Source organism: Anopheles ziemanni, chromosome 3, assembly GCF_943734765.1.
Source record: "Anopheles ziemanni chromosome 3, idAnoZiCoDA_A2_x.2, whole genome shotgun sequence".
NCBI lineage: Eukaryota > Metazoa > Arthropoda > Insecta > Diptera > Culicidae > Anopheles > Anopheles ziemanni.
In genome coordinates, this window is record NC_080706.1 from 27,630,610 (window position 1) to 27,769,109 (window position 138,500).

The window sequence follows — 138,500 nt, forward strand, 5'->3', positions numbered from 1 at the left end:
TTTCAAGGTGATTTAAAAACTCCCGGCTTCCGGTGAGTCATGCCGATTGAAAAACCATTATTCACCGTACTTGTCCCCGGCATCGACTGACCTTTTCGGGGACACAATGAAGCAAAGTAGAAATCCTTGGACGGAAAGAAAATGGAACCGATCAATAGGGCTTTCAAATGCACAGCAACAACAACAACAATAGTCTACTGCTCGTCAATTATCGTGCCGATATTATTACATCAATTTTCGTTTAAAAGCATTAAATTGATCCATACTGTCACCGGTAGACGTTGGCCGGAACTGGGCGGAGGAACAATACCTAATGGTAATACAGCAATCTTCCCGATAGCTCATTACGTTCCACTGTTCTGCATTTATTCTTACAAGCATATCGGGCACCGGAAAGCGTACGATCCTTGGTAACACTGTTTTCATGATGAAAAGCAATAAAAATCTGGAACGAGCGCAGGTTTACCTTTAAAAAAACTTTGATGGTACCTGCTGCAATCGATTGTACTGCGTCGTATGACTTTCATACGCCGTTATTCACTCGTGTTTGTGTCGGTTTAGCCCACCTTAAAAACATTTAATTGCACCTCCGCTAGTCGTCGAAGAGGGAACGGCAAACTTTATCGTACCAATCGTACCACACCGAGACCATCGGTGCTGGTGGAGGTGCTAACGAATTGGGCAAACAAAAATCCGTAAAAAAGCGACATGTTTGTACGAATCGAGTCGTGCTAGGTAAATTTGGCGCTGTTCAACGTCTCTATCGCAAGCGTAAACAGTATATTGTCATTGGCCGGAAGACTTGTCCGATTAGGAAGATTCCAAAACACCACCAGTTCCAAGGTTGCTGTTATTTTTTCCTGAACGAAGATTAACACGTCATTCGGGTAAAGAAATGTCGTTCGTAGAGTTTGAATAAATTCTTCCATTAATGAACATCGGGATATCGAAAAAGCTACTTCGATACTACGGGTATTATAGTCAAGCTTAATGCTACAACCTTGCACGCACCCGTGCGCCCATAAGCATCGATTCAAAACCGTGCGCTCCAATGTCCTTCGAAGCAGACGACACGACACCGAAACCCGAAAACGGGTCTTTCGAGCACGTTTCCCGGTAGGACAAATATTTCACCTCATGACCATCCGTTTCCTTCCGTTGTACCTTTGTTTTCCATAATCTACCACCCTCTTCTAAAAAGCACCCATTCCACAACGAACCATACCGTTGTGCCTTTGCGTGGGATCCGAAGGGGTTTACGTTACCGTTTTTTTGTTTTATGTTTATTCGCACCCTCCCAGCAACCCCGTCGGTACACCTTGCCTTGGAACGACGTCTTTCCGGCCGTAAGGACTAACACCAAGCACGCGGAGAGAGGTGATGATCGGGGTGTGCAAAACCAGAGCAGCGGCAGGCGAAAAGCTTTCGGATGTTGCGAAGATGGTTCATAAAAAACGGTTATCCTTTAATATTGCCGTATTCCACGATTTCGGTTGACGTATATCTGTCCCGAAACCGTTTCCTCTTCGTACACCTTCGGGGTTTCGCTCTCCGGTTTTCCGTTTGTCACATCGCGTAAACCGAGCGATGGCCCGCTCCGGTTCTTACGCCCCAGCGATAAGGCATCCCTCATCCAAGCCTGCGAGGTGGTTTTATGGGTTTGGCTGTGTGTTTTACGTTAGTTTTTTTTTTATATTTGCGGAATTTAAAATCCCTAAAGGTCAGCAGTAGAAGCCGCATGGCACCAACGTGCGGACCCCCGGCCACGGTAAAAACTCATTTAAATTTGATGAAAATCGCCCACCAAAGATAGCACCGTACTTTGGACCGTAGCGTCTTTTTTGCCATGGCCTTGAGAATATATCCGCACAGGCCAAGTTATGTTGGTTTAACGTGTCATTCCCTTTACATTCTTTACTGTATTGTCTTTTTCCACCGCGACTCGAATATAGTCACACACACACACATGTAGAGAAATATATTTCCGGGCAGTAAAACGCTCTCGCTTTGTTGCGCCACGCCATCGTTGAACCGTAATTAAAAATGCTTCCCCAATGGAGGCGCCTGGTGGCTTGTTCGAGCAAGGATTCTCAAGGATGCAGCACGAACCCAACCGTGGCCAGCTGACGAGTGTACACAGGGCCGTCGATGAGCTTTCGATTAACTTGCTGTTGGAATCGAAACCGTTCGGTCATCGAACTTGCGGAAGGAATTCGTTCACGTTCGAATTCACGAAAGGAACGACACCAAGAGAATTTTCCACCAGCATCTCCGAAACCACCAAAACGTTCTTGCAACCCACGGGAAGGAAAGTGTAATGCAAAAGTAATAAATATTCATTTGCCATCGAAGCGAAGCCATCGTTCGGTACTTAAAACGTAATCGAATTAATAAAACCTTCGAAAGCCAACCGCCGAAAGACTGCGGAAACCGAGGAAAGAATACGAAACGGTCCGACGAATCCCTCGTGCCATCATTAGCATGAGGAAATCGGTGAATCGGTGTCCAGTAAAACAAGTTTGCCGGAAAAAAGGGATTTCTGAAAACCGGACTTTCGGCAGCCGCGGGAAAATCGGTACGGAAAGAAGTAACAGGCCAAGGCGTTTTGTTGTTTTCTTTTTTTTTGCGAAACTTGGCACTTTTTCAGGCGGGCTCTCCGGGCTATGAGAAGAGCTTGTTGCTTCACTGATTTTCTATTGATTGTCGGATCGACTATATGCGAAGAGTGGGGTTGTTTTTTTGCGCGTGCCATTTTCCTAGGCCAAAACCCGTCGTTCTCGGTGACCCGTGGCGGGTAAAATTCACTTCCGCAACGCAAAAGGTGACTCCCTACGCAGCAGCAGCAGCAAGGGTATGTTACGTAACTCTCCGGGAAGCACTACGAAGGACATTAGCACGCAGGCAAAGAAATGGTGGGGAGGACGGCGGCTGGGAGCGGTAGGTAGCAACACGAATCGAATGTATCCTTTCCGGCATGTGCAGGACACGTCAGGCACACGTCAAATCTATCGAACAGCCTTCACATACACACACACAAAACGTCCAAACAAACACATTGACTCGTGCACGCAGGAAAACGCGACGATACAAACAAACATTCAAATATCATTTGTACGAGTGTATGTGTCTGTTTGTGTGTGTGTGCAGTGATGGTGTTGTTTATATTTCAACGAGTTTTGCCTTCCCTTTTTACGTCGCCGCCGTTCGGGTTGGTCGAGCTCGAGCTCTTCCGTTCGCATCTGTTTCGTAACAGATAAGCTACAGCGTCGGTTACAGAGCAATGTTACGAAAGAAAATTCGGGAGAGAAAACTGCCCCCGAGGGAGCGAGAGCGAACGGCGTACGAAAAGCTTACGACATGAAACATGGAACACCATTTCCACGACCACAAGACACACCGATGGGAGAACAGCAGTAGAGCATACTCTTACGACTAGTAAACAAGGGGAGGATAGCAGCATGGGAAAATCTATTGTTGCTACCGAAGGATGTTTGTCGATCGATTGCACCCTCGTATGCTCTTATCGGTGTCCTTGGAAATTGGTTGGTGAGCGTGACAGCAGATGCCGGGGGGGCTGCCGGACGAACTTGGGAGTTTCGTTCAAGAGAAAGAGAGCGCCACCCAAGATGATAGGAAAAGCACGGGAGAGTAGCGGGTACGGCGTGGAAAACGAATCCCACCGAACGAGGAAAGATACAAAAGCGTCCAGAAGAGCAGGCGGAGAAAGCTCTCCGAAAAAAGCCCCTTGACGACTTGGAGTATCGCAGTATGCGTAGCAGCTTCTTGCATGTTGCTGGTGGCTTTATCTAATGTTTTACCCTTCAACAAGAGGTTATGCTAAGCACTCGGGTTGCCCCCGTGCTGCGCCTTCCACAGTGGCACTCTGGTGTGTTTACACACGATGGTAAAACGCACCGCACACACCGAGCTAGATCTTCCTGGCCGTTTGGTTGTTCTTCCGAAAGGGTGGACCCCGCTTACATCCGATGACGGCAATAATGAGGGAAGAACAGTCCCATTTGCTGTCAGCTGTCAACATTCCCAGCGAATGGTACAAAACGTTTGGGCAGCTAGACGAGTTGAATGTCTAATGAGAGAAACATTGATAAGGCTACCGGGCAACACCATACAGAAACAAAGAAGGACCACAAAAGGAACTGTGTCGTGGATAATAAAGCTTTGTAAATAAATTGTGTATTGAACAGATTTTAATTCTGACCAATACATTAGAAAACCTTGCATGTTGACCAGAACGTTATTGACGTTTATCAACCATGTGATAACATGAAATTTAATTAAGCTTTTTTTTCAATTTTATTTCATTTTGTCCTAATTTTTTATTGGGACGGACCGATTTCCATGGAGAGATGCTAATTTTCACACTTTTTTTCTGTTGTTTGAATTGATGACCAAAACCACTAAACCGATTAGTTAAAAAAAAACTGGACGCCAAATATAAGTATATGCGTTGATTCCTGCACATGTTATAGATAAGTTTTACCACCACAACCGTTTGCTAATTAAATTTGCAATTCAGGATTTCGCAAAAAAAGCTACGGCATAACAAAAAATAAACATCTCTGTTGCGTTGTATTGTAACAGATATCTTCATATTGTTTGATATAACTTTAAAAACATAACTTTCACAAACATCAATAAATGTTTGGAAGTAATCATTATTGATAACAGGCCACTTTCGTCCAATGATTAATCCGGATCGACGACAATTCCGAAGGACGAGGATTCCGAATGTACAGGAATATTAATATTTGTAAAGAAATTATTATAGAAAGCCTTAAAATTCTTAAAGAATTCGTCTTGTCCGTCGTAATATGGAAGAGAAACTTTCGAGTCATTCTAATCTAGAAACAGGTCTTATCCATTTAAAATGCCTAGAAATGCAATTCACTACGCATTTCAAACAATTAAGAAATTTTCCAATCAAATTTTCCATACGGTGTACATATAAAGAATCTCTTCATAAATAATCAACAAAACAATTTAGGTAAGGCATGCTAATAATTGACAAACTTTCGAATAAACACCTTGTGGAACTTGTTTTTATCCGAGCTCGTTCTCTCGCTCTCTCAAAAAGAGAAGGTACATCTCTTCGATCTTTCTTATTCACTCCGGCCACTGGCTGCCGGCGTCGACTTCCCGTTGGAGAAAGCGAGACCCGGACAACCGGATAGTCAGGCGCACAGCAGCGACCCTTGAGAGGCGGGTCCCTCCGCACATTCCATTACCATTTGTGGGTTAGTTAGGTTAGCGAAAGAAATTGTTCAACGAGCTGCTTACCAACAAACTTGACTTACATTTTTGCTTCGGTGCAATATCCGTCGATACCTGAGTTGAGAAAGGAACTACCGGACCCCTTGCAAAACGCGCAGAAATATCTTTGTTTTTGTTTGTTTAGTTGGTGAGGCCTTCCTTTCCTCCTGCTACCAGCGCACTTTCCCCCACACTCACTCACAACATCCAGCAATGCAAGCCAGCAACCAGCTGGGCCACGATGACGACGAAGGTTGCTGTTCGAATGTGGCACTTTTTGACACGCGAAGAGCTTTTCCAACCGTGTCAGCAGTAATTGAACACCCCAAAACTGAATTAAAATAACGAGTAGGCTTGGACAACCACTAGATGAACGATTAACGCGAAGGGCACAGAACCGTAAGTGTTCGTTCGCGCACTAGAACAATAAAATTGTATGTTTGTCGATTGGATGCCCGATTTTCATGACCACCGATTCGTTGGTCAGCTGTTTTCATCCGTGACCGCGGTAAAGTAAGCTCATTCGAATTCGCAAGGAACACTACTCGACACGGTAAGGGAATTCTTCACTTTTCCGGACGCAGCGATCGGGAAAAATCGATACAGTCCCGCTGTCACAAACTCACACCCTACGAACGCACAACCACAGCGACCAAAGCTCGCTCTCACACGTACAGAAACGGGCACACAAACACACCGGACACAACTACACCAACGAAGCGCCGAAAACAATCGAACAGATGCCAAAGAAAACTCCTCGCACGCCGTTTTGTGGGAATCGCTGACAGGGGAAATTGTTTTACTTCTTGAAACCGGGAAAATGGATCAACGGACCATGGAACGACGAGATGCTGAAGGCGCTTGCCTCCGCTTGTTTTAATGGTTTTAATTCGCAGCCCTACGAAATACGAGCTGGTCTGCTTCCGTGAGCACACTACACGCACAAAACAGCAAGCTGCTGTTCTTTCTTACCGGGAGGGGAACGCCAGGGAATGTATCCGTTCTTCTGCACAACCCAGTTGCCCGAAGGGACGTGGCACGGTGGGACCAGTTTGCCAGCACAAGACTAAACCTTCCGTATGACTTCTTTGATTGATTTCAAGCGCAGGTTAACTAGATTTGCTCTTATTGTTTCTTTCAGTGCGTTCACTAAGTGGCTCGGCACGAACACTTGCTTCTGATATCGTGTCCACAATACAACTGCTGACATCCCGTTTAGGATAGCCAGTTCTTCTGATATCGACTGCTTCTTCTTCTTTTTCTTCTTCTTCTTGTTCTGAACCGAATCTCTCACGCTCTCACACTGCACGATGGGATAGGAGGCAGCCATTTAGGAAAAACTCAAAATTGTTGTACAGAAATGAATTGACAACTTAGAAAAAGTCTTAATATTAACCCAAAACATTTCTCAATGTTCTGGCTGTCCTTTGTAAAAGCTTTATAAGGAATCTAATGTTTTATACATTTAGCGCAAATTTGAAGCAAATGTTCCTTGGTCAATTCAAAACGAATTAATTTTTTAAAACTTTCTCTTTTTAAAACTTCCTTAAAAGACATTTTAAAAACAGTTTTTTCATTTGAACAGGTACAACCATTAAAATAAATTTGTTTTATTCGAACATTGAGAAAACGTAAGGGATTCAATTGCATTGAATTGTTGCATGAGTATATACATTACCAATCTTATTTTATAATACAGTGGTGCCAGTTGGATTTCCAATATAAAGTTAGATTTTTTCCATGTTTTAGAATCAAGTTTGGTTAAAAATAAAAACCGTCTTGAAATTTATCAACAATGTGTATGTCCGCTTGGTGGTTCTCCCTTATCCCACTGTGCACTGCTTCGATTTCTCTTTCTCACTTCAGAATCTTGCTCTCAAACTCTCTCGACTCTTCGGAGAGTTTGAATAATCGAACATTTCTGTGTTCTTTTTTAATGTTTATATTTTCCCTTTAGTTTCCCCAATTCAAAAGTAGTGTATATTATGAATCATATTGAAACAACGTATATTAATGATAAGATGTAAAAAATAGACTCAACCATTACGTGTTCCGATTACTTCTTTTTAAGATCGTTTATTTTGCACATTGTTCTTAATAGAAACTATACAATCGTCCAGCACAGCAACGGGTGTGCTTGGCTGCAATTTTCCGCAGAAAAGAAGCTAATAAAATTGAGCTGTTTCGGATTTGATCTTCTTTTGCGCTATAAATAATAGTAGTGTCGGTGCAATATGCACGTTTCAGCTCACAGCTCCGTATGGATCCGCGCACCACTATCCTTCTCAGTCGGGTGAATGAAGAGACCTTCGGCAGCGACCCATTCCGTGCCGGAGTACGGATTTGGAAGTCCGATAACCTCCATCTGTCCGTTGATAGGCCGTCCGAAGGTTCGTCCAGACACGCCGAGATACATATCGGTGTCAATGTGCTGCAATCGCACCGGATTGGATCGCTGCCAGCTATCGCCCGAGCAAACCACCAACCAGTGGTCACCGGAGTCACCTTCGCCTGAAATTTTGGAGTCGATTATTGTCACTCAACTAGATGTTGCCGGGGTTCAAGCGTTACCTTGATCGTTTCCGTAAGCTGAAATCTCCTGATTTCCGGACAGGGGGCTTTGGAAATGATGCGAATGGAGGTTCTTGTTGGTGGCCAAATGGTGCAGGCGAATCGTGTCACCACACTTTACGGGTTCCCTATTCGACGAGTAAAGGATTAGTCATTAGGATTCCATTCGGTATGCCAGACACGATCATGCCTACCCTCGCTCGCAAGTTTTACCAGTAGCAGCCTTCACTGCCCAGTGACTGTTCACATCCTCCTGCAGCTCAGTCGCGGTTACCGATTGCTGCCCAGAACCTGTACCATATTTTACGTCATGGGAATGTAATCTCACTTTGTAGTCCACGTTTTGAAGCTTAAGCACCGTTCCGCATGTTACAAATCGGTTATTTCGGGCAGCTAAAAAAGTCAAAATCAGAAGATTTTCCATTAGTTGCCTCGTTCTAATCACAATGTAATCACTGACGTGGTCTTAGAATAAGGCTGACGCCGGCAAACAAACGCCACGGAACAACGTTCTTTCTATTGCTAAGTATGAATTAAAACATACCTTCTAAAATATCACTGATACAAACCAAACTAATAGCGAGGACTAGAAAGGAAGTTATGCTACTGTAGATAGTCATTTTTACGACAATTCGAGAGCAAACAGTACCACCATCCAAAACTGGGAGGAATCTAAAAGAGACTGCAATTGCTGACAGCACAATATTTGTGTCGATCCATTTGACAGCTTTGACAGCACGTCCGAGCCAAGGCACTTACATCCCAGCTGAACAACGTAGTGCATGCACCTTGGTAAGAACTTTGTTTCGAATTGACGGGTACACATCGATTTGCTTAGAAAAATAAACTTAATAGCTTGTGCTTAGTGTGTATGAATAAAGGGTGTCAAAAATATTTAAATATGAATTGCATAGTGAATAATAAATGATGAAAATGACTTTTTGAATAAAAACAAGTCGAAGCGTGGTCGAAAATTCTAGTATCAATTCAAGTTTTTCATTTCTCATATTGTCAGGCATTCGTAGTTAAGAAGTAAAGAGCCGCGATAATGTAGTGTATAATATTACGCAATTACGAAGTATGTTGCTCAAACATTGTACAAATGATTGTAAATGTTTCATATACACCACATTACTGAATGCTATCTCAATTTCCGACAAACTATGGGATAAATATACGATCGGATGGAATAAGATTAAATTGCACAATAAACAATTGGTCTTGATTTTGTTATATGTGTGCTGATTTTTTTCTATCCATTCCCAATTTCATCTTTGTCAGATTAGATCAAATATTTGGGAAAAAAAACAATTAAGCTCTAATCTGACTGATGGCTGTTCGTACATATTGTTTGTATAATAGTTAAATCAAATTTTATGTTGATAACACATGACTCACCAGAAGCTGCAGAATACGTAAGAAATAGTTTCCGATCGAATCACATCCTACTAAAAGTGTCCTTCGGGTTTTAGATTGACTACTCACATAATTACTCATATTTGTGTGAGTTCCGTCTTCCAAAATCGCCCATCAACAGCTGATAAGTCACGGAAACGCAGCGCCGCATCATCATCACCACCACTGAAGGATGCACTCGCGTGGTTGCATCGACGAAGAAATGTGAATCACACTGTCCAAAAGGCGAAGAGCCAAAGTATTTACCGACTGCAGTACACCACATACAAGCATACGGTTTACTGAAAGATGCAATGCATGACGGCTCTTAAGCAGCGATCACCATCACATCCGCGATCGCAGCCATCGCGATCGCCTCTGCATGCGTTTCGTTCCTTGCATCACATGCGCTCGCTTCTCGACGGTCTGCATTTGGGGCCGATCGCCGCGGGTTTCTCGATGGTTTCAGTCTTCAGACGTATGCGAGCGCACACACACAAACGTATTACGCGGGCACTACGCGAACCAGTTCGCCCCAAGACAACGAACCCAAGACCCAACGTCTTGCAACGTTTCACAGGTACGCCCGACGGGGAGAGATTTCAACGATCAGTCTCCAACGAACCCTGGTCGCATGCTGTCGCGCGCTCTTGGCGGTGGCTCCCTGAGGTTCAAATTAAAAAAAACGAAACGAAACGGATCGTTTCTTGTGCGCGAACCCGGTGGAACAGTTCTGCCTGGAGTGGTGGTGGTACGCAGCGTGTGAGTGCATTTTCTCTGGCCCCATTTTTCCATCCCTCCAAGTTTCCCAGCCACACGATCGTTGCAAGAACACACAGACTCTTTATCACTTTCCATCTCAAGACCTCCCGACGTCGTGGTGGTGCATCGCGCGCATCGAAATGGAAAAATAAACTCGTTGTGTGGAAATCGAAAACGGGGCTGCGCGAAGTGAATGTGACGCCGCGGTGTTTAGGTGCGCTTGGTGGGTGGTTTTCAACCACCTGGTGATGCGAAGAAGCGATCGAGGGACGGTCTCGAAACTTGCGATTCCTGTCCATCCAGTTCGGTACCGCCACCGCTGGCGCAGCTGCTGCTGGCTCGAAATGTCAAAACCTTCACCTTTTCGGCGCTGAACGGATCACACACGGATCCTCACTGGTTATGGTGGGGGGGGAGTTGAGGTGGATCTTGCTTTCAAAGCAAATGGATTACGACGATTCCGACAGTGGCGGCTAAACTTTGTGTCTTTTGCCGCGGGGTCCGCAGCACAGCGTGACCGTAATGAAGTGCAAGTGCGTGCAAACAAATGCGACATAAATGTGCAGAAATACGCTGAAGGCTAAAGGCTGAACCTTCCATTCACTGTACGGGAGGACACGTTGTACCAACGATTTTGGTAAATGTGAAGAATTCCAGCATGAACGAAAATCAATCACGTAAAGCGAAGCCTTCGATGGCAATGATATTGCCTAGTAAAGTTGTGGAGAAAATTTTGGAATGCGATCGCGGGACGGTGAAAGTGCTGTGGAGATCGGGTGTTGTGTAAGCAATGATTTGTGGGAAAGAAAAGAGTCGTGAAAGCCAGCAGACTATGTGAGATCAGATGACAAGTTTGGCGAGGTGTTGAGTGAGATGCGAAACGAAATACCTAAGCGTATGCGTGGAGAATTTCATATGATTTCATTACCACGAAAAAATCCGTTATTGGTGTTTCTGGATTTTTTTTAAATTTTCTCAAAATCTGTGCGAATTTAATTTTAAAACTCCACTAAAAAGACAGTTTTCGCGAATGGACTAATCTTTCCCAAGAGTGTGTGGACACTATCTTCTGGTTCTTCTAGCTGGCCAGTTGACAAGCACCTTGTCGAGGTCCGGTGTATGCGTTCGCTTGTGTCTTCAAACATTAGTCATTCCAATCCGGTCACCTCAAGTGGGACAAAGTTTGAGGCACGATTAATGCTCGCCAGACCTGCGCCAAAGAACCACAGCAAGCACACTCAATGTGTTGGTGTGGGTGTACTGGTAAGGATGTGTGTGGCATTACAATAAACGTTTTTTTGTGTGCTTCTTGTAAAGCTACCAACTGCCACCACCAACACACGTCGGTATGCCACCGTAGGATTTTTTACTCCATCGATTTTCGACGGCAAAACAGCTTCAGTGAGTGTGTCACTGTTGGCACGTCTTGGGAGACCCTTTGAGAAGATACCCAGGGGTGGTGTGGGCGGTAGGGCGACCAAGGGGCGAAGGTCTGTGAAGGTAACAACATCGGGAGCAGCATAACACCGCCATGCCGAAGCCGTTGGTAGTAGTTCGATCGAACCGCGAACAAGATGCAGTGCATTTTCGACCTCTTGTTTCAACTTCGTCGATGGAGAGGGGAATCGATTTACGATCGAACGAAAACAAAGAAGGAAATTATCTAAACTCTTATTTTTAGCTTTTAAAACTGTCTCTGACGATAGCGAAACATTTTGTTGACGCTCTAAAGGGCGTAATCAGGAATGAATTTAAAACTATCTCTGAATGATCTTGTTTGATCCTCAGGCACAAAAGGACAAAGAGACTTACATGCAGATAACTTAAAATTACAAAATACCATTGGATCCTCGATCACGTGAAATATTCGAAACATTTTTCCGTTTATTTCGATACCTTTTTTTTAACAACCGTTTAATCATCCCGGGTGAAAGGTAGTGCGTCTACCGATCGTTGCCGACGTCGCGGTCCGTCGTTCGAGCGGTGGTCCATGTTGCGTAAGATAACGGGTGAGCTAAGCGAGAGAGAAGGAGCGAGAAGGAAACAAACAACCTTTCCAGCAGCTGGCCTGCCTGTGTGGCATTGTGTTTTGGATATCGACGGCAGCATAGAAACGCGAAAAAGGGCAGCCTCAAAGCATAGGTTCACGGCGGTGGAGCGTTCCTTTCGACTGGAAGCGGTTTAAGGTGAGTGCTGGATATGTCCTACAATTTGAATGATTAATCTTTTGAAGCCTCTAAGACTAAGTAATGTTTGAAACTTTTTTTTCTGTCTACCATCGTGCCTTACAGCAAGGTATTACACACATTACTTAACAGTGGAATTACTTAACGGACGGTTCCAATATTTGGTTCGCAAATATTTATCAAACAGAATGATATCATGAATGTCATTTTCATCAGCGCGCTGCCATAAGTTCGGCATAATAATTCCGATTTAAAACTAAGCAAAGGCACATCCCAAAGATTTAAATTCGCGTTTGCTTTTCTTTCGCTCTACGATGCGTGAAATATTTCGCAAACGAAAACAAATATGCAACAGCAGCACCAAACTGTGTTAATAATCAAACACCATCGTACGCCTGCAGATCAGTACCGGGCTCGCTAGACTCGGCCTAATGTTTGTTTGTTTTCAGTTTTACCGATTATTTCGTAACCCTTACGCGAGCACACCGCGAGCGACTTATGATCGATGTATACTTGCCCTCTCGGTTGCATCATATGCCGCTTTTCTACCGCCCAGAAAGGGCAGAACATTCAAACACACTGCAAGCACCAGTTAAGGATTTGATTTGCGTACCGTTCCTAATCCAATTTCATTCCATTATCACCGACAGGGTCAGCTTGCCCAACATGTGGGTTACATGCGGGCGCCATTTTTTCTTTGAGTTTTCGCTTCCGATTTTCACGCCACTCCGTCCGCGCGTCAAAACAAAACCGCATTGTCTCTCGTCTGTTGAGCCCGGCTTTGTTGGGCAAGATGGTACCACCCCCGCCCATCGAAACGGATGTGGATTTTTCCGGTGGAAATTCTTAATCGGCCCGTTCCGTTTTCTACCGACCGCGTGGCGCAAGAGTAAACCGTGTTGCTGGTGTTGAGCCGTTTTCACAACCGCCAACCATTTGGCGCTGGAAGTCAGCTAATTACACCCGGCCCAGCTAAGCTTGGAAAATGGGCCCCATATGAGGTAGACACGTGCATGCTTTGGCGAAGCTGCAGTTCGTGCGGTCGTTGAAATTTGGTTGTCCCGCTTCGAAGTTGTTTGCTTCGCTACACATTTTCACAACAAACAAAAAAATGGAGCAAATATCACGCCCGCGAGGAAAACTGCACGCCCACGTATGGACGGTCTTTGTTGTTGCATGTCTTGCGCCAATCAAGAACACGATCAACCTCAACGCGCGATTTGCTTTGTCCGCGCTCTGCTTGCTCCGGTTGAGGCGTAAGTGGCTCGGTTTTATTGTTTTTTTTTTTTGCAAAAAATAAGAAAACAACAACTTCACCCACTCCACTAGGGTGTCGTGGGCATGTGTGTGTGTGGTGGAAAGGGTAAAGCTCACCGCGGTAGTGGCCGTTCTGCTGCGAGCTGCTGCCGATCGGTCGGTGGAGCCCTTAAGCATGCCACACTTGGGGCAGCCTTCGAAATTCGACACGTTAGGGTGGAGCTTCGGGGTGGGTTTGACTGGCAAAGCTTCAGGGGGTTTTATTTTCCGCCCTCCGTCCTGCGCTTCTGTGTCGTGCGTTTCGTGCCATTAGCCGTTTGATGTTTTTATTTCACTGCGTTTCGGTGGGTCGTGCTGGGCGCCCAGTTGTTGTGCGAGCGAGCCAATGGTTCTGTCTGGTTTACTTTATTTTAACTTTTTGCATGCATCCAGACAGCCCCTTGGTAATGGCCAGTGGTTGGTTGGGTTTTGCGCACACCGTTGGGGGGAAAACCACAGCGGTGAAGTGGTGATCGTTTGAGCTTAAGAATTTTATGTACTTGATGACCTTCTTTCACGCCATCGCACACCCAGGGTGCGCTGGTGTGGCAGGGCCCAGGCAAAAGGGATTACAATCGACGATTACGATCGGTCGGTCGGTTGGCATTAACGATTTTTTTTATATCGAGCCAACAAGGCGGGTCAAGCAGAGTTAACTTTTTTTTTTTTATGACAAACCTACTCACAAGCTGACTGGCGATTAGTGGTTTCAGTTGAATAAAGAAGGCCACTTGTGGTAGCTTATGATGGCAATAATATACCCATAAAACGACACGTTACTAGCTTGTTTATTAGATTTTGGTACATCGGTATGTGCAGTTTCTCATTCCTATGTTTTCTTAACCAAACAAACGTTGGTCGTTGAAAATCTCCAAACGCATCGAACGAAAACACCTTCAGCTTAAAGCACTATCGAAAATATACGACGCATTAATTAAGTATTCAATAATGATTGGAAATCAAACGAACCTGATTTGCAAATGCATGAGTGCTCATCAGACCACTACAAGTAGTGATTAACAGTATGCAAATACAATACATAATTTCAAACAAAGAAAACTGCAATGCACTAATTACAAAACAAAAGTAACCATCAATGCTGTGGCATTGCACTTTAAACCTTGGCTGGTACTGCTTTCATTTATATGCATGCACATAGGAAAAGTAAACTCCACGTCCATGCAAACTTGAGGTTGGAAAAAAGGCGCATCAAATTATCTCGCTGTAAAAGCTGCGAAATGGCTTTCTTCTCACCTCGCCGCAGACAATCTAATTGCTATAAATATTGGCCCCGCTCGAGCCCGTCTAATGCGTTGTGCAATGCGTTGTTCATCGAGCAGGCGCCAACGAATCGGGGTGGAAAATGGGCGGCCCCAAAGCCGTTTCGGGGGCGTATGGAAAGTGAAAATTGTACCCCCATCTAACGAGCATCAGCAGCCGATGATGGGGGGAGGAAAGAACTCAAAATTTGCATTTGCCCCCCAAACGAAGCACTTTCTTCGCACCGGCGCTGAAGGTTGCCAGCGAATTTCCTCCGGCCTGGCCGCAGCCAATGAACTCGGGTTGAAGAGGAAAGTGTTAAGTGGTTCCAAATTGCCTACCCTAAAATTATGTTATTTCATCCCATCATAAAGATGGGGAAAGGGTGTTGGGATGATTCCGTAAAAGCCTTTTGGCAATACGTTTCGCTTTTTTCTTTAAGGGCAATGGCGAAATGTGTTCAAAAATCGAACCACTGGGTCAGCATACGGTACACTACCGGTCGCCAAGATTTCGGAATATGAAAGCAAAGTTTCAGGCACAAAAAAATCGAACGAATCTCCACCTGCCGTGCTTCCTGTGAAAATGTGGCGGAAACGAATGAAAACAAAAACCGGCTCCAAAGCAAAACCCGTGTCTGGCGAATCTTATGTTTGTGGGAAAGAGAACGAAAGAAAACTTTTTCTCCAAACCATACTTTGAGAGAGTTTTTCGGCCGTATGGGCATTTGACGGGGCCCGACGAGATCCCGATCTTCGTTCCGCAGTGGAGATTTGAAAAGTGAAAATCACTTCGTACCCGGCAGGGATGCGAATGGGGAAGGAACGTCGACGGCAACGAAACAGCAGACAACGCGAGAAGCCAACAAAATGATGCGCCAGATCGTCGACCCACCGAAGAAACAAAAAAAAATGATCGTCTCGGCAACAGAAAGTGAAACCACGGGGTGAAATGTTAGATAAAGACCCTGTCTCATGAAAACGCAACGACAACATCGTTGAAGGGAACATAAAATACGAATTGTTTTCTAAATTATATTTTAGCGAAGCAACTTTGAGGTATCAAATGAGACATGAACAGGATTCAAGCTGCGTAAACAACGGTGAATTCCAGGAAAAAAGGATTACGTCTATTGAAATCGTCAAGCTGCTATCAACAAGGTCAACGCTTTACACTAGGTCACACACGCCTTTGGAGTGTGTCCCCAGTGGGAAAATAACCCTACATACATCTCCGTCACAATATCTTCTTTATGTGTAGAATGGAAACAAAAGTTCTGAAACCGATAACCGACTGAAAATATATCAATAGAATACATTCACTGGCGGTTTTGTACCGGCAACCCGTCTGGCTTAAAATATTCGCATGATGGATCAATCGATCAGTCGATCCATGCATGCACATGGAATAGGTAATATTTTCTTTTCGTTGTCCAAAGTTTTGAGTGCAAACCCGATCTTCAGTTAACACGTGTACAAGTTTAACTAGTTGAACGTTAGTGAAGCTTGTAAGCTATAGAAGCTTGGTATATTCCTGCTTTGTATCCACTTGGTGAGTTTTCAAAATGTATCTCTCTTAAATTTTTCCACATGAGTTCCATGTGCGAGAATTGGTGGAATAAAAACAATAAAAAAATATGTTTCAGTGTAGGTAACTGTAGTCAGAAGAAATTAGGAACACACCACATACCACTTTAAGTATCGATCGTACGAACAGTATTCCTTTATTGAAAAAGTAATACTACTACTTTAAAGAGGACAACAAAGAGCGCACACCTCAGTGGACCAGTTTTCCAGCCACAAAAGCGCGTTGTAAAACAAACGTCTCCATAAACGGTGCATTGATCAGTGGTTCGTTTTCTCCTCCCTCCTTTCTCCGCAAAGGGTCGTACATGTTGCATTGGCACTCGAAACGAGAAAACAATAAACCTTGATTCCCGGTTATGATTCCGGTTAAAGTGAAACGTGAAGCAAAAATAAAAACCATCTCGTCCCGCGCTCAGCATAATGGTATGGAGGTGGAGCGCCGTGCCAGGCACTTTCACACCGCTTTCCCTTCGTGCGGGCGAGTGGAAAACGGCGGTACCGGGTTGGAAAATGTGCGATGGTAGTCCTGCAATTACTATCGGTTAGAAATAACAATACGCGATAATTAGTGGGGACGGTTGGCCGTGTGCTCACTAAAGTGCGCTCCCTATTCGGCCATCGTTTTTCCACGCACTTTTATGCGAAGCATCCCACTGGGGGAAATTATAAATCCATCTGCAGACGATGCCACCGACTTGCTAGTTGCTAGTGCTGAACTATTGAAGAATAATTGGTATAACACATCGAATCTCAATAGTCGAAGATACATAATCTTTATGTAGCTGCCATTCTAGGAGATAGAATGAACGGAGATAGAAAAACGTATGCAAAAAAGGTTTACCACCGAGTTGGTCACCGTAGCTCGTTATACAAATCCGCAACATTCTTTGCAGATCATTCCTTTGGTTTGATTTTCTTTTCGTTCCGTGTGACCAAAGGAGAAGATGCAAAAAATTAAACCCTCCCCTACATGGCACAACGTAGGAAAATATTCAAATTCCCAAACCTCCAGCACCCATTTTGACAGTCCATTTCTAGCGGCGTTTCACAAAGGTTCACACATTTGTCTCGATGGCGAACAAAAAAAAAACGGTAGCAAAGCAGAAAAGCCCTGGAGCGGGCTTCACACGCGTGATATAATTTGTGTTGCATGTAACTATGCTGTTGGGGGAATACTAGCACCGAAAACATTATGCTCTTGTTGGAACCTGTTGCCTTCTGCATGCTGACGGTGATAAATTAGATGTAATTAGATGCAAGTAACATCATAATAGTCGTACACAATCCATCTTTTTTTTTTGTGCACCAGTGCTGGCAGCTACATAATGAACACTACGAAAGACAAAGGTCAAACTGAGCCATTAGATAAGAGTGAGAATTTAAGCTGGATTCAAAAAACAAGAAGATGCCTTAGTCAATTGAATTTGATCTTTTTAAGCCGGAAAAGATATAAAATGAATGATCAAAAACATCCTCAACGCAAGGACAAGCGACACGAGAGCTAGAATGAATAAGTTATTTAGCTCAAGCCTTATCGAAACAGCAATCTGTGCGAGGGCACTTTAAAAGCCACCGTGGATTGAGGACTAAATTAAAAGATACTGAAATCTAGGTTGCGGTGAATCAACCAACACCACCTTCGAATGGTTCAACTAGCTCCAAGCTTAACACCCATTGACCTCTCACACACCGTCTTAGCTGGACACGGCTTGAGCTAATTCTTCGATCTTGCCCGATCCGAGCCACCACTTCGCCGGCCTTCACGCTGAAGTGTACGGTGTGTGTACCGAAGACATGCATGCGCTTTTTGGCATGTAGCCTCGCCCAAAACTCAGCTGCACGGAACACCCCCCGTCGCCGCGAGGGGTGATTCGAGTATCGAGTCGAAAAAAAAGCTGTAATCCAATGGAGGATTTCTATATCCATGGACAAAATATAAAAAGCCAACCAGATTCGGTTCTCTACGTGTCGAACACCAAGCGGTTTCGGTGGCATTATTCGACGAGTACCATTCGTACGTGCTGGAGCCCTGAAATACTTGCGAGAGTTTTTTTTGGTTTTTGGCTTGCAAAAAAAAAAAGTTGGAGATCGTCGAGCTACATGAAAGCGCGAAAGTAAGGCGGGTGGCACAGAAGAAAACAATCAGAAAAACGAATACCCGCGCAAACCGTTGCGCAATGGGTCGTGGTCAAAACTCGAAAGTAAAAACTACCCGAACAGCATTAAATCGCAGCCGCGTACACTCCGGCCATTAAATGGCCTCTGGTGGAAAAGAAAACTGACAACGAACGACGAAAAAACCGTATTCCGTACTGACAACTCATTGCTCGGGGGGATGCTGAAAATGTGTTCAATCTTCCAACGCCACGCAGTTTGGCGTTGTTTTCGCGTGTCATTTGCGTGTGCCACCGATGTGTTTTTGGTGGGATGTGTGTTTTCTATCTCTCTCTCTCCCTTTTCATTATCGCCAAATGTTGATGGAAGCAGAGCAGAACACACGCTACCGAACCGCTAATGACCGTAACAGCGATGTCTTTTGGGGTGTCTTTGACAATGGGCTCGACCTTGCACGGTGGCCAAATGGTTGTAGGCTAATAATGGTGGGTGTAGGGTTAAATATTATTCAAATCGGTGGCACACTTTAATTAGAAATCATACACACACACACACACACACTAATGGCCATACAGTGCGCTGGAAGGATTTTAATGGAATGAGAAAAGCGGACGGGTGAGAACGAAGGAAATGAAATGTGAAAAATTAATCAACTGAAACAGATGCAAGGCACTTACAACGTTTTCTAGCAAAGCCTTGTATTAATATAGCGAATATGTTTTCATCAAATACATCAGCCAGTGTTTGTCTCGGTTCCATGAAAAATAATAAATTTAAATAGTTTTTTATTGTAATACCTTTCATACGTAACACACAAGCTATTGGACCAGTCTTTTTGACTGATCCTGCACCGTCGATCCTAATTATCCAAGACGGTGTTTGTTTTCCACCTCATCTTCTTCAATGAGAAATGATTCAATTGTCAATTCATGAGTTCTGACATTAAATTCAGATATGATCAGATTCACAACATTAAAAACAACAGTAATTTTGACTTGTTGCGGTAGAGAGAGTTAATTCTAGAGATAAGAACAAATTCACAAGCTTTTTGCAGTTCTTCACATCAAAATATGCATACTGATCAAACCAAATAAATTTAAAACTAATCTTAAAGTACACTGCATCATTATAAGACTCTATGAAACATTGGAACACTAGTCAACCATGGCTTTCGTTTTAACTGCCTGGTAAATTGATAGGAAAACTCCTAAGGAAGGAAACCCATCGCTAACTGCCATTTCCATCGTAATGCAGTGCATTTTAAGATGCCCCAATTGGAAACGCATGCCACAAACCGGTAAAAGGTGAGCTCAAACGGGCGCACATGAAACGAATCGGGCACCTTCTGCGAAGTAATGATGCCCAATGGTGGCGAAGTGAAACTGTTCCTCAGCATCGAATCGGCGCTATAAATAGGAGTGAATTATGAGCAGACTTTCCGTTGCTCAATGATCGCCATGAAAATGAGGAAAACGGAAACTGCAAGGCTGCACCTGACTGGATACCTGAAACTCCAAACATGCGCAAATACGTTTGCGGCGCAGAAAGGTAGCAAACTTTCTCCGCAACATTGCTTCCATCGGTTGCTGCCGGGAGTTTGCTGGTTGGTTCAGTTTTATGTGTTTGTTTACTTGATCTTTTCCAGATGCCGATAATGATAATTTTTTGTGTTTTGGTTTTACTTCTTAATGCCGCTTTTGCTTCCCGATCATACTTTCGTTTTCTTCAAACCCGTTTGCCGTTGATGTTATGTTTACCCGAATTCAGGAAATCAATGCCTTGCAATGTCTCCAACAGACGCACGCACACACGCACAACCGCAACAAAGTGAAGGTGAAATCTTGAGATACGGCCATTACGAAATCCGATCAAATCCTGCGCCTCTACAAGGTTGTCGCCACGATATGTGAGGCGGATGGAGCTGACGGTCGGCTTTACGACCACTGCGGCATCTGCCGCCGTTTGAAGTTTGGCCTTTGCATGGCGGGATGGGAAACAGGTTCGGATTGGCGACAACCGCGACTCGGTGTGGCCCTGAAAACTACCCATCCACCGCACCAGTGTATGGGAGGCGATCGTGATAATCAGCACGTCTTGAATGCCGCTTCGTGTTTTGAAGCCGGCTGGAGGAGCGAAACTCTTAAATAATGGAAAGATTTTGACGATACTGAAATGGCAAGTGGTCAATTCTTGACTAACCGGAGGGCGTCTAATGGGTGGCGAATCTTTCGAATGAATCACATTGGGCCCTCGCATGGCAGCTGATGCGGATCATTAGTGACTTAGGCGCGCGAATTCCCGCTTGCGCTCTTAACGATCTTGCACGTCAATGAGATGAGAGCGAAAGACGCATAAATAGTTACAAACACTTTGCAAATGCCGTTATGGACATCCTTGACCCACCCGGACGGTAGGATCCGGCTTCCCCAAGCTTCTAACCGGCAGAATATCCGTGTTGCGGTGGTGTAATGTTACCGTAACACAATGTAACGTACTGTCACTTCTAACGGTACCATCGCGCACGGAACCGAGGGGCTCGCGAACAATGCGCTGCATCATCATTACAATTCACACTCCACACGACGTCGTCGGACGTCTTGCGTGTCGTACGGTAGCTGTTACATTGGCCCCCGCTAGGTCGATGAGATGGCGATGATGGAATATTGGCGGAACTCATTAGGAAATCTAGGCAGAACCGCCTGTACGATGATCATTACCCAGCGCCCTTTCTAATCATGTTACGTTTCTTGGATGACGTAGTTTGGTCCTTGGATGCCGTGGAAAATGAGTGTAGGTATGTAAAGATCTACAAAATTAATCAACATCAACATCAGAGAAACTAAAACTGATGTTGTAAAAAGACATTGGCTTATGAAAACTGTAAATCAATTTAAACATTTAGCCTTGATGGACAATGTAATACTTGCTAGCGCTTGAACCACAAGTTCGCTGGTTGGTATATTTGATTTTGTTTCTAATTCTTTCCTACTAACAGTTTTTTTAAATCAACAAAATTTTGTGCTTTCATATTATTGTCAAACATATAAAATTAATAACTATTTATTTTACGGTAAAATTAATAATCAATCGATCAGAAAACAAATTAAAAATTATTGTAACTTTCACTTCTCGGGATCGATAAGGCTTATCATGCTTTCAACAATACAGTAAAATTTATTGCCTAAACTTTAAACAAAGTGACCCGTTTTGATATTACAAAACCATTCATTCAAGAAATATTTTTATATAAAATAATTCAATCGTGCTTTGCCATAAACGAAGTAACGAAATATGTATTTCGACCGGAGAACAAATGGAAAAAAATAATCAATAAATAAACCAGCATGTCCAAGTTCTTTAGCGGGCGCTTTGCAAGTCCAATTTCCTGTGGGCGTTTTGCCATACCCGAACGCGAAAACTACTTTCGAAATACTTAGTCCTGAGCCGAATAAGAGCAGCCAGCAATTGGTAACAACGGGCCACCCCACCCGACATCCAGAAGCGTACAGCTGCGCAGCCCAGTTCTCCGTTTGCCGCTCGAGTACAAGAAAATATCGTAGATCAACATCCATTCCCCGAGCGTCCCCCCTTCGAGCGGTTTCGCCTCGGTTGCGCCAACTCAGAGCCCCCCAGAGTGTCGCTCGTTGTGCTTCGAAAGAAAGAAAAAGTTGTTTCCTTTATCTCGCCTCCGCGGACAAGCTGGCCGGCCGTCCCAGCGGAGTGTCCGTGCTGGGCTAGAAAAACTGGTTTGACCACTGGCAAAGTAGAGTGTGAGGAAATCGATCCAGCGTACACACGCCCGCTTCTTTCTCTCCGTGGCCTGCGCAGTCGTGGGCTCGAACCACCACGAACACGATTTTCCCTGTCAGCTACTACCAATACTGACGTATCGCTGATTTGCTACATTTTAAAATGTTAAAAGTGTCTCACACCATATGAAACGAAGAATATTAAATTAGATAAATTATTGAGCATGTCAAACGACCCTCGGGAGTCCTTGTTAATATCTGTTAAGTTCAGCTTCCTGTTCTATCTAAGAGTTTTGAAAGGTTACCCCTATTCCTTGAAAACATCTTCTGAAGAGTCTTGAACAGAAGAATCACATTGGATGACTAGTGCACAAAATAACACACATGACGACCCTACTGACCTATCCTCTTCCGACAAACAAAAAGTTCTCCACGGTCACAAGTAGCCACGTATCGCTGACGATCGAAATCAACAACTGTTGCCCTCCCCCAAAAGGGTTGCCGGTCAAATACTTGAGAATAATAAAAGCTCCTCGTCGGTGAAATCATCACGAAATCATGCTCATTATGTGCGAGTTGCGGTACACCGGCACGGTACATCTGTGATTCCCACCATCAAAGTGCACTCCCGACCCAAAAGGTCTGCTCTTGGGGGAACGACTATAAAGACACTAGGCCACCGGGTGTGGGGAAAAGCTCATGCACATCATCAGCTACCGTACAGCATGACTGTTTCCCAGGGTGTAATAAAGATCGTTTGATGTCTATCCCTGACGCCCGCAATGGTCGCCCGAAAACCGAAGGTTACATGCCCTACCGGAGGCACAATTTCGTATGCAAGCGGAGTGTAGGTTTCTGTTTAGAATTCTCGGGCAGAGCATATCACCCGGTGTCGGCAGAGGTCGGCGCAGCAAAGCTGCTGACATTTTGATCGAGTCCTCGCGTCCATCGTCGACACCTTTGATGGTGCTTTGAATACGATTACGATGATTTAATGACGTCGTTCTGATGCCGTTTATTCATCCTCCGTATTTGTGCCATTCAGGACCACGAATAGTCTTGAACTTTAAATCGTGCCCGTTTGATGCATCTGCTAGTTTACAGAGAGTGTGATATGTGAGCCGGACCGTGTTACAATTTTCGCCTGAACGCACCTGACCAGATCGGTGGGCGCTTTGGGCTAAACAAAGAAACCAGTTCCCGCACGTTCAGGTCCACGGGGCATCGTAAAGTTCTTCGGTGAAAATCACCACCACCACCACCACCACCGATGCAATGCTATTGACACCCGGGTGCAGCAGAAGTTGCGAACCATCTCTGCCCTGCGAGTTCACACAACATAGCCCCGACGTACACGAACCGTGTGCAGAACTGCAGCAAAAACGGACAAGGTCGTCTGCGGCTGTTGGTCTTCTGCGGCTTATTTATGGCGTCCCCAGCAGACCGTAACCGCGTATGCCATGCGATCCTCGGGCAGCGAACCAATGGAAAGGGAAAAGGGAGAGGCTTTCGTGGCATCCGAGATTTCCGAGAGACACGCAGCTTTTTACGAACGAGCTTCCCAAGCGACCGAGATGAGGTTAAGGTTGTGATTAATGGCCAACCATTTTTGCATTCCTGGATCACCTGTAAAGATAGTGTACGCTGTAGATGTATTCTAGGTATCTGCTTCCATGTAGTCACACCACGTAGGTTGTTCATCTCAAAGGTGTAGGCTTTGAGGGGCGTAACTGATAGGATTCAAAAAGGGCCCACAAAAGAGACTCTCCTCCACCGTACTTTAATCCAAATCATCGGCTTACTTTAATAACAGTCCGTATCACGGCTATAACCAAGAGAAGTGGAGCCCGTAGCAATATGAAAAGTACCTCCCCACTGCTACAATTTTTCCATATTGGTTGTCGCAAGAACTTCCTCAACCTTAGACTTCCGCCTTAGCCCCGACCACTGGAGTCACATTCCACTTCTGACATGCTGGCCATTTAGTTCGAGCTGCTAAAGCAGCATTCCATCAACCCGTGCGCAAGCCTAGCCGTACACACAATGCAGATTTTAAACTGAGTACTAAACGAAATCGAAAGTCACCATCAATCGCGTGCGAGACCGAGTCTCGAGCTCGGTCCGGTTCTGAGAGCTGAGGCGGGCAAAGGGGATGGAGAGGAACGGGCGTGCTAGGGGTGGCTAACCGGAGGGGTTGCACACCGGCAACGTGGCACCGCCATTTTAATTGGCCCAACCCGGAGTTTCATATTGATCCATGACAGCATGACGACAGAATCTGGGTTGGATGTAACGTGAGCGACAGAGAGCGACTAAAAGAGGAGTTGCTAAAAAGAGAGCACAGAACGTTGAAGGAAGGTAAGAAGTGATAAAAAAAGACTGCACAAAAAAAAATATCCACTGCCAACTAAATTATATCGCACCCGTTCTCTTTGCCGCCTCCGACGGAAACCCCCGAAGCAGAAGTAAAAAGCCGATCAACTTCGATCACACCCTACTTGAGAATTATAGTTTTTTGCTCCCTCGCTGAAACGAATCGCAATGTACCTTCGCTTTTGTACCCGTTCCACGATCGAGGGCGCAAAAGTCGCGAGATACTTGGGGTCCACCACAAGGAAACTCCACCTAGTCCTTGCAAGAAACTAGACAGTCGGACTCGGACACTCCGGTTTGTCGCTTTGGTTTGCTCGACTATGTTCGCGATTTATGTACCCGGCACCGTCAGGAGATCAGCGATAAGCGACTTTACCTCCACTAGGACTAACCGAGTTGGCGTTGTTGCTGCCGTATCGATCGGCTGACTAATGGCCATTCGGACCGCAAGCGACACCCTTCGGGGTGGGGATAGGAAAAATAAAACCATCGCATCGAAATAAAACAACAACGAACTCAAATCGTTTCGCCCTTGCAGCATCGCTTTAGGACAGTTCCATGGCACGGTACGGGTTGGTAAGGCGTAGCCGCAACGACCACTATGCACCTATCACCTTTGCGCAGGGTTGGGTACGCATACGGTCGTTCCATGTGAAGGTCAGTGCGGTGAGTTTACTGACATTTAACTGGAGTGCACGGACGAAGGCAAAAAGAACTGGAAAGATACTGCAAATGTGCCGACTGAGGAAACAGCAACCGGGAAGAGACTTCAACCGTGCCGCAAGCAACGAACCCTCGCGCCAGGAGGATGTGTTAAATGCCAGCCGGGATTCTTCCTCCTGGGAGGACCACGGTTGGGCCCGTCGATTGGCTTTTCCGGCCATTCACATTTTGTAGCACACAATTGCCACCCCGCCATCGGGCCCGCGAAAGGAGGAAGCGGGCGGTAACCCTAGGGCCGTTCTCGTTGAACCGGTTCTCTGGTCAGAGAACGAAATAAATCAAACCGAAGGCGTGGGGGGAAGTTTGGTGACCTGTACTCATAATGGTTCGTTCTGCAACAATCTAAAACGATTGCTTGAATAAATCATCGACGAATGAACCTTCTTGCGCAGAATCTTTAAATGAAAATCTTTCAGTTGGTTGCTGAACGAAGATCGTGGTTCTCAAAATCATAAACTTGTACAACATTTGACGAAACACAGGACTGAATAATATATTTATTGCTGCTTTCTCTTCGGGTTCTTCATTCTACCCAGCAGAACGCCACACCTACGCCACAAATCTCTTAACCACTCCTCCCATCAATCATGTTTCCATATTCGCGCCATATTACCCGACATAACTGTTTCTGGCACCCACCGGACTTTGACGCACTTTGCCAAACTCCCTTGCAACAACAAATTGGGTCCGCCAGCCTTCGAGCAGTTCGTCGTGGCCATTGTCGCGACCCAATATCGTTCACCAAAAAGGTTCAAGTTCAGGCCAACGCAAAGAACCCCCAACTGGTGCAGCTGACCATTCTCACCGCAAAGGACGGGTGTGCGTAATTGGACGTCGCTTTTCCGACCGAAATCGGAAGTAGGAAGTTGGCAAAGTTCCGGGCCATTGTGCTAAAATGGTTCCCGGTTGTGGTTGGTGCGGGGGAAAATATGAAACAATTCCTATGACGGGAAAAAAACCAGAAAAAAAGATGAGCCATTAATTCAACCTCCTACAAATGACAATGGACCGGTCGAAAGAGCAACGAACGGTCCGGTACCACTGGCCAACGACGGTATTGCCGGATCAATGAGGCGAGCTTAGAAAGGAAGTAAGGGTTTAACCGGTGCGTACCGCCGCAACAGTTTGCAGCTCGTTAGGTCTGTGGCCATTGCGTGGGATTTTGGTTGAAGATAAATCGAATTCATCTGGCTAATGCTGGAGGTGTCTTTGGCGGATTATGACGTTGGTCGCTGAGTCATACCGACGCTATGATGCCCTATGAAACAAGAAGGTAATCCTTAAAGATTAAAGTTGCACCCTGATTAAGCGGAAATTCCGTTGAGAGATGGTAGTAGGGACTTTTTTATCCACTTCTTAAGCGATACATGACCTTACATGGATATCTGGCAAAATAAAAGGTCCAAAGTGATTCAACCAACACTCGACATTCCATCGACTTCACCGTTACTGGCACGATGAAATCAACACTTCAGTTTCTTCGTAGCTTCGTTTTTAATGCAATCATGTTATTCTTTTTCGGAAACATGGCAAACACTGTTGCTGTTTTTTTTTTTTCTTCAAATCATTCGTCTTGCCACCAACAAATCGCCAAAAGGTGTGGCAAACGAGGCGCTGCTAGATGCGATTCGGGTGTGTACAATCTAAACCTGGTCCATTTTTGTGTATATTATTTTTACGACCTCCATTAGCTGGCAGATTTTAATCTCGACTGCGCCGTAGTCGGTTTATTCGCGCAATGATATTTTGAAAGTCAACGTGGATCAAACAGAGTAACATTACATCTGGTCAGCATACTGGCTTAGAACTCGGGAGACTATAATGATGGCTTGAACCGCAAACCTTTCCGAAAGGCAAAAAAACACCGTCGTTCTTTTTTATTTTCGTCACAAAAAACAAGATCAACCGGTTAGAGGTATGTTTGTCTGCAGGAAGTGGTGGAACCCTACGCTTCGGCTGTGAAAACCCTCGCACCCCCCGTCCCCAGCCAGGTGATACATATGATAAAGTGTATTATTAACGTGACGCTTAGACCCACCGTAACCTTGACGGGCCCGTAAGGGAAACCTGTATCCCGCCCAAAAAGCCCGACGCCCGTCTCAAATATCACCGTTTTCTTCTTTCTTACAGTCCTTTTCGCCAGTCCTAAGCCACGTTCGATCGTGGTGTGGGATTCTCAAATGTCACTAGTCTGACCACTTCTCATGAAGAAGTTAGATGAAGATTTTGTGTCTCTCCCTCGTTAACATTTTTTTTTCAGCTGAATGAGCTGAACTTTTGCGAAACAAAAACATCACCGAACAGCATCGGATAGTAAAATCGCCGACCTGCCTTTACTAACCTTTTTCCTTCTCAATCTTCTTGTTCCTTTACAGAGGCTTAAGCCGAGAAGATGTCTGCTATCAGACATCGACCTCTGGCAAATGGCCCCAACGAGAGCGACGACAACTTTTCCGATGACGAGAGCACACCGCTGACGCACGACATCTATGGAGGAAGGTAAGTCGATTGGAAAGTAAAAGTGCAGCAAATGTTGTATAAAATCGTTCATTCTGTTCTAAACAAAATTTTGAATGATTCATTCCCAACAATACAATGAAGAGCGGGTTCAATCGGAGCACAATTGAAGCTAGCGAGTCACGGTTCCGTAATTCACAACCCTCTCCAAGACGTGTCCATTGCAATAAAAGCCAGCATAATAAGACATTTTAGAAAGAAGGGTTTCTCGCTTATCCCACTGTTGAAGTCTTTTGATACCAACGCATCGCTCGCTTCTACGTGGTGGCGCAAAAAGAGAACGTTGCAATGGAAGTGAAAAATAAAACATAGTTCGTTAGGGTAATGGCGTTGCGTGCCAGCTTTCTCCTCCTTTCGAGAGACACTAAGTGTGCAGCCCTTTGCCACCGCCATCTCCGCCGCCTCCGCCTCCGTTCCGTTCCTCGCCTGCCGAAGAAAGACTCCGATAGCCACGGAATTTGCCAGCCGCCATGAACCATGAATAATGAATTCGACCTTGTTTGTTTGATTGTTGCTTTTGTTTTTCTTCGATAACTTCACCACCGCGGATTCGATGTCGCCCGGGGGTTGCCTGGTGCGCCTTTAATGTATGCGTGATGCCCACTTAGCATAAGTGACCACCGAACCGGGTGGTGTGGGGGTGATCAGTGTGGTTTATTCGGTGGAAAGAAGGCTTATAAGAAAGAAAAACGTCTCACAAAACTGCCAGAAATGCATGGCAATTTTTAAAGTGTGTCACAACCCGGATCTTTAGCACTTTCCCAAGCATGTGGCACGAACCTAGAACAGCAAGATTCGATAACGAACGATCGGTTAAATTAGCATCCAATCGCAAGAAAAACAACCAACAATCAGCGTTCTCCGTGGCAGAACCTTGGCTAGCGTGTTGAGGAAGTTTTATCTTTTTATCAAACAACAACCCTGTGAAGATGCAGTACAATCATATCGGTTGCTTTAAATTACCGCAATCTGCATTGTGTGCCTTTGTCTGAGGCGGTCTCTTCCAAACAGTTTTGGTTGTTTTGGTAAGCAAAAACTACAAACTTTGGCTCAAGAACTCAATCCAGCCACCGGATCGATATCTAGGTGGCTTTGAACATCAACAATTATGCAGCTGATGGAATGCATCACCCCACGCCGTACTCCGCCGCACCACCGCATCACCTGCGTCATCATCATCAGCATCATCATTGGCCCCAGACGTCATTCTTCGGTGCGAGAGTTGCAGCTCGGGTCGAAACATGCTGAATTGTGTCTGAGGAAAGATCTGCCGAGCCGTAGGGACGCCACCGCTGCCACTGCAACATTATGCAACAACGTGCGATTGCTCCGAGAAGTGTTACACCACTTGAGAGTCGCCACCATCACTAGCACAGCGCGGCTCACAGCCGTATCGTTGGGCCTCCAAAAAGGGTGCAGGGGTGGAGGGGGGAGGACGCGGCCAAAAACAATATTACACTAGCACCAGTGTGTGCCGAGCATGGACGTGGATCAGATGATGCTCCATCTTCTTGGTGGGGCACAAATGTTCGGACACACACACCAACCAACCGTGCCAGTGTCGTCGTCGTCGTCGGTATGTTTTGCACAGCTCAACCACCGCCTCACGAAACTCACGGTCGCACGAGTCGTCTTTACCGAACAAAAAGCACCACAATCAAATCTGTGACGAAGGGAATGGCATTTGGTTGGCACATTTTTTCTTCCTCGGAAGCTGCTAGCGTAAAGTGATCTTATTTGCTGGTGTGTGTGTTTAGCATAAACGGTTGTAAACAAATTGTTCAACTTTACTACAGCCAGGGAGTTTGGCCGTTAGCTTGCCAACATAATTGTCGTTCGTCTGGGAACGGCGGTGGCCAGCATGCATGAGACATGCTTTTTTTTACCTATATTTACCTATTTTTACCTCTATCATAAACATCGTTAGAAATAAGAGTAGTTATTCAAAAAATAATTTTTGTTTTTCTGGTATTTTGTAAAGCCGAAACACCACCGAATGAAATGATTTCTTCATTGGATAAACAACACCGAAATTGGTTTTTCGGAAAATTGCGCCAAGCTTTTTTGCGTCCACTAGGTATGACTCTTTCATCAACGAGGAAAGGTTCAACGGTGTTACCGAAATCTGCACCACAAAATATCTGATGCTGTACGTAATTCAATCAATCCAACAATTTTCACACTCCAGTGAGGTGTTCACGCGGCGTAAAATCCGATCAAGGCACACACATTTCCCTTCACCTCATTCCGTTCCACCAGAACTGAATCGCCTTTGGGGCCGGTAAGGGTTTCCATCCACAAACTATTTCGCTAACTTCCCTGAACTTCCCTGGCAAAAATATTGGCCAGCGGAAACGTCTCGGCGGATCACTTTCACTAGCATAACGAACACTCGCGCATTGCTGCAAATGCATCGAATTTGCGTTACGTTAGTTCGTCCGGCGCAGCAGGGCCTTTACATTTGTCTGGGCAACTGTTACACGTTACGAAATTAATCGAAAATCTAAACCACCCGCTTCATTCGATCGCTCCTGTAACGTCGATTTTTCCGCACCCTAACTTAATTGACACGAGCAAAGTGGGCTCCATTCAATTTGGTTCGGTTGAGATGCATTTTGGCGCAACAGCAAGTGATTCGAGGAAAACACCCCCACTGCTTTGGGGGTTGATCAATGGAACCTTTTTATTAGCCACCTGCAAAGCGAAGGTTTTCCTACCTTCCTTGGATACGTTTTTCGAAAGGTTTTGAAAGAATGCAATAAAAATAATTTAGCTACCCAAACGATCGTTGGCTTAGCGTTTGGGAAGGTGGTAATAAAATATTCGAATGTGTCCGGTTCGTCACCGGCGTGGAACCGACCGGTGGAAAATGCGGCACCTACGCAATATGCATTTCGTTCGGTTCATAAATTTTCCCTCACCACCTGCCCCTTAACATTCCCAACGAGGATATGTGTAGAACTGCCGTGGTCCGTCACTTCCGTCGAGGCTTGATTTTTGCTCCTTCGAAACGAAAAATTACTAAGATCGCTAGAAATCCATCCTCCCCAGCTTCGGAACACGGTGTTGCGTGAGCCGGGAAAGCATGGAATGCCGATGGCTTCCACCAGGCAGATCCGCCCAATTGGCGGAGAAATCGCCCAGACAGCACTTCGGCCCTGGAGTGAGCGACCGAAACCGTATGCGCTGGCAACGCGGTGGGTTGGTGATTGCTGGCATGATTCCCCGGAACATGATCCCTCCGCAGATTGGCGTGCGTGCGTGCCATGCACGAGTGCATGTCTGTATGTTTGGAGGATGTTTTGTTGTTGTATCGTTTTTTTTTGTTCCACCCCTTCTATTCCGATGGTCCATCTTAAACGAGGCGCCGTCAATCAGCATGGTTTCCATCGGACGTCGTCATAACCGCGGTTCCACCTGGCCACTCTCACTGTCGACGCACGTGTTGGGAAGGAAAGCCCCAAACGAGGTGGAGCAGTGAGAGGACCCGCCGTAGTAGCTGGTGTTTTTTTCTATTTCGATTTTATTTTTCTAACTTTGTAGTGTTTTGTTGCGTTTACCTATTGGTTGTTCTTTTTTTATTTTCCTCCGTCGGCTCAGTTTTGGTCACTCAACGAAACGGTGGTCCGGCCGATCGATCGAGACGGTTTGGGTGGTGGCGTGCTTGACCAATCAGCACCCCAGTGCCAAACGGGGAAGAGCGGAGAAAAAAGTTAAATAAAAACGGACCGCGCAAACTGAACGCGATCGAACGAAAGACGCGCTCAGTCCGGCTCATCCACTGGCATCGGAAGCACCCAAGGTGCCCTTCGGTCCGCGAATTCGATTGTCCGAGTTATTTTCGGTGGTAGTTTAGTGTTTGCCAACACCCGAAAGTAACGTACATGTGAATGGAAGAGCCTTTTGCATCCACTTTAAGGATCGTTTAGTGAAAATTTAAAAAAAAACTGTTGGGGTGTTCTTCCTAGCGTTGAGTTGAGAAATCAAGAAATATCCCTTATCCAGAAAAGAGTAAAAGGAATTGATAGTATAAAGGCATAGGCAAAGCAAGTAAAGTGAAGTGAAACACGTTTCCGCATGGCATCCTCGCAAACGTAGAAACGACCCGCGCCAGGATGTACCGAAAAGTGAGCAATGCGGCTACAACAGGCACTGCAGCCACCCCCAAGAACAACGGGTCGGCCATGCACGGTGTCGCCCTGCCCGGAGTGCCGAAGCCACCAGTCCCTCAACGGAACGGTGGCGAGGCGAACAACTACATCAGCTACCAGAGCCATCACTACTGTCGCGTTGCAAACGACGACGACGAGGAGGAGTATCTTATGTACGCACGGTGAACATGTTCTTTAGGTCCTTCGGATTATTTAGCTTAAAATTTCCAGACGTTCAGTGTTGTGCCGTATCGTCGCTTGGGTTGTGTTTTCTCTAAACAGTACAATGTACAACTAGACGGTACATTTCGTGCGCAACTTTCACTCCTTTTCACACCCGTAGCTGCCGTGAAACCGTGTCCGCCAGGCGCAACCATTGTGCTTATGCGTAACGTTGTAAATGAAAGTGATTTACAGTATCATGCGCACGCGTGCGTGGTGATGGACAGGTCACCTCTTGGAGCGTGCAAGTTGTAGTGGATAAAAACAACAATGTTAGGCCAAAACGTCAATCAACTCTGATAGGCGCCTTGCAAAATGGTTGTGCGTTTGGAATGATACTTCCAGATGTTGTCATGTTATCTCTTAAGCCCCTACGGGAGAAGAAACTTTAAACTTTTCTTTACAAAACAAAAAGATTCTGTCTCCGCAAGCTTCAATTTGATGGTCCACTTCTTCAAACGTCGAGAAATGCGGAAGTATCAATGGTACACCTCACTTAGAACTCTTGTGCCTTGGTGCGTGGAGCCTAAAACGAATTGTAACCGCAAAAACAAACATTTGTCTTCCGCGCCGAAACGACCTCCACCACTTGGAACACGATCTGCCGCCCGCTCGAAGCTCGCAGGAAACGATCCGTAACGTCTGTGGTCGTCGGGGTGTCGGAATTACACGAAACAATCGCTAAAACGAAACAAATAAACACGTAGTCGGTAGTCGTTCACAAGTTCGTTTGTTTGTCACTAATCTCACTCACCCTTGCAGTCAGCGCACCGTGCAGGAGACGAAAGGATGGGACGTCTTCCGGGATCCACCAATCAAGGAGGATACGGGCTCGATGGCCGACCAGGCCTGCCTCGATCTGACGATCAAGATCCTGAAGATCTTCGCCTACCTTATCACGTTCGTGATCGTGCTGGTGGGCGGCGTGGTGGCGAAGGGATGCGTACTGTTCATGTCGTCGCAGTTGCGGCGCGACCGGAAGATCACCTACTGCAACCGGGACTTGGCGCGCGATAAGTCGTTCGTGGTCTCGCTGCCCGAGGAGGAGCGGATAGCGTGGATGTGGGCGCTGATGATCGCGTTCGCCGTGCCCGAGATCGGCACGTTCATCCGGTCGACGCGTATCTGCTTCTTCAAGTCGATGAAGAAACCGCTCAAGTCGCACTTTCTGCTCGTCTTCCTGATGGAGTCGTTCCACACCATTGGGCTGGTGCTGCTGTTCTTCGTCGTGCTGCCGGAGGTGGACTCGGTGAAGGGAGCCATGTTGACGAACTGCTTGTGTGTTATACCAGGTATGTACCAGAGCCAGGCTTTTCACACAGGGAAACAAAACCAAAGTTAACGAATGCCTTCTCATCGACAGGTATGTTGGGATTATTCTCCCGCACCAACAAGGAAGGCCAGCGGGCGGTCAAATCGATCGTAGACCTCGCTGCCATTGCCGCGCAAATCACCGGCTTTGTCGTGTGGCCACTGCTGGAAAACCGTCCCGTCCTCTGGTTGATCCCCGTGTCGGCCCTGCTGACGTCGTGCGGCTGGTGGGAAAACTATGTGTCCCCGCAGAGTCCGTTCTCGTTCGTTCGCTCGCTCGGCCGCGTCAAGGAGGATCTCAAGCAGACGCGCTACTTCACCTACATGTTCCTGTCCGTGTGGAAGATCCTTCTGCTGTTCTGCTTTGTGCTGGGAATCCTCTTCGTTCGAGGGGATGAGGTGGCTAACCTATTCTCCCTCTTCGGTGCCGGGTACGGACCGCACAAGATCGTCGTGGAGGAGGTTGCCCTTCCGTTCAGTTCGGCCCTGCCCGATCTGGTAGAGGCTGCCCAGGCCGTGGACACGGTTGACATCGACGCGGCATACAGCACGGTCACGTACGTGCTCATCATTCAGATATTGGCCGCTTACTTGTGCTACATTTTCGGCAAGTTCGCCTGTAAGATTCTGATCCAAGGCTTCAGCTACGCGTTCCCCGTGAATCTGACCGTTCCGGTCGCCATTTCCCTACTGATCGCCGCGTGCGGTATCCGCAACGATGATCCGTGCTTCTTCCACGGCTCCATCCCGGCCTATCTGTTCTTCGAGAGCCCGCCAGTGTTCCGGCTGAGCGATTTCGCGTCACGCCAGATGGCCTGGGCCTGGCTGCTGTGGCTGCTGTCGCAGACCTGGATAACGCTGCACATCTGGACACCCAAGTGCGAACGTCTGGCCAACACGGAGAAGCTGTTCGTGACGCCGATGTACAGCGCGCTGCTGATCGATCAATCCATGGCGATGAACCGCCGAAGGGACGATCAGGCCGATGTGAAGACGGAAGATTTGGCCGAAATCGAGAAGGAGAAGGGTGACGAGTACTACGAGACCATTTCGGTGCATACGGACGGTTCGGCGCTGCCCCGGCCGAGCGTAAAGTCGTCGGACCATATCACTCGCATCTACGCCTGCGCCACCCTCTGGCACGAAACGAAAGAGGAGATGATGGTGTTCCTGAAGTCTATCATGCGCATGGACGAGGACCAGTGCGCCCGACGTGTGGCCCAGAAGTATCTACGCATCGTTGATCCGGACTACTACGAGTTTGAAAGTACGTCCACCGAGCACGATCCTTGTGCACCGACAGGTTCCCTTATTCACGTTTCGTTTGTTTTCCAGCTCACATCTTCTTCGATGACGCGTTCGAAATATCCGACCACAGCGACGACGACATTCAGTGCAACCGGTTCGTGAAGATCCTGATCGACACCATCGATGAGGCCGCCTCGGAGGTGCACCAGACGAACATTCGTCTGCGCCCGCCGAAGAAGTACCCAACGCCGTACGGTGGACGCTTGGTGTGGACACTGCCCGGCAAAACGAAGATGATCGCACATCTGAAGGACAAGGATCGCATCCGGCACCGTAAGCGGTGGTCACAGGTGATGTACATGTACTATCTGCTCGGACACCGGCTGATGGAGCTACCGATTTCCGTCGACCGGAAGGAGGTGATGGCGGAGAATACCTACCTGCTGACGCTGGACGGCGATATCGACTTCAATCCGAGCGCGGTCACGCTGCTGGTCGATCTGATGAAGAAGAACAAGAACTTGGGCGCGGCTTGCGGTCGCATTCATCCGATCGGGTCCGGACCGATGGTGTGGTACCAGAAGTTCGAGTACGCTATCGGCCATTGGTTGCAGAAGGCGACGGAACATATGATCGGTTGTGTACTTTGTAGCCCTGGTTGCTTCTCGCTGTTCAGAGGTAAGTCAGGACGAGTGTAAAACCCCTTAGAGTCCCTTGCTCACTGTTGTTGGCATCACCCTCTCATTACAGGAAAAGGTTTGATGGATGATAATGTAATGCGTAAGTACACGACACGATCGGATGAGGCTCGGCACTACGTGCAGTACGATCAGGGAGAGGATCGTTGGCTGTGTACGCTGCTGCTCCAGCGTGGCTACCGTGTCGAGTACTCGGCTGCCTCGGACGCCTACACCCACTGCCCGGAGGGTTTCAACGAGTTCTACAACCAACGTCGTCGCTGGGTACCGTCCACCATCGCCAACATCATGGACCTGCTGATGGACTACAAGCGCACGATCAAGATCAACGACAACATCTCGCTGCTGTACATCTTCTACCAGATGATGTTGATGGGCGGTACCATCCTCGGTCCGGGCACGATTTTCCTCATGTTGGTGGGTGCGTTCGTGGCCGCCTTCAAGATCGACAACTGGACCTCGTTCTACTACAACATCATCCCGATCCTCCTCTTCATGCTGGTGTGTTTCACGTGCAAGTCGAACATTCAGCTGCTGGTAGCACAGATACTATCCACCGTGTACGCACTGATCATGATGGCGGTAATCGTCGGTACGGCGCTGCAGCTCGGCGAGGACGGCATCGGTTCACCGTCGGCCATCTTCCTGATAGCGATGACAAGTTCATTCTTCATAGCAGCCTGCCTACATCCGCAAGAGTTTTGGTGTATCGCCTCCGGTATCATCTATCTGCTCTCGATTCCGTCCATGTACCTCCTTCTCATCCTGTACTCGATCATCAACCTTAACGTCGTCTCCTGGGGTACGCGCGAAGTCGTCGCCAAGAAGACGAAGAAAGAGCTCGAGCAGGAGAAAAAGGATGCGGAGGAGGCCGCCAAACGGGTGAAGCAAAAGTCACTGCTCGGCTTCCTCCAGGGTAACGTCGGCAACGGTTCGGACGAGGAGGGTTCGATCGACATCTCGATCGCGGGTCTGTTCCGCTGTCTGCTCTGCACGCACGGCAAGACGACGGACGAAAAGGCACAGCTGATCCACATCGCCGACGCACTGGATGCGATCACGAAGAAGATCGAAAACCTGGAGAAGCACATCGACCCGCACGGTCATCACACGCGCAAGCGGACCGCTTCGGCCGGCTCGAAGGACCACCATCTCGGTTCGGTGGCGGAGGACACGGAGGACGACGACGAGGATGAGGAATCGGAGACCTCTACGCTGCAGCGGGACGAGCGCGACTTCCTGACCAACCCGTACTGGATAGAGGATCCGGATCTGAAGAAGGGCGAGGTGGACTTTATCTCCAGCACCGAGATTCAGTTCTGGAAGGACCTGATCGATCAGTACCTTTACCCGATCGATCAGAACAAGGAAGAGCAGGTTTGTGGGCCGAAATGGGGTTGGAGATGCAATTCGAAGTGATCGCGCATTTTCCGAGCGACAGGTTGTGACTCTTTTTCGTTCTTTCTCCTCCCCCAGGCACGTATTGCGCACGATCTCAAGGAGTTGCGCGACTCCGCCGTGTTTGGTTTCATCATGATCAATGCACTGTTCGTGCTGATCGTCTTCTTGCTACAGCTCAACAAGGATAACATCCACGTCAAGTGGCCGTTGGGTGTTAAAACTAACATAACCTATGATGAAGCCACGCAAGAGGTAAACGCCTGGAGGCACCGGCGCAAGTTTTCGCTCATAGCGGGCGGAGTTCGGCTCGGGAAGAATCCGTTCCCGGTTGTCGCCCCCTCTCCTCCCCCGCTATGGCAACGCCGGATGCCTCCATTCGGGACATGAGTATTAATTTTCAGTTTTGTTTTTTTCGTTTTTCTTTCTTTTCTTCTTTTACTTTTTGGCATCTATGCAATCTCCTGATTTGTTTGATCTTCGGACTGTGCGTATGGATAATCAAATCGAATTTAAACAAACAACTCGTTTAAAAAACCCTTCGACACCTACCAACACCTACCTCGAAATTCTGCCACCAAACCAATATTTTTGGCCGACCGAAACCGAACGTTATGCTACGTGAACCACAACCTTCCTTTCTACGCCACCCATCACATTAAAAAACGTATCCTCCTCCACTGTATATTCCGCACCGGAAAACAACAACCAAAAACAACCTTCGAAATTCTTCGATCACACTACCTCGGCGAACACGCACGCCCCCAACAAACACACCACCCACATCGACACCACCAACCGCCAACACACACATCAACAACCATGGCAATGCAGGCGAGAATCGCCGTCGATCTGAAAGAACTGCGGAACAAGTCCGTGTTTGCGTTCTTCATGTTCAACGCGCTGTTCGTCCTGATCGTGTTCTTGCTGCAGTTGAACAAAGACAAGCTGCACATCATTTGGCCGTTGGGCGTGAAAACGAACATTACCTATGACGAAGTGACAGCCGAGGTTTGCTACCAAAAATAAAAAGGATATTCACTTTCTGTTTCACCTTCCGTTTCTCACCACAAACCATTTCTCATCCCCTATGTGTTTTGTTTCTTGTGGCTATGTTTGGTGTGGTTCGTTTTCTTCTGTCGTTACAAATAACTGACTCCCAATGGTTTTTGTTTTTTCCTATCTTGTTTTTTTGCCAGAAGCATGGAGCATGGGGGTAATTTTACTATTTTTTGCCCATCCCTTCCTTCACTACTTTTTTGACTTCTTCCCTGCTCGCGCGTGCTGGCGCGCGTCCTGGCTAATTGGTGAAAGTGTTTTTGTTTTTTCGTTCTTAATCTACCACCGCTCCACCAACAACACCACCACCACTAATTGGTTCTAATGGGCATTGTAATGTACCAAAAAGAAGGGAGTTTTTCGGTGTTTGCCTTCATCCCCCACCACCGGAAAAGGTGAGGGATGAGCGCACCGGCCCTCCAACAACTTTGGGATGCTCCGGCAGGATTTAACCGAAACGTTGGGTTTATTTCCTGGTTACAGATAACCTTGTTACCTCATTTACCAACGGGCGCATGTTTTGCTGATTTGTTTCCACAAGGTCGTTAACGAAATGTATTACAAGAATGTAATTAACTTATCTTTAATCTCTGTTTCGTTGCACGTACTCTATACTACATTTCTTTGGTGTCATTTTCACTTTAAATTACAAGCGCAAACCCTTCCTCCTACACATCCATCCTCGTACCTATTTTGAAACGATTGTAACTAGAACAAATTCAATTCAAAGACAAAACAAATACTCAAAAAAAACCAAACGGATATTAAATGAATATCAATTCGCTCCACAACACAAATGCTCCTACTTTTCACACCCGTTTGCATAAGAGCTATACTACGGCCTCGGAGTTACTCAATGGAAAATTAAACAAAGCAACGAAAGCATGTGCATGTTTCCCCTACGTTTTCCCTGGTGCCACTTAAAACAGCATGGCTTTAAGGGGGTGAACCCCACCTAAACCCCTTCCCAATCAACCACCAACAACAAACTGACGCGCCATACTACAGGACACGTGATCATTATGGCTATACTATCTATAAATTGGCAACTAAAGACATGACGCTTGTGTTTCTCTACTTTCTCTCTTCTCCCTACGATTGCATGGTACTGACTTGCATGGACGCAAAACCCCCGCCCCCACCGGTTCCTCCTACGTTCACAGTTGATATCCATCCCGATCCAAACAACGAATCCAGTTCCCTTGATTCCTTTCCAGTGATTGCAAAATTAAAATAAGGATTATGTTTTGTGCTAACCCATTTGTTCAAAATACATTGTTTCTGTTTGGAAATGCAAACAAAGGCTGCTAACATTACCCCTCCCGTCTGTGTCCAGTACGGTGGTGTCCGGTCGATTAAGGGGTCAAAATAAAAATTACTTATTACACCGTTTGGCTCTTTAATGTGACCCTCCAGCGTAGTGGTACGGACACGTTTCCCCACGTTACGTTTTAATCAAATGTTCAATGTGTTAACCAACAAACCACTTGGAGTAACTCAGATGCGGAAGATGGACAAAATACAGCTACACAGTTGTGCTCACTGTTTTCCTTCCACTCCCACACAGGTGACCATCTCGAAGGAGTACCTCCAGCTGGAGCCGATCGGTTTGGTGTTCGTGTTCTTCTTCGCGCTCATTCTGATCATTCAGTTCGTGGCGATGATGTTCCATCGATTCGGTACGCTGTCCCACATCCTGGCCTCAACCGAGCTCAACTGGGCCTGCAACAAGAAACCGGAGGAGCTGTCCCAGGATGCGCTTATAGATAAGGTATGGGAGGAAGCCACAGCATCCGGGGGGTTGGTTGGATAAAGATTAATGTTGCTTTCTTTGTGGTGTCTTTTTTCCACCCAGCACGCCGTTGAGATAGTGAAAAATCTACAACGATTGCAAGGCATTGATGGGGACTACGATAACGACTCCGGTAGCGGACCGGATCGTATCGCTCGCCGCCGGACGATCCAAAATCTGGAAAAGGCCCGACAACCCCGACGCCAGATCGGAACGCTTGATGTCGCCTTCAAGAAGCGCTTCCTCAAGCTGACGGCCGACGAGAACAACACGGCCACGCCGATCCTCACGCGCCGGATGACGATGCGCCGCGAAACGATCCGTGCGCTCGAGGTGCGCAAGAACTCCGTCATGGCTGAGCGACGTAAATCGCAGATGCAAACGCTGGGCGCCAACAACGAGTACGGCATCACCGGAGTGCCGAATGTAAGTGATATCTATTCACGCCCTTTACATGCTCTCCTGAGCTAATAGCACTTTCGTATGGTTTGTGTCGCACAGGGTAACAATAATGGACCAGCCAGACCGACGCGTATATCGAATGCCGGTGTCAGCGTAAAGGATATCTTCAACGTCAACGGTGGCCCCGGGGGCGACATCTACGGTGTCACCGGCCAGGTGAACCAGGCGTACGAGCCCGTCATAGAAGATGACGATGGCAACTCGCTACGGATGCAGCCCCGAAACCAGGTCACCTGGGGTAATAATGGTAACGCACGGTTGTGAGCCTTGATTCCGGAACGCAAAGCTACAGGCTGAAGCGAGATCGATCAGCGAGCGATCAGGAACTGCAATTGTTGTACGTGTGTGCGTGTGTATGTGTGCAAAGTCAAGTACGGCGACTGCTACTACCTAACCTACGAACGAACGGGCGAGAATGAGGAGCGAGCGAGTGAAGTGTGATTTTGTGAAACAATTATTTATAGACTCGATATAAACGTAAGGACACGCGCTGCAGCTACAACGCGGCGGAAATTTAAGACCGCAGAAAATAATAAGCTGACAGCAAGAACGAAGAAGAGAATGCCACTTTGTCACTGCCCAATGATTACCATAGAGGTCAGCTTCTCTAGGTTCGAAGAAAAAGCAAAAAAAAAACAAACAATCAAAAACGAACGCACAAGCGGTCTACAAACGTGCTGCCGTCGTATATTATTATCTGACAACGATCGAACTCTACGCCACTAAATACTCATCAATGTAGAACAATTTAGATTGCCTAAGTGACCAATGCCGTCCATGCCGGGCAAAACAGTCCAGTCCAGAAGCAATCGAAGATGGAAACATCACTGCCGAAAGAAGATGCGACAAACATACGAGCCCCTCGGGGGCGGAAAAATAGAACCCGACGTCTAAGCTCGCATGGATGGATTCCTATCAAAATTAAGCGATTTCTTTGTAAATAACTGTAATCTCCACTGCACTTCACTTTGCCCTGTACTTAGTTACGGTTCGAAGCGTTTGATGTGTTTTTTTTCCGCTTCCCCGATGGGAGAGAAAAAAAAACGAACGAGCGCGAATGTAATGGAACTCGAATGTGATGTTTACAGCAAATCGTACTCTTCAATAAAATTGATAGACTTATTTTTATACGTTTTACATAAAACTGCCTTCGAAGAAATTGATAATTGTTTTGAAAAGAAAGAAAACAAAACCAGAAACTAATGTACAACCCAAAAACAAACGATGTTATCGATCTGATAATAACTAAATCGTCCAAATGTCTGTGAACACGCAAAAAATGTTTTCTACTGAAACCTACAAATGGAATGTGACATCGAAAATAAGTTAGTTTCAAATAGTTTGATGTTGAAATTGAATTACAAAAAAGTTTAAAAATCAAAAACAGTAGTAAGCAATTGAATCCTGCTCGATCTTTTTTTCGGATGCACGTGTGTCGTCTTTGCAAATCATACGTATGGAACACAGGCAACGGTTCAAATTAAATAGCCTTCTGTTATCTCGAAATATATTATTTTTGTTTAGCTCGTTTATATATCCGTAATATATTAGCCTATCGGTAAAAATAATAACTATCAGTTCGCTTACATTAAACTTTGTTAATATCATTTCATTACACTCTACCCACATGATGCTGATCGTCAATCAAACCACCCTACGGACGCACCGCTACCGGTGGATGGCACCAGGGCAGTTGTTGGTTTCGCGCTCCATTTTTTTTCTTTTATTTTGAATTAGTCACGTACCGGGTAGTGCTTTTTGTGTGCCTTTTTGCCAATGTCACGCACGCATAAACACCAACACACATTTGTATTTATTTACATGTACACGAAAGTGCATCGTTTTACCATGGCTCAGCGCATGGTCTTGTCGCTACGGTCTACTCCAATGTCAGCCACCACATGGCCTTTCTCCCACACTCAAAATTGGTAATAAGCGTTCCGGTGTCCGGGTTCGGACTCACGCGTCTATACAAAAGCATTCTATCGTTTAAGGTAGCTTTAACATTCAATCCGTCTTCGGCAAAGGACATCATGTCCGTACGCGGGGGGAGCGAATCGCAGGATACTGATCGAGCCAGATCAGGGTTATTGTATGAATTGATTTCCACTCTCTTCAACGTTCGTCGTTTGGTTGCATTTTTTCGCCTCGCGCTTATGTGTATATATATGTATCAACGAAATTTATGTTTAGGTCGGTCGTGTGTAGCCCCAACGAAGGGGAGAGAGGGGACTCTCTCCAGGGGCCTCACAAGCGTGTCGCTACTGTTGCGGTGTGGTAGCAAAAACTCGCCGCCCACGACCGTCGTCCATGTTAGCCGCTTTTCTTTGTCGCCTCGCGTGCATTGTGTCCCCGCCGGCAACGGGTGGTGGAAAGGGGTGGTGATGCGTGCCGGCGGCAAGATACATCCGCAGGTAACGCTCGTTCCACGCCACCATCGGCTAGCTGATGGCAAGGGACGATTGTTTTTCCGTATTTACAATGACCTGCACAATGTATCCGGGCTGTATGTGGGCCTCATCGATGTGCATTTTATCACCTAACAATTTACCACCGTAGAACCAGCGCTGAGTAAATGCATCGATTCCTTCCTGAGCCTAGCGGGTGTTATCGTGGCCGACGTAGGCGGGAATCAGGTCGGGATTGGGCGCGTTTCAGAAATGCCGCCCCACCATCGGGAGGTCACAGGTATTGTTATGTTTGTTAACAATTCGTGGATACCGCGGTGGACAGGTGCCAAAGGGGCGACAGGATAACATTTGATAGTGCGTCACGGTGGGGACAATATTAACGACGGCAGTTAATGAAGGGTACACACGCGAGCGAAGTACGTTTGTGGTCCGTTTCCACCCAATCGTAGTGGCCACCGAGATGCACCGGCAGGGTTGGAGGACAATTGATTTGGTAGCGTAGGTAGCATGTTCCGACGAAGCGCGATAGGTGAAAGAAAAGAAAAATAGACAGACAGTTGTAAAGAATTAATTATGAATTATTAACCGCAAGGAAAAGGGACGTGGGTGGAAGGGTCTGTGGGATGTGTGATTGTGAAGGAGAAATCGATATCGCTAATGGTTTGGAGTTTCCTTTCGCGGGGGTGTTACATCGATAGTGAATGCATAAAAAAAAATTACGCAGCCACAAAATGGTTTTAAATGATAAAGGTTCACGAAATATTACATTGATATGGATAGGTACGTACCTGAAGTTTCTTTTTACATTGTCCAATTGTGTCTTTAGAATAAACTGGTAGCTTTACATCCGTACATGTCGACGACAAGCGAAGCTTAAGGATCACTTCCGTACCTGCAAAAGCAAAAATAATCAAGACAAGGTCAAAACGTTGCATTATCGTAAACCTTTTCCGAGCACATCCAGCTCAACCTACCGCCATCGACAGGTTCCGAGTATTCGGCAGGCGAGTCGCGCCCATAGTCTTCCTTAACTATATTGACAGGATATGATAAGCAGTAGATCGGGAGTTTGTACTGTGAACCAAGTTCGTCGTAGCACTCCGTGAGGTATCCGTTGGGGACCGAAATGTTGGCACCGTCCAGTATTGCTTGCGCGAGCTGAAAGTCGAGCGCCTCGGCCGCGCTGGTTGCTGCCCGCAGCGCGTCCCAGATCTCCTTGCGGCCCTCGAAGGCGGGAGCTGTGTCCCAGAACTCATCCCGTTTGCTGCGCAACTGCCCCTCCGTTAGCGGCACTTCCGATTTCCAGCGTATTGTCTCGTGACAGAGAGGATGATTTTTGCGCTGCACACCGACAAAACTGGATGTCGTCCCTGGAAGGAGAGGCATAGCATGGATTGCAATTAGTACGGTCCTCGACGAACAGCGAATAATGTAAACGATTCATTTATGGAGCAGGAACCAGTGGCGTGGGGAAATAAAGCTTCCTTTTGTTCCCTCGCTAGGCGTATCATTTCAGTAAAGCAAGATAATAATAAGTATTGACTGATACGCTTAGGTTGCTTGAACGAAATTACTTAACAACAAGCGTGTGCGACGCGAACGTTATCTGTTCTCTTGATAAAGATTTATTGGGAAGCACTTTCGTTGGTTCTTTAATTCCTTTTTTTTATGTAGCTTACATTCTGTGCAGCCGATAGAGACAACAACGACCATTTATTGGGTTAAAATGATCAATATTAATTCATCCGAATGATCAATAAAAATTCGCAATAATTATGATCCCGAGGAGATATTTAGCCCAACAGATGGTTCATACGAGTGACTCGATTGGATAGTGAGTTTTCAAAAAGACTGAGTGGAACAGAAAGTCCCATTACTTGGTTCAGGGATATCGTTTAACCACATTTCCCACAAAAGACCTCAAGATAAGGTCGGGCAGCTTTTGATATTTTTGCATGCGACCAATTAGAATGCGACGTACCGACTTATTACTATTTTATTAGGTACAACTGTTGGGGTTTTCCATGTCATGCACATTAGTTAAAGTAATTCAGATTGTGTATGCAAATAGTCGGTCGGGTGCGAGTGTATTCAATAGAAACAGATTTTATAACGCTTTGCTTTGCGATAGGGAATGAACGGGTCAAAAGCCATCTAATGGGCGAAGAAACACGAATAAAAACAGTCATAAATTACCGTTTATATTCTTTAAATAACACCATAACTGTCAAACAGATCAATATTTACGTGACAACAAAAAAAAAGTGGCATGTCGTGACCGCCAACCATCCATTTAACGATCGACGTGCATTTGCATCGCTTATCAATCGCTTCCAATCAAGGTGAAGGATTTCCCGGTGATAAGGATCGTCCAGCACGAACAAAAAGGAAAAATAGTATGGGCGACTAATGGGAACCGAGTGTGCGGTGGGCACCCTTTTACTCACGGTTAATTTTCTCAACTTCCGTGTCGCGAAATGGTTCTTTTTTTAATCCACAGCCAACGAGCGCTGGGAAGGAAACGGTTCGCGTTCGATCTGGGTCGTGTCGTTACATACGAGCGAATATTAACGCACTCAACCACCCACATGCAGCGGGGGGAAGACTACCAGGGGGCAGGGTAAATACGCAAATTTGAATCAAGGGTGTGTGCCTTTCGGCCCCGTTCCGTCGACGGGGCGCCACCACCTTGCCATTCGTTTGCCTGCCCTTTCATCCACTCTATCGATCGCTCAAAATATGTCATTCAAGCACATCGCGCTGCTTCTGGCGCTGCTGCTGCTGCTGCTATTGCCGCCGCTAGTGAACTAATAACAAAAATAGCATTGCGGCACCGACCAACACCAACACGAGCGAGTCACGCTCGTGGGTCTACCAGAGGACGGCACAAGTGGCGATATTAATGATTGAAACAAGTGTTTGAAGGACGACGCGTCTCGCGCCGCGAAGTACGCGGGGTAGAGTAAAAGTGGTTACCTTTCCGCTTTCCAGACCGAACCGGACTGCTTATGGCTTCGCCTGGGCCGGCCAGGTGATCGAGCAGGATGACGTATTAGAAGCGACAACAGCAAACAGAAAAACCAATCCCACTAGAAAAACTGGAACCAAAGCGCATGGAGCGTTTCGGAATTTGCATTCTTCCTCCCGGGGGGCGAAGGAAGGCAGAAGGGAAAGAGCTACATAATATCGATATGCGACGAACGCAATTTCATAAACCTCATCTCGAACCTCGCGCCGATCGCGCAGCAGATCGCCACTCCAAACGGAAGTAGCTGCTGGAAGTTGTTATGACGACGACGCTCGGGTAGTAAATATTAATGTTTTAAAATTCACCTCATGTGACTTGGTATGAATTTGTGTTTGAATGGGCCCGTTATAATATGCGACCACAAACGGAAAGTGTGTAGTGTCGCTCCGGGCTCGGTCCGATTATTTACTTGCATTCTGTCTTGCTCGAACCATCTGCGTTGTGTTGGACGATCGACTGAATATTTACGTTTCACGTCTTTAGGCAGGCACAACGTCCAACGTCGGCGAATGACGGCTGTGTCGATGTGAATAATATGTAAATTGGGAATACCCCAGCTTGGCGAGCGGCTCGATAAAATGCGTATGACTGACAGGGTGATGAATTTCTGAAACCTTTACTACCGCCTTTACTGGTGATGACTGTGACGATTCAGCTGATTTCCTGCAATAGAACAAGCGCTGCGAACTGGACGGATCCACCGTTCGGTCGCTACATTATGCTGTACGTACCCGTTACTGGTCGGGAGACATTGTTCGATCCGGTGTCCAGTGTTTCGTCGTTCCGATTGATGCCGATGCAGTTACCCATTTTGAATGCGTCTGTTCGGCCTCCCGCTACGTTTGGGATCGCAAATCTACGTCTATGGTTCGTACTACGAATTCACTTCCTGATGTCCCACACCGATGGATGGGGGTTTTTTTTTCGGTACACGTTCCCTGGGTTTCGGTTGTACTCCTACCGTTCACGCTTGGGGCAGGTTAGGTTGGTCAATGATTATGCGTTGCATTGGGGCTCCCTGATTTGGGTTGAAATCCTTTAGTTTCCTTGTAAATGGCGGCTAGTAACCAGTAGCACCAGTCGCCTTGGTGTAGACTGGCAGGTTACTTTGTTCTGCGCTTGTTGTATCGATGTTTTATGTTCCGTGCATTGTGCACGGGGGGGATTTTTATGACTGGCACGGTTCGGTACCGCTCTTCCGGCTTCTTCGATTGCGGACTGTTGCTAATGAATCGGTGCTTACACACTGGGCAACCAGTTACAAAACTCACTGTTTAAAATGTTTCCGCAAAATGCGTTGGAAACATGAAAAGTTCTTTTCTCTCTCATGTTATTGCACCTTTCAAAACAAATCACTTCCACTTCGTGTGGTCGGCAAATCGTTGCCCTTTATCGCGGTCACAAGCGTGAGGCCTATCGCAGCCGCTATCCTGTTACTGTTCCGAGCTCTAGCTGCGCCGAGATATCTCACCGCTGGGGATTTTCGGATGATATTTTAGAACTTGTTTATATGCACACAAATTTCACTCGCCCAATGATTACGACACGGTGTTGTAAGGGTGGATGGTGGTGCTGGCTGTTGATCGCTTGGTTAAGAACAGTGCAGAAGCGAAAAGTGGTAGCGAAGGGATGGAAATGTAAACCGAAACAGAGCGAAATTGTTAAAAACTATCGCCGAACGGCGAAACTACAGCGCCAGGAAAGCGAAAGAGTGCGCACTTGGACGTATTTGTTCCTCCATCATCGTTTCCGTTTCCTTATTTTGCTAGAAGCACCACTTTCGGCTGTCATGCTCAATCGTCAAGCGCGTAGGAAATACGGATGGACCATATTTTCCGACCGATAAAGCGCCACTACGGTCGTCACGAGGTGGTGCTCGAGGCGTGCTGCCGTTTTCTCAACGCACCGAGAAGCTGTGAAAATTGTTCGCTTTGCCAGGCAGTCCTGTGGAAGCTGGTAATGGGAATGCAGCAACGAAGTGAAAATGAAGCGTAGAACGTTTCGCCACGGACACTGAGCGTGTGTAGGATGGCAAGCAACTTTTCACGCGTAGCACTAACTAATTTGCAATTCCTGCGGGGAGGAACAAACGTGTAATGTAAGAAAATTTTGGTCAAACGCACGACGAGCGAACAACTATTTCGAGGTGCTATGCTAAACGATAAGTCCGGAACAATTATCGTTTGCACTTGTAAATGACATTTTAACGATAATTTATAGAATCAAGGTGTATAGATCTATTCACCTTAGCTGTAACGCAAGTTGATAGCAGAAATTCTATTATTCTTTTATTATGCCATTTTACCATCCAAGTTGCGTGATTGTACTTGCAGATTTAATTTTGCAATAATTTTTTTTATAAATTTACAATATTACTGCCCAAATTCATAGTTTCTTTGCAAAACTTGTAAATTATTAATGCGTTACAAAGAGTTACGTGGACGCTGTCAGGCTCAACTGTCATTTTCTAAAGAGCAGCACAATTGGAAAACAGTGAAAATATAATCCTTTCCGCGCAACAAAAAGAAAACTGAAAACATTATTCAACCGAGTAAAAAAAAACTAAAGTAATCTACTTTCGCACGGGCGTCGGTGCCGATCTGTGTCACGCACGTTCAACGAAAATAGGCCCGCCGCTCTACAGCACTATTATAAATAGTTTTGCAGCCAGCTGCATCTTGTGCCCATCGGAATCTCCATACTTAGCGTACCTAACAAAATGGCTCGCTCGATAAGTCCCGGAGGCTACTCGAACTACGAAGACGATACGTTGTTCCAGAGTGCGGCCTTTACCCACGATATCAGCGAACAGATGCGTGTACCGAAGCGGATCCGTGCCACAGGAGATTACTTTGAGGACCAGGATTTGCTGCCGAATGGGAATGGGGAGATTAATTCGTGGAACTACCACAACAAGATCGATATGAATGTTCCGGACCGTATTGTGGTGCTCGGACAGGATCAGCATTTGGGTAAGCGGAAGTGAGAGTATGTGAAGAAGTGGGCGAAGAAATTGGCAATCCACAAAACAGAGCAACAAAAGCCATCTAACATGCCCTAAACACAATAGCCAACACTGGGCGTTTATATACTCACATTACATTGAACTAACATCCCATACCCTTCACGTGCATTTTTTTCCTTAATTTACGAACGCACTCCGAACGGTATCTAATCATGCCAGTTCTTACATCAGGCACCAAATCAGCACCGCGTGAAATTATGCTGGAAAACTCCATTTTGCCGAAGGATCCAGGCTTCGTACGCGTTTCTACGCCACCGCGCGTGATTACGCTTTCGGAGCACCATTTTCCGTCGGCTTCGGATGAGCCCGAAGAAAACGCCAAAGACAACAACCAGGATGATAACTACGGACCGGCTTCGTTGGATTCGATGGAGGACCCCAACAGCAGCAATGGATACTTTTCCAGACCGTCCGCATCCCACGGTCGGGATGTCTCGAAACGATCCGCATTTTCAAAGTACAACAATGAACTCACTTTAACAAGAAGGTAATACTAAAAGACCGCAAAAATATTGTGTTACTTGTTTAGCATGTTTCCTCACTTGTTCCTATCCAGCATGCGCGAAGAAACGCCAACTTTTGGCGGTAGTGTCGAAAATTTAACGCCGTCTGAGGAGGTAACGCACCTGCGGCGCCAGGTGGCCAAGATAAACCGTCGTCTACTAGCCATCGAAATCGAGTCGGTGAACCGGCAGCAACGTGAAAAGATCATCTACTGCGTTGGGATGGCTTATTTCTTATTCAAAACTTTTATGTGGCTTAGCCGGAAGTAAATCTGTGCTCCGGTGACCGTACTGTACTCCTTGTTGCCATCTGTGCGCTTGGATGCATCTTGAACCAACTACAAACCATAGAGACAAGCTATACCATACAATCCGGTCGTAGCTGTGAACCATCAAATGGTGCATAGGATGAGACAAAGTTAATGGTACGTGATGGCACAAAAACAACACTAAACAAACTGCTCGAGATAAAGGCAAACATAATTTACCGGCTTTATAATTGGTTTTGGCGACTGAGGTACGAGGGACTGCAAAGGTGCTGGCGACGAATCGAAAATTTGATTCTTGTCGGGGGGTGGTCAGGACGAAGGTTTCTTTTTGAATAATTCAAAGACGAAAGTATTTTCATGCAACCGTGTGCTAGGTAATTAGATTTCCTGTTTTTTTCTGTTCTTCGATATTAGAATTTGAAAGTAGTATTTTTTACAATTTTATATTCTTATTTTTGCCGAACCAACAGAAGAAGAATGCAGATGATTTGTAATACTGATATTTCCGTTTTTTTAAGTTATTCTACAAGACTTAATTAAACAAGCGATAAGATAAAAATACACACACATGATGAAGCATTCGAAATTGGAGTAAATATATAAACATCGTTATGTTACGAATAAAACGAATGTCTTATCTTTAATTGGAAGCGGTCATATCGGCGCAAAAACTTGAAATGAAGCACGAGACTTCGTTTTTTTCTCATTAGGCTTTGCACGTGATCATATATGATTTAAAAGGAAATACCAGTTCTTTGATTCACGCTGCCAATTTGGTAGCGGAAAGTGAGATCAAGGATTTTTCCACTGCAAACTTGTTTGTAGGGTGTGAAATTAAGGTAATATCAGTTTAAGGTAAAAACAGGAAACGTCTTTTTTCGTAATGCATTCTGTGCAACAGAATATTTTTAGCGGAATATCATTGTTGTATTTATTGTCTTCCAGGCGAGTGTTGGATATAGTCACATTGAGGATGACATGAAACTGACGTTTCGTCGCCACGACATTACCTTGGTCCCACAAGTACCTTGGTTGAATTTGACATTTTTCGATAAATGGCGTTTATCATTGTTTGCAATTTGTGAAAGTCATCACAGCACGGTCGGTGAAACAGCTTTGTAATTTCGTCTGTTAATTCCAAATAAGTGTTTCATACAGAGCAGTACTTATTTCGTGCAAGTGCTCCAGCAAAGTAGAGTAAAATCATGGTGAACATCACCTCAGCCGCCGGCATCATCTGCCTGCTGGATGAACCGGTCGCGGAGCTAAAGGTATTTGCGCTGAAGAAGCTCAACATGATTGTTGGCGAGTTCTGGCCGGAAATCTCCGAGGCGGCCGAAAAGATTGAAATGCTGCACGAAGACAAAAGCTTCCCGGACCACGAACTGGCCGCCCTGGTCGCCTCGAAGGTTTACTACCATCTCGGGTCGTTCGAGGACTCGCTCACGTACGCCCTCGGCGCAGGGGACCTTTTTGACGTGAATGCACGCAACGAGTACGTGGATACTATCATCGCCAAATGCATCGATCACTACACGCAGCTGCGGGTGGCCCTGGTTGAGGCGGAAGAGACAAACCAGGAGGCAAAACCGATCGACTCGCGCCTGGAGGCGATTGTGAACCGCATGATTCAGCGCTGCTTGGAGGATGGTCAGTACAAGCAGGCCCTCGGTATCGCACTCGAAACCCGCCGAATGGACATCGTTGAGGCGGCGATCATGAAGGCGGACGATGTGCCGGGAATGCTGGCCTACGCGTTCCAGGTGACGATGGGATTCATCCAGAATCGTGCGTTCCGCAATAAGGTGTTGCGTTGCCTGGTCGAGCTGTACAGGAACGCGGGAGTTCCGGACTACGTCAACATGTGCCAGTGTTTGATCTTCCTCGAGGATCCGCTGGCCGTAGCGGAGGTGCTCGATGGGCTGACGAAGGAGACCGAATCGTCGGTACTGATGGCGTACCAGATTGCGTTCGATCTGTACGAATCGGCTACCCAGCAATACCTCGGTCAGGTGCTGCAGGCCCTCAAAGCCACTGCTCCGATTCCCTCGGCGCTCATCTCCAACTTTAAACCGCAAGGCACCACCTCCACCGAAGAACCTGCATCCGACGGTGCAGCACCCGTAGAACCGAAGGCTGAACGTACCCTCGAAAGTCTCAACGAGGCCGAGAAGGTGCACCAGAAAAATATCGAAAAGCTGGCCAGTATCCTCTCGGGCGAGGTAACCATCGAGCTGCAGCTTCAGTTCCTCATCCGTAGCAATCACGCCGACCTGCAGATCCTGCGCGCCACCAAGGAGTCCGTTCGGCTTTCGATTTGCCATACGGCCACCGTCATCGCGAACACCTTCATGCACAGTGGAACGACGAGCGATCAGTTTTTGCGCGATAACCTCGAGTGGCTGGCGCGGGCCACGAACTGGGCCAAACTTACCGCAACCGCTTCGTTGGGTGTGATCCATCGTGGACACGAGACGGATTCATTGGCGCTGATGCAGAGCTACCTGCCAAAGGAGAGCGGTCCCAGCTCGGGCTACTCCGAAGGTGGTGGCCTGTATGCGCTTGGTTTAATTCATGCCAACCACGGCGCGAACATCATCGACTACCTGTTGCAGCAGCTGAAGGACGCGCAAAACGAAAACGTCCGACACGGAGGATGCCTTGGGCTTGGTTTGGCCGCGATGGGAACCCACCGGCAGGATGTTTACGAGCAGCTCAAGTTTAACCTCTACCAGGATGATGCAGTCACGGGAGAAGCGGCCGGCATTGCGATGGGAATGCTGATGCTGGGCTCCAAGCACGCACAGGCAATCGAGGATATGGTTTCGTACGCCCAGGAAACGCAGCACGAGAAAATCCTGCGTGGTCTTGCCGTAGGAATCTCGCTGACGATGTACGCCCGGTTGGAGGAAGCGGACGCTCTGGTCGCTTCCCTTTCCAACGACAAGGATCCGGTGCTGCGCCGTAGTGGAATGTACACGATCGCGATGGCATACTGTGGAACGGGCAACAACCAGGCCATCCGTAAGCTACTGCACGTAGCCGTCAGCGATGTGAACGATGATGTACGTCGTGCCGCTGTCACCGCGATTGGATTCATTCTGTTCCGTTCGCCGGAACAATGCCCATCGGTTGTGTCGCTACTGGCGGAGTCATACAACCCGCACGTACGATACGGCGCTGCGATGGCGCTGGGAATTGCCTGTGCCGGCACGGGATCGCGCGAAGCGATCGCACTGCTCGAACCGATGGCCAAGTTTGATCCGGTGAACTTTGTGCGCCAGGGTGCACTGATCGCGTCGGCCATGATACTGATCCAGCACACCGACCAAACCTGCCCCAAGGTGACCTTCTTCCGGCAGCTGTACACGCAGGTGATTACGAACAAGCACGAGGACGTGATGGCCAAGTTTGGAGCCATTTTGGCCCAGGGTATCATCGATGCCGGTGGACGCAACGTAACCGTCAGCTTGCAGTCGCGTACGGGCCACACGAACCTGCAGGCCGTCGTGGGAATGCTACTGTTCACGCAGTACTGGTACTGGTTCCCGCTGTCCCACTGCCTGTCGCTGGCCTTCACCCCGACCTGTATCATTGCACTAAACTCGGATCTAAAAATGCCGAAAATTGACTTCAAATCGGCTGCCCGCCCATCGCTATACGCCTACCCGGCCCCATTGGAGGAGAAGAAACGTGAAGAACGCGAAAAGGTCACCACGGCCGTGCTTTCCATTGCGGCCCGTGCTAAACGTCGTGAGGGAGACAAGAAGAAAGATTCGAAAGACTCGACGGCGGCTGCTGCCGGCGAGACGAAGATGGAAGTGGACGAAGAAACGACCGCGACTGGTAAAGAGGATGCGGCGAAGGTGAAGGAAGAAGCGAAAACATCCACTTCTACCACCACCACCACCACCACAACCCCGGTAAAGGAGGAATCGAAAAAGAAGGACAAAATAACCACGGGCTCTGGATCACCGGCTCCGGCGACCGCAGCGGATGATGCGACGGCGGGATCCAGTGGAACAGCCGACAAAGCGGACAAGGATAAGGATAAGGCCAGCAAAACGCCGAAGGAACCGGAACCGAGCTTCGAGATCCTGTCCAACCCGGCCCGCGTCATGCGCCAGCAGTTGAAGGTGATAAGTATCGCCGAAGGTACGCCCTACACACCGCTGAAGGATGTTACGATCGGAGGTATTGTCATGATGAATCATACGGCGGGAGGTGACCAGGTGTTGGTGGAACCCGTCGCTGCCTGCGGTCCGAAGAATGACGATCTAAAGGAACCGGAAGCACCGGAACCGTTCGAGTACGTCGATGATGACGCTTAAACATTATGCCCCCTTATTAAATTTGTGTGCGATTGAATCAATTCGTTTCGAAACTCTGAAGTATCAATAAAATACAGATTAAAACGATTAAAAAGGTTTTCGTATAGAAATTAAGTCTAGTAATGGCCCATTACATACATTTCTTTGGAATGGAACATATATTTTCATTTGAATACATTTAATTGTAAAATTTGGGACTGAATTTATGAGAAATTGAGCAAAGACGAGTAGTTGTAAGGGACTATATTGTTATCACGTTTATTTGGGCAGTCGTTTAACAAGTTTCATTTCATGCGTTAACCAAATGGCCAGCGAGAGCAGTATCAACGAGCCCGACTGGTGACTGGCTGCCAGCGGGACGGGCACGTACGTCAGCAGCGTCGTAATGCCGAGGGCCACCTGCATCCAACCCATAAAGGCCACCGCCGTAGCGGCCTTGTACGCTCTCGGTGGAAGCATTCTTCGGCGCGATATCAAAAACATCCCGGTAATGAGTGTCAGCGTGGCCGTACCCAAAACACGATGGTCGAACTGAACCGTCGTAGGATTTTCCGTGAAGTTGCGCAACGTCGGCGAGAGGGCCAGAATGTCGCTCGGTATCCAGCGGTCGGCCATCTTTGGGAAGGAATTGTAGATGAGTCCCGCGTCCAACCCGGCCACAAACGCACCGGACAGTGCGGTCAGAAAGACGGCCGCCTTCGTCGCATGCGCCAGGCCCTTGAAGCGGAATGTGGCTGCCGGGATCTGGCCGAGAAGCCGCTGGGCTGGGAGAAGTTTATCGAGGGCCGACCAGAGGAAAAGGGAGTAGAGCACAAACGCGAATCCAAGGTGAGATGCCAGGCGGTACTGGGATACACGGGGCACATCGCTCTCCTGGTGGAAGCGATCTTCGAGGCCCGACTTGACCATGTACCAGCCCATAAGCCCCTGTATACCGATAAGGGTGCCGAAGGCGAGCACACGAATCTTCATGGCTCGATTGAAGTACCCTTTGGTCCAGAAGTAAACGGCCGGGATAGCGTAAAATGCACCGATCGCACGTCCCCACATTCGGTGGCCGTATTCCATGTACCAGATCATTTTAAATTCCTGAAGTGAGATGTCCTGGTTTTTCCTAAAGATATATTAAATCACATGTTGATAACAATAAAGAAGAACCATTACTGGTGCTTACAGTTTGAACTCGGGAAACTGTTGATATCGGTCAAACTCCTCGCGCCATTCGTCATCTGTCCGGGGCATCTTTTCCCCGAGCAACTTCCACGTGACCATGGAGAGGCCCGATTCGGTTAGCCGCGTAACGCCACCTGTGCCGAGTAGACGCCAACAGTTAGTGTTTATGTGAATGGTCATTTATTTTCCTGCCAATTTAACAATTTCCTCAACTACCACCGACACGCAGTAGAACACAAATTCATAGTACACAATCCCACCTAGAACAACGGCCACGAAGACCATGCCGCTACATCCGAGCAGCCAGTATCCGACCGCTTTACTGCCTTTCTCCGGCAGGTTTGGTTTAGTGCAGAATCGGCTAATGGGAGCTCGATACGACGATCGACTGATCGCTAGAAGACTATTCTGTAAATGGAAAAAAAATCAATTATATTTTTACATGTGCATGGAATCATCGCCTCAATAAAGTACCTTTGTTGCATCTCGTAAGGTAAATCCCCCGCCGGTTTGTTTGAACGAATTACTCACGAATGACCTGGCAGGGTTGATGGTTTTAAATGCAGAAAATTTGCTGCAACTGCTTGCGCCATTACGCACTAGACACGAGCTTAAACGTAGGCAGTTAAACATGGTTTCTTAATGTACTTTTACTACAACTTAATTAAATAATTTTGGTTTTACGATACTGATGCAAAAATGCGGTGAACTTTTTCACGAAATGTTGCGAAATGTTGTTTTCGTCTCTTCGAGAAATGTCACTTTTGACATCGTTTACTTTTGACACATCTACGCGCCAGCCGGCATCTGCTCCTTGGAATTTGGTTCCTTTCTTTATCAACAGCTCGCGGCGTCGAACGAATCTCGAAACGTTCGGTGTGTAGATTAAATTCCGTGTTTTCTACTATCAGTTGAATCCAGCACGGAAGTATAGAGAAAGTAAAGATGAGCGCTACCGGAGAAACGAATGTAAGTACTACAAAATTCTTCGTAAAACGTTGGTCGGCATTGCCAACTGAAGCAACTTTCTCTCCAGAATCGATCCGTGCTGGACTGCCATTGCTATGCGGTCAACGCAGAGTCGGGCACTTTCCTAAACTATGTGACGCAGCAAAAGGCCGCTCTTATCGATTCCGTTCAGCTTCTGCCGAAGGAGGAGGCAGCGGCCGAAATTGAGCTGGCGCTGAGCTTCATGCAGCACTACATGCGCCTGGAAGACGATGGGTTGGTTGATAAGCCCGAATCGAAGCATCGCGTCCTGATCGATCGCAGAAAGTCTCCGTTCGAGATCCTGCTCGATCTGCACGCTTCGATGCGGGCCACCTGCGTTGGCTTTAAGCTGTACTTTTACGGAGAAAATCCGATCACGAGCGAGTTCATCAAATTGCTGCTCCAGTTTCCGTCGTTTTCGAGCCGCGATGGCGACCAGCTAACCCTAACCGCAGAAATTCCACTGAAGCTGGCGTACTGCACGATGGTAGTGTTTGATTCGGCCGACCTGGAGTCAGCCAGTGATCGGTTGGCGGCTGCTTGGTCCACCAACGATGCTCCGTGGTCGATTCGCAGTGTGCTGGTGCAGGAGAACATAAAGGACGAATTTGTGCTGCTGGTAAAATCCAAACTGAAACCGTTCACCGAAGGCCAAAAGCACCTCCTGAAGCATCGTTTCATGACGGCACTCGCTGCGGCGGAATCTTTGGGTTCGCAGTTGATAAGGAATGATTCCGATACGAGCGAGGTCAAGCCTACGCTTGCCTTCGTCCCGGGCGTCCAATATTTGGTGTCGCCTGCCGAATCGGCAGTTACGCCGAGTCCGATCGTAGTGTTGAACGCATTCCGCACCGCAAAAGAGGCCATATCGCTGGTTAACAGCAACAACGGTGGCTCGGTATCGCTCTGGAGCGAGGAACTATCGCTTACGTTCGAGGTTGCGTATGGACTACGTAGCCAAACCGTTTGGGTAAACAGTTACGCCGAATTCAACCCGGACTGCCCGTATACTTTCCGGGCGGAAGATTTCTGCTACGGTTCCGACTATGCCGTTTGTGAGAAGAAGGTAAAAACCGTGTTTGCCCCCTCGAAGACCGCCCCAGTGAATAGCGGCGACCGTAACCGTGCCGCCATCAAGAGTCTTGGCACGTATGTGGCCGATACGCGTAGCTATCGGGGTAACACGGTGCAGATTAAAAACGGTGTCCACTACGAAACCATCAGTTCGCCGGCGGACATTGCGGCGTACGGAGAAAATCATCGGTTGGCCATTGCGGACAATTTCTGGGATTCGTACGTTTCGCTGGATGCATTTGATCGCCGCTTCTTGCTCGACACAGTGTACAATCAAAGGAAAGTGATTTGCATTCCATTTGGTGTAAGCTTTGCCAACTAAGCTGAAACCCAATACATTCCGTTCTGTTTACAGGTAAAACTTTGTTTTTTGATTCCTTGCTATGAATAAAAATCGTTTATTTTCATAATTCGTTTGCTTTATTAAATCCCAAATTTGGGTCAGTTTTAGATAGTCTAAGGAACATAAGAAAGAATATTAAAAATAACTACTTTAACGCTTCCAAATGTTATCTGATTTAATGCGTTAATGAATTTTAGTGCAACATGAAATGTAATTAAACATGATTTTTTTTAATTTATTTTTGCACGTTATTTAACGTAACATATAAATTAAATCATCCTCCCATCTAAACTTTTCTCAAAACTTTACCACCCTAGTGTAGTTTGTGTTTGTGATAGTTTCAATACATTTGAGAAGCGTTCTGTAAAAGTCCTTATATGCGTTAACATTTTAGATAGATCGAATCGCAGGGGACCAAATCTCTTACATCTTATATCTGTACAAACCTTTCGAATATGTTTTGTTGGTAACAATAGCAGAATTTTAAATATTTATCTTAATTAGAAGCGAAACCTTCTAATAAATTGAGAAAAACTAGCGTTATTATTGATTGCGATTTATTTTCTGTGCAATATCAAAACATGAATACTTTAAAAGAATATTTACATCATACACCAATTGTAACACCAGGTATGAAGACGTTTTCTTTATTTCTCACTTCTATACACGAATTAAGCAAACAATATAAAGAAAATATCTAATTAAAACTTTAATAAAAACTTTCTGAAAAAGCTTTACAAAGTTAACAACTCGCTCTGGTCACAGAGAACCGTCGATCCACTCCAAATCGGATCAATGCCACTTCCACTACCCCATTGGATATACTAATTGAAAATTTCGAAATCCATTAATGCTTGGTGTGAAATGCGAATGTTCGCAGACCGGCTACCGTTCACGCTAATTGTGCTATTCGACATAATGAATGGTTGTTCCTTTCAGTTTCATTGAACGTTTCGGGGTGTTTGATATAATGGCTTGCACTATATAGTATTTTGCGTTTTTCTCGTTTCAGTCGGTATCTCTTCTCTCGCCTCTTTCGTTCCCCACTGACCTACGGCATTTTAAAAATTTAAAAGGCACTTGCTTACATGGCTCTAAAACAAACAAACAAACAAATTTTTTAAAAGCATGCATGTTTGAAACGATGCACTACAACGATGCATAAATTAGGATGCAGGTGTGACTATTCAGGGTTCCATCTTAGGTTATGAATAAATTTTCGTACAGATGTGAATATCTATGCTCTGTGAAAGCAATAAGTTAGACAACCACTATTTTGCCACCTCAAAACTGCAATATCATGCTGGTTTACTGGTGTCGCAGATGTCATATGCCCAATGGGTTTGGAGTTCGCTAAGAGTGCACGGTGATATGGGAAATCATGCCTATGTTGGCATAATCTCGACTTGCTTTGCACATAATTTTGTCGACTTTTTACATTTGATTCATACAAACAAGTAAACAATCTCAGTTCAACACTACCAGCATTTCGTAACGTGCGTGCTCACTCGTCCTTATCCGGTATCCATTCGTGGGCGGATCGGAGGGTGAAGAGTCGATGATGTCGCTGAAACTGTTTCTTCTTTAGAAATTCCTTCGCCGTTCCGTGCACAAGGTCCCAAAGCCCAAAGTTTCCGTAGCACTGGTTAAAGCTGGTCGATATGGAAGAGGCGACAAAAAATGTTAATGATTAAGGGCAATTTCACGGCATGATGAAAGAAAATTAGTAATGATAGTGATGGAAACTTTAAGAGTCTAACAAAAGTTCGCCCACCAAGGGGCGCAGGTCAAGGCCCTAGCGAAAAAACCACAAACAGAGGCGATCAACCGCATCGGCCCTATACGACTCCGTTTGGGGCCAGGATGATTGATAAACGCTTGTTGCATAACTTACTTCAGGTGATGGTAGTCGTGGAACTCCGAACTAGCCATCAGCGGCAGATGGTAGTCCGAGTGGTCCGTCAACGTGTCGATCATCACGTACGTAAACCAAATGAGCGTCGTGAACACGTGAGACCGCATGATCACGGGCCCGGCGTAGACCGGAACCAGATCGCTGAGCACAAACTCGACCGGATGCGAGTACATGGCAGCGAGCGCCACCGGGGAACTCCACTCGTGGTGCTGCTTGTGAAACCGTCGGTACATGTGGCGACTGTGGAGCAGTCGGTGCGTGTAGTAGTAGAAGATTTCCCAGGCCAGGATGCACACCAGCATATCCTGCGCGATGCTATACAGCGAGGGAAGCACCCGGACGGGTGGGATTTCCGTAACGAACTGCTTGCAGGTGTGAAACACTATGTAGGACATGGGCACGCCGAACAGGAGCTGATTGCGCAGCACGATGAGAGCGAGCTGCTTGAACCGATCCCACGACAGGGGTTCGTTGGTGCCAGGTTGGATTTTATACTTGCGCAGGAACCGTGGCCGACCCGTCAGGTCCATCGCAACGAACAGCATCCCGAAAACCCAGAAGAATGAGTAGGTGTACGTCGTCATGAACCACACATACAGCACATTCGGATCATCACCTTTGCGAGGGGTAAAAGAGGGACGATCGTTAAGCTTTCATAACGATTTTATGACACGCGCACAGTGCCCTTAACCATACAGCTCACCAACTGCTAGACTGCTATTACCTATTACATCGAGCAATTGATTCCATTTGCTCTCGATGAAGTGCGGATACACGTTCGGGACAAATGGAACACTTGTGGACACATTCGTTGCATTCGATAAAAGATCACTTATTTCATCACCCATTTTGCTGCCGTACGAATATCTTTTCCTGCGACTCACTGACGGCTGCAACACTGATTAGAACACCTACCGGGTACGATAACAATGAACGGAACACGTGGACCTTCCAGCACCGATGTGCATCCAACGAAGGCATTCACAAGACTGACTGCTTAGGACTGATCCTGTGCTCTCCGGTGTCTTTGCCGTTGGTCGATTGCATTGCGAAACTGCAGAGGGACCGATCGCGTGGTCCGTGTTGTTGATTACCAAGGTTGTTTTGATAGGATTGTATACTTTTACGATCCATTACAGTGTGTTTCAAAATGAATGATGACCCACACAGTTCGTTTTTTGGAAAATTTAGCAATAACCGTTTTATGATGGGTGATATCGTTTTTACCGTCGAAACGGTTTGTCACAATTAATGCATGAAAAAAAAGTAAAACGCACGCCAAAGAGGTCCTTGTTTTAGTATTCAAATCGCTGGAAAACGTTATATTTCGAGTGTTACGTCATCTTAATATCTAGCCTAAATCGTAAACCCTGAGCCACTGCTTGTCATTAACACGATCGATAAAATCGAATCATAAAAAATAGACTAAATTTATTTTGCTGGTACAAGTTCCCTGGCGGATTGAAGGCTGAAGATCCGGTAATGGCGTTGGTATTCTTTCTTTCTCCGAAACTCGTCGTTCGTCCCGTGTAGTCGATCGAACCAGCCATAGTTACCATAGCATTGGTTGAAGCTGAAAGTGGAAAGTAATTTTATGCTGTTTATCGAAGGTTTGCTTTTGGGAATCTCTTCGATCGGGGTTTTTTTGCATATTAAATCAGTGTTGTTCTTGCTTTCATGTTAAAAATAAGGAGATTTTAATTTGACTAGCAATAGTGAAACATATTTTGCATCAAAACCTGCCTGCAAATAAATGAGTTGTGCAAGCATTGATCCGAAACACGATAAGCTTGGAAAAGGGGTTCGGTTAGGGTTCCATTTAGGGGCACATAGCTCGCGGCAGCAGTAAATCAATCAATCAGTCAAAATTTTTGATAACCTGTCACTGGATTAGCAAAAACATTACGAAACAGAGGCTGACCTGGCCGTGGTTTTCGATTAGCGGTTTCCCTTTCTACTTAGTTATCCTCGGGTTTGGAGGGAACCAAAAGGTATAAAGGAAATGATCTACATCTTGAAGCTTAATGGTAACGGGTTGAACTCACTTTAAATGGTGATAGTCGTGCGACTCCGAGCTACCGAGAAATGGGAGATGGTAGCCGGAATGGTCACCGATCGTGTCCCACATCACGAACGTCAGCCAGGCGGCAATGGTGATCACGTGGGACGTCATCAGGCCCGGTCCGATGTAAACCGGCAGCAGGCCGCTGATGACGAACTCGACCGGATGTACGTACATGCCGGTCCAGGCGACTGGGGCCTTCCACTCGTGGTGCTTCTTGTGGACGTGCCTGTACATGAAGCTTGAGTGCATCAGGCGGTGCGTGTAGTAGAAGGCGATCTCCCACGTGACGATGCACACCAGCATGTCGCGCAGGAAAATATTCATCGTTGGCAAGGTTCGCACATCGGGGACGCTGATCAGCAGCAGCTTGCGGGCGTGGTATGTGGCGTACGTTATCGGTATGCCGTACACTACCTGGTTATAAGCCACGGTTTGGATGAGGCACTTGCAGCGATCCCAGTCGAGTGGTTCGTGGGTCCCTGGTTGTGTTTTGTACTTGCGCATACAAGTGGGCCTTTGCGTTAGGTCCATCAGTATGAACAGTCCGCCAACAATCCAGAACAGTCCATACGAGTAGATCATCAGGTACCACACGTACAGCGTGTCGGGATCGTCCCCTGGTATAGTGTGAAAAATAAATACACTTATTGTTGCTATCTCACTGAATTCAATATGAAGCAAGTTTACACATTTGTCTTACAAAATAACCTAACTATTTATGTATGACCGAACTGACCTATGATATCTAACAGTGCGTTCCATTGACGTTGAGCAAATCCTTCCTCGATGCAAGATTGATGGTTCCGAAAACCGTCAAACCGGGATTCCGCAGTCACGTTAAATTCCCTCAGTGTTTCATTCATTGTTTCACACTCAAACATCACATGCACTTCCCAAAATCAGATCGTGTCCTACCGCACTTTTATATCTCACATAAAAATAACATAATCACTAACAGCCGTTTTGTATATCTTATCTTTACTGATCGTTAAAGAAAGCAGTCGATTGAACTGTGCACTCTCCAATTGATGTTTCCGCGATGGCCACACGTGACGGACTCGATTGTGGCTCCCTGTTGCACAGTGGTTTTGAATGAAACCATCGATATGAAAGCTCCCCGCTTGCAAATTTAAGATTTTTTTTGGGGCCCACACACATTCACCTTATAAAACCTGACGGGATGAGTCCATTGTTACGGCATACCCTCACCGCCGATCGAGTTTTGACTTGGTCTTGAATGTTGGATCAAGACTAGTTTTTCGAAGGTCTGGGCCAATGCCCCTTACGAAATCCTAATGTTAGATTGATTATTTAAAAAAAAAATTACAATAAGTTACATGGCGTAGAAGTTAAGCCGAGGGAAAAATTATAGTTAAATTTTATTTTTCGACGTTAACTTTTGAAAGAAATAAAAATTGCTTCGAATCCGATTCCTCGTAAGTCATAACAGAAACGTAACATCACATTTGTAAAAAAAAAAAAAACAAAACATTGTTTTGTTTGTAAAAAAACCACACAATCCATTCGAATCTCGTCATATTCTCTCTGATACTGAAGAGGTAGAGACATAGCCTGTTTAAAATGATTCGCAAGGGTTAATGTCCGTATGGATGAATAAATTTAGTCCACATCGTTCAATCGAACGGCATGGATAGCAACTTCCACTTTTTTTGTAGATCTATGTCTAACTTAATTTATTCATGCTTAACCTCACAAGAAACAGAATGGAGAGATTATTCCACCATGCTGAATTTTAGGTTTGATATTTTGTTTATATTTGCGATAAGCAAACTTATTCAAGGACACGTTCGTAATGTATTCGCATATCAAGTGGTGTGAACAGGAAATGCACGTATCGGAACGGTTTCTTATGGTAATGCTTCTTGTTTATCTTTAGTTCCGTGAAAATGGGGGCGTCAGATTGTTGATTTTTCAAACCGCATTTTAGAATTGAAAAATTAGCGACTTTTTTTTCTCAAGATTTTTCGAGTGTAAAGATTTATGGTTTATCATTTTTGTCATTACAGTGTAGTTTATAATTTTTAAAATTGAATACAATGTCATAGTAAGTTGGATAAACATTTCATTCAGCAAATTTAAAGTAAAACCATTCAAACATTAATTTGCATAAGACTAAATCTGTAACGTTGTTATAGTGTTATCAGTTAGTATACTCCACAAACAGAACCCATAGAAAGTATTTAAAATGTATGTTTCTCTACTTACATGAGGTGATAGTTGTTGTCGTACTCAGAACTTGTCATCAACGGCAGATGGCAGTCCGAGTTTTCCGCCAGTGTATCGATCGTCGTTAACACGTAGCACCGCATGATCACTAACTCGATTGAAAGCGAGTAAATGGCAGCGTGCAACAGCGGAAGACTCCTTTCGCAGTGCCTTTTGCAAATCTATTGCTAAATTGGTTGGCGGGCGTTTTTCGGCAGTCAAAATAATCGGTATTTTGTTTACGGCAATTGTGAAAGAAATAGCCATGCCTTTCTAGTATTCCTTATTCGAGAAGTCAAGCCGCATTTTTTCCTCATCGTAAATGTATGTATCTAAATTAAATCTAATCAGCTTAATCAGACTGTTTCCAATCATTTGGTAGACAAACAAAAAAATTTAATTAATAACAACCACTTTGCTCTATTTAACTGGTACAAGCTCCCTGGCCGATTTCAGGCTGAAAATTCGGTGGTGCCGTTGGAATTGCTTTTTCTTTCGAAACTCGTCGCTGGTTCCGTGCAGTCGATCACACCAACCATAATTGCCATAGCATTGGTTGAAGCTGAAAGTTAAGAAAAAACATTTTTTTTAGCTGAATTGAGAGAAGGGTTTTTTTTTCAACACTATGTCAGGATCTTCTATACAATGGATAGAATTGTCTGTATCGAATTATAGCAACTCAAAAGCTAGATTGTGCAAGCAGTGATCGGAAACACGATAAGGTTGGTTAAGTGCATGAGCAACAGATTTGGGGTTCCATTTGGAAGCACTCCGCTTGCAGCATGCTACACCAATCAGTCAAACATGTTTAATGGCCTGTCATTAGACTAGCATCGGCATTTGCGTAACGCCTGTTGTTCGTTTTAACCTTCAATGACCCTGTCTCAGTAGCTTGGAAAATAGAAGATGCATCGACCAAAGCAACGTTTTACCGTTAATCGATGGCAGACTGAACTTACTTCAAATGGTGATAGTCGTGCGACTCCGAGCTACCGAGAAACGGTAGATGGTAGCCGGAATGGTCGCCTAGCGTGTCCCACATCACGAACGTCAGCCAGATGGCGATGGTGAACACGTGCGACGTCATCAGAGCCGGCCCGAGGTAGACCGGCAGCAGGTCGCTGATAACGAACTCGACCGGATGTGCGTACATGGCGGACCAGGCGACCGGGGCCTTCCACTCGTGGTGCTTCTTGTGGATGAGTCGATACAGGAGGCCTGAGTGCAGCAGCCGGTGAGTGTAGTAGAACCCGACCTCCCACGCCACTATGCACACCAGCATGTCGCGCAGGATGACGTCCAAGGTAGGTATGGTTCGCACATCGGGCACGCTGTCCAGGAACATCTTGCGGGCATGGTAGGTGGCCCATGTTGTCGGTATCCCGTACACTAGCTGATTGTAAGCCACGGTTTGGATGAGGCGCTTGCAGCGATCCCATTCCAGTGGTTCGTGGGTTCCTGGTTGTGTTTTGTACTTGCGCATGCAGGCCGGTCTTTGCGTTAAATCCATCAGGACAAATAGTCCACCAACAATCCAGAACAATCCATACGAGTAGATCATCAGGTACCACACGTACAACATGTCGGGATCATCGCCTAACGGTAAAAAAAAATAAACTGGCTTGTAGTTGTAGGACATAAAGAGAACATTCCAGATTTCCCCAACTCTCATACTTCACGAAACCAAAACTAATTATACCCGGTATTATTTGCGTACGTGATAATTTCGCGTAACGTTTTAATTCACATAAACTTCAATTGACACAAACCTATAACATCAAGAAGGGCATTCCACTGACGTTGCACAAAACCATGCTGGATGCTTGATTGTTGCTCCAGAAAATGGTCAAACTTGTGTGTTTCTCCAGTCACATTCACGTCAATAAACGTTTCATTCATTGTGCTCTTCTCAAAAATTCACACTGCACTGATGTAGTAAGCTCTCTTACGATCTTTTCCAGCTGAACTTTTCCACACTCTGCCTCCGCATTAACACTAATGCTATCGTTTTGTTCCCTAAAGTGATCGATCGTAAAACCCTAACGACACTTTCGTATACTGTGTTTCCCTTGCGGCGACTCGCGACGGACTTCAGCGTGGTTGCGTTCTGCATCGTGTTTTTGAACGAAGCCACCAAAAACGTAAACTCCCCGCTCGACAACCTTTATATTTAATTATGTGCCGTGAGTGGATTCGGCATGGGAGCATACACGAATTTCTCCTAGCCCGTTCTTCGTCGCCAAAACGATGGAGATGGTCTTATAATTAGGACCATTACAGCATGCGACCTTCATCGATCGGTTTCGCCCGCGTGTCGCGGCTCACGGTGAATGGTGGTTTTTGAAGCGTAGCGAGCATTAGTTTTAGTTCGATCTTGCACCAGCGTGTTACATTTAAGGTGCGAAATGTAGAGGTGAGGGTGGATCTTACAGCGATCGATTCATGTCAATGATAACGAAGTTGTCGCAGATGTATGGGCTCCAAATTGCTACCTATGATCCTATCTGAGTATCTTTCCGAATGATGTATTGTGTGGAAATGAAAGCCTAAAAAAGTGAGCAAGCAAAGCTTATCTTACTTTAATCTACACTAATTTTTGAAAATCTGAAAAAATCAGCCAATAGAAAGATTATAGTTTTTTCTTTTCTAATACAATGTTGGCGTTGAGAAACGGTTTGTTAAAAGCTCAAACTACCTTGTACCACGTTTATGCGATCGTCGAAAGCTCTTACATGAGGCGAAAGCTTACTACGTATTTTAAATCTTCCCGTAACGGGAGGTAACGCTTTCATCAATAATTTTTATCAACGGAAAAATACCGTTCGTTTTACTGGTACTTTGAATTGTTTCACATTTTAGTTTTAAATTCACTTTAGCATAAACAAATAATGTGATCATTTCAAATCGTAAATTAAAAGATACTACATCAGAGAGAGAGAGCAAGTAATGAAGCGTCAGATGGGAACCGAAATGAAGACATCCATTTGTCCAAGTCATGCACAGTAACGTAATTTAATTTGGGCTTGACATTCAATTTCCTCCTCCTGCGCCATGCAAATAACATTTCTCAGCTTTAATTGCTGACAGTTAAAGCTAATTAAAGTTTATAATATAATCAGTCTCAAAAAAAAGATGGAAAGTCCCGTCATAAGCCCATCTCGGTTGACCTCGTGGTGACTGCTAGGGATTTGGCCGCAGGAATGGTGAAGACCCTACAGGAATTAGAAATAGGACATACTTACTTACCCATAAAGGGATTTTAATTTGTTTTTGTTTGTGTTTATTTTTACATTACCGATGGCCACAAGAAATGTTAATTGTTCTCTTATTAATAAAACAAACTCGCTAGTCATTGACGGTCATTAATGTGGAAGTAGTTTTTTAATTCATCTCTTCCATCTTGCTTTCGGAGGCAAATGTTGCTACGTGCGTACCGTCAGGTTCAAACCGATTGAAATTTCCTATCAATTCGGAGTTGTGAAGGGTGGATGTGGAGATGGTTCGTTCGACGCAAAATAAAAACGAAAATGTTTCAAGTTTCTCATTGAGAAGGCCGAAGGGCCCGAAGGCTTTTATTTTTCAATTTTCATTTTTCAAGAACAATTCGCACTACTGCCGAACGCGACCCAACCAACGCAGATGCTGCGGTGCTTTAGTCTACTTTGTCTTTATTTGCATGTGTGTGACACCTGCACCTACGTTGGAACAGTTCGGATAGTGCGCAATCGTTTATTAATAGCTTAACTATTTGAGGTACCTTGCTTACCGGCTAGTTAAAATCAGTCCCGCACAATCAACACGAAAATAATATTACAGCTAAATACTGAAACACCTCGGCAGACGTTCGTTAAACACTCAAACCGTCTGCGAAGAGTTGCGAAAAGGTGGCCCACCGGAGGAAAAGCGCAATGTACATTAGAAACATTTCCTCCCCTTTTCCCCCCCACCCCACAGACCCGGCACCGGCGCGTAACGGACACGACCTTGCTACCGAAGGTCGGTGTTGGCGCGCACACTGCTCTCGATATCGGTGGGCCCCGGGCACGCAGGGTCCGACGGGGGTGCAGCATCCTTCCTGGAGCTGGTGGCGTGAACCCAAACCCCGCTTCCCGCTTCCACCCCTAGTGCTCCGGGACCAGTTCGCGGGCCGACTTGAGGGCGAAGATACGGTGGTGCCGCTGGTACTGCTTCTTCTTGCGAAACTCGCTATCCGTCCCGTGCAGTCCGTCCAACCAGCCGAAGAGACCGTAGCACTGGTTGAACCTGGGTTCGGGTTGCGCCGTCCGGTTCACGTGTCCAACGTGTTGGCGGGGGGGCGGAGGTTGCGTTTTAGTTTTCGGTTTCGCCAACATACGTTCGGCCGTGGATGCGTTGCGGTCGGAGTTGACCGTTGGAGAAGAAAAGGACAATAAAAGAGAGGAAAAAACAAAGATAGAAACAGTAATTAGAAAGTGATTGTTTTTTTTTTTTTTTGTCGGCGAAGACTTCGAAGTTCAGCGGTTCGTTCGGTGATCTAACGATTAGTGCGGGGAACGCGCTGTTGTTGCGTGCTGGTGAAGCCGTGCTTTATTACGAATGCTGGCCACGATGGTCAAACCGACTTCATCCGAGCTTGGGGTGTGAAAGAAATACCAAGGTTGCGGCTTTTTTGTCCTAAGCCACAAAAATCGGCGAAGGGTTTGATTCGCGACCACTTTTCACTCGGGAGATTGTAAGAATTAAAAATTACATAAAACACCCACTACGTGCTGCATTCCACGGCACCGCTGTCATGCTAAGACTACTCTGTAGGGCTTGGGACAAGTCTCGGAAGGTTCGAGCGTTCGGGGGATGAATTATGTTGTGAAACCGGGCCCCCCAAAAAGCCGCCGACCTTACCGAGCGAAGATCGCCCAGCAGTAGCGCGCTGCCCGGTCCGGTTAGGTTTAGTAGGTCTGTTTAGGTGTAAGGTTAGGCCCACCGTGGAAAGGGAATTCGGTGCAACCAAGGTTCGACACCGACCGACCGTGCGTTGGCCGATAGGAGGTTGGTCGAGTGCGCCCCCTCCTCGCGATTCGTATTTCGTGAGCGTCACGTCGGCCCGTCATGATTGACCGGTATTTTCAGCGCAGAGATGAATCGAAAAGAGCATCTAGCGATTCTGCGCCGTCAGCGGATACGTGACGCGTCGTCACAAGCCACTGGCGGGGTCACCGGTAGCCTTGGCGGTGACCCTATTATGTGAATCAAAAAAACAATATTAGAAACGTTATAAAATGTCTCTTGCGGCTGGTTGGTAGGAAAAGACTTCCAACAAATATTTATGTTACGGAAGACCTTTCCAGTCCACAGGTGTCCAGTCCGTCAAAATGAATTGGCTGAACATTCATTCTAGACATAAAAAAGCAGCAGTATTCCTTTGTTTTTGCCATGCAAAACTTAATCTGATAAACTAACAGTGTAGAAAACGTCCACAACCAGTCAAAGCCGTTTCGAAAGGCAACAAACTATCTATTGGGATCCTTTCTTCTTCTAAAGTTTGCAAAGTTGGTTTTTTCTTCTAAACCACAACGACAAACGTCGTCAAAACTGGAATGTTGGCTTGTTGCAAATGGCTTAGCAGTTCCTGGTTAGTATTAAATGTTTCATACACTTTTTTTAGAGCAGGTTAACGCGACATTTCTAAGAATGTGTTTGTTCTTATTCACATATTTAAAAAGTGATTTTTTATTATCTTTACTTTTCCTGTTTCGCGCTGCCGTGGCATCTCCATATTCGCCACCAAGTTTATGCTAATTGAGTGGATCGAATGCATTCTGAGAGTGTTTTAAATTAAGAGGTATGCAAGAAGTTGCAAAGCGAAGCGCTACGAACAAAAACCTGTTAGATTGAAATCGGCTTTCAAGACGAAGCAAAAATGGCATTACGATTGGTGGACATGACTGTACGAAAAGAACTAGGAGCATCAGAACATCTCGTAGTGGTTGGGTCTCTTTGTGTTCTTGATAGTGGCACCACATTATCAACCAATGGAAGTTGAGGGTGTGAACTACAAAACAAAGCAAAAACACCCTCTTACACTCCGGAAAGTGGTATCTCATTAACCTTGGGCGAATCGGCTTTTTAACTTTCGAGGGGAATGGTCGGTACCGTTATATGCAAGGGACAAGATCAGGTCCCTTAAGTAGTATTGACAAGTTTCACCACATTATCAACCATCAACTGGTGGTGTAAACTAAAACAGAGCAAACATACGTGCCCTACTCCAGAAAGTGAAGAATCTCTCCTTTTGCTAGTTGCGAAATCGAAGATGATACCTCTTTGTGCAATTGTTGGCGACCGTTGTACGAATGGAGCAGAGTTGGATTCGAATGTTCTAGAGAGTTCTCGTTTGATGACTTGCATTTCATATCTTAAGATACGTTCGTCCTTCTCAAACCTATGTAGGGGTAACTGGTGGGATTAATCATGATCAACATTAATCATACCGTGAGCAAGATAAACGCAACGATAATACTTTGTTAAATCTTTTTCACATTGATGTGGTGTACTTCTGAAGTGCAAACTTTTTAATCAAGTTCAGTTTTCAATTTCCTTCATATGTCAAACTGTATTCTACCAGAACTGGTGATCGCTTTAAAAAAAACCTGGTCAGCATCTATTTGTTTTCGAAAGGTAAAATATAATCCCCTAAACAAACACTGTAAAAAAATGTACATACAAGACACCAAGAGCCATTCAAAGAAAGATGCAAAAAACCAATTTGATTGAAATCATCTGTCTATCTAAAGTTGGCAGCGCGGTTGTGAAGAAAAATGTCGTCGAACTTGATTTTCGGCTTGTTGCACATGTCAATCACTATCCAATTCCTGGTTCATTTTCATTCGCGTTACGGAAGTATTTTTGATATTCTGCTCGTTTTTTGGGGATTGTTTTAAAAAATACCAGGGAGTAAAAAAGTGCGCATTTTTGCTGTTTCCCACATCCGTTACATCGCGATGTTCGGTATAAAATTTTGGTGAATGGAAAGTACTCTTGTACTCTGTGAATTAAAGGTAATTTCGATGCAAACGGTCTGCTGCACAACGATGCGTTGCCAGCATCGGTAAAAACCAGTTTGTGAATCAAAAGCTTGAGAAGCTACCAAAATGGTATTGCATCCCAATGTTCCCCAGTAAGGTTATTGAAAATGGGAAAAGCCTTGGGTTCTGTGAGTTAATAATAGCTCATATTCAAAAAAGTTTTCCTAGTATGATGATGTGAAAAAAAAACAGATAAGACTTTCATAACTCTTCATCACCCTGCCCATACTGGAGCAGTTTTGAAACGCAAACATTTGTTTTCAATTTTGTTAAATAAACCATGTTAACAAGCGGCGGTCGAACAATTCATGCAAAACTTCAGATAAATTAATCATGAACAACGAACGAAATTCGCAATAAAATCTAATCCGGTTTTGTTAATCCAAGGATTGTTGGAATCATGTCAACGAAAAACAAGTTGTAGCCTTTTAAAGCTAGATTAAACATTTTGAATGCATTTGGTGCCAAAACTCGACTGGAGCACAGGCAGAAAACCCTGGTTCAGTGTTTGAGGCTGACAACGTAGTACCCCAAGGTCTTGCTGACCGTACATTCACTTCTGGCGTGGTCTGTTGTGTCGAAAATTTCCCGTGGGTCTCCTCATAATGCCTCAAACTACCGCATCTAAATTTATCGTAAAGGACGCTTATTTCGGGGACATGTCCCGGTGACAGGCCCGTCGACTCAACTTACTTGAGGTGATGGTAATCATGCATTTCGGAGCTACCGAGCACCGGGAGGTGATACCCGGAATGGTCGACCAGTGTGTCCATCATGACGAACGTGAACCAGACGACGATCGTGAACACGTGGCTGGTCATGATGGCTGGGCCGACGTAGACCGGCAGCAGGTCGCTGATAATGAACTCGAACGGGTGCGCGTACATGGCCGACCAGGCCACCGGTGCCTTCCACTCGTGGTGCTTCTTGTGGATGTGCTTGTAAAAGAAGGTCGAGTGCAGCAGCCGGTGGCTGTAGTAGAAGGTGATCTCCCACGCCACGATGCACACCATAACGTCCCGTACGATGATGTACGGCGATGGTAGCACGCGTGGATCGGGAATGTCGGCCCCGATGAACTTGCGCGCATGGTACGACAGGTAGGAGGTCGGCACACCGAACACCAGCTGGTTGTAGGCGATGGTTTTGACCAGGTTGACAAATTTATCCCACTGGAGTGGTTCGTTGGCGCCGGGTTGGTTTTTGAATTTGCGCAAAAACCGTGGCTTGTTGGTGAGATCCATTAGCACAAACAAGCCGCCGACGAGCCAGAAGAACCCGTACGTGTACGCTGTCAGGAACCAAACGTAAAGCGTGTCGACATCGTCACCTGATACCGTAGGGTGAAGGGCGGCGATGGAAGGAAATGAAGGGATGGATCATCATTATTCACCATACTTATCGCTCACTGCACATAAGCACTAGTGTCTCCGGGATCTAATGCTGACCATCGGCACTGCGTTCCAAATCGCTCAACCGGAAATAGCCTATCTTATAAGGACTCCAGAAATATGAGGTGAGGAAGCACTTTGCTCGGCCAACCTGCACTAGATCCCGTTGGCACTCGTGCAGACCGTACCGATTATATCTAGAAATGCGTTCCATTTCTGTTCGATAAAACTAACACTGGGGGTCACGAATTCCTCCGCCCCCAAAAGGGTGACGTTCGCCGTAAGATCTAGTAGGCTATCCATGTTTTGTACTGCGTTTGCTTTTGTGTCTCACGAAACTGGTAGGTATCGATCACAACAGCGCCGAAAGCCACAATCAGTAGCGTGCAACACTGGCACTATTTCCTAAAGATTGCGTCGTTAAAGTTTGCACGAAATAGGAACCCACGGGCGAACGCCTTATCGCTAAAGAAAAGGTGCGCTGCTGTTGGCAGCTTACGCATAACTGAAGCCTTCCGCGGCGGAGGATTCGATCCGAAGTCGTCGATGTACGGCTCAACTTCTCAAGCGTGATCCCCCTCCCCTCGCTGCCACCGATGTCGCGACTTCGAGTGGTGTTTGCAGTCCACGACTTGCTTGTCGAGCACGCTCGCGATCCGTTCGATCCGAGTTAGATGTTTTTTTTCTTCTCCCCAATAAAACTCCTTTTTCGGCTACTCTAAAAACCGGACAAAGATATTTGTATCCCCTCCCGTATAGAAATGAGATCTAGCGGAAAGGTAGTATCCGGCCTAAAAGAACTTTTCTTTTTGTAAGGACGTTTGAAACGAACATCCGGAGCGGTGTGACAGGTGATTTTCTTCTGTTGTTTGTTGTAGTATCTCGGTCGTGTCCAATCAAATTAGGATTTCAATTAGAAACTATTAAATAGCGGTTATAGTTTCGCTGAAATACTCTCAAATAATTATTGAATGTTAACAAATTCATTTTAGGAATTTACGTTAGTTCAATTTTTATTCTGAAAATAGATAAAACTTGCTTTTGTTTTAGTTACAACATTCATTAAAGGTTTGAATGCTGTAAGTATTCGAACGTTGGCTTAAACACAATCTTACTCTGAGCAGAATTACTTGAACACAGTTCATTTAATGGGCAAATACCCTTACAACAAACTGAAAAGTATGATTTCCAGTTTTTTCAGTAATATAAGCAGTGAGTAGTTAAATGTTTCCTAAAATAATGTTTGGCTATCAATATTTTATGATGGTGGATAGGAAACGACATTCATAAATCATTAGTTTTTTTTGACAAAACATTCGAAACGCTCCATCTACGATTCCGCCTCTTATTCATTTAACCTGCTACTGATATTGCAACCCAAATTCGGAGCCCACCGATAGTCATCGGGTAGGATATTTCTGCAACGATCATTAGTTCCGCCTGACTTAGCGATGCCTTGCACGGTGGTACGCTTGATCGATTGATCTTGCGGGTTTTTCTTTAATTAATTCTCATGTTTCAGTAGTGTCCACCAAATTCTATATTCTTTCTATATAATCGCACAACGTAAGTGTGATAAGAAATTTTGACTTGTAGCTTCGTTTTTGTGTAAAATAAGCCAGCAAACAGCAATCCAAATAAAATACTAATAGATGCTGAAGTTGCTGCAAACGATGCGATTAACGACCGTGGCAGTTTCAGGGCAGCCCACCCTGTCAGATAGATTTATCAAATGATTAATTCCGTTTTGGGTGTGGTCTCGAACGGGGGCCAGTGACGGACGGCATATGAGGAAGTCGTTCGTCGGGTTGCACAGGCATGAGAAGTGGGTCTGTTTAATATCCACCGTGCATACCGTGAAAACAAAGGCTAAACAGAGGTCTATTGCCACTACGTGATATGGTGGTCGTGGTTAGGATGAAGATTTTAAAACTTCCAACAAACTTGCAATAAGTGCCATTTGAACTTGGTTAACCATGTCACACATGTGTGCCAATAAAATGTTGCAATATGTTTTGAGTTTATTTTGAGATGGAACACTTTCTGCTACCGTTAACATAACCGTATTGAGTTCACTGTTCTTTTTTGTACTCATCTTCTTCGTTCATAAGCTGGTACCTAAAGCTTATGCGCTTTGCCCACTCTTTGGCCTTCATGAATAGTGGCGGCATTTGATTTAAACATTTGAAATAGAAACATTAATGCGAACAGCAATGGTCAAGGTTTGCACACCGGATGTGGGCCAATATTGTTGGCCAGCTTCCGTTGGGTGAAGTTTAAAATTCATGTGCCTTTGTAGTGTTTTCAATTCTTCAAAGTTTGATACTTGAAGCTAAGGGAATGCATTGTTGGCCAAAACTGCTTATAATGTCACCTGCAATCTGTGTTACGAAATTAACCCCCTCTAGGGCTGAGCATGCATTTGAATTCAGATCACCCTTCTTCAGGCACGCAGCCTAAACAAGCCGCATGCTCAACAACCGTCGTGAGATGATAATTAGTTTAATTTTCATCGTCATTGCCTTGTTTTCTTCACACATACTCGATATCCCAACGCCGAGCGTTACGTCTTAATAGTGGCTGAGGCAGGTGTTAATGGGCGTATTTCGTTGAGCAAATGTGACCTTTCCGGTGTTCTCAGCACCTTCCGTCGATATATTGACTTGTGGCATCATCGTGCCGACGGATGGGTAGAGTGCGGCTAGAACACAGGAATGGCGCGGCCCCGGGGTCGAACGATAAACGACGGAATGCGTCCGGTCGGGTGTATAAGTGCGGCCTACCGGGACAACTCTGTCGATTAGCATGAATTTCGGTTTCATCCAAAACTTGTTTCGATGATAGTGATGCAGCTCTTGGTGTTCCGTAATTTTGGTTGTGGATGATAATGTCAAAACTTCCGTGTTTGCGGTACAAATTATAAGAAGCGCTTCCAGAATGGCGGGGAAGTTAATTGCGAGCCTTCAGATGCTGCCTTTGGTTTTTGTCACCAAACAAAGCAGTCAAGTGATGGTTTGTTTCGAACGTCTTCGTCCTCTTCGTCCGTCTGCGATGAAATTTTGTAGTGGAGATTGATTCGGTTGATGTGACGGGATTATTATAGCGCTCAATCAAATTGCTTGAGCTGCCAAAATGCCCCCTCTACAAGATAAATTGCTGACATGGATGAGGTTTGTAGTCATGCTGAATCGCAAGCATCTTGTCGCAAGGATAAAAGTTTAAAAAATGGTTATAAAGAGAAAAACAAAATGGACAGCCTCAGCTCGAACTTCGATCGCATCGAGTTGTAAATTTTCATACATATTATGACAAAGGTTCGGCTTCGAAGCTTTTATACGGTTTTAGACAAGGACTCAAGAGGTGTGGTAAAAGTATATCAAATCTGTCTTTAATATTATTTATATTTATAATGTAAAAGGGTTAAGTTGGTATGGAATAAAAGCATATAGAATTATGGAAAAAATCAAATCATAATTAAAAAACTATATCCCACATAAGTTCAACATAACAGCAACCTCTGTAACTACGGCAAACATTAAATGTTTTGATTTGAAACTTTCACTTAGAGTAAATGCTCCGAACATACTTCGAAGTTACCGCAAATCACAATCAAACTGAAGATCTGTAATAGCCGCAACATATTTGCACCATAGAACGAAATAGGTAAGAATTTTTTTGTACAAACAAACTTGTTCAAAAAATATTTTCACTTTTTTGAAAAATCCTACGTCAATGGTAAAGTGAACGATCGATTGCTATACTCATTAGCATAATTCGATTCCCTCGGGAAATCCATCAATTTCAGGGAAGAAGTATATGCATTGAATATTGGAGTCGTTGGGCGCAAGTTCACTTTGTCACGTGTAAGCACCACAATTTGCGTCACTTGGTGGGGCTTTCCGCGTGTTAAATGAAGTGCTCATTTTAAAGGACAATTTTAGTTCTTTGCAATTTGTTAACACTTTGGCTAGGGACGGGCACTAATGCGGTTGGAAGGTAGGAGACATACACCACATCCCATCGATCACACGGGGCTGATCACAGGATGTAACTACGACACCGGAGTGTAAATATTGATCCTCACTATTTCCACTTTTAATAGCATCGCTAGAATGCGCAACGAACGAGGACGCCGAGCTGCTGTCCTACAGAACGACTGTTGTGCATCATTAACACCTGGGACGAGAAGTTTGCCTCCCGCCCCGGGACACGGACACTTACTTGAGATGATGGAAGTCGTGCATCTCGGAGCTGCCCAGCACGGGCAGATGGTAGCCGGAATGGTCCACCAGCGTGTCCATCATGACGAACGTGAACCACAGGACGAACGTCAGCACGTGGCAGCTCATGAGGGCCGGCCCAAGGTACACGGGCAGCAGATCGCTGATAACGAACTCGAACGGGTGCGCGTACATGGCCGCCCAGGCCACCGGCGCCGTCCACTGGTGGTGCTTCTTGTGGATGCGCTTGTAGAAGAAGCTGGAGTGCAGCAACCGGTGGCTGTAGTAGAAGGTGATCTCCCAGACCACGATGCACACCAGGATGTCGCGCACGATCGTACCGAGCGTGGGTAGGACGCGCGGATCCGGTGGCTCGAAGAACACTATCCAGCGCAGCATGAACCCAAAGTACGTGGTCGGGATGCCGTACAGGAGCTGGTTGCGCAGGACCACCTTCACCAGCCGTTTGCAGCGATCCCACTCGAGCGGCTCGTTGGCGCCCGGTTGGTTCTTGTACTTCCGCAGCGCCGCCGGCCAGTTCGTGAGGTCCATCAGCACGAACAGACCACCGACGAGCCAGAAGAAGGAGTAGGTGTACACGGTCAGGAAGCCCACGTAGAGCGTCACGTTGTCATCGCCTGGCGGTGGAGGTGGTGTTGCATGAAAGTGAAAAGAGTAGATACCGGCGCTTATCAAACGAGGGCTCGAGGGGCCAGCCAGCCAGCGAGCCGAGGCCACCGCTTAGGTAACCTCCGGTGACGCCACCCTCGGACCGTCCGACCTACCGATGCGATCGAGAAAGCCGTTCCACGTTTGGTTGAACCACACGAACAGTGGACCATCGCCACGAGGAAGTGCCGCAACACTCGCGAACGTGTCGACCGTACCGTTCGCTGGCCAGGCGTCGAGCGCTGGGACGCTCGAGAGGTTCATCTTAGCCGACGATAAAACGCACTAACTAGTACGTCCTTGACCGGACCCGATAGGCGCAACGTGTGGCGGCCGCAGCTAGCTGCTTCGATTAGACACTGGAGAGACGTCCGGCGCTTAGGACGATCCGCGTTCGACTGACCACTATCGATCCGTCCGGGGATGATAATAAACATCGACCCATTCTGGTTGCGCCCATGAGTCTCCAACCGTCTTCACCTGGGACGGCACGAGGGGGTGCGTGTGTGTGTCTGTGTATCTGCGACGGCGAGGGCGAAGAAAAGACGGCGACGACGACGGCGGCACAAGAGACACCCTGTCGAAGCTGATGGGAGGTTTTAGTGACGACCGAAAATAATCACTTGTTACTCGCCGTTCAAGTGTGTTGACTACGGCGGCAAACCTGATCGATGGCTGCCCCCGGGGGTCGACCGCGACGCGGGGCAGATCACGTCGTCCGAGTGACCTCACCTTTTCTTCATGACCTACGCGTACTCACCTGTCGTGGCCGCCCTGTGTTCCATCTGCCAGCCGGGACGGCGAAGAATATTTGCATACCCGAAACTGGAATATCATTGGCGAAGGTAAAAAAAAAAAACGTTTCGGATCCAAAGACTTGGGTCCTTTGGGTCCTACCATACCTAAGAAAGCCTCCCGCGGGCGAGGGAGGTGTGTACCGCCGTCATGACCGTTCCGATTGTACGCGACGAGGAAGTACATACGCCGAAATAAAGACAACAAGCATCTCGCCAATAACAAAAAAAAAAAGACAAACCGTTTTGGTCCCGATGAAATGAGGGAAGACAAGACTATGTTTGCGGAGTGCGGTGTTGTTTGAGATAATATTTGCACTACGAATATTTATAGTTCAACATTCGGGGCTTGCAAACGACGCAGCATGTTTAGGGTGAAAACACCCAGAGTAGCTCAGGCGACGATGTGTACGTCTTTTGTTGGAAGTTGGAAAGTACTCTCATGGAAGATGCGCAGGACTTTTTGGGAATGACATACGCACTTGACCGTTGATGAGGATTTGAGTGATGATGTACCCTGCCCAGAGCAGGAGTCGACAACCTTTTTTTCAGGAAGGGAGAAATTTCTGGCAATTTCGAAAAGATGAGCTACAGGTTCTATAAAGTAATTAGCAACGAATTAATATTTTAGTAATTTTGAAAAATGTTACTAGTTGACAAAAATTTACCCACGCCCAATAGAAAAAAGCCCAGAGATTGCCAAACCCTGGCCCATGATGCCAGATAAGACGTTTCACAGCATCCGAATGGGAGACGATAAATTGTCATCGGATTTGCTTGCGACCCCGGTGACCGCGAAGGTCACTGGATTCAGCTAAACTCTTCTGCTTTAACGGTGGTTCGTTTTGTTATTCAAATGCCATTAAACACCGGCAGCCATTTTGGCTCAGCCAAGACGATGTAAACGGCTTTCGTCCTTTGCAGTACCGGCCGGACCGGCGTTGGCGCACGTTTTGCTTCGGACGTCATTTGCGACGAGGCCCTAACTTTTATCGCTCGTTTGCGGCGGAAGAATAGAATAAACAACCCTTAATTGTTCTCGAACACGAATCGATTGACCGGCGATGGAATATATCGAACGTACTGTTATTACTTTGGCCGCTGAAGAAGTGCACAATCGAAGGGTTCTTTTTTGCCAAAAAATACCAAACTGGATGCTGCGCAACGCTACGCACGATCCAGGGGCAATCGAATGGAATGAGTCTACACTTTTCCAAATGTTCAATGTTTATCTAAAGCCAAATCACTGCCAAAAGCTCCGGAAGGTTTCGTTGTTGCCACTGAGGTGTATTCGCCAATGAAAAACATTACCATTGATTGACAGCATCGAGCCTTTTGATGAATCTAATTAGTGAGGCAAAATGTATGTTGTTTCCATGCTAGGCTTCCAAGTGTTTCAACATTCACTAAACGAAACAGAATAGGCAATGAAAATGGAAATGTACACCTCTATAGACCAGTGTTCAATGTTAACTCTCGTGTTGATCAGATGATCTTTAGTTACCCGTTCATTAACATTGTAGTTATGAATAGCTTTCTAATGGATATCTGAACCAAAATTTAATTGAAAATCTATGTAAAATCTCTATTCAAAGAACAAATCATTCACAGTTGCTATACACCATGTGTCCTTCAATACATTAATAGAATTCGTGTATATTTTTGCATGAAATAAGTCTTTCGAAAATATTTTAAATAAGTGACACTAGGACTGGCAAGAGATGCTGTGCATACAGAATTATTTCAGTTTATAGTTATTTAGTAAAAAAAATGGAACGAAATCCGAGATTAAAATCTGCGCGTAGCATTTTCCATCGAAACTGGATAGCACCTTAAGTATTATAGATAAACATTGAATTAAAAGACCAAACAAGACGTGTGATTATAAAGAAAGACATTTCTCATACAAATGCAACTTCCGCTACAGAGAATCGAAGATTGAAGGAGAGTTGTATGAAACATATTCTTCTTTTTTTCGTCGTATGATTGATGAAATAACCGAAATATGATTAAATAATGCCGCATAAGATTGCAAATCAGTTAACTCCTTTTAAAAACCGAGCGCGGGCGTCGCGAAAGAAACAAAACAAAACAACAAATAAACATATTGCTCTACCCGTGAATGAATTAACATTTACAATTTCCCCGTCCTACGTCTCGAGCAAAACAAGTGAAGTAATAAAGACATTCCGCTTCGTTACAGCAATTATTCATAACACATGGCGCCGAACCACACGAGTGCGTCGCCGCTGGGGCACGAGTGAGTGAAATTTATCTCAGCTGACCTGGTTATGTGAAATCTTCTATTTTGGTGGCCAACTTGCGATGGGCTGAACAGCGAAGTGTGTTTGACTTGTTGGCGGCGCCAACCGTAGCCGCGGTGTTCCGTAAAATAAATGTGATAAAAAACAGTTTACAGTAGTTGCTGAATGTCAAATTGCGCAGTTTGTTGTCGAAATGGTAGCGTGAGCCCTTCAATGAATCGTAACGCCCATTAGTGGCTTACGGAGGAAGGCCACAAATTCGACGGAAAGAAAAGCTAATACAATACAATACGAAAGCTGATGCACTTTAAAAGAAATAAAAAACCTTTTCAAGTTAGATTGTCAATTTCTTTGCACAAGCATCTGGACATCTAAAGAAAAAGCTGCAGCACAAGGAAAGCAAAATCCAATTAGTCTTGTTTTATTGTCTTCTTACGGCTCAACGTAAACGTGCCTAGAATACGCAGCGCCTCGAGGTGTTTTACGACCGCACAGTAGTTTCTTGTCGGCCGCGCGAGAACTGTTAGATGCCCATCAATACTCTGATTGTTTTATGTGCCGCCATAAACAGAAAGTAATCACACGCAACCGAAATTAGCTCGTGGCACGCGTGGCGGTGTTGTAAAAATATTTAAACATCCAACCCCAGATCATACTCCGGCAGAGCGATCCAAAACAAAGCCGTGTTGGGTTATTTCATTTGCACCACCACCATCATCGGGACCATCTTTTTCGCCGGCAAACTGTTCACTTACTCTGTTTGGCAACACCACGGCGGACGGCACAGTGCCGAAAGGAATCCAAGTCCACTGCCACCGAGATTTGGCGCAGTGTTTGATCGAAAGGAAGGCCTTCAAACTCCACTTCTAACCCCAACCAACAACCATTGCCAATGTGTTTGCCGATCGCACAGGGACACCCGTGTGCTGGAGTCGTGTGTGTTGGTAGCAGACGATCGGTGTTTCGGATGAATGGAGATCGCGGATTAAAATGTTTGCGTTTGCTAAAGTGGTACGGTTTGTACTTTATTGCTTGCAAAGTCGCCAGCTTTTAAGGTTGTTTCTTTTTAAAAATCAATGTATACTTCGTTTATTTCAACGATCAACTTGTTCGGACGCAGGTGGTCCAATTTGCCTAGTCACTTCTTCTAACACTATACACAAGGGATGGGGACGGGAGGGAGGGAAGGGGGAGCAGGAAAGTAGGAAAGTAGGGAGATTTGAATGCCTTATCATAAACGAATCACTGAAGGACACACGATGCAGGATGCGGTCCCGCAATGGACCGAGTCCCGCCCAGAGCCCTCGGAAGGTACTCACGAGGAGGAGCCGTTACGTGTATCCTTACTTATCCGGCACTAGCTCCCGTGCCGACTGGAACCCGATGATGCGGTTGTGCCGCTGGAACTGCTTCTTCTTGCGGAATTCCGAGTCCGTGCCGTGGAACCAGTCCATCCATCCGTAGAGACCGTAGCACTGATTAAATCTGAGGAATGGGCACAAAGGAATTGAGATGCGTCCTTCGACCTCCCGCCTGACCGGTGTACCTACTTGAGGTGGTGGTAGTCGTGCGACTCCGGGCTGGACAGGAACGGCAGATGGTACCCGCAGTGGTCCAGCACGGTGTCAACCATCACGAACGCGAACCAGATAGCGGTCGTGGCGACGTGACACTTCATCACGGCCGGGCCCGCAAACACCGGCAACAGATCGCTGAAGACGTACTCGAACGGGTGCGCGTACATGGCGGCCAGGGCCACCGGGGCCGTCCACTCGTGGTGCTTCTTGTGCACGTGCTTGTAGAGGAAGCGGGAGTGCAGCAACCGGTGGCTGTAGTAGAAGGTGATCTCCCACAGGGTGATGCACACGGCAAAGTCACGCGCCATCGTCCACGCCGTCGGGAACTCCCGCGGCGGTGGCACACCGTTACGGCTCACGTAGAACGATAGGTACGCCGTCGGGATGCCGACGACCGTTTGGTTGAAGAGTAACGTTTTCACTAGCTAAATACGTACGCCGGGAAAAGGGAAGAGTAAGGTACAGTACACCATCACACACGCTCTCGCATAGACAGGACACACGCTCTTGCACTATAAGCCCATTCTGAGGCCTCTGGGAACCCATTACCTTCTTAAACTTTTCCCAATCCAGCGGCTCGTTCATGCCCGGTTGGTTCTTGTACTTGCGCATAAACTTGGGCCACTCGGTCAGATCCATCAGCACAAACAGTCCACCCAGTATCCAGTAGATGGCATTGGTGTAGAACACCAACACCCACACGTACAGCGTTTCCTGGTCGTCCCCTAGGGACCGAAGTCCCGAAAAGAAAAGCCACATATCAATCGCAGTTGCATATTTCCACTTTTAACACGCTTTCCACTCGGTTTAAGGAATTCACCAAACTTCACAGTCCACAGTCCGGGCACAACAGGTGACACCTTACTTACCGATCGTGTCCAGCAGGGTGTTCCATCGCTCAACGAACCACTCCCGACTGCCGTTTCCGTAGGCCAACGCCAGTGGGACCGGCTCGTAGAAGTCCATCCTGGGCGCGTTCTGTTTGTACACTGAACGTTACGTCGCGTTACGACGTCGCGAAGAAACCGCGGACTTAATGGCGAGACGAGGAAAATTTTGCGTGCAACCCCGGACCGCCTGTGCCGATGTTAGGCGGGGGGCTAGATTTTTATGGTTTTCGTTTTAGACTGTTTGCTTGTTTCCTTATTCCTTTCCGTTGCGTGGAAGGAGATCCTAAATCTGCTCGCCCTCAGTTGACGCACTGTACGCCGTCGCGAGCGAAGATCTTTTACTGCTGCTGTCTGCGCGGTTCAGCGCGCACTAGAGATGATTCTGGTGAAATGATGAATGTCTATCGATGATTAGCGAGTGGTTTGTTGGAACACCGTCCTCTCTACTGCCGCGGTCCGCAACCCGTCGATACAGGATCCGTCGCGAGGTGGGAGACTTTATGAAGTTCACACTTCATAATCGGAACCACCGAGTGCGCTAAACATGGCAAACAGTGCGCACGGTTGTGTTGAGGCGGCAATTGAACGTCGTACCGAGATGATGATCTTGCCGTACCCATACACACACACAGGTGCTCGTTGGCTGACGGGGCCGCGGGTTAGAGTCCATTGTTGAAGTGTGCTCGATGGTTTCCGCGAGGTTGCTCTCGTCACTCGTTGGGCCTGCCAGAAGCTTGTTGGGGTTGGAACTGACCCGATCCGATGGTTGTCTTATGCCTCAAAAAAAGGAGAAGCTGCAGGGGAAGGATAGGGAGAAAGGTCCACATGTAGCATACTGTGTCGAATCGCATATGCTCGCCGGTCTGCGTTACACTATGCGACCAGATTGTTTACCCCTACCAAAGGCAATGTTTGCTACGGTTTGCGGCATGCTCGTATGAAAGTTGACCATTTGGCATAGCAATCCTCTTCCTCATTCGGCTGGCGAGTTGTTTAAATTTTGGATTTTTGTGTTTTCGGCTCGAAGACGTCCAATGCTCGACGTGTTTGCTGTCCGCGTTTTCCCAACGAGGTGCAAATCTCCGTTAGGTCACCGCTGGCGTTCGTCAGCCGGTGTTTCGGGGTGGACATCTTTTTACGGCTTTCCACATGTTTGCTCAATCTGTTAGCATGTATCAGAGATCGGTAAGTGAACTCTTGAGTAGGAGAACCTTTTCCGGCCTCCCAAGTCAGTGCGACCAGCAAGAGAAATTGTGCCGATGCAACCGTGTGTTTTGAAAGGGTAATGTTGCTTATGACGCAATATAAATATATTTTAGACCAATTCGTTCGGTTAAAAGTGATTGTAAGCACTTTTCCTCCATCCGTTGTGTGGGTATAAGGGTTCAATGACTGCTACGAAATAACACATTATGACTTTATGGGATAGTGACTCAATTTTAATGTAGTAAAGAGCCTACACGACACGCGAAATCCCTTTGCATATGAAGGAAAAGGCACATAGACCGTGAAGATGTGTCCGAAAAATCCGGCGAGCTGAAAAAAGGTTTCACTTTACAGCGGCGAGAAGTCTGCTCACTCCTACGCCGCTAGCAAGCCGTGAATATTTCGACCCTTTTCAAGTTAGTACTCTGTCCGAATGAATATTGGTTGCATAATCGATCGCTACTAAACCGGTTTCCGACCTTGGCGCGCGTGGAGAGCTGTAAATAGGCAATAACCTCTGAGGGAAAGTAAAAGCGCGTGCTTGGTTCCGATTTTAAATCTGTCAAGGTTAGCAGTCACACAGCGACAAACGAACAACAATAAAATTAAGGCACCGAGGTGCTTCCCAACCACGTGGTAAACGGTACCACCGAAAAGGGCTGCCGCTCGAGTTGATTGAACTATTTGGCAGAGGCTACCGGCAGCATTTGAATAACCGGTCGGACTGATGATCTAGAGCAGGGATGTCAAACATGCGGCCCGCGGGCCTCATGCGGCCCGCAAGAACATTGGGTGCGGCCCGCGACCCCTTTGAAACAATACATCGAAAGTTTGGATCCTTGAGTATTGGCTTTCCTTTCAATAGCAAAATATTTAATGTAAATCGTTTCACGAACTGCGAATTGCAAGTGAACTGAACGATTGTCAATTTAAACAATTTCAATAAGAAAGTGATATGCAACTTTGATCCACATCACGCCGACATATAGCGGTTGACAACAGCAAAGGTTTTACGCAGATTTTTCTAGACAAGTGGATAAATAGTGTTTATAGAAAACAAACGTGATGAACTACAAGACCATTCCAAACAAAATAACATATGTGGAGCAATAAGTTAGCTATTGTAATTATATACCTTTACTTTTCTAAAATCTTTACCGAAATACACAAAAGTGTTGAACTACAACATATATTTCAATAAACTTGATTTGAATGCGTTAAAATTTGGAAAACGATTGAGCACCAAACCCTCTCTTTTACTCAAAATTAGTAGATTTTATAAGAAGTAATATAATATGAAAAAATGTGAAAATGTAAAACATGATTGTCTGTTAAGATAAAACCACATTGATAAGAACATATTTTTATCAATCCAATCAATTATATGGTTTGGCCCGCGAACCTATTTTGGGAGGAAATGCGGCCCGCGAATCTATTTTGGGAGGAAATGCGGCCCGCGAGGAGAAACGAGTTTGACATCACTGATCTAGAGGCTGGCCGATCACGGTAACCATGTGGCAGGGGTTTGTGATCGAAATGCCCATCGTATCGGTTTTCTGAGAACGGTAGTTAAACTTAAATGAAAACGGCACAAATGAGGCACACGCTTCTCCGAATTCCTGTTCGAGCCTCGGCCTTTGATTTGACTTCTCCGAATGCCTTTCCGAGCCTCAGCCTTTGATTTGACGGTTTCCTGGTAATAGATTAGAAGCATGTGTAACGTATGGAAAGTGACTCGCTACTAAGACGGGAACTCGGTCTCAAATTTTAGCAGACTTTTAGTGATGAACCTTCACCGAACGGGTTTTGGAACGGAATATGCAAAAATCTTCAATACGGAAATCGTTTTACAGTCTGGCTGGAAACCCGTTGAGCTGGCATACTAATAAAAGCGAACACTCCTCGGCTGGATCCACTCCTCGGAACATGGATGGGATAGATAAAATTCAACTAATACATGTTCCATCTCTCGCAACCGATTCTATAAGTGACCTTTATGAATGGCCACAAGTTTGGAAATATAATTTACCCATAGTTTTAAGACCTATTCTTTGCCAACGTCAAATCATTAGCACGTTTCATGCTGGATTTCGGCTTCAATGGTTGCGAAGCAGAACGAATGAGAAATGCTTCACTCGCCTTCATAACGTGAGGCACATCTGTGCAGGTGTGTACGTTTTTTTTTCCTGGCAACCACATCGCAAGATCGAAACGAGTACTGATAATTACGCGCGGTTTGTAGTTTCGTGTGTATGACCATTCAATTTATTTCGCTGACGAACGACGTGGTGGTTCATTTTTTTTTTTTCTAACGCTCCACGAGAAGCGTCATTTCAAACAATCTTCAAAGCACGTAGAACGAAAAACCAACACGCGCAACCTTACAAACGACTTGGGCCGGCTGCGGTAGGCCACAAGCGACGAACCTCCAAAGGAGGGGAGCACTCAGAACTCCAGGACCATCACGGACAAAGAACATTTTCGGTTTGGTTTTTGTTTCTCTATTAGCATTTCACATAGGTTTGATGGATTTGGTTTTTGTTCGCGACATCCAAGTACACATTGGCCTCACCTGGGGCTGCTGGGATCGACGATGGCGTTGACGATGTGATGGGCCTATGACAAACGCACGGTGAGATACCGACGACAGTGACGTATTGTTTGCTCATCCGTTTTTTTTTTCGGCGTAAAACCGGTTCCAAATCCTTTCGTTGAACATTCGCACGTAGCGGCGCACTCTGTTGCGTGAAGATATTCCAAATCTGTGTGTGGCTGGTTAGAAAAACAAAACAATCTTGCCGTGGGATAAAACGAAGCCTGCAAAAAAAAACCGTAAATATTCATCAGCACGCGGTGCAGAAAGCGAAAGAATACACGATAGCCTGCTAGGCGACCGGAATGGCGAAATGTGTAAGTTCCGTCTACGCGCGCAGTAGACAACAGCCGTCCTATTTCCGGGTGTAAATTTGGCGATAAGACTTTTATTTTCCGCACTAAGGAACGGGTTCTGTTCCATTTTTACCGCAACAGCGCGAAATCGTTCAGCTGCACGTGGGTCAGGCCGGTGTCCAGATGGCCAGCGCCTGCTGGGAACTCTACTGTCTCGAGCACGGAATCTATGCTAATGGGGAGTTCTGCGAATGCACGCACAAGGAAGACTGTAGCGCGTTCTTCAGCTGCGACCGTGCGGGTCGGTGCGTACCGCGCGTTCTGCTCCTCGACCTGGAACCCTCGGTGGTGGATGAGGTGCGTGTCGGTGTGTACCGGGACCTGTTCCATCCCAGCACGCTGCTGACGGGCTGCGAAGATGCCGCCAGTAACTTCGCCCGGGGTCACTACCGGCTCGGGAAGTCCATCATCGAACCGGCCATGGATAGGGTGAGGCGGTTGGTCGAGGGTTGCTCGTCGCTGCAGGGATTTATGATGTTCCACAGTGTGGGCGGTGGCACGGGAGCCGGCCTCGGGACGCTGCTGCTCGAGCGGCTAGGCGAAGAGTTCGGTAAGGTATCCCGTATGGAGTTTGACATCTTCCCGTCACCCCGGGTGTCACCGGTGATCGTGGAACCTTACAACGCGATCTTGGCGTCACACGCCGCCATGGAGCACACCGACTGCACGTTCGTGCTGGACAACGAAGCGCTCTACGATGTGTGCGATCGAAGCTTGGGTGTGCCGGAGCCGACCTACACCAACCTGAACCGGCTTGTTGCGCAGGCCGTGTCGTGCATAACGGCTTCGCTGCGCTTCACCGGTGCCATCAACGTCGATCTGCTCGAGTTCCAAACGAACCTGGTGCCGTTCCCACGCATCCACTATCCGCTGGTGACGTACGCGCCGCTCGTGCCTGGTGCTTCGGCACGCCATGAACAGCCCACCACGAGCCAGCTGACACAACAGTGCTTCGAGCCGGCGAATCAGCTGGTCAAATGTGATCCTCGTTCCGGACGCTACATGTCCTGCTGTCTACTCTACCGGGGTGAAGTATCACCCATCGAGATTAACCGCTCGCTTCAGGAGCTACGCCGGAATCGCTCGGTTCAGTTCGTCGACTGGTGCCCGACCGGGTTCAAGATCGGCATCAACTATCAACCACCGATCGCCGTACCCGGTTCCGATCTGGCCCGCACCGATCAGGCTCTGTGCGTGCTGTCGAACAACACGGCCGTGAAAGGTGCGTGGTCGCGTGTCGCCGGCAAGTACCAGCAGCTGTACGACCGTAGAGCATTCCTACATCATTACCTTGATGAGGGTAAGCACGGAATGTTACGACCGTTCAAAGGTTAATTGATAATGACTAATGCTCGTCTCGCTGGGAACATATGGTTGCAGGTATCGAAGAGCCCGATTTAGCCGAAGCGAACGAGAACATACGCACGCTTATCAGCGATTACGAGGAAATTGAAAAATAGCTCCCCGGGGCCAATTACTAGGTGGCGCACGGAATCGGTGAGCTTTAAACTGTCGCCAAGATGGCTTGAAAAGCGCGACCACGCACGACGACATCCTTAGGAATCATCTCGCCGTCGACGCCGCCTGTTAGACCTCACGATGGCTCGTCCGGTGTGTCTAGCGCTACTGGTGACCCTGCTAACGTTCGGCGACAATTCCCCCACCGTTGGGGCGACCTGCACGGCCTCAATTCAGGCCGAACGAATCGCGGCGTGTGCCTTCAACCCACTGCTGGCGCTTGCCGAACGCTCCGGCTGGGTGCTGTCGCGAGAAAACTGTGGCGAAATCGTAGGACCGGAAGCGTTCGAGGTGCCACCGGTGCTGTACTACGAGTACGCCGAACCGGACCACCTGTACACGGTGGTTTTCGTTGCCGAACCCAGCCTAAGACGAGGTACCGAGGACCGCAGATTCTATCTCCAGTGGCTCGTAGTAAACGTACCGGTGAGTAGAGCTGGAGAGTGTTCCGGGAACGGTTTGCGTACGATTTGCGTCACCGTTGACGTCGAGAAGGTACTCTTCCCGAATCGGTGATTGCTGTGCTGTGCCACTTCGATTGATTGGCATGTTGGTCGTTTGCGCGAGCTGATGAAATCGTCGATCCTCGCGGGATTGATTCGGAGTGGGATCGTTTTTATCTCAGCTCGCCAATTTACGGAGCGCAAAGTTCAATTTAATGTTGAAACCTGTTGGTGCCGTGTGAAAGACGTTAGTTTTATGACATCTACCTGTCGTTCGAGTTCGAGCAACTCCCAATGCGACCCGACGAAAATCAATTGATCTTCCATGGGAAGATAGATAAGGTACGCGTTCTTCAAAACAAAGTCACCAAAGTGTCGGACCCGCTTTTGATGCATGTTTTATTGGCAAACACCAAACGGGCGATGGTGGATAGGACCTTTGTGATTGTCCAGTTGCCATGCAAGCCACCAAAACCGTCACAAACGAGCCTCAATGTGCACTAACTTGCCTGTGCAACTATTGTTCCATCTGTTTGCCGTTGCATTATGTCCGGCACCGTTTGTTCAACCTGTTGACCGAAGCAGTTAGCTAGGCCGCAGCATCGTAGGATTTTGATGAATTTGTGGTGTTTAAATTTCGGTTTCTTTTCAAACACAACCGTTGGTGCCGTAAGCGGTGCCGAATGAAAGTGGATCGCTAATTGCCTGAAATGGTTTCCATCAACAACGATTGTGTCATAGGTGTCAGATGGAATTCAGTTTTTTTTGTTCATTTTACTGCAAAGACTTTTGGATGAAATTAGTATACTGCAAAATTAAAATTTTTGTTCGAATTTTTTAACCCCTAGAGGCATCTAATCGCGTACATATATTGCTGGTCAATTGAGTTCCTCTATACATCGATTCTCAGAATTCCACGAATTAGCACTCTATTATTATTCGCAAGATAGTCCCTGCGGGGTTTGTTTGAGATAAGATGGTAAATTTAGCGTCTGAGAACATCGCGTCATCGCCATCGTTTCAGCGACGCAAATTATTAACATTCAACTGGCAAGGTGTTCGAACAGAACACTCTCGCTAATAGATACGAACATGCATGCTTCTCCACCATTCTGGAATTAAATGGAATGAGTTCCAAAAGATGATCTGACCGACAGTTAAATAGTTGAAAACCGAACGAGCCCACTTGTTCGCTTTCCTTTGGGGGCCATGTGAAATCTAAAAATAAAACGATACGGAAAAAGGTAAACATAAAACCGCGAATGCTGTTTTTCAAGCGAAAGTATATACCCAGTCCGGCCAGCATGTTCTCTTGACCGAAGAGGTGGCCGCATTTTCGTCGGATTTTGACCTTCAACTTGGACGGACTGTGGCTGTTGGAAAACAAGTTTTGCTCCGTGAACTTCATTGCGCGTCCATTACGGTTCGTTTTTCGGGTTTCGGCAGTTCGCATGTTTATCTCGGCAAAGTGTTTGAAGTACATACATAAAAAAAAAATCCAGCATTACTTCCAGCAGAGGGCCACTTGGGCCTTCCAATTGTAGCACTTGATCGAAACCTGGGCACGACCTAGCTTTACCTTGCGTATGTATGGTAGGCCATTGCAAAAAAAAAAAGAATCATAATTATGACGCTTCTTATTCAGTTGCGGTCAGAGTTATTGACCAGGAGGAGAGGTGGGAAAATAATTTATAGTTTGGAATTTCGAAGCTTCGCATGGCGTTTGACGCCGTAAACCAAATGGATGGCTTACTTGCGCCGATGGAAGTGATGGAACCTCTTTGCGCGGTGTTTTGCTTCTCGAGCTGAAGTGGTTCGTCGCCACTCAGCCTTTATTGTCGTCATTTGCTGGCGTCACTGAGCACCGCCGTGGTCAGGCCAACTTCCGGCCGGTGTACATGTACATGCCGTTTCCGTGACACTAGTGTAGATTTATTTCGACAAAACGGATGGTGTTGGCACCTTTTTTTCTTTTATCTTCTTTTTTTTTGTTTTGTTTTTTTTTTTGTGAACGATTCGTGTATTGGGACGATGGGGGCAAGTAAATATTTGCTATCATGGTGAGACACAATGGTTAAGACTGGTATGTCAAAGCAAACATCGTGGATGGATTTGTTTTACAATTGCAAAAAATAATGAGCTTTTTGTGTCGAGTACATGGCGTTGATTAAAACTGGTAGTTTTGCTGTTGATATGTTTGCAAAATATTCTACTATTACACTCTATTCGGATCCGTCTCGACAAATCTTAACTCTATATCTAGCGTCATAATTCTCCAACTCGAAACGGAATAGTTTGGCAGAGCAGAAGATGTGATTATTTACTTTCACCCGTTGACTGTCTCGCTGTTTTAGTACAGTTAATTAGAAAATCATTTTCGTTCAAATTTGATTATAACTAGGCTTCCCAAGGGATACAGAAAATCATGTACGTGGATAGTCACTCCTCTCATATAAGGGAGGGTCCGGTCTCAGTTGGGATTCGAACTCACGCCGTCGAAGGGATTTTCTTTGCGGACCCCCTTTGTTGGTGTCACCCGCTTTTGGGTGACACGGCAGACAACGGGTTAATGGAGAATTTTATTTTGTCAAATCAAATATAACGCAAGTATTTACTCGTTCTGAAATACTTCACACAAAACTAAGCCATTAATATTTGAAATGCTATCAAAAACACTGTAAACATAAGTTTAAGCTGATGCTATAAAATGGTATAACAGAGTGCATTACCCATAATAGTTATACCAACTTCCGATAAACCCTTGAAACAGCATTTCATATTTGAATCTCGTTTATTTCGCAAAATTATATTGTTCAGCTGGCTGATACGAGATACTAGAAGTAAATAATTGAGGTTATTATGACTGGAAGGACCGAAAGACCGGTCCTTTTTATGGTTGCGTGCCCTGCGTGCCTTCAATGCCGTGAGTGATCGGTTTGACTACAATATGTCCCTTGCCAGCTTTCGCTCCCACCTTGTGTCCCATACGTCATGATCCTTCTTCGTCTCCTTCTCCGCTACGTTATCCTTCCTTGTTCCCCGCTTTTGTTCCAATTGTATAGCCCTCGGGGCAAACAATTTATGTACAATAAAATGAAATGAAATGAAACAAGCGAAAAAATGGCTAGCCGCGCTTCGTTTCGTTTCCGCGCACCATCTCGTCACGCAGGTCACGTCGTTTTAGATCTTCGAGACGGCCAGTCATTTTTTCACTTTTTTCAGTGTTGTTTACCTTTCATATGGGACAGGACCCAATCTTATTTTAGTAAAAAATCATGAGCATTATGTGTTGCACCAATAATTGACTGAAATAATGTTTCTTGAATGTGTGTTTATGAAAAGCGTATAACATTTCGGAATGTGATAACTTATACACCTGATCTATGAAGGGTTACTCTGAGATCGGCCCGTGCTATAATAATACACGCCTGAAAGTAGGCACTACGGCAGGCATGATCGATTACTCGATGTATCCACTTGTTTTAAATTTTAACACGCCAAAACCAGTAAAAGTGTAATACAATCCTCTCGAGAATTAAGCTCACATCTATTTCCCTTTTTAATGCAAAACTGTTTGCTCTTGTCTCATCTTCCTTCAGGAATCTTCATTTCTAAATGGAATGACATACATGGATGGTGATACAGTGATGGGTAAGCATTCGAACGATCTGCGGTGACACTTGTTCGTTTTCCCTCGCTCGTTCGCTACTCTTCACGCACAGTACAGTTCATCAGCCATCATCTTGATGGCTACATTGTTGCGCACGATCGATCGGCGAATCCGTGCCTTGTGTTTCGTTAATGTTCGAACGTGTTTCTTTGCTTAATGCAGATTATCTATCCCCTGCACCGCGCTCCATCGATGATGGCGATGCTGATGGGCAGCCGACACGCTACGGGTTCTATCTGTACGAACAGGTTTACGGCACGATCTATCCACCGATGCCGAACTCGCGCGAAGACTTTCATCTGGATGGCTGGATCGCTACGATCTATCCCGAGGCGGCCCTCTGCGGTCCAGTCGCGTCGCTCGGATTCGGCGCGCAGTAGGCATCCATTAAGCCATGGCCACAATCGGATAATACGCTGGATAAATCGAGCTGCAAATTTTGCTTCATACCACCGTCTCACCCAACCAACCCGTCGGTATTCCTACATACATCGGAAGGTAAAACTCCAAAAAAGAAGCATAAGGAAGAAATAAATTTCATTTTCCTGCGCGGGTTTCAGCATACCAAGGTTCCGGTGATTTTTATTTACTACCCCAGGAAAACGAAATTGTAACACTAGATACAGCCGCGGAAGGATCGGAGCATATCTTGGAAAATGAAATTTATACTACAATTCAGAGCATAATTTTGGTTCCTGCACCCTCGAACGCACTCACCAGTACATTCGCACTTGCCCCGCTCTTAGTTGGCTCACGCAAATGAGGCTTTATAAAGCGAATTTACTTCGTTGGATTCCAACGTTGAAAGTTCCACGTGCTCTCGTGTGTTGATGATGATCGTTCCCTTTCTTTTTGTGTGGGTTTCAAAAAGGGAGTCCTGATCGCTATGTTGCAGCGTTCATCAGACGATGCCGGACGCACTCGGAGTCACCCTTCTGGTGTTTATCGCGCAATGTACGCGCAATAGCACCGTGCGTTCATCAGATATCGTGTGGGAAAAAAAAAAGTTTTCCCTCGATGGCCCAACGAGAGGGACATTCCCGGAGGGCCTTCGAGCAAGTCGATCGGTCCGTAACAGTTGTCAACATTATTTTCGTGCTAGTCGCATAAGTTTGGGACGGCTCCGGCCTACGTTCGGGCACATCCCGGCAACGAGCACGAGCCAGAGGCAGCAAGCGGGTGGTTGTCTTTCGAGTTGTCGCATAAAAACCCTGGACAGCAGATAAGATTCCGATTCGGAATGGTCAGCTTCGGTGCGTCGGCGCAATCGGGCGCATGTTCAAACAATGCCATTAAATCTTAACCGAATCGAACGACGAGGTTGCCGGATGCCGTGCTCGGCGTGGCCGAGTGTCGTGCCACGGTCGTTGGCCAAGAGTTTGGCTGGCGCTCTTGGTGATAGGTGACAGGTTTCGGCGGGCAGGTCTTCGGTTCCCCGGTAATCCTTTCACATGTATTTCTGTTTGTTGTTATTGTTTTTTTCATATGCACAGTGAATCTGTGGAGGACTGTGTGAGGTTTCGAGAATGCTGGCACCGAAAAGGAACTGATCCCGGGAGCGTAGAAGAACGCGTTACAAAAATAATAATAAGTGCAACGTAACGCGTCCGAGTGACAGTAATTGCGTGAGCGCCCGCAATGAAGTCATTTCCATCCGAAGCACGTGCTCGGAAGCTTTCGTTCCGCAATTTTTTTTTTACCTTCTCCCAATCTTCTACTCTTGCCTCTTGATGCATCGTGTGACTTGTTATGCTTCCACTGTGGTTATAAGCCACTCTTTCCCTTGGGAATGGGGTGTGTTTTTTTTCCCCAAACTCACTAGCAGATGCCCCAAAGCGAGGAGAAAAGTCGACATTCGTAATAGCAGCCCACGTTGCGAAGGACTTCTCAGGTTGGTTTTTGGATGAAGGAGTTGTTTTTTCGCAAAAGTTGGCTCACTTTTGCCACGCACGATTTGATGTTATTGTCGATTAGGCGCACGGGAAATGGCGCAACGATGATCGGAAAACGATGTTCGGCGAAAGGAGTATCGGCGCTCTTATCTAAACTATCCGTTGAGGGTAAATGATGGTGTCAAGGATTTTTATTGAGTCCACAGCGTGCAGCGAAACAGTCACCCTGCTTTCATGGTATCGTGTGTGGCAATCCTTTCATAAACATTGCTCAAGTTATTTGTTCTCTTGCATTCCGTTTGCAGCGTATCAAGTAAGGAGATGGGAAGGATTTCTATCCTATATTTTGCCTCATTTATTTTACCAATGTTCTTTGGTTGTGTTAAAAAAATAAAAAATAATCAATTATTAAATAAATTAATATTAAAAAATATTAATCTGTCAAACTGCTATTTTTGTTGATAACAACATATCAAATTAAAAAATTACTGATTTGATGATTGTTTTTATTTTAGGCCTTTTTCGTGATTGATGTGTTGATATCTTCGTGCTAATGTTAGTTTTAGTTACTGTTTTGATCAACATACAGTTTTGGTCTTTGGGTTCTCGATGTTTTCTCCTAATTTTAGAGTTGTTTTGAGTGTTCTGTTGCAAACGATTTTACACATTCAGATGATGTGTTATTCAAAGGCTTTTCATTTCTGGCTTTAATTACACATATGTTTCCAAGTGGCATATGAAGTGCGCACTTCCGATTCGAATTTTGAAGGAGGCATGAATCACGTAGCGATTCTTCGAACTCTAATCCTAACGCTAATCCTCGACCGAAATTTACCCTCGAGATCTTATCCAGTTGCGGACAAGTTAACTTTTATGTTACTGCACCGCATAAAGGCGCAATATTTTTCAACAACTTGCCCTTCGTAGCGAGCTTTTTGAGATTCATTTCGCGAATAGGTACAAAACACCCAGTGACTCACGACACTGCTCGAGCAAGTGTCGAGTGGGTGACCTTAGCAGATCTCCCGCGGGCCGGTTACGATCAGGGTTGGCAATAAAACGGAGCCACTGTTTTCGTTTTTTTCCATGCGCTTCACCTTCATTAAGAACATCGGCAAACATTTGCGGCAAAGGAAGGTTGGGCGTGTTGCTCATATACGACTGGCGCCTAGTTTGTGTGTTCCGTGCTTTTTCGACGGAGGAATCCACACACTTTCCGGGCCCGAAGGCTTGCGACGCGATTTCGGGTTTGATGGGAGGCTTAATGCGCGATTTTACGTTATTGATAACGCCGGATCCTGGTGATGGTCGTGTCTCAATTGTCAACAAGCTGCCAAACTAGCCGCTACCGGATGAGTAAGCATCGGCTTCCGTAATTAGCATGGCTAGCTTCGTGCACGGTCCAAGTGGGCCAGGACCCTCTCCAAATCATAACTTGAATTGTTCATCAAGATTCATCCCCGAACTGATCGTGAGTCCTCGCTCTCGTGAGATTGCATAGATTGGAATAAAAACACAAATACTCTGCCAGCTCGATGCCGCCATTTCCACTTTATTTATGCTCACCGTTTGAAGCACTATTTCACCCCGGGCTCTCGAGGACACTGACTGTTTGATGTTTTTTTTCCCTAATGTTGAAAACGGTAATGTGGCGTGGTGCGGAGTTCGAGCGGACTGTTTTGTTACCGGGAGGCACTTGTCGCACCGGCCTTTCTCCTCGAAAGTCGAGTGGAAAAATTATTCGGTACTTGAATCGGGGTCCGGTTGGTCTTCCTGCCCCTCTTCCGTGGCCCGTTCGATGCTGTCCATCTTCTTCAGACACGATGGAAAGCTCAACATCGTCATTCATCTCGGTGTTGGACATGCGAACGGTGAATGGTCGTAGAGCGTGCAGACACTCGAGTGCCCGACACTTGTGGGCCCTGCTTCCCTTGGGGGATGCTAGCACGTGTACCGTATCAGGGGTTCGAGAAAAAGCGCATCCGCGTGGTATTAGGAAAGCGCAACAAGTTCTTCGGCGAATACAATCGGAGGAAAAATGGCGCGTGGCCCAAAATGCGTAGGATTGACGGTTGATTTGTTTGCTGTTTTTTTCCGACCCCAGAAGGATTGTTTGTATGTTTGTTTGTTTGTTTTATCGACCTAAAGTGACCGTCACTTGCTGTTTTGTCATCACTTCCGGTTAGTACAATTCGTTTACTAAACGAAGAATAAACAGAACAATACCATCACATCGAAATAATTTTAAATTCGAAGCAAATAAAAAAACTTAATTCGTATTTACGTCTTAATTGGAATGACATTCATCAAGCACCTACACCGTAAAAGGAATAATTTTATTAACCACTTATATCGGACTTGTACTCACATAAAGTCGTTAAGCAGAATCCTCAGCAAAGTCGATGAGCAACGATCGACTTAATTTCATTGACGGGAACGACCTCATCAACCGATTAAAAGAGGCCAGAGGTCGAGAGGAAAGGTGCACTTTCGAGGTAATGAAGACATAAAAGCTAGGCACAATAATAACTTACCGATTAGCGACCCGATGGGTCCGACGCATGCTCGGGTCATGTTCTCCCGTGCCGTGCTCTCGTTAAATGACGTTACACAAAATCCGCGAGCAGAATTCGCGGCGGGGAGAAAACAATTTTCCCGACCGACAGGACCTCCGCAAGGGTAGTTCCCGGCCCCTGCCCTCGAATCGTTTTGCTCCGGCTAATGGAATAGCCCTCCGGTTGTGTGCAGTCACATTTTTGTAAGCGTTATTTAAGCGGAAAATTATAATGAATTTTCTCCGATCGGCTTGCGCATATAATATCGTATCGTTTGTTTGTGTGCGCGGGAAGTGCGGCCCCAGGTTAGGGGGCCGGGTAATTCGTTTGATCACACAGCCCGTTCATTATGCAACGCGGTATGTAATTTAGTCCGCGAGCACCGGGACCTGCCAGCGGATTTAACCAGTTTGTTTGATAACGCTACGCCACGGCTGGCGATGATGGCCCTCGCGATGGATACTTGCGGGACACCCCGGGTGGTTATGCTGGTGTGTGTGTGTGTGTGTATGCAAGTGTTGGATGACGGCCGTTACTGTCCGGCTTATCATTAAGCAAAGGAGGGCAAAAGTGCCGAACGATCGATCGGTAACGGACGGTAATGATTGTCATTATGTGCGGGCACTTCATCAACGGCACAGGATGACGCGAGGGTGAGAAATGCTAGGAGAACGAGCATGTGTTTTTTGTCCGGGAGCCTTAGGATAAGTTATAGGATAGGATTTTTCTACTGTCCCAAATTTCAAGTATCAAAAGCACTCTCACATAGTTGATTGTTCCTTCACGTTAATTCACAGTTTAAAAATATGCTGCCAAATTCTAAATCACAAGTTTTACCTCTGTTTGATCACTTTATGCCTCCCAGTTGTCAACTGTGCTTTTTATAGCTGTTTAATATATAAATTGAATGTAATTGTATTTATTCTAGACCAGATTTCTTAATTTGCAACTGCCCAACATTAGTCTGAAATTGCGTAAATTTATTTTTTTTTATTTTATTTATTTATTGGGGTATGACGGACGCTGCCGTATTGTTAGAGCCAACAATCGCGTAAATTTATCTGGTTATAAAATTTAGCGGCAACGAATTACTTTATTTTGTTTATCAATATTTCTCAATCAACATCAAATTTAGAGATAGTAAAATTATAAATTTTATCTCTAAAAAATTTGAAGATGATGCCAACACAATGTTCCTTCCGAATTGCTTGGTAGAAATAACACTGAATAAATTAAGTGAAATATTTCGGTAAAATACGGTGTTGAAAGCAATTTTGACACACTGTTTACATTTAAGGATTGTTCCATAATCTGTAATATAAAAACTGCATGTTGTTGAATCCATTCATCTTCTCGTTGTCAAATTAAACCTTCTTCTTCACCCACTGCTCCCATCTCCGGGGAGACCACCACACCAGAAACAGGAAACGCACGACGTTTCTGCATGTCACTGGCAAGTCGGGCGGGATTTATGTCCTGTGCGGGGCTCAATTAACATACATACTCGCGAGCTGCAGTACCGCGGGCATATGCGCGTATGGGCTTTTGGGTTTTGTTTTCCTTTCCGATGCCGAACCCCGGTGCCCGCTTCGACCAAACGTGAACGTTGTACTGGGCTGTCCTGTTTCTAGACAACAACATGGCCACCGTAATTTCGTTCCATGCGCTGGAACATCTATTTCTTCTTCAATTTCTCTTCCACCCGCCCCGTTGCGAGCTGGTGTGTGCATTATGCTTCAGGTTGACTTTTCCCTCTGCTGCTTTTTTTCTCTTCGGTTTCTTAAGTTTTGCTCACAAGCTTTCGAAAGCTGAATCGAAGCGAATGCGGACTACAGACTCCTACGCGAGTTTTGTACGCGCAGCGCCTCGTCGGCCTCTACCACTTCAACCAGTCCTTGGTGTGGCACACATAAACACACAGACACACCGCACGAGACTTTGAATTTATGAATGAAATCTTGACTCGGTCGGTAAGAGGCTGCGTTTCACCGTTTGCAGTCGCCGTGTTCCGTTCCCCTGGCAAAAGCCAAGACCTCCAAGAGAATGGGTTGGGACTAGAGTTGTGTATTTCAGATTCAGATTCATGAATCTGAATGAATCTTTCAACAAAATTAATGAATCTGAATCGCTGAACGAAAGATTCATGAATCTTTGGGGATTCATGAAGATTCATGAATCTCTCGGGATTCATGAAGATTCATGAATCTTTCGGGATTCATGAATCCCTCGGGATTCATGAATCTCTCAGGATTCATGAATCTCTCAGGATTCATGAATCTCTCAGGATTCATGAATCTCTCAGGATTCATGAATCTCTCGGGATTCATGAATCTCTCGGGATTCATGAATCTCTCGGTATTAATGAATCTTCATTGACTAATGAATCTTCATTGATTAATGAATCCTTAGGGATAGGAATCTTTAGGGAACAGCAAAGCGCGATAGAGGTAGGGGAGTTTTGGGAAATATATATTACATTTGAGCACAAATTCGGCCCAAAAAGTTTGTTGAATTTTGACACATTTGTTTAGTTACGTATTTCATTCAACCTTGGTTAGTTTGGCGCAAAAGAAATTCACTGAGAAAACAAACTAAAACAGACAACGACGATGTTTTGCCCCACCGTAGGAGGTATATATTTTCCCATCATCTCCTATTTTAATGAAGTGCACCCGGTTGACAAAAATTCAAATTTTTTGCAGCTGTCATGTAGTAACAGCAAGTTTTTCCATGGCAGATTGCTGGGACTCTTGCTGGAACTACATGATACAGTTGGACGTCGATTATCCGGGGCCGGATTAACCGGAGGGCGGATTATCCGGGTGTCTTGCAACTGACAACTGCACAACCGGGTTGAATTGTTTCCATGAATATCAGGTTGGTTCACAACATTTTTTTAGGAATAGTGTCAAATATAATTTGTCGGATCGAAATTAGCAATAAAAATTTCCATAAAAAAAAATTCAAACATTTTTTATGATTAATCAACTAACTGGAACTGATCAAAAGTGAACTAGCCAAAACTCAAACCAGGTATTATAAACGTATTTTAGTATGTGTTCGATTATCCGTGGAATTCGATTATCCGGGGACCTCCCGGTCCCGACACCCCCGGATAATCGACGTTCACCTGTAGTAGTAAAAAATTAAATTTCTGTCAACCGGCCAGTTTGTTTTCGTTTCGGCACCGGAAAAACGTTGGTAAGAATATCAATTAAAACGGAGTTTTATAACTGAACTACATTTCAGAAGAGTAGAAATAAGTAGTAAAACAAAAACTCCGATGTTTCGTGGAGAATATTGCTCGTTTTGTTCGCGTTTGTGTTTCGGTTTGTCTATATTTTGTCCAGTTGTCGGTTTGTTTACGTTTTGAATTGACATTTGACAAGAGCTAAAGCGACGTCGCGTTTTTCGCGAGCTAATTTACCAAACTTAAAATTTCGAATCTTCCCGACGTCTAGATAAAAAGTTATTTGGTCTGAAGTACAGGAAAACGGAATCTCCCATACAAAATGTATGGACTACCCGGGTAGTCCGGTTGAACGTTTGAGGGGTATCAACCGAAAAACTCGAATAAAAATTATTTAAATTCCTTGGAAATTTTTTTTTATTTAGTAAAACGATAGAAAGTGAGTTTTTCTAGGCATTCTAAAAGTTTCATGCCGATACGCCAATCCAATCCAGAGTTATTTAAAAACATAAATCCAAAAACTACCCAGGTAAGCGGTTGAACGGGTAACGGTTAACATGTCTATAAATAATATGTATAATTAATAGTAAAGATATATTATCAAATATATATATTATTATATATAACGTCTGGAGTATGCGTTTCGAGTATGCGTTCTTGCTAAGCGAACCGATCATGCATTCCAAGTGCATTCTTCGGTAATCGTAACTACATGAAAGCTGCAAAAAATTTGAATTTTTGTCAACCGCAACCACTACATTAAAATAGGAGATGATGGGAAAATATATACAGTCTGACAAGAAAGTATCCGTTCAGTCACCAATTTCAACTTCAAGCCTAGTTATCTCAGCGACTACGTGACCTAGAACAATCATTTAAACGACATCTCGTAGATAAACTTCTATTCTATCCAATGAGGTCTTAACATTTCGAAAAAATTACTTGTAGGTCACTTTGTTCTATAGAAACCCAAAAAAAGGCTCAAAATCGATGACAAAAAAGTATTCGTACACCCGACTTTCTTGACCAAAAACACCGGTTTGGTGAGGTTCTAGTAGTCAAAATATCAGCCTAGTCATTATTTAGAGTTATCAAGTGTCTAAAAGTATGGCGGCAACAATTTTATATCTACTATTTTTATATTTTAACGTGAAATGGCCGGTGAAACTAGGCAAACAGCTGCAACCGATAGAGAGCTATCTTTTTCTTGTGATGTAAAGGGAACCTAACTTGGCAAGTTTATGAACCCTGTGAAAAATCTCATGCTAAGTCTCAGGAACTTATAATTTGTCGAATTAACCAGGATGCAACTAGACTAAACCCCGCAAACAGACACCTTTCGTGGTTACTCAATCGCTATGGGAGGGTGATTGCTCGAAAAGCTATTAACACTTTGACGGCCGCACAATTCACGGTGTCACAACGCTTTGCGACCGGCGCGTTTGCACTAGTTCCTCCGTATCTGGCCGCCCTGTTTGATAATTCTTTTTCAATCATTATTATAATTTACGAACGAACAGCAACGCGCCCTGTGGAATTTGTTTACTTTCCATTTGATATTTGTTTACATTCAGTAGTCTGTGGTGCGTGTCTGGTGACAGCGTGGACAGCACACCAAAATGATGTGATCGGATGCAAACTGAAACGGAGCCATTACATCTATAGATGTAGCCGGCCGTCAGAGTGTTAAGTTCTTCATACTTCGAGTCCTCAAACATGACGAACGAAGTGTCTAGTGCATCAATCATATGATTTGGATTTCAACTCTTAAGAAGGTTTTTTGTAAATAACAATTACATTGCATTATTGTAAGTTGCAAACTTTTCATTTCCTAGGAAAGAATAAGAAAGACTGGGGATTTGCAAATCGCTGTATTTTGATGCCATTGGCGTGTAGGCTCAATGTTTTATACACTATATACAGACAAAATTAAGCAATTTTGGCCAAAAAACGAGTAACAATAGACACCAGACGTCGAACTCAAACATCATTACGAGCAACGTTGTTCCTACTATAAAACACAGTAGTTGAGAGTTTGTGTTATGGTGTTCCATTAAGACCATTAATCGAACTGGAAATATTGAATTAAATATGAATCATCTGTGGGACATAGTATACTTCGCCCATTTTGTCACTTGGACAAGCCAGGGCTAGGTTAAACTTTAAATGTTCAATAATATGCTCTCTGAGTAAAATAACGATCCCAAGAATAGACCATGTATTGTCCAAGAATTACCACTTTATGAGACCGTACAAGTGTTGACGATACTCCCAAAGTCTACGAAATCGATCTCTGTACAACATTTGTCGAAAAACCCCTTTAGAAACATTATAGAAATCGGGTCAAATTTCCAGCATCTTTCGAAAAAAAAAATGATGCCTTGGCACTTGCTGGCCATTATTGAGGCAAGTGGCATTGATTGTAACATATTGGCACATCAGGTACCGATGGCACATCATCAATACTCATCATGTACGGATACTTTTTTGCCATCGATTTTGAGCCTTTTTTATGGTTTCTATAAAACAAAGTGACCTACAAGTAACTTTTTCGAAATGTTAAGACCTCATTGGATATACACTGCGTCCCAAAATGATAGCCTCACCCAGTTTTTTCACTCATATGCTATTTTAAATGATCGCAAGGTAAAATAAACGACCGAAACATATTTCCTGATCTAAAATAAATTTGTTTCACTTCTAATTTATCAGAAAAAAAAATTAATTATAACATTTTGATCAAAAATTTAAAAAATGGAGTGTCCCATAAAGATAGCCTCACTTCAAAAATCATTCAAATTAACAAAGCAACCCAGTTCCTAGCCACGTCATCAGTTGCCAAAAGTAATTTTTAAGTTCTCTCTCTTTAATTTGTAATTTATTTTGAACATTGGAAGCGGAAAACAACTCTAGGAACGAGAAAAAAGTCAAATTGATGCTTATCGCTTTAAGGGCAGGTCAAATCATGGGATTGGTGTGCTAATAAATAGATCCACAAACCTCATTAACGATTATGTAAAAGATTACAGTTAATATGGGCTTCAGAAGTCTCCTGGTCGTCTTCAAAATCTTTCCTCGTGTGATAATCGGAGGATTTTTTAAGTTGCTTTCAATTCAACCAAAGGTTGCCGTAGGACAAAAAACGATTTCTGGTTGAATGTGCACAAAAATGCTGTGTTGCGAGCTTTGAATTCATGTTCTGATATTGTAAGAGAGTCCATGAAGAAAGTTTCTGCCCTCAAACTTCACCAAAAAGTCGCTAGATTGGAGTTTGCTACAGAACATATGATAGGAAGAATGAGTGGAGAAACGTAAGTTGTCACTTTGTAGTCTTGTTCAAATTTTAAATTAATAATTCATGTTAGGTGGATTATAATGATGAAATACTGTTCAATCTAGATGGACCAGATGGAAACATCCATTACCGGAGAGATTTAAGACGTTACCCACGTTTTTTTTCTCTAGTCGCAAATTTTGAAGGTGAATTGGTCATGATTTGGGCTGTGTTCAGTGATCTTAGTAGAAGTGAATTGGCCATTATACCAACACATGTGAACAGCGATATGTTTATCGACATCCTGGACAATCATTTAAAGCCTTATCTGGAAAATCACAACACTCAACAGCTCATTTTCAAGCAAGAAAATGCTGCCGTGCACGCAAGTAAGACGACAAGAACTCACTATGCACGATCGAGTATCGAAACAATGTCTTAGCCAGCCGTTTCCAAAGATCTTAATCCAATAGAAAATGTTTGTGGAAGGCTAGTTCAAGAGATTTATGAAGATGGGAGACATTACGAGACCATATTAGAGCTGAAACTTGCTTTTAGAAATGCTTGGCGTTCCTTGTCAGTAAATTCGTTAGAAAAATTGTCGGAGAGCATGACATCAAGATTTTTCCAAGCAATAAATCGTAATGGAGGCCCCACTGATTAGTAAATCATGACTTTTTAATAAGTTTATGCTATTTTTGTTGATAATTTAATAAAAATCCTAAGTGAGGCTATCATTTTGGGACACCACTGATTTTAGTTTCTTGGTAGTAAAGGGATTGTTCTCTCGTTTTCTTCAACAATATTTATGCAAAGTAGTCGTTTCATACTTACAAATATTTGTGAATTTTTTGGAAAAATTTATATGCTCGGTATTCACCCTGCACAGAAAAAACTAGGTGAGGCTATCATTTTGGGACGCAGTGTAGTAGAAGTTTATCTACGATATGTCGTTTAAATGGTTGTCCTAGGTCACGTAGTCGCTGAGATAACTAGGCTTGAAGTTAAAATTGATGACTGTACGGATACTTTCTTGTCGGACTGTACCTCCTACGGTGGGGCAAAGCATCGTCGTTGTCTGTTTTAGTTTGTTCCCTAAAGATTCCTATCCCTAAGGATTCATTAATCAACGAAGATTCATGAATCTCTCAATGAAGATTCATGAAGATTCATGAATCTGAAGATTCATGAATCCCGAAAGATTCATGAATCCCAAGAGATTCATGAATCCCAAGAGATTCATGAATCCCGAGAGATTCATGAATCCCGAGAGATTCATGAATCCCAAGAGATTCATGAATCCCGAGAGATTCATGAATCCCAAGAGATTCATGAGTCCCGAGAGATTCATGAATCCCGAGAGATTCATGAATGATTCTGAATGAATCTTCCGTAAAAGATTCATGTGAATGAATCTCGTCGAAAGATTCATATGACCCAACACTAGTTGGGACTGTTGATAGAAAAGTTCATAAGTGTGTGTTAAGTAAAACTATCAGGCATTTGGTACGAAATTTGAATGAGTTTTATTGGCACTTACTTTTGTTTGGTTTTGTTGTGTAATAATTATGAATTACCTATTTCATTTCTTAAAAATGTCCAAAAGAAACCCTTAAATGTTGCTTTTGAATATTTTCGTTAAACACGTCATCGGCTTAAGCGAGAACTAATAAACAAAAACAACTCTAACAAAAAGTAATAAGACTAGTCACCATCTGCTGTCGAATACGTTGCTAAAGTATTCGATTCAGAAACCCAATATGTTTTCTGGACTAATCTTTTCTCGTGACGTTAGTTAAACTAGCTGCAGATTACATGGCTGAGCGGTTCTGGCTGCTTGTAACCATTTGATCAGTACTTTGGTTCTTTTCGGTCCAAGAACACACAATCGTGTCGCTTCAACAGCTTTGTTTTGCACGCCCCGCAATACAACGTGTCCAACCGCCGGGTTATTGGAAGTGGTTTATTATACGAAAGTGTTGGATTTATATGACAAAAACCACCAGCCAACGTCTCCACTGGCCCCTTTTGGTTGCCTCTTCCTGCCCGAACCGTTTGACAGTGCCTTGTGGCTGCAAAACTGAGTGTCGTATATTTTCTTGCTTTTAATCCTCAGCTTGGTGTTTAAATTGTTGTTTTTTTTCTAGCTCTCGAACTTTAGCACGATTTGAAGTCGTACGAAGCGAGCGAACAGTTGCCTGCTCGGAGTGTGTGTGTGTGTGTGAGTGAATCCAGCGATAATTTCATTCATAAAACGACCGGGCGGACGGTATGGAGGATGGCGCGGCGTCGGAGTGTGACGTGCTCTAGCGAGGAACCAGTTTCCCGCGAACTTGCCTGTCCTTAAATAACGCGTCTGCAGGAGTGGAGGACGGGCGGAGAGGCAGGCACGTCAGATTATGTTGCCGAAGGGGTGTCGTACCGAGAGGGCTTCGCGTTTTATTAATGAACTACAGGTCGCCGAAGTGATCTCTCGATGGAACGTTCGCAAATCCGGGGCCCGGCCGGGGAAATGGGGGAGGGAGCGAATTTCTGCTTTTCTGCCAGCCTTGGTAGAACCATGCCCTGCGTTATAGTTTTGGTGAAGCTTTATTTTCTGTCGAACTTGGCACGACAATGAGAACGATGTTAAGGGTTTAGAAATTGAGAGCTTTATTAAACAGTTTAGATTGGTGATTTCCTGTGATACTGTCATTTGGATGAAACATTTAATGAAAGAAGTTTGATGACATTGGTTTGTATTGTAAGGAAGTACTTTGTACTCCTAACAGTTGTCTAGATTGTGTTCAGCATATTTTATCAATTATGGCATCGAATAAAACATCGTTTTTCGATGAATAACACATATTTCGAGAAGAAATAAACCAGATGTGTTTTATAAACTCCATTTCCACCTGATATCCTCGGTTTGCCTTCGTACGACAAACCATAAAAATACTGAAAAAAATATGGGAACATAAAAGAGTATATGATCTTGTTGATCGGCAAAAAGCCTATTTAACGTCCTAAGCGAAACTGCCCCGACACGTTCGCAATTGCGCGTTCGTTTCGCATGATAGTTTATGTTTAAAAATACATTCAGTGCACTGGTGGCATGAAACAATACGACCCGTTCGGTGACGATTTTATTGCAAACACGCAAACGCGGCTCTTTAATACCCGTGAGAGACGTTTGAATATGCCGAAATGCTACGTTGAAGTAATGAAACCATCACTTTAATGCTGTCATTTTCATGTAGTGACCGTAAAATAATCACGATCTGCATGCGGTTGTTTGTCAGTTGCAGTTTGAAGTGGTTGGCACGGTTGTCAGTGGTTTGAAAAAGTCGTCCGGTTTGGGTGAGTTCGGTTGCGAACCTTGACATATTTCGGTTTTGTATCACCGCTTCATGCAGCTCGGTTTATTATCGTGTTAAGCCTCGATGGTCATTTTACGATGCCGTGTACGACTTTTTAACTGTTTGAAATGGTGCTTCACCTCAGTGCAGTGCTCTTTGGTGCAAGATGGAAAGGTGAAATAATAAAAATCACCCCACAAAGCTGACGCGGTGCGTGGTAAATATTTTTCAACATTCCATGTCCCCGCCTTGGACGCAGTTGTTTGGTTCTTCCAGCAAGTTATTGCGTAGGGCTCTCCGAAAAGGGTCTCAAACATAATAGTTGTGATGATGATTTATTTCACGCCTGGGCAGATCGGCGAAAATGGAGTAGGAATTTGCATCCATTGAGGATCGTTGAATTTTAAGTTCACCGAATGTCAAATGCTGTGCACGCCCCGTCTGCGAATATTGTGACGGTGACAAACCGATTTGTTGTTTGCGTCTGCACGCCTTCTCGAGGGAAACTGTCCACGCACGGGTACGCAAAGAGTAGTTCTTCAATCGCAAACAGCACCTTTGATAATTAAATACGGTGGTTGTTGGTTTGTTATTAGATTCGCGCGGGAATGATCATTCCAATAAATTCATGCACGCATTAATTTGTGTTTGGAATGTGCTCTCTGCGCGCCGCGTGGCGTGGCTTCATTAAAATAAGTTACTGTTCTATGCAAAATAAGCGAATCGAACTGGAAACGATTGGATGAATAAAACAATAAAATATATCAACACGGGGGTGCCAATGGGACCAATCGGGTTGAGCTTCAGGGGCAATAAAAGCTCCACCAGAAAACGATGATGAGTGACATCAGTAGGATAAAGGGAAAAAAAGTCGAAAACTCAACGAATCAAACCGTTCCCCCCGAGGGAGAGGCAAGCAGGCGAAAACATATCCTCCCCGGTACGATTTACGATACTCTCGTTTTCCACTGCTCGCCGTGGAGCGTCTTCGGGTGGAAAGCCACCTCGGTTTTCCGACTCGCAGCACTCGCCGACTTTTGGTTAATTCAATTCAACTTTATGACGGCAATAATGCAACGTGATGCACCCAGTGCGGGCGCGAGGGGCAGAATTTAGCCGTGTTCGGTTAAGCGGTTTAATTTAAGCACATTGTCTTTGGGGCATATTCCTTACGCTGTGCGATCGAAATCCGATGCGGCCGAACATCACGCCGAAGCCCGTCCTGTCGTCGGTGGATCCGCCAGGAGTCGGTTTCGCCGTTTTGCCGTGTCCCTTTCCGTTAGATTTTCCCCTCGGGGATCGCTTTTATCGTCGATTCGACGACGACGACGACGACAGCCTTTTCATGTATCGGATTGGATCGAAAGCGGCTCTCGCGGGGGAAGAGACGAAGGGAGCGAAGAGTCATACGCTCGTAATTGGATAATGTTCACTGGCTCGTTTATTAAACTCGATAATTGTGCTTTTTCATTCGGATGATGTGCCCCTCCGTTCGGGGGGTTCGTCCTCTCCCCCGGGTTGTGGCCACATCCGTACGAACTTCGACGCTTCTCACCGGCTACAACCGATACTTTGCCCGAAGCCAGGAGAGTCAGTACACACACACACACATACCGGCTCAGGGTACAGATGACAGATGGAGACAAAAGCTCCCTTCTGGTAGTTCCGTCCGGAGCCGACGCGAAACGAATCGCGGAAACACCCAGCCCCTGTCGAGCCCAAAAGGGCCCGAAGCGGGGAAGGGTTCCAGACACGGCAGGAGGGCTGATCTTAAGACGGTACGGAAATCACCGTTGCCGACGGGATCGGGCCGTCACCCGCGGTTCCCCGTTCTACATTTTTACGTTTGTCATTTGCTCAGCCCTCCCCGGCTCTCGTTCCGGCGAGAACGGAAACGGTTAAGAAAATGGCAGTGCGTTATGCCGGCTGCAGATGGCCGCAGCCGATGCCTCCGGGCCGCCATGCACCGTAAACATGATTGGGAATTATAACGAGTATCACATCTTCATCATCATCACCATCATCGCGATGATCGCCACCAGCGTCGCCACGATGGGGGATAGCTTTAAATACACCGTTCGCCAGCCTTTCGCGACCGGGCGGGTGCCCCCAAGCGACCATAACAAAGGTTAGTGCCTAACCTCACCGACGAGCGGCCATTTTTGCTATTTATCTCTGTTTCGCGCTTTAATGTGATTTACTTGCGGGGAGGAAGGATTTAATTAACTCCGGCTGGAGCTGACGATCGTGGAGTTCGTGTTTTGCAGCTGGGTGACGATTTGCTTTTTCCTTCCCGAGGGCTCCGGGTTCCGTCCGCTGTATGTGTGTGTCCTCAAGAAGGAGAAATCGGGAACGTTCCGGTCGTAATCCGTGTGCAGCTTCCCTGGGGCTGATTTTACGATACATCGGGCAATCTTTGACGTAAGGAAAATGCAGCACGTTTGTGCGACAAATCGGAGGAAGAATTGTGTCCCCCAGGAGGCTTGAAATGTTGTGCAAGAACCCCCTGGACGAAGGTTGGTTACACAAATCAAATGATTGTCTGCGCCAAAGATTGATTTGGCCTCCATATTTTTCTTTGAATTTAAAACCCGTTTAAGATTTTTGAATAATAAAAAGTGCTAATTTCGAGTAAGAATTTACAAAATGATCGATAACGGTATCTTACAATGACTTGAGGATTATCAGATAAAGATGGTGTAAAAACGAAAATTTTCTTCAACATTGATATAAACATGAAACAAAATTATTAAAATGCTACGAATTAATTGTTATGAGCGTAGTAAAATTTAAAAGTTAATAATACGCTCTGTAAACCTACATCGGATTAATCAGCGCGTGCACAATACGGTGGGCGTATTTAATTGGTCCCGTCGTCAGCTCGATTCACGCGTACCGCTTGTTTACTCATGGGTCGATTCTCGGAAGAGCGATACTATTGTAGTAAAACCGGCACCGGAAGTAACCCGTTCCGAAGCGACCTGTTAACACGATAAATTTAGTTTTGAATTTCAAATCTTGACAGCCGCGGTGTGCTGAAGGCGCTTGACTCATCTGCCCTCCACCGTGAGGAAGGCTGTTGAGTAATTTAGTTTTCTCAGGAAGATCAACCGACGCAGACTCGTTTCCAGTCCATTTAAGCGTTATGTTTTCGTGTGAATGAAAAGATTTGTGAATCTATGCATTACCGTTAATCTTTCGAGCAACGATCACACATTTGAAGGTTCGTCGCCTGTGACTGAAGTCTTTCGATTTGGCGAAGCTATTTCGCTGCGTGAGACGGTCGTGATTTTGCACGCGATCGCTACGTATTTGGAGCCGTTAAACATTTTGATAGCCCAGATGGTGGGGGGTAATGTATATGGAAGATGTCTATTCCTTTTTTGAATAATTGCCAGGATCCGGAGGGGAAACTGCGTGAGTGTGTGCGATCGGTTCTTCGGCATGCCACGGAAATGGATGTGTTCCGACGGGAAGTTGACCATCGCTGGGGCCATTCAAAACAGCGGGCAACCAAAGCACACACACACACGTACGAGCGGGCGCACATAAATTCCGTCCGTCACGGGCAAGATCACGGTGGCCACGGGGATCTTTTTCCCCGGCGTGCCAACAGATGATTGACGGCACGCGTACGGCCGCCCACGGGGCCTTTCGGTCGTCGTCGTGGTCGTCGTCGCACCCGCGGCGCACACCTCTACACGTTTTACCTCCCCCCGTAGCTCGATCGTGTCTCATTGGTACGTAATTTTGTTTGTTTGTGCTTTTTCACCATTCCTCTCATTTGATCCTCGCCAACAGTGCTTTTTTTTATCATCCGCTACCAGCAAACACCCTCGATGAAGATTCACCAAACGTGCAGCGAGACAGCGACGAATGATTTCGGCGACTGGTTTTGCCCGGACTACGCGCGCCCGTATCGAATCCAATTTGGGCGGAAAGTGTGTTTTAATTGGATCCATAATTTAAGATGCCGCCGGTGCATCGTACATCGATCGGTTCGGGCCATCGGATCGTACATCTTCGGGCGATCTGGCCAAGTTACGAATGGTGCCGTGACGAATCGATGAAATGTCCTGCGGCAACGACCGCACGGTAGCCGGTGGTGATTTCTCCACTAATTTTCCCCCCGTTTCGACTGGACGTTTTCTGGTGAATCTGTGCGTAGTTTCGTTTCGCTTTTTCTTTTTAAAGCGAATCCACTTCCCCATGAATCACTGAAATGTTTATATCTTATGAGGTAGTATTTTTTGTTCCGGCCTGGTGGTGAGTTGTCCAAAAATGGCCATACAAAAACACACTGCGGATCTGGTCATGCCATTCGCGCCCACGCCACTTCGCCAGATGGCGCTGGTTTGGTGGGTGGCGTTTTTGGAGTAGGCATCTTCACCGCTTTGGTTCGCTTTTCACGAGGTAGATTTATTGGAGTACTGCTCCAAGCGACGAGCGTGTGCATGTGCACGGATGGAAATTAATTATAACAATATCGTTTTATGATTTTCGGCAGGCGCGTCGGTCGTGCCCCGAGGATGCATTTCTTTTTTTTTATGTCGTTCCTATCACCTCGCTCGATGCGCATCGCAACGCCGGGACGCGTAAAGCGTAGTCAAACCGAAGCAAATTGTACACAACTAAAAGGCAAAAAGGCAACAGGCTAATGAAACGGGCCGGCCGGCCGAGGTGCAAAATGTTGCAGATGCAACAGTTTTATGAGTGTTATAAATAGATCGTGCCGTCTTTTGGACGCGTGGGCTTTGTCCCCGACCAGTCGTACCATCTGGAGGCTGCTGCCAGTGACATTGTTTCGCCCCTCGCAGCCGCGTGAATAATGCTGCACGGAAATGACACTCGCAGCGCTGGCTCGGGCCCCTCGGAAGGAGGGGCTTCTCCGAAGGCAGACATAATAATAATTTTTTGACACACCTTCATTGTGTTTCTCGAGCCTCCGCGTCCGCCGGTATTTGGGTTGGTGGTTGTGGTGTCAGCGAGACACACCAGCCGAGTCCGAAACTCCAGGAGGGAGGGCTGTTTTTCTGCAACACGACGACACAGATTTGTCGTCAATGGCAACCGGACCGGTTGGAAAGCGGGAGGGGGGGAGCATCGGGGTTGGGAAAGCCATTGTGTATGTGTGTGTGTTCATGTGTGGTGGGGTTGGAGTGTCGCGCTTGCTCGTGGTCTCGTTTTCGATTGTGATTTTATTCACAATTCAATGCGGACCTCCCCTTTCCGGGGCCGGGGTTGATACGAATAAAGTGAAATAAAATGTGCACCTCAGGTGGAAAAAAGAAGGATGTGGTCGCGAGCGGCACGACCGCTCGGAAATGATGCGGATAAGTTGCATGATTGCAGGAAAAAAAAGAAAACAAAGCTTCACAATGCAGTTGTTGAATGGAGCAAAAGGCACTCTTAAGAGTGTGTCTGTACAAGCTTGTCCACCAGTAACGTGTTGTTAATATTTATCACTCACTTGCTTGCGCTCATTGGGACCAGAGAGCTGAATGATTTTTCGTTATCTTCGCAATATTCATGATCGTAAAAATTATCCCACTGATCGACGGTGCTGCGCTTATCGAATGATCATAATGATTGTGTTCAACCTTGAGAAGCGTTGGGTTTTCAACCAGCGAATATTTTATTTACCTGTTTCACTTGAAAGAGATGGCAGTTCCAACAGAGTGATCTTTGCATACCGTGACTGCGATATGCTGGAAATAAACAGGGACATTTTATCCACTCGTTGGAGAATGAAATACAATTACTCTTCTGGCGTTATTTATCTTTAACATTTATCCTTGAACATGAGGAATATTTTGATTCAACAAGCTATGTGGCACATGTTCATGGCGTCAGAAAATGTGCCAGGAGAGGTTTGAGATGCTTTCAAACTTTTAACATGCAACCCGAACGGGAAACGGTTAGAACCACCGTTGACGGACTGAAAGCAACAAATCCATCAATGAACTCCCCAGAAACCCCACTCACCAGTGAATGGATCTGACTTGCAAGTATTTCCTTCCCGATGGCCTCAACCCCCGCCTGCTGGTCCACCCTCGTTCCAAATCAATTTTTGCGCCCAATTACTGTCAAACAATGTTCGTTCCAATATGGTAAATGAAGCGGCAAAATGGCAAATCGGACAAAACAAATCGACCCTAACGAGAGCGAGCAGCATCCTGGATCCGTGGACACCCGCTAATGGACTGGATGGTCAACTGGTTTGACACCGTTCCGAGCCGCTGACAGGCGTACCCGGGCATCGATGGTTTAGAACGCGAAACGTGACACCGTTTTCTTGTCGCTCTTTTCATGTGAACGATGACGGCGACCCAGGATTAGGTAGCATGATTAATGAAGTAGCATTATTATGAGGTGACTTTTCCCTTCTGCGTGGCCCGAGGAGGGCCTGTGTGCCATGCTTTCGGTTCCGTAACGCGATGCATGTCCATCACGCGCAGTTCGGTTCGGCGCCGACACGAGGTTCGTCGCTTGTGATTGAAGTCTTTTGATTTGAACTTTTTCGATACGCGATTGTTCGCCACTTTGGAGCGGGTTTTGTGTGCGTGTGTGTGCTGTGTGCTCGGTTGTTATTTGGATTTAGCTTTTAGGATTCCCTCTGACAATAGAATGACAGCTCACCCCCTCCCCCGCCACCCAGTCCATCACGTTAGGGGAGCACTTCGTGCGCTAATAACATAAATAACCGACCGGAAATGACACGTACGGTGGAGCCCATTTTTTTTCCCTCCCGAAAGGGGGAGGGAAGATTCTCTTTTGCATAAACGCTCCGTCGCCCAGCGGGTTGGAGGATGCTGATCGTGCAACGAGGGCGCCGGTGCCGTACTCGGGTATCGTTTTTGCTTCGGGAAGATTTATTGTAATTATATGCAAGAGGGAGGACAATTAACTTTTGTTCCTTCCAGCTCGTACTGGAATATGATTGGAGGAGAGAGAGACCTTAGCATGTTCCAGATGTTCGCGTGATTGTGTGCAATTGTATGCTTGAAGTGTAGCCCTAGTGAGTCAGCCGTTGGCGAAATGCAGTCTTTCGACGTTAGGTGATCGATGACTGTGAGAATTGCAAAACGAATTTGTGTTCATCAATTTTGCACAAGTTGGTGAATTTGTTTTTACAATTTAAAACGAAATAATATCACTTCACACACTTCATCAACGATTGGAAAATTGAGAAAATAATAATTTAATGAGGACGAGCTTCTGCGCAGTTGCTTTATTTTACTGCTTCCAAGAAGTCTCCAAAAGTTTATATCATTTTTGCGCATACAATCTTTGATGCACTTTACGATCGGAGCAGTAAAGTAGATCGTTTATTATGATTATAGTTTTTACAATCACATGGTGCAATAAACGATACGTAAAGTTAATGCTGACGATTCCCGCCCCCAGCTACGGTGCAGGCACCGATGGACATCGTAAAACAAAAGCACTCCCCCATGTGTTTTCTCACGTAAATTAACATACGTTTACGTCGCGGGGACCTTTTCGCGGAAAGCACGGCTCCCGTCTTAACCTCGTTTCCTCCAGACGGGTGCACTCGACAGTTAGTGAAACAAATGCCATGTCGCTTTTCGAGGGCGGGTTTTTGTCGGCGCCTTTACGCCACTTATGTGTGTCGATTTATCGAGACGGAAAAGTTTCCCATGACGTGCACGTCCAAGCTACGCGACGGTAAGTGAGTAGCTTAATTTTACACCCCAAAATTTGAACGCCCAGAACGACGCGGGGCGGGTTTTTTTAATGTTCCACCGGGCGGGTGGAAACCCGAAGGAGGATGCGTAACCGATGCACTGCGGTCAAGCATGATTGCCATCGTTTGCCGGCGTGGTGGGAAGGGGTAGCTGAGAGGGGGAAGCTGAGCACAGGAAGTCTTTGCAGCATCTCGTTTCGTTGCACCGTTCGCTACCGAAGTCGTCGCTTTCAAGTACCAGAACATTACGAATTTGGGTCTGGGCCCGGAAAACAAGTACTGAAGAGGAAAATAAACAAAACATTAAATCTTTTAGACTACCACCGGCCCCCGCCGAACATCCCGTTCTCCACTGGTCGGCTTGAAGAGGGAAGCACCCGAAACCGAGCACACTCCAAAAGAACACGGTACGGTTTGGAGCACCGGAGGTTAGAAAGACCGCCACCCAATCGTACCCTCAAGCACCGAGCTTGAACGCAAGCAGCAAGGATCGAAAATGGGACAGAAACGCAGAAGGCACAACACGATGGCAACGGACCTGCCCGCTCTCTCCCCCCTTTTCAAAACTGTTATTGTTGATGATTTCCCAAGCTGTTTACATCATCGGTGGTTGTTAATAGGTTATTTCCTATTATATGCCCATCACTGTTCGTCTTCGTCGTCTTCGGTTCGGAGGGCGAAGAGGGCGTAAGGTTTCTTGTTTTAACCGACTGCCAGCGGGTAACGGTTGTGGTTGTGACGAGCGGGTGAAGTAGTATGTTCTGTAGGCGAAAAAGATGACACAAGGAATCAAATGTTTTAGAGAAATTTGTTTGCTTATTTTTGAATCAGACAGTTTTTTATTCCTGTCAGTGTTGAGTATAAAAGTTTTTTTTTTTTTTTTATTATCAAACCTTTCAACAATTGTTCCAATTGTTTATTTCTGTCAATTCAGTAAATATGCTTCCTTCGAAAATATATCGGAACCCTTTTCGGAGTAATTTACATTTTTTTTCCATTTTCAAAAAAAATATCGTTTTCTTGCCATTTCCCGAATCCATAGTGCGATCCTCCATCCCGTGCCTGGACAGGTTCATTTACATTCCCCTCAGCGGACCCCGCGACCTCTTACGCGATGGCTCCCGAAGGGGATACTCTTCTTGTCTAACCGTTCCTTACCATCCTTTCCCTCGTTCATCCCTGTCAACGCCGCGACCAACCCCGAGCGAGCGAGCGAGCGTTTAACTTTAAATTATGCGCACATGAGTAATTTCGAAATTTATTGGTATAATTTAAATTTTCAATTGTTCTATGGATGGCCATTAATCATTGTCAATTGCATCATTAGACGCTGGCGCTGGACAGGTTTTAACGCCGCGCTCATCGCCGCTCAGCCGTTGACAGCGACGGACGCCAGTCGGAGAGGGTGATTGGTACGGTGCACCGAAGTAGCGGGTTCTGGCTGGGTTTCGGTGGCTTTCGATGTCAAGCCGTGGCTGACCTCCCGGCAAGGGAGCAGACTGAGAGCACGGAGTGGCCCGATTATAGATGGCTTGCTCGTCTCGACGGGGTCCTAGTGCGGTTCGCTTCGGTTTTCGGGCGACACTCCAAGCGGTGCTCTTCACGTATCCTTCAGCCGGCCGGGCGGGGGTGGAGCGTGTGAACTGCTTGTCTTTGTTTTCCGCACGACCCGTTCCTCTCGAATGGGCCCTTTCGGAGTGTGTGTGTGTGTGTATGTGTGAGGTGGGATTGTGCTGATCGCAAATCAACCATTCCCGCGACGAACCGAGGCGATGATTGCCGATGGGTCAAGTGGAAAGCGGTCGGGCCCGAAAATTGATTATGGTAATATTATGTGAGAAACGACCGAAATCAGGCTGAAGTGAGCCCGTTTTCATAAGGGGAGTTGTTGAAGCATGAAAACGTGGAGTGAGAGAGAGAAAGGAAAAACCTAGTAATTCATTTTGTTACGCATGGTTGCGCTTGAACCAACAACGCGCAAGACGCGACGGTTTCTTGAGACACCTTACCCTCTTCCACTCGACTCCGTGCTGATTTGGAGCATCTTGTTGCGCAAACTTGTTTTTTGTTCACTCCAATAATCGTGTGTGTGCCATCATCCGGAGTGCGAGGGAACATTGGCAATGCAATGTTGGCGCGTTTCTTGTCTCCTTTTTAATGAGTGTCTTTAAACGTCGAAGGCTCCGGATGGCCGGATCCGGTGTCTTCATCGGCGGCAAATTAAATGTTGTTAAACATGCTTGTCTACAGCCCTGCAGTGAAGTGGAGATAGGTGTGTGTGTGTGTGTGTTTTTTTGTTTTGCACGATTTTATTGCCCCTCCGTTGATGCGCTCCAGCGAGACGTGAAGTAAATCTTGGCAAGTACCACCGCCGTTGTAGCAACAACCTATTTTTGTATCTGCACACACACACACACTTCAAGCAGGTAACAGGTGTATCAAAACGTATCGCAGTTGTATTTGCCAACGGAATAAGGGGAGGGTTCTTACAATGTTTGCGCAGTAAAGGGCGCCTCGATCGTTCTAGCGACGACGACGGATCGTTCTACAGCCACGGGTTTGTCGCGGAAGGTTGTCCTTAAAAGGAAGCAACCGGATGGGTTCTAACCACTTCGGCCGGGGTTCAATTTTAGCGGGCTAGGAGTGGCCAAATAGGAGTGGCCCCTTGGCGGGGTACGATAGACAAATAAGGACATGCGGCGTCGGTCGGGTAAATTGATCGTCACTTAATGTCGCCAGGGCATGATGGCGGACTGCGAACCGGGCGCTCATTATCTTGCGTGGGACTGTGCCGGTAAACACTTCAGGTGAACCTCGTGAACCTGCGGTAGATTGTACGCCGGTTTTTACATCGAACGGTAACGCAATCGATAGAGAGAGGGTTTGCTTGGAAAAGGCCGTGCGCAAACCGTTCGAATGGGCAAATGTCACGCAGAATCACCGCTAAAGATTATTTTATTTCGAACGGTACTTCAATGAATACGCTGTTGTCCATCCATTAAACCAAGGGTTGGATATGGAGTGTAATACCGCTTTAACAAATGTTTATTGTACAAGTATTCATTTTAAGATGGTTTGATGAAATCTGCGAGTTTGCATTTTAAGTCAATGTTTTAACAAATCTTTGTATCAATGTTTGAAAATAGGAACTAAAAGAAACCAAAGGTTCAATAGATAATAAGCGATTGTTGAGCAGCAAAACATAACCAGCAAAGAGAGAAAAATCTTTCTTGCATTTTTAGAACCATGAAGCTGTCAATTATTCACAATCTTATCATGAAAATAAACTTAAAACATAATATCAACAAAAAAAGGATAAAAAAAATCCCATGATTCCATCTGATGTTTATATCTAAATCGAGTCAATATGCGAAAGCAATTCCAGCGCGACACGCCAAATTCCGAAACTCGCCGATGCCAAACACTCCCCGGCACAAGGTGTATCGATTTTGAATGTTTTTCCTCGTGTGTTCACATGCGTTCGTTCTTCGCCACACAAGGGTTCGATAATTCTGCGCAGATAAGAACCCTCTGAGCTATACGCCGTACCGCATCGGAACGTCCGATCGGGTAAGGTACGACCGCCTGCGGCCAAAGCCACACACCACGACGCCAGAACCAATCCGCCGGTGAATCGGGGTCGTGACCCGGGCCGGGATGAGTGCGCTACCGGACGGACATTATTTTAACAAGAAAATATTGTCAAACCCCCGTCAGGGCAGGGTTTTTATTTATTTATTTATTTGCATAATTATGTACGTTATCTGGCTGCCATTTCTGACGTTCTTTTTCTTGGCTCGTTCGCGTTGGACCTTAGTTGGGCCGGTCCAATACCGGGAGGTGTTGAAAGCCATCGTGGTGTGCTTCCTTCCCGTACCCCCCTTTCCCGCCTTATTGCCGAGGCCTGCAGGGATTATGGTTTTCCGCGATCATATGTCCATGTTTTTCCATTGACTTATCGCTTGAACCCGAAACCATGTAGAAAGGCACACACACTCCGCGGAAGGCTCTCCGCCGTTTGCCTTGCCATCTTTTCTCCGCATTCTCAAGCCAAGGGCAAGTACAAGTCGATGAAGTTCAGATAGGGTACGCTCTAGCACTTCCTGGGCCGGACCGAACGCCGCGCGGGTGGTGGCAGCAAGAAGGCTGTCCGCAACAAAACAAATCTGCATCTCAAAAACGGTACAAGCATCGTCGTGCCGCGGGGATCGACTGTTTAGGGCAGAGAGGAAAACAGTCCGTTTTCTTTTCGTTTTAATGCTCGGCCCGGGCGGTCCGGAGATGTGAACTGCACACATACGGCTGGAACGGTGCCGGACCGTGCGGGAAAATCTTAGCTTGTCTCGTAAAAAATGATGTTTTATCACGATTGTAATTCCGCGAACGCTAATTGATAATTGCACGCTTTGACAAATTGAGCCGCAGCCGGTTAGCTTTTCCGTAAGCGATGTTTTGACGGATTAGTGTTTGATCGTATGCCTGGGTTGGGTATGTTGTTGTATTGCATCGGAGGTTATGGTAGATCGGAGGCACTTATATTTGCATAGTTAATTCTTTGATGCTTTATTGCATATGCATCCTATCCTTTAAATGGAATGGTGGATGTTTAACATGTAAAATAAAATACAACAATAAAAATAAAACACAGAATAGAATCTCATTAAACTATGCTTAAAGCAGAAGAACAAAAAGGCAAAAGAGTTTTGTCAAGATGAAATATAAATTAAACGTAATGCGATGAGTTACTGTCAGCAGATAAGCAATGTTTATGATTCAGACATTAAGTCGCTAGAACATTATTTTTTCCCGTATCTTTAGGTTCTAATTATTTCTTCGTAAAGAAAATTTCACCGTTTCGATCGTTTTCAGTACTTATATGATTTTTTATCACTTGCGGGATTTTTTATTTATTAAATAAAAAAGTATCTTTACGATAAATTGTTTCCAAAAATGGTGGACATTTCAAAAGTATTTCCTATGTTTTCCCAGCGCTTTTTTGGGTGCCGCAAGCGATTCACCTCCCGCTTCCTAGCACGCTCATAAACAAATGAATCCGCTCATCAGTCGCATCATAAGCCGGCGATGAGCATTCCCACCTCTTCCAACCGGGCCAGTGCGCCCGTCCCGTCCGTTTGCCTCGGGCCATCCATCGTGAAGGCAATCTGTCAGAAAGGCAAAGCATGGCAGAAAAAGGGAACCGATCGAAATATACATGCACCTACCTTGACCTTCTCCCTTGCATCCTTAGGATCGGTTTGGCAGCGCGTGTGAGCATTGCGGTTGAATTATTTATTTATGCTCTCTTCGTCCACCCTCCAACCGTCCCGGGAAGACCCTTTACCTATCGAGCGAATCACTTTATTAGCGATCCCGGAGGATTTGTCTTCCGCTGGTTGTTGGTTCCCGCTTCCTGCCTTCGTTCTTAGCCCTCGAGCCAACGAACGTACCGAGCGCAACAATGGAAGCGGTCAAACGGTCATCATCAGCCCCCTGCCTCCAACCTGCTTAGCGCTGCGCCAGCGGTTTCCGTCGAGTGCCGGAAAGTTGACGAAAAATGGCAAGTACGAGGGATCGTACCACGTGAGCGGAACCATCGTACCCGTCTATGGCCTGTGGATAAACCATAATTCACTGGAACACCCTCGTTCGGCGGAACCCAAGGTATATCTCCCCACACTCCCCCAACGGGGATGGAGTATGAGGGCATGTCGACGGACGGGATCGAACATGGGATCGTTTTTCTCGTCGTGCGCATGATCGCTGTCTCGTGCGCGCCCGCATCGCATCGATCCACTTTTCGCCTGGAGCCATGAAATCGGAATCGGATATGACATATGACCTTATCGCCCGGGTCGGGCTCTGGGAATCGTCCGGGATTCGGGAAAATGAGGAAATCGGGCAAACAGAGGAAGAAGGGGAAACAAAAGCACTGCACCACTCGTGCGCGCCACGATGGCGGCATCGATTTGCGTGCCTTTTGCCCATATGAGTTCCGCTTGATCCACCCGCGATCGGGCCGGGCGGCCGTGAAGTGATTTTTCAATATCACACAGCATCTCCTTTTTTTTCGTTCGAGCGGACGAGGACTCGTCGTCGCCACGACGAAAGGGGGAAGTTGCGAGGCAATTTAATGAAAATTATTCTCGAGTATCTTTCGCTGGTCCGCAAATCCTATGTTAACTTGCGAACGATTGGAGCACTGTGGAAGGATGTTCTGCATGGCGAACAAAATGGTTTTGCGAGACGTATTGAAAGACTTATTTGTTCTTTATGTTCACACAAAAACAATAAGTTTGAGGAATAATAGAAATATCATAGAAGTTGGGAAGTCTTACAATTTTTTAATTTTACTGGCTTATATGGACGCGGGCAGTGCGATGCATTTTGTAAGGTAAAAGCTAGATGGTAGTGAAATGTAAAACTTATTTCAGAAAATTAATTCAAATTTGTTTTCTAGCCCAGTAGGAAAGAAATTGCTACTTTTTATGTCATTCATGTAGATACAGTCCAACTACAAATAAATCTTAGCAAGCTTCGAAATTATAGTTGATAAAACATAGCCTTTTGTTTCCACGTAGAGGCCAACAGAGTTAGCTCTGGATTGTGGTTTGGTAAATTTTGTGCATTTGACGTGTAGTAATCTCAGGAACATCGTACAATTTTCTTTTTTTTGTATATGTATCACATGCGAAGCTGATTTATTTCTAATCCTGTAGTAGGCTACCGGTTGCATACCATTCTTGCATGCAACAGGATATTGTATAACCCTATAGCATACAACAGTACATCGATAAATTTTATATTTTATACATAAGCTGTTCCAAATAGAATATTTTCAGCAATAAAAAATATGTTATGATTTAGCAAGTGTTGAATTTACCAATATGTCTCTTTTTTTCTTTATCGTTGGAGAACATTAACATTTTTTTTTTTTTTACAAAGCCAGTTCTTTTCTAATGCAGTTAGCAAACTGTGTTATCGATATTACCCTATGTTGTGGACTGTTATGCCCTTTTTTGTGGCGCGTCCGTGCCATTGTTCTCGGTAACGATACCCACATGCGCCTGACATGCATCCCTGCATCCCGACCCGATAGAACCGTTCTCCACCCAGACTCCGGAACACGATCCGACCAAGCCGGGGCCCGGAAGATCATATGTGTAATTATATAACATTTATTTTTCGCGCATTATCTTTGTCTCCCCGCGTCTGCGCAGGGGGGCTCCGTTCGATCTCTGTTTGCGCATCAATCCATCACCGGGTCTGCAGCGGGTAGATGTGCCTTAGGCCGTACTCCATCACGCACGGGACGCTGGAAAATGCCATGGCGCTTTTCCTGCGCATGCGCAACCCTGCCTGACCCCATTAACCGCCGCCAGACGGCCGACCGGAGTCATTTATAATTCGCCATCCAGGTGGAGGGCGAGTACTGCGGTCGTTCCTTCTAAGCAAACACCGGGCCACCATTATCCACGGTGTCGGTGCATATATTTGGGCGCTCGAAAATGTGCGGTGCATTCGTCAGTCGCATAAGGCGCATGGTTGGCGCTGGTGCTGAAAATCGCGGAAGAATGATATTTACGAGCCGTTAGGCTGTGGCCGAAGGCGTTAGAGGCGCTGCGGTTTTCCCGTCCATCCCCAGGCGATGGGCTCTGAAGCGTGTGAAAAGGCGTGAAATTAGGCTCAAATTCGCCGTAAACAAACAATCCATTAGCCGCGGTAATGAAGGGCCCGCAGGATTTCGTGGTTCATTACGCGGACGCAAGCGTAATTGGGGCTTAGTGAGTGGTTGGGCGACGCAAGTCGGGTGTAGTCGTAGCTGGGCACGGCTTAGAAACGTGTGAGAATATCGGGTCGGATGATCCTACGAAGGACCATCCATCGCCGATGGTTGCACCATTATTCTTCCTCTAACAAAGTATAATTTGTTAAGTTGAAAAATTGAAGCCTCTTCCTGTTTTTACTTTCCGTCGATAGAGTATTTGTGGTTTGATAGGTTGAATAATAAAGTTTAAATAATGATGACCCTGGTTGAAATTATCCTAAACTTTGTTCTTTACAACATTATCGAAGAGGAATTTCCTTTGTGAACTCTCCAAAACAATCTTTTGTCTTTTATAACTCTCTTTGTGCTGTCCACCAGAGTTCCGTAAATAGAGTTTGCTTGAAACCAGCACCAAACGCATCAAATTACCGAATAATTTCTCATGCGACATAATTTGTGCAATAATATCGGTAAATTTATAGCCCGCAGCCCATTAGCCCGATCGAAACTAGACGAAACGCGCAAAATAGGCACGGAATGAATTGGGATCCATAAAACATTTGCATAAAATCTGGTAGCTCGGTGCGTAGGCCGTATGTCAGACAGCATCTAATGGCCGTTTCATATATCAATCACGTTTGCACAATCGGGCAACTGATGCTACGCCGAAATTTGCTTTCCGTCACGGCCATTCCGTCGATCGGTGTTTCCGCGGGAAGAGGCGGCAGGACAGAGCTGAGAAAGCGGAAAGCGGGTAGATAAAAATAAAAAACAACGAACGATTGAGGTCCGTATGCGAGCCGTTTTCTACCACAAGCTGATCGCGCGCTCCATCGGGACACACCCAATATCACTGCCGCATACACATTCGCCCCGGCCCCGAGCCATTATATCAACCGGAAATTGTTGTCAAATCAAATTACAATATTTTATGTCTGATATTCCCTCCGATCGTAACGATCGTAGATATGAGCATGGGGTTTTGTTGGGATGATAGTGGAACGGACGACGACGATGACTGCGGTGGTGATGATCATGCTGATGATGACGGGAATAAATGAGGCGCAGCGTGCGAATCGAAACGAAACGGGCCACCGACTGGCGGAGGCAGCGGCGAATGGCGGGCGTAAAGAACAATAAATAAAAAAAAATATGTGTGAACAAAAGTCACAATATTCACAGTCGTCTTCGGATGCCAAATGGCATGCCAGCATAAAATGGTGTTTTCAAACTTTTGTTTGTTCGGTGAGTTATTAATGGTTTCATCCTTCTCCCAGTTCTTCCTGTTCGGTCGCGATACGGAACGGGCTGGAAATTAGCGAGCGCCCGGGTTCGCGGGTTCGTCGCTTGAAGTCTTTCGTTCCGATGAGTCAGCGCGTTCGCCGCGCCGACCGTTTTTCCCCCTATCTTGATCGATCGTCAGTCGATCACCGTGGTTTCGAAAATGTATATCCATGTCCATGTCTCGTAGGGAGGTTTTATTTCATTTCGTTCGAGTCCATTATCGTGCGCACGGGATCGACGATTCGGGATCGTTAAGATCTTCAACACCTTCGAGCCGATCGCGATCGCGATGTGTGCGAGGTGGCCACTGTGGGGAGGCGTGGCGTTTCACTCACACGTCCCGTGGTGGCTTCCTGCGTGCAACCCGGGGAAGGCCATAAAACCAGCACCGAGTGGCCGGTAGCGGCCCGCAGGATGTCGTGCTTCGACAGCAAAAATGCACCCGAATGTGCGAAGTAATGCTTCCAATTAGCGAAATGATCGCTATCCGCTGCGATGACCGCAAGTTAATGGTGCGTCTCCGGGATGCAACGCCGGGATGGAATCAGATTCGAGTCGATGAAAGAAAAATACGATACTTATCGTTGGCCGTTCTCAAGCCGGAGTGATCTTTGCTTTGAGCCTCTTTGTCTTCCACTCCGACCTTCGGCGACGGGGAAACGAATCACGATTCGCGATCGATTAGTGCACGCAGTTGCGTTTTGGGATAAAGATCTTAAAACAGAACTCATTAGGAAACCAATCAATCAATTATCGCAATTATGATATTTCAACACAAGCAACGCTACGGGTGAATAATTGCCGGTTGTGTGGAGAGATTTGGGGGCCGTATTCCGGCCACAGTTTTCCCGGCGGCGTTATTTTTCACGCACTCGCGATGGTTTGTGCAGCCACACGCTCGCCCGTTGACGAGCAGAGCTAATGGACTTGTTTCTGGCTCGTCAATTCCCACACCCTGTCGGGCTTCGGAGGCTCATTTGCCTTTTCCTTCCTATGTGGCGGCCAGAACCATCAATCTGTCCATCCGAGCCATTCACTGAAGAAGGGGATTTTTACTCCCGCAAGGCTTGAATATGCGGGATGGTTAAGTTGTCCAAAAATCCTAACCCAAGGCCCAACGAGCACAAACCGTTGGAAATGACACATCTTCCGTGGCAACCGTTAGCGAGCTCTCACTCTTCTGGTGTGGTGTGGACAAACCCCGGGCGGGTCGCCGGAGCCGGTTCGAACCCCAAAATGAGTTAAATCTATCGCCAACTTCTGAGGCGAGCACTTTGACGCGAGCGCGCGCACACGCGAGACGTGGTTAAAGTTTGACACCGAATCAGGTTCTTGCCTGGGCCTCGGAGGGATCGTCCAGGGAAGCAAGAGCCCTCAACGACGCTAATTAGCGTACCGTGGTGGATCGTTTTGAAAGGCATCAATCATCGTTTTCGGACCTGGAGCGAAATCCCCCCCGGACCGCCACCACCTTTTGCTGAACCTTTCGTCCCTCCGAAACGCGCTGGCTGGACGTGATTTGCTGGCGAAGCGAGTTGTTGTGTGATGAAAAATTTTAATTAATTTCTACCCTACACTTGTTGCGGGGAGGGGTGGGGGGACTTGTTTTTCTAGCGCGGGCGCGAACGGGTCGACCTGTCACGGGAACCTGTGGCGGCGGTGCCCGCAGGGCCCGAGAGATTACACGCTGGACAAGGGCATTAGAAAGCTTTATCTGATGCTGTGCATGGTAGTACCGTCCCCTAGGGAACTTGTTGGGGCGGATTATCGAACAATTTTAACTAAGAAACCGACGAGTTGGAGTGAGCTTTTCAGCCGAATGGGATGCTGAGAGCTCAAACACTCTGAGGGATCCTTGCAATATTTTACGTGATCCTTTTTAAGTTTGTTTTATTTATGTATAATATTTCTACAATATTTGTACATTTGAAAATGCTTCGGTACTGGATACGTATCCTCAAGTCGACAGTCCTAGAACTTTTGCGCTGATCATTGAATCATCATATTGAACCATGTTGTGATAAAGTAAGCTAACGGAAAAATACATCAAACACTTATCATTAAAACAATCCTTGCAATTGCTTTTTACATTTCACCTAATGTAGAAAAAAAGAACATAAACAAATTACAACTAATATCAAAAAATAATAATAAGAAAATACATTTACACCTGACGTAGAGACTACTAAAAGCATTTAGCTATTATTGAACAACAAACTTACTTGTTTGGCATTTCATTTTATACTTGCTACTGAGTTCCTTTGTGTAGCAACTATTTTTTTTCCATTGAGGTTCTTCTATGAATATCATTTGTTTGGATCTTATAAGTGATTTATACAACAACAGTTTATTGGATGAGTTAAAACTCGGCTTTCTATTTACAAAGCAGTAGAGTTATTTCATATTCTTTTTGGCACTACGAATTTTATGTTGAACATGTTGTTTTACGTGGTCCAATATCGATTGTTTTTATTTTCTAATTCTAAGCTCATTAATTATTCAGTTACACAAATACAGGTGAATTTTGCTAACAACGATTATCTCCTTTGGTATGTTAAACTTAAAAGCATGTTTGTTGTTGACTCCGTTAACTGCAATCCTTTTCTTTGCAACACAGAGTGCATTCTTGTGCAATTGAATCATAGTGATTTTGAACATAAGATTGAAGGAAAATAACACATTCTACGCTCACTTTGGTTTCAAGAAACAAACACATAGTATTGTAATCTAGTTGCGATCAAATTCTCGGTCACCTTGACGCTGGACAACGGTGCTATAAATCATTCGGTCACGGTTCCCACCGGTTGGCAATAACTTTGATCTGCATACAGTTTTGTAGACTTCGCCGTTGCTTGTTGTCCACTCGGGCCATCGAAATGAACGAGAAAGGTAAATGGAGGCTGGAGTTTACTTTCTTTCCCGGCTCTCGATGCTGGCTACCGGTACGTCGAGATAAGGCACGTGCGAGCTCCATCATGCTTGCTTCACTCGTGTAAAGCAACGATTCCACTTCTCTGCCTGCCATTAAAGGCTTCAGCGCTTAATGACGACGCGAAAGGCTTCAGTCAGGGCTGACGACTTTGTTGGTGCGCGTTTGTAAATCTATCAAACTGTCAATATTCATAACGGACTGTTCAATCTTTTCGGGCTGCCACCATGTGGATGACACTTTTCAGCTCTGCAAGTGGGGATGTTGGGGCAGGTTCCTTCGAGGCAGGTATCAACTCATCCTGCCCCAAGCCACCGGCCCCCAACCGCCCCCAGGGATGCAAGATTGATTACCGAATGGCTCGGAGGGAAGCAGAAAGGGAACAAATTTCGTTCCATTTGCTTTTGTCGATTGGAACCCCGGACAGGAGCTGCCGGAGCCAGCAGGGGGGGAAAGGGACTCGTGGTGCAACGCGATCGGTAATCCGCCGGTGCATCTTTCACCGTTGCCCGCGTTCTCGCGCTCGCCCGTGTCCGAGGACCTTTCGTGGACTTAATAAACCCGTTGCGCCCTACGGACATGGGCTTCGGATGTCAATTACTTTTCATTTTGGACCGTTCGACCGGCGCGGCACCGACGTGCGTTTAAATGTGTCCCCCGGGCGACACTTGGCCCAACACGGGACGGGGAACTGGTTTCGGTGTGCGCATCGCATGTAAATTAACGTATGGCGAGGAAGCAACGGTTCGGGCAGCGGGTTCGAAAGCAGCGAATAAACGAATGTTAACAACCGTCATAAAAGCATGACACTTAAGAGCTTATTACCGCCCCGGTTGATGCTGGTGAAATGTAATAGCCCCATGGAGATAATTGAATATTACACACAGCCGATGTTTTTTTATGCAGCTTCTTTTACCTACATTTTTTACCCACCAAAACTTTGGTGAATGACTCATTAAAGCAACGTGCTCAGGAAATTATGTCAGAGCTGAGAAATTTTTACTTGTTTTCCTCACGGCCTTGAAACATGACTGTCCGATTAAGAATTGAATATCGTAAACTACTTTTAAAGAATAAAAAAAACCATAGTGATTGGGAAAATAGTAGAGTTCTAGAAGTACAGCTTTAAATTAGCAAACAGCAGGTGCTTTTTCCGGTGAGATTGTCAAGAAATTACTTTACATAGAGCATAGACTAATACTGTGGGTTTTCTTTGAACTTCGGTTCATTATTATTGTTACTTTTCAATGTTAATGTTGCTTAATATGTTTCATGAGTAGGAGGGTGTACAAAAGGTTAAGCTAAGTCAATCAAATGTGTGTGGGGGTATTAACCACATTTGGAAACCAATCTGGCAATAAAACTATGACTATGCTGAACCTACCAGTAAAGAGCAAAACAAAGAAATATCATGCTGAGAAAAATTATGAAGAAACCATCAACTGCAACATTGTAAGAAAGGTTTGAGAAATTCTGTGAACTTACTGACGTCAATGGCTGGTTACATTATAAGGTATTTTACTGGTATGTCATCTATGTGTCATGTTGTTTGAATTGCTATTTTTAATTTGAAGTGCTATGCTTACTTTATTGTAGTCTTACATTTCATCCATAAGTTGGTTATGTGTCGCATAACTTGCTTGTCCTCCCAATTAAAGCTTTATAAATAACTAATCACATTCATTATCCTTTGGAACTTCCGACATAGGACACTTTATTTCGTGTTTGGAGTGCTTAACATAATGCTTCAGAACTGTCTATGTTTATATTATGATCTTTCCAACTGCAGTAAACCAAACTCCTACCACGTCCTAGCCCAAATATCCTCTACCGTTCTCATTGAAACCTTATTACGCACAACATTCTCTTGCGGGGTTGACAATTGATTAGCGTAACGAAGATTATTGCTTCGGAGATAACGGTTGTTTTGTCTCAAATTTCTATTTCCATCCATTGGGTTTCTCCGTATCACCATCCTTACTAATCGTTGTTTGCCAAATCACAGTAAGTGCCAGGCTAAGCGAGCTGACGTTAAAAATATTCTCGAGAAGCAGTCAATTGGAAAACAAAGGAAAGATTTGCAATCGAAAGTCTTGGCGGTACCAGACGCATGGCACGTGATGAGCAGAGGACGCCTCGCACGGTCGAAGCATGATTTCGTCAATGCGGTTCTATTTCCGGCCCGGTTTTGTGACGGAAAACGGGGGAAAACACCGCGTGCAGCTCGATGGCGGAAACGGCTTCGATATGATTAACTTGAGTCAATTATATAAATTACATCCAACATGCGAGTCACGTCGAAAAACAGGTTGGAAGGGAGATGGGGAACGGGGGGTTAGTTTATTTTGGCTACGTTTGTCGCACTCCTGGCGCTCGGTGTTCCATTCATGAAAGTTGTGCCACGTCACGTTTCGGTGTGGTTGCTCCATCCGTTTCGGGACTATGTTCGTTTCATCAGGTAATGAGATTATTTTAATTCCACTCCGGTTTTTCTTCCAGCACGTCATACGCCCGGATATTTAAGGGATTTGTATGTGTGCGTCGGATCATCCGTTCCCGGAAAAAACGGTCCTAGGCGAAGCAACAGCGTGTACCCCAGGGTGGAAGAAAACGTGCAGATGTCCAGGGCAGCATCGACCGCACGGCGCATTATGTTGCACGCGAGTCCTTTCGCTTGCTGACGTCAATAATCACACCAGCGGACCGGCGTGTCGGTGTGGTGCAGGTGCACAACGCCGTCTCGGGGTGAGGGGAGCAGAAGACTGCAACAATTGGGTGACCGGAAGCACTTTGCAAATTGCATCCTGCTGTGCGGAACGGCGCTGGTCGCGGTGGAGGATGCGGACGATACGGATGTCCTTCGTCACGGTCATGGTTTCGGCCGCGCGTGTGTGTGTGTGTGTGTCAAGTTCAAAAGATGGTGGAGGCCATGAGAGGAGGCTTTTTGCTACGCTCACGACCACGTTGCGGCCCGGCCCAGCGGTCATAGTAGTGTGTGGGTTCATTCATAAAACGGCGAGCTGGCGGGCAGAATTGTCCTCGCATTGTGGTGGAAGGTTCTGCGAAATGTGGCCCGTTGCGGTGTGTCCTCGTATGTGTGATTCTTGTATCGGCATCCCTTTGGCGCCCGTTTTCTCCCTTTCCCCCCTTTGTAGGGTGGTCTGGAGACTTGTTCACCAATACGCCTGCATGCTATGACGTCAACAAAATGGCCGCCCGAATTCGGGAAGAATGAAAAAAGGAGACAAGTTTTGGGAGGTGGGATGCCCGTCTAGAACGCCCCTCATGCCTTCCTTCATTCGCCTCCCCTTCGTTGTGGTTTATCCCCTTGGGGATAAAATGTAGAATGAAATATCGATTTTTCCCCACCGCGAGCCCACAACCCACATTCACGTCCCATCGAGCCCCCCTTTTTTACCCGGCCGGCGTACCGTTTGTGGTGCGGTACCCGGGATTACCCACACAAGCGGACGGTCAAGGTCATTGCTACTTGTTGATACATACTACATGGTACGGTACCGCCGCACACAAATCCGTGCCTCAGTGGTAGAGCCTGCGCACAAGGGCGCCATCGACTGCAGGAGGAAGGATCCATCCCGGCCGGTAGGCTTTCAGGCACATTTTCAGTGGCGTCCCGGTTCACTTTTTTTTCTGTCCAAGTCCCACGGGAGCCAAGGGATAAATAAAAACAACTTAAAGAATGCGGCACTCGAATGTAGAAGGATTGGTGACGTTAGTGGCAGGTTTCGTCACCGCAAATATAGGTAACATTTATTTACCAGACGATAGAGATGTGAGAAACCACAAGTGCGTCAATTTATGAGTTTATTTTTGGTGCTAGCTTAGCTTTAGGAAGTATTTTCTTGTCAGATTATGCGTTTTAACTTGGTTTATTGAATTGATCCTATCAAGAATATCCTTTAGTGCGGATGTTTGTTATTGAATCTCGTGGCCAACTATTTCGGAAACTACGTTCAAGGTTTGAAATTTACCAAGACCGTAGAAAACTAAAGAAAGAAGTAAGACGTAGTAGATATATTTAGAAAATGGGTCAGTATAATAACTCAAAATTCTATCAACGAACCGATAATTAATAACTCAAATTGAATCAAATTTTCATCTACTAACCGATAATTTCAACATTGATTTGATGAAGGTGTTTGACAAGTATGTTAACATTGATGTTCCGCTTGGAATTGGGAAAAACCTGTACACGGTCCCCGATAGGTGCTGGTACCACTATAAGCTGGAGGAGCGTCATCAATGTCACGCGAGGTCGCTAACAAGCGCACTAATTTATTGCCCGATGCTTCATTAATAATTTCCTTTGCCGCGGGTGCAATCCTTAAAATCAGGGCCATGCCGCCACCGACAGGTTTTCTGCCGGGCCATCGCATTTTCAAGAATATGTCATAAAAACGCGAGCGGAACTTTTTCGTTGGAAAAAGAGAGCAGAAAAATGCGGCCCTCTCGATGCCTTAAGAAAGTGGCCCGAGCGAACAAATAAACAAACAAACACACACGTCCAAAATTGAACCAACGATCGCTTTGACGACAACGATCGTCCGTCGGAATATGCTCATTAAAAATCATTTTACACCCATTGACCGTGCCCGTGGACGATTGCCATCGGTTTATTGTTCCGTCGGCATTTTCCTCCCGCTGGTTTCTGGAACATTTGCATCTTATTGAGCGTGCCGGTTGCCGCTCGCCGTCCGGCCAGACGAGGGCAGCGAGGTTCCACCGAGGTGTTGGGTTTTTAGTATTTGTTTTGGAGTATATGAATGGTAGGTCTGTTTTATTCTTGTTAAATTGTTTAGCTTGCGTATAGTAATGCAAATTTTATTTATTTTTATTGAAAGTTGATGGCTTAAATGAACACGAACGTTAGATTTTTAATATTCACGTTCCTTAAAATGTCTTCTAGGCTGGTCTAATGTGGAACTTATAGAAAAAAGATTTTCAAATAAAATAAACACGATCATGGTTGTTCCCGGTCGGGAGGATGAGCGCGCGGCCCTCGTCCAATGCAATAAACAGCTAGACGCCTTCGAACAATTCGTTAGCACCGCAGGTAGCGCATGTGGTCAAAATGTTGCGGCACCAACAACCCCGAACCCGTCATTCGATCCGATCGCATCGATTAGCCGGTTCAGATCCACTCTCGAATCGAACCCCCGCTGCCTCGACCTAACCCGCGGCCTCAAGGGCGGCATCGGTGCGCTTTATCGGGCGGAACATGACGAGGCGAGTGCCAGAATCGGCAGTTTTATGAAAAATTTCCCCTCATTTAAAGCCAATTAAAAACGGTCAAATTGTGTTATTAGCCAGTTTGGTTTGTTTTTCGGTTGAGCGATTCGGATCGGGTGACGGAACATGGGGCGCAAGCGAGATTATCTGGTGCGTCGGATCTCTGTTCGATGTTTTTCTTCATAATCCGATGGAGGAAAGGGGGACGGGAGGGGGGAAAGGGCCTCCAGAAAAAAGGGTCAACATTGGTTGGATCCAGTGAGCGCTACGATATCTATGCTTCATCTATCCTCGATGATCAATAGCGGATCAAATCGATCGCATCGGCCCGGTTAGGTGTCACCGCGCGCTATCTTAAGATCTCGCTTTAAGGCATGCAGACACTGGAGCACCCGGAACCCGTGCCAACAGCAAATCAGTCCCCCCTTTGTCCGCGCGCCGGTCCGGCCAGGACCTTTTCCCTACCCCCGTAGAAGGTGAGAGTGGACTTAATTTGGTCGTAACGAGCCCGACCGACGGGCGTTTCGGCGTCATGTCCGTGCGCGTTATGCACGTCCCGGCTAATTATGACACAATTTACGACTTGTTGCGGTTTGCAGTTAACGAGCGTAATATATTTCGTCGGAGCATGGGTCCCGTGGCTGGAGGATGCCCCAACAAACAATCGATACCTTTCGAACAATCAACTCAACCAACCGTCTTTTGGGGTGTCTCGAGGGGGGGGGGCGATCCGAGACGGCGGACATTTTTCGGGACGCAAACGAAACAGGTTAGCCCAACGACGGCTGTCGAGCAGCCGTCAAACGAGTGTGTGACAGACCGATCCGCCGGGAACGAGCGGAGTTCCGGAGCAGGTTCCGTTCCGAAGCGTCCACCGTTGCACACACGGAGCTGAAACATCACCCACATTTGCATACTAATCGTCAGCGTAATTAGATGACGAAATGTTAATGAACCCCGCGGGATCCCCCCCTCCCGGGACCCCAGACAAACAAAAGCAAAAGGGTTCCGTTCCAAAGTGGGGGAAAAGCAAAAGGCCGCGCTTGCGGTTATCGGTTGTTTGACGATAACGGCCGTTGTTGTCTCTTGTTTTATTGGGAGTTCGATGATCATCGAATATATTTCGATCGATTCGTCGACGATCCCCCCACCCCAGTCCCCGACCCCGTCCCCGGTGGGGAATCCGTTGCAGTGCAGTGCTGTATTTTATTTCGATATAATTACGCAAAATCGGCCCGGAATGTATGTTCGGTACGAGCCCGGGACGGGGAAGTTATCGTTATCGTTTGTTCGTTTGGGAATTTCGGGGGGAAGCTGTTGCTTTAATGAAGCTTTGGTTGCGGCTGGAATAATTTGCTCCGTGGACTCCGGAGCCATTCGATTCATTAGTTTAGGGTGTCGCGCCCTGGATGATGACAGGCCGGGGGGTTATGGATTTGGTATGCAGCGCAGCTGGAGCAAGGTGCATCCGTGGCCGACGTCATATCGTTGCTGATTGAATTTACGATGCGCCTTGGCGTGTTTTGAGGAGCGCCAGAAATGGTGCAAGAATTTTATTCGATTTAGATTCCCCATTTCGCTCGGTAAAGAAATAGTATTTCAAGAGTAAAATTAAAGAAAATAATGAAGCACAAGTTTTCGTACGCAGAATACAACCAACATTTACTTTTTATGGGAGAAAAATATGTTAATTTCAGCTCAAACACGCGCGCCAAAACATGTCAAACACGTGCGATGCATAGTCAAAACTGTTCAAATATACCTATTCCACGTGATATTTTGTTAAAACAGAGTACCCGCACGTCACCAGAAGCTGCCTGTCAAGTGTCAGTGAAAGTTTGTTGAACCATTTGCATGCGCACAAACATATCGGTTCATGTGTTTTTATTTCGTCGAGGTAGTAAATCGTTTGTTCAGGTGTTCGAATGATCACTTCCGTATATTCATTTTCTCAGCTAAAGGTATAAAAAGAAGGTTGCAATCTTGCAAAAACGGTCAGAAGTGTATCGACTGTTCATAGTTTCACACTAAACCAGAAAGACATATCGACAAACATGTTTCCGCAAAAGTTGATTTCGATCGTGGTGATTGTTGTTGCTTTCAGCATGGTAAATATTAGTGCGAGGATCAATTTTAAATACCTGCTCTTGAATGGTCTAATTGATGCAATATTGTTATAGATTTCAGCCATAGAAGGACTCACTATAGAAGAGTTGCGTGCGCAAATAATACAGCAGCGACTTCAGGAACGCCTGGGAACGACAACAGCTAGCTCGGCAACAACAGCAGCATCAGCGACAACAGCAGAATCAGCGACAACCAGTGCAGCAGCCACAACAGCTGAATCCGCTACAACTACTGCGGCGACCACAACTACTGCGGCGACCACAACTACTGAGGCGACCACAACTACTGAATCTACAACAACTGCCGATGCCACAACGACAGCTGGTTCTTCAACCACTGCCGACTCTGCAACGACTACTGAGTCTGCTTCCACTACGGCGAGCGAAGCGGAACTGATACAACAATATCGGGATCAGGTCCGCCAGGAGGCTATCCAACGTGCCTTGCAGAGGGCGGCTGCACGAGGTTGAAGGATGTCAGAATAAGTTCCATTGGTTTTTGAAATTCGACCCAAAATTTTAGTCTGCAATAAAGTTGGCAGAGATTAATAACACGCTTTGCTTTTTTTTTGTTACAAGTAGCTAAATTCTCAGGAAAAGTACGTAGTTTAAAAAATCGAAAAAAAATTGATTCGTTTGATGATTCCAACGAGCAACACATAGACGTCCACTCTGCAGGACCGATATAAAGAAACATGTTTTTGGAAGTAACAATTCCAGCATAACTGAACGGTAGTCAAAAGCGTTAGGTACGTCAAAGAACGGAATACAAAATACCTTACCAACTCCCGTATGAGCTGTAGACAATTTGAAACGCAACGAAACTCCAGGTTCTGGGCAAAGCACTACCTTCATGATCGTCCTCTTAACGATTAACACGATCTGTTGTTCTTCAAACGAAATCGATTCGCAACCCCAAGCAATGACGGCATTCCGCTTTTGGGACGTTCTTGCCAACTCGCCAATGGATCTGATGCTGGTGGAAATGGTTGCGCCCTAAACCGAGTCGTTTGGTTTTTCCTCCACCGAACGGTGAAAAGCGCACCAAAACTGACAAGAGCCCTTGGAACGTTGGACGGCGATACATGGTGGCGAGACGTTCGGTCTGCCCGGGCAATAAAACACAGCGAAGAGAATTTTAATGAATATTATTTATGTACGTTGTTTTTATTTATACACATTTTAAACACGGAAATCAACATCGTATATGCAAATAATAAATAATCATAAAATGAGTAACGAAAATTGTTCTCGTTTCTGCGCTCTTTGTGTGTGCGTGTGTTTTTATTTTGCTGTTGTTTTGTTGTTGCGCGAACCGTCCCCGGCGGCTTGTTCCGGGTCTTGCCGTTTTTCTCTCCCTACCCGGCCCTTGTTTACCCCACCACCCTGTATGGCGACTCGGGAGATTCACCAGTTGGAATGATTTTCGTTTTACCTCGCATTTCTGCATCGGATGTCGTTTGTGTCCTTCTTGCCGATTCCGTTGTCGACGTTCCGAACGGACATGGCCTCCGGAGCCGGGCCGCATCGCAACGGTTTCCTTCATTTCTTCTTGTCCCGGGAGCGGGTAAGGACGGGAATGCTGGCGGGTAGGACTGGCGAATCGTTCGTTATGAAAGGATACAAATAATAGTACAAATAATGCGTTGAGCCCAACCCCTAAAGTGCAATAAATCAGCTTCGAGAGGATAAACGGCCCCGGGTGGGGGAGAGATTGGTGGGGTCGGAGTGCTGAAGGAAGCATTAGTGGATAATGAAAAGAATCATTGCGAGTAAATTTCTCGAGCATTTCTTGAATGAAACGGGGATTGATCATTGAACGGTTTATGATTTTACCGTTGAAGCTTCTAGTTGTGTAATTGAAAATATACATATATTTTGTAAACAACTCTCTTGGTTGCAGTTTCTTTTATCTTTCGCTTGAGCATCACATCCATTAATGGAAATAGTTTCCCTCTTATCTTTTAACTGGCAATCATTTGTGTCATACGGCCTTTTCAATCGTGCTGCAACATCGATTTACGTAATTTATGCATTCTTTCACTCACCCGAAGCGCTGGCAATTGTATGCAAATTAATTAACATGTCTCCAACCATTTCACTACACCGTTGGCGTCTCGATTACGTCGGTCCGTCAGTCCCGCGGGTGCTTTTGGTGTGGATGCGCTCGACACTTTGCGCCAGGTTGGTGTTGCTTGATGCATTTTTGTTTTGTTTCTGTTTGTTTCCTGTTATGCTCATGTTTCTTCGACACCTTTCGATCGGTTTTAACGGCTCCACCGGAGTGAGTATATTTGTGTCGTAGGGAAATTTATGACACCACGTAAATCCGCGAAAGAATGTGTTCAAGCAGTTGTATGCACATGTTGAAGTTTCTCAAAGTCGTGTTTTCTACATTCTACCGACGATAGTGATTGAGTTGTTGTTGTGCAGTATGTTTTTACTTTTTCTTCTTCCTCCTTTCGGTTACTGTTTTGTTTTTTACTGACAAAGGAAAACAATGGCTGAAAGTAGAGTTTTTATTTACTTCTTAAAACTCGTTAAGTTATTAGTTCCAATCGTTTAATTTCCATTTTGCTAGATTTTTAATTGAACCCTATAACTTTTTGGAACAATGATTACATCTGTTGGGTGGATTGAGACAAGTCAAGCTAATTCCTTTTCAGTTTCTTCCAACAAACCATACGCAACTTTGCTTTCCGTTTCGAAAAAAAAATCCTCCTTCCTCTGCGATGGGTCAATCAGAGGACGCACGAAATAAAGACAATTCCGATCGATTGGAACTCACACGGTAGAACGACCAAAAACAAAACAAAAAACAAGACGCAGCTGAAAAAACCAACCAGAACGGCACGCCATTGACCACATCGGGCCCCGATGGAACGATTGGCCAATAAAATGATTACCTTAAGACAAGGATTAGTGACGGATGTCACTCAATCGGCTGGCGATGGTTCCCGGGGCTTAAGGTCGCTTTCCTGAGTGAGATATCAAGTTGCCGAAGAGGGGTCGCTTTCCTTTCCTCTCCCCACGACCGTAGAGCGGAGTTTCGTTGACCCGGCAAGTCGATTTGAGGAAGGCTCGCTCGCTTTGGAGGTCCCGTTGGACGATATGAAAGATTTGAACGGAACAGTCGGAATCGACGGAAGGAGGGATTACGTGTCGGAGGTGGAAGGATTTTGGATTCTTTCAGCTCGGGTGAAAGGCGAGTGATCGCGGTGTAAATTGTTTCCGGCTGTGGATGTATTCGGTGATGTCAAACGTGTACGTTCTTAAAAAAGTATAGCTTTATTTTAAGAAAATAATCAATTTAAAATCTCACTGTTGACTTTTTTTTCGCTCCCACCATTAAAAAAGTGTGTAGTATCAGGTTCTCTTGCTGATTGCACTTTGGAGTTGAAGAATAAATTAGCGTGAATTGATTGAACCCATCCATTTTGCTTCCAATCAGCTACTTACAACATTATTAGAAACACGGGTTCGGAAAACCGCCTCTGGCAACATTCAGATTGCCAGCCTTTTTCCGTACCGTTTCGGCACGTGCTGGAATGTCTTACACTCCCCCACAACATCACCAACCCTTGTCGGTGGCCCCCACCGTTCGTCCAGCAATAAAGTGCCAACCCGGAGCGGAGAAATGATCATCCCTTCGGGCAACCAATTAAAAGGCCCATACCTGAACGCTTAGAAACTAGAAATAAATTCTACAATCAGTGCGAATACCCGATGGTGTGTGAGTGTGTGTGTCTGGTCCATCGGTAGCGTTTTTTATTTAATTTCTTCTTTTCCACCCCGATCCTCGTCCAAGGAGTTCCGCCCGCTAAATGAACGGTAGCGCTGCACGCTCTAGTTTGTAGCATAAATTAATGAACCGATTGCGCAGACAGAGTGCAGCGGTGCAACCGGCCGTTCCCGGCCCCCATTCCCGGCCATCCCCCCGGTGCGTATCCCCTCCCGGCTCCCGGCTGATAAATGCACCTTAATTTAATCGAATTACTCGACCGCACCCCCTTCACGCGAGCGCAATGTCACGAAGGGCTGGCCGGCGTTGCCGAAGCCGGAGGGCAGTGCGTTCTTATTGCACTGATGGCGGTTAGTTTGGCTTATTCCCGTGTCGCTCTGGTTTTTTTTTTCTCCGGCTCCGGGTCTTGATAATTGCGTAAGTGCGCGCTGCATTCGGTGCTGCGTTTGACCGCGAAAAAAAAGGGGGGGAAATAAACGCCAAGGGATGCCGAGCGCGAAAAGTGCATTTCTTCTGGTCGTCTTCCGAAGCGGGCAGATTAAAAAAATAGAAAAGGACAGCTCTATGTTATCACATACTTGAGGTGTTTTATTTTTGCGATTTCTTGTTCCTCTTCCCCGGGCGAGACGCACACCGAGCACGTCATCATCGCGACGCGTTGCGTGCATGCAACCGCATCGTGTCGAAAAGTGTCGCAATGTATCGGCCGGCGTCCCGTCGCCGGAGCCAGGTTGAAATGGCCAAGTAGCCCGGGACGGGGTGTGGCAAGGTGGCGTGGTGATGTTTGAACGAAAAAACTGCACTATTTCACTCACTGCAGCTTCGGTCCCCGGGCCCCGGGATGATTTATGGGCGGCCATACGCGGCCTGACATCGCCGGGGTTCGATTCGTTCGGCGGAGCAATATTTCATTTCGCTAGTTTACGCTCATGCACTTGCCCTGCATGCCAACATGCGGGAACGATCGGGCGGCCCCCAGGTTTCGGCGGTACATCCGGAGTCCGGAGCTGCCTGATGGTGCTAATGGGATTCGATGGGATTGCCGGGAATATGTTGCTGCCCATTGGGTCCCGACGCCGTTCGGCCCATTCGATGAAATTGGGTGAAAATGGGAGCTACCGAACGTGACCGCTGTCCGGGTGCATTTAACTCAAGAGCCGTTTAATTCGCAGCAGGTGGAACCCTTTTGGCGAGTGGAACTGGTTTTAACGGGGGTGCGAAAAGATGAATTATATGTCCGACAAAATATCTTCCCGAGCGATAGCGCCTGATAATTTATCAAAAGATGCAAAAAATA

General features: G+C 46.0%; 16 protein-coding genes across 19 annotated transcripts; 7 read left to right on the plus strand and 9 right to left on the minus strand.

Moving 5' to 3' along the window:
- Positions 1-7,323: 7,323 nt before the first annotated feature.
- LOC131284455 (stromal cell-derived factor 2) lies at positions 7,324-8,462 on the minus strand. The gene is made up of 4 exons (XM_058313315.1): positions 8,387-8,462; positions 8,037-8,235; positions 7,843-7,970; positions 7,324-7,782 (listed from the first exon to the last, which is right to left on the minus strand). The coding sequence occupies exons 1-4, from the start codon at positions 8,460-8,462 to the stop codon at positions 7,520-7,522; spliced, it is 666 nt and encodes a 221-aa protein (XP_058169298.1). The 3' UTR covers positions 7,324-7,519.
- Positions 8,463-27,679: 19,217 nt separating this feature from the next.
- Positions 27,680-40,409, plus strand: LOC131289830 (chitin synthase chs-2). 2 transcript variants are annotated; one of them, XM_058319163.1, is made up of 9 exons: positions 27,680-27,786; positions 32,940-33,469; positions 33,541-34,755; positions 34,824-35,414; positions 35,487-36,811; positions 36,911-37,087; positions 39,459-39,662; positions 39,747-40,100; positions 40,185-40,409. In XM_058319163.1, the coding sequence occupies exons 1-9, from the start codon at positions 27,680-27,682 to the stop codon at positions 40,407-40,409; spliced, it is 4,728 nt and encodes a 1,575-aa protein (XP_058175146.1). The 2 variants fall into 2 exon arrangements, with proteins under 2 accessions (XP_058175146.1, XP_058175147.1); XM_058319164.1 differs by lacking the exon at positions 36,911-37,087 and adding an exon at positions 37,667-37,843.
- Positions 40,410-42,262: 1,853 nt separating this feature from the next.
- LOC131286222 (ubiquitin domain-containing protein 1) lies at positions 42,263-47,682 on the minus strand. 2 transcript variants are annotated; one of them, XM_058315149.1, is made up of 4 exons: positions 46,312-47,682; positions 43,531-43,913; positions 43,345-43,448; positions 42,263-42,742 (listed from the first exon to the last, which is right to left on the minus strand). In XM_058315149.1, the coding sequence occupies exons 1-4, from the start codon at positions 46,392-46,394 to the stop codon at positions 42,587-42,589; spliced, it is 726 nt and encodes a 241-aa protein (XP_058171132.1). In that variant the 5' UTR covers positions 46,395-47,682; the 3' UTR covers positions 42,263-42,586. The 2 variants fall into 2 exon arrangements, with proteins under 2 accessions (XP_058171132.1, XP_058171131.1); XM_058315148.1 differs by having other exon boundaries at positions 43,531-43,926; positions 46,316-47,679.
- A 590-nt stretch (positions 47,683-48,272) lies between these two features.
- On the plus strand, positions 48,273-49,399 carry LOC131287067 (transport and Golgi organization protein 11). 2 transcript variants are annotated; one of them, XM_058316082.1, is made up of 3 exons: positions 48,273-48,556; positions 48,769-49,096; positions 49,166-49,399. In XM_058316082.1, exons 1-3 carry the CDS (start codon positions 48,304-48,306, stop codon positions 49,380-49,382), a joined length of 798 nt encoding a protein of 265 aa, XP_058172065.1. In that variant the 5' UTR covers positions 48,273-48,303; the 3' UTR covers positions 49,383-49,399. The 2 variants fall into 2 exon arrangements, with proteins under 2 accessions (XP_058172065.1, XP_058172066.1); XM_058316083.1 differs by having other exon boundaries at positions 48,781-49,096.
- A 1,069-nt stretch (positions 49,400-50,468) lies between these two features.
- Positions 50,469-53,793, plus strand: LOC131288727 (26S proteasome non-ATPase regulatory subunit 1). Its single transcript, XM_058317899.1, has one exon. The coding sequence runs from the start codon at positions 50,587-50,589 to the stop codon at positions 53,710-53,712; it is 3,126 nt and encodes a 1,041-aa protein (XP_058173882.1). The 5' UTR covers positions 50,469-50,586; the 3' UTR covers positions 53,713-53,793.
- Positions 53,794-53,955: 162 nt separating this feature from the next.
- On the minus strand, positions 53,956-55,601 carry LOC131287575 (cytochrome c oxidase assembly protein COX15 homolog). Its single transcript, XM_058316637.1, has 4 exons — positions 55,360-55,601; positions 55,146-55,293; positions 54,887-55,019; positions 53,956-54,826 (listed from the first exon to the last, which is right to left on the minus strand). Exons 1-4 carry the CDS (start codon positions 55,516-55,518, stop codon positions 53,971-53,973), a joined length of 1,296 nt encoding a protein of 431 aa, XP_058172620.1. The 5' UTR covers positions 55,519-55,601; the 3' UTR covers positions 53,956-53,970.
- A 229-nt stretch (positions 55,602-55,830) lies between these two features.
- On the plus strand, positions 55,831-57,357 carry LOC131284456 (uncharacterized). Its single transcript, XM_058313316.1, has 2 exons — positions 55,831-55,854; positions 55,922-57,357. The coding sequence occupies exons 1-2, from the start codon at positions 55,831-55,833 to the stop codon at positions 57,269-57,271; spliced, it is 1,374 nt and encodes a 457-aa protein (XP_058169299.1). The 3' UTR covers positions 57,272-57,357.
- Positions 57,358-58,796: 1,439 nt separating this feature from the next.
- Positions 58,797-60,055, minus strand: LOC131284457 (fatty acid hydroxylase domain-containing protein 2-like). The gene is made up of 3 exons (XM_058313317.1): positions 59,932-60,055; positions 59,187-59,823; positions 58,797-58,944 (listed from the first exon to the last, which is right to left on the minus strand). Exons 1-3 carry the CDS (start codon positions 60,053-60,055, stop codon positions 58,797-58,799), a joined length of 909 nt encoding a protein of 302 aa, XP_058169300.1.
- Positions 60,056-60,638: 583 nt separating this feature from the next.
- Positions 60,639-62,135, minus strand: LOC131284458 (fatty acid hydroxylase domain-containing protein 2-like). Its single transcript, XM_058313318.1, has 3 exons — positions 62,009-62,135; positions 61,253-61,889; positions 60,639-60,780 (listed from the first exon to the last, which is right to left on the minus strand). Exons 1-3 carry the CDS (start codon positions 62,133-62,135, stop codon positions 60,639-60,641), a joined length of 906 nt encoding a protein of 301 aa, XP_058169301.1.
- A 1,783-nt stretch (positions 62,136-63,918) lies between these two features.
- Positions 63,919-65,397, minus strand: LOC131284459 (fatty acid hydroxylase domain-containing protein 2-like). The gene is made up of 3 exons (XM_058313319.1): positions 65,268-65,397; positions 64,458-65,094; positions 63,919-64,060 (listed from the first exon to the last, which is right to left on the minus strand). The coding sequence occupies exons 1-3, from the start codon at positions 65,395-65,397 to the stop codon at positions 63,919-63,921; spliced, it is 909 nt and encodes a 302-aa protein (XP_058169302.1).
- Positions 65,398-67,619: 2,222 nt separating this feature from the next.
- LOC131288825 (fatty acid hydroxylase domain-containing protein 2-like) lies at positions 67,620-72,253 on the minus strand. The gene is made up of 3 exons (XM_058318002.1): positions 72,139-72,253; positions 71,253-71,889; positions 67,620-67,761 (listed from the first exon to the last, which is right to left on the minus strand). The coding sequence occupies exons 1-3, from the start codon at positions 72,251-72,253 to the stop codon at positions 67,620-67,622; spliced, it is 894 nt and encodes a 297-aa protein (XP_058173985.1).
- Positions 72,254-76,167: 3,914 nt separating this feature from the next.
- On the minus strand, positions 76,168-77,103 carry LOC131284461 (fatty acid hydroxylase domain-containing protein 2-like). The gene is made up of 2 exons (XM_058313320.1): positions 76,956-77,103; positions 76,168-76,808 (listed from the first exon to the last, which is right to left on the minus strand). Exons 1-2 carry the CDS (start codon positions 77,101-77,103, stop codon positions 76,168-76,170), a joined length of 789 nt encoding a protein of 262 aa, XP_058169303.1.
- Positions 77,104-81,240: 4,137 nt separating this feature from the next.
- On the minus strand, positions 81,241-82,440 carry LOC131284462 (fatty acid hydroxylase domain-containing protein 2-like). Its single transcript, XM_058313321.1, has 4 exons — positions 82,344-82,440; positions 82,024-82,199; positions 81,448-81,899; positions 81,241-81,382 (listed from the first exon to the last, which is right to left on the minus strand). The coding sequence occupies exons 1-4, from the start codon at positions 82,438-82,440 to the stop codon at positions 81,241-81,243; spliced, it is 867 nt and encodes a 288-aa protein (XP_058169304.1).
- Positions 82,441-86,468: 4,028 nt separating this feature from the next.
- On the plus strand, positions 86,469-87,979 carry LOC131284463 (tubulin alpha-4 chain-like). The gene is made up of 3 exons (XM_058313322.1): positions 86,469-86,502; positions 86,569-87,819; positions 87,900-87,979. The coding sequence occupies exons 1-3, from the start codon at positions 86,469-86,471 to the stop codon at positions 87,977-87,979; spliced, it is 1,365 nt and encodes a 454-aa protein (XP_058169305.1).
- A 139-nt stretch (positions 87,980-88,118) lies between these two features.
- LOC131284464 (uncharacterized) lies at positions 88,119-92,530 on the plus strand. The gene is made up of 3 exons (XM_058313324.1): positions 88,119-88,463; positions 92,080-92,131; positions 92,313-92,530. Exons 1-3 carry the CDS (start codon positions 88,119-88,121, stop codon positions 92,528-92,530), a joined length of 615 nt encoding a protein of 204 aa, XP_058169307.1.
- Positions 92,531-133,389: 40,859 nt separating this feature from the next.
- On the plus strand, positions 133,390-133,932 carry LOC131284465 (spore coat protein SP96-like). The gene is made up of 2 exons (XM_058313325.1): positions 133,390-133,443; positions 133,516-133,932. Exons 1-2 carry the CDS (start codon positions 133,390-133,392, stop codon positions 133,930-133,932), a joined length of 471 nt encoding a protein of 156 aa, XP_058169308.1.
- The last annotated feature ends 4,568 nt before the right edge of the window (positions 133,933-138,500 follow it).

What these genes read in the sequence shown, in the direction of transcription:
- LOC131284459 (XM_058313319.1), bottom strand. Translation starts at nt 65,397, where the DNA reads ATGAATGAAACGTTTATTGACGTGAATGTGACTGGAGAAACACACAAG. An exon ending in TGCCCTTCTTGATGTTATAG is followed by an intron (nt 65,095 to 65,267) that starts GTTTGTGTCAAT and finishes TTTTACCGTTAG; the next exon opens with GCGATGATCCCGACATGTTG. An exon ending in CACGACTATCACCATTTGAA is followed by an intron (nt 64,061 to 64,457) that starts GTAAGTTCAGTC and finishes CTTAACTTTCAG; the next exon opens with CTTCAACCAATGCTATGGCA.
- LOC131288825 (XM_058318002.1), bottom strand. Translation starts at nt 72,253, where the DNA reads ATGGATAGCCTACTAGATCTTACGGCGAACGTCACCCTTTTGGGGGCG. An exon ending in CGCATTTCTAGATATAATCG is followed by an intron (nt 71,890 to 72,138) that starts GTACGGTCTGCA and finishes CTACGGTATCAG; the next exon opens with GTGACGATGTCGACACGCTT. An exon ending in CATGATTACCATCACCTCAA is followed by an intron (nt 67,762 to 71,252) that starts GTAAGTTGAGTC and finishes ACCCGAACCCAG; the next exon opens with GTTCAACCAGTGCTACGGTC.
- LOC131287575 (XM_058316637.1), bottom strand. Translation starts at nt 55,518, where the DNA reads ATGTTTAACTGCCTACGTTTAAGCTCGTGTCTAGTGCGTAATGGCGCA. An exon ending in CCTTACGAGATGCAACAAAG is followed by an intron (nt 55,294 to 55,359) that starts GTACTTTATTGA and finishes TTCCATTTACAG; the next exon opens with AATAGTCTTCTAGCGATCAG. An exon ending in CTTCGTGGCCGTTGTTCTAG is followed by an intron (nt 55,020 to 55,145) that starts GTGGGATTGTGT and finishes TACTCGGCACAG; the next exon opens with GTGGCGTTACGCGGCTAACC.
- LOC131287067 (XM_058316082.1), top strand. Translation starts at nt 48,304, where the DNA reads ATGGCTCGCTCGATAAGTCCCGGAGGCTACTCGAACTACGAAGACGAT. An exon ending in CGGACAGGATCAGCATTTGG is followed by an intron (nt 48,557 to 48,768) that starts GTAAGCGGAAGT and finishes TAATCATGCCAG; the next exon opens with TTCTTACATCAGGCACCAAA. An exon ending in GAACTCACTTTAACAAGAAG is followed by an intron (nt 49,097 to 49,165) that starts GTAATACTAAAA and finishes GTTCCTATCCAG; the next exon opens with CATGCGCGAAGAAACGCCAA.
- LOC131284456 (XM_058313316.1), top strand. Translation starts at nt 55,831, where the DNA reads ATGAGCGCTACCGGAGAAACGAAT. An exon ending in GCGCTACCGGAGAAACGAAT is followed by an intron (nt 55,855 to 55,921) that starts GTAAGTACTACA and finishes CTTTCTCTCCAG; the next exon opens with AATCGATCCGTGCTGGACTG.
- LOC131284464 (XM_058313324.1), top strand. Translation starts at nt 88,119, where the DNA reads ATGGCTCGTCCGGTGTGTCTAGCGCTACTGGTGACCCTGCTAACGTTC. An exon ending in GGCTCGTAGTAAACGTACCG is followed by an intron (nt 88,464 to 92,079) that starts GTGAGTAGAGCT and finishes ATCTTCCTTCAG; the next exon opens with GAATCTTCATTTCTAAATGG. An exon ending in GGATGGTGATACAGTGATGG is followed by an intron (nt 92,132 to 92,312) that starts GTAAGCATTCGA and finishes TGCTTAATGCAG; the next exon opens with ATTATCTATCCCCTGCACCG.
- LOC131284465 (XM_058313325.1), top strand. Translation starts at nt 133,390, where the DNA reads ATGTTTCCGCAAAAGTTGATTTCGATCGTGGTGATTGTTGTTGCTTTC. An exon ending in TTGTTGTTGCTTTCAGCATG is followed by an intron (nt 133,444 to 133,515) that starts GTAAATATTAGT and finishes ATATTGTTATAG; the next exon opens with ATTTCAGCCATAGAAGGACT.
- LOC131284458 (XM_058313318.1), bottom strand. Translation starts at nt 62,135, where the DNA reads ATGAATGAAACACTGAGGGAATTTAACGTGACTGCGGAATCCCGGTTT. An exon ending in CGCACTGTTAGATATCATAG is followed by an intron (nt 61,890 to 62,008) that starts GTCAGTTCGGTC and finishes ACACTATACCAG; the next exon opens with GGGACGATCCCGACACGCTG. An exon ending in CACGACTATCACCATTTAAA is followed by an intron (nt 60,781 to 61,252) that starts GTGAGTTCAACC and finishes TTCCACTTTCAG; the next exon opens with CTTCAACCAATGCTATGGTA.
- LOC131284462 (XM_058313321.1), bottom strand. Translation starts at nt 82,440, where the DNA reads ATGGACTTCTACGAGCCGGTCCCACTGGCGTTGGCCTACGGAAACGGC. An exon ending in ATTGGGAAAAGTTTAAGAAG is followed by an intron (nt 81,900 to 82,023) that starts GTAATGGGTTCC and finishes GTACGTATTTAG; the next exon opens with CTAGTGAAAACGTTACTCTT. An exon ending in CACGACTACCACCACCTCAA is followed by an intron (nt 81,383 to 81,447) that starts GTAGGTACACCG and finishes CCCATTCCTCAG; the next exon opens with ATTTAATCAGTGCTACGGTC.
- LOC131288727 (XM_058317899.1), top strand. Translation starts at nt 50,587, where the DNA reads ATGGTGAACATCACCTCAGCCGCCGGCATCATCTGCCTGCTGGATGAA.
- LOC131286222 (XM_058315148.1), bottom strand. Translation starts at nt 46,394, where the DNA reads ATGGGTAACTGCATCGGCATCAATCGGAACGACGAAACACTGGACACC. An exon ending in TGTCTCCCGACCAGTAACGG is followed by an intron (nt 43,927 to 46,315) that starts GTACGTACAGCA and finishes CTCTCCTTCCAG; the next exon opens with GGACGACATCCAGTTTTGTC. An exon ending in AATGTAAAAAGAAACTTCAG is followed by an intron (nt 42,743 to 43,344) that starts GTACGTACCTAT and finishes AACACCCGCTAG; the next exon opens with GCTCAGGAAGGAATCGATGC.
- LOC131284455 (XM_058313315.1), bottom strand. Translation starts at nt 8,462, where the DNA reads ATGACTATCTACAGTAGCATAACTTCCTTTCTAGTCCTCGCTATTAGT. An exon ending in TATCAGTGATATTTTAGAAG is followed by an intron (nt 8,236 to 8,386) that starts GTATGTTTTAAT and finishes TGACTTTTTTAG; the next exon opens with CTGCCCGAAATAACCGATTT. An exon ending in GGTAAAACTTGCGAGCGAGG is followed by an intron (nt 7,971 to 8,036) that starts GTAGGCATGATC and finishes CTCGTCGAATAG; the next exon opens with GGAACCCGTAAAGTGTGGTG.
- LOC131289830 (XM_058319163.1), top strand. Translation starts at nt 27,680, where the DNA reads ATGTCTGCTATCAGACATCGACCTCTGGCAAATGGCCCCAACGAGAGC. An exon ending in CACGACATCTATGGAGGAAG is followed by an intron (nt 27,787 to 32,939) that starts GTAAGTCGATTG and finishes TCACCCTTGCAG; the next exon opens with TCAGCGCACCGTGCAGGAGA. An exon ending in ACGAGTACGGCATCACCGGA is followed by an intron (nt 40,101 to 40,184) that starts GTGCCGAATGTA and finishes TGTGTCGCACAG; the next exon opens with GGTAACAATAATGGACCAGC.
- LOC131284457 (XM_058313317.1), bottom strand. Translation starts at nt 60,055, where the DNA reads ATGGGTGATGAAATAAGTGATCTTTTATCGAATGCAACGAATGTGTCC. An exon ending in TCAATTGCTCGATGTAATAG is followed by an intron (nt 59,824 to 59,931) that starts GTAATAGCAGTC and finishes CCCCTCGCAAAG; the next exon opens with GTGATGATCCGAATGTGCTG. An exon ending in CACGACTACCATCACCTGAA is followed by an intron (nt 58,945 to 59,186) that starts GTAAGTTATGCA and finishes CATATCGACCAG; the next exon opens with CTTTAACCAGTGCTACGGAA.
- LOC131284461 (XM_058313320.1), bottom strand. Translation starts at nt 77,103, where the DNA reads ATGAACCTCTCGAGCGTCCCAGCGCTCGACGCCTGGCCAGCGAACGGT. An exon ending in CGGCTTTCTCGATCGCATCG is followed by an intron (nt 76,809 to 76,955) that starts GTAGGTCGGACG and finishes CTCCACCGCCAG; the next exon opens with GCGATGACAACGTGACGCTC.
- LOC131284463 (XM_058313322.1), top strand. Translation starts at nt 86,469, where the DNA reads ATGGCGAAATGTGTAAGTTCCGTCTACGCGCGCA. An exon ending in AAGTTCCGTCTACGCGCGCA is followed by an intron (nt 86,503 to 86,568) that starts GTAGACAACAGC and finishes TTCCGCACTAAG; the next exon opens with GAACGGGTTCTGTTCCATTT. An exon ending in ACATCATTACCTTGATGAGG is followed by an intron (nt 87,820 to 87,899) that starts GTAAGCACGGAA and finishes ATATGGTTGCAG; the next exon opens with GTATCGAAGAGCCCGATTTA.